The 112,916-nt window shown below is 40.9% G+C and overlaps 5 protein-coding genes across 17 annotated transcripts; 2 read left to right on the forward strand and 3 right to left on the reverse strand.

The window, feature by feature from the left end:
* The first annotated feature begins 938 nt into the window (after nucleotides 1-938).
* On the forward strand, nucleotides 939-7,466 carry ttll3 (tubulin tyrosine ligase-like family, member 3). Of its 6 annotated transcripts, XM_022203929.2 has the most exons (13): nucleotides 946-1,015; nucleotides 1,948-1,994; nucleotides 2,070-2,188; nucleotides 2,291-2,459; nucleotides 3,446-3,501; nucleotides 3,611-3,739; nucleotides 3,855-3,969; nucleotides 4,163-4,285; nucleotides 4,394-4,571; nucleotides 4,981-5,129; nucleotides 5,604-5,847; nucleotides 6,035-6,470; nucleotides 6,581-7,466. In XM_022203929.2, coding segments are annotated over exons 2-13 (2,490 nt in total). In that variant the 5' UTR covers nucleotides 946-1,015; nucleotides 1,948-1,993; the 3' UTR covers nucleotides 7,352-7,466. The 6 variants fall into 6 exon arrangements, with proteins under 6 accessions (XP_051804782.1, XP_051804779.1, XP_051804780.1 ...); XM_051948819.1 differs by having other exon boundaries at nucleotides 941-1,994; nucleotides 4,163-4,279; XM_051948820.1 differs by having other exon boundaries at nucleotides 941-1,994; nucleotides 2,291-2,444.
* Nucleotides 7,467-10,322: 2,856 nt separating this feature from the next.
* Nucleotides 10,323-14,147, reverse strand: LOC110957742 (class E basic helix-loop-helix protein 40-like). Its single transcript, XM_022203932.2, has 5 exons — nucleotides 13,716-14,147; nucleotides 13,526-13,589; nucleotides 13,163-13,270; nucleotides 12,614-12,737; nucleotides 10,323-12,394 (listed from the first exon to the last, which is right to left on the reverse strand). The coding sequence occupies exons 1-5, from the start codon at nucleotides 13,784-13,786 to the stop codon at nucleotides 11,472-11,474; spliced, it is 1,290 nt and encodes a 429-aa protein (XP_022059624.1). The 5' UTR covers nucleotides 13,787-14,147; the 3' UTR covers nucleotides 10,323-11,471.
* A 2,470-nt stretch (nucleotides 14,148-16,617) lies between these two features.
* LOC110960961 (inositol 1,4,5-trisphosphate receptor type 1) lies at nucleotides 16,618-96,151 on the reverse strand. 8 transcript variants are annotated; one of them, XM_051948812.1, is made up of 61 exons: nucleotides 95,943-96,151; nucleotides 95,043-95,157; nucleotides 92,027-92,097; nucleotides 76,636-76,745; nucleotides 75,910-75,996; nucleotides 75,313-75,471; nucleotides 73,947-74,045; nucleotides 73,227-73,310; nucleotides 71,819-71,965; nucleotides 71,614-71,709; nucleotides 71,196-71,240; nucleotides 69,855-70,009; nucleotides 68,711-68,810; nucleotides 68,190-68,350; nucleotides 67,928-68,069; nucleotides 67,625-67,783; nucleotides 66,915-67,087; nucleotides 66,555-66,674; nucleotides 65,802-65,996; nucleotides 65,387-65,638; nucleotides 65,105-65,246; nucleotides 64,862-65,015; nucleotides 64,580-64,770; nucleotides 64,352-64,484; nucleotides 64,209-64,263; nucleotides 63,959-64,124; nucleotides 63,454-63,627; nucleotides 63,263-63,337; nucleotides 62,988-63,125; nucleotides 62,782-62,907; nucleotides 62,456-62,656; nucleotides 62,102-62,353; nucleotides 59,773-59,898; nucleotides 59,556-59,684; nucleotides 58,611-58,637; nucleotides 58,026-58,146; nucleotides 57,734-57,918; nucleotides 57,511-57,659; nucleotides 57,312-57,423; nucleotides 55,559-55,594; nucleotides 47,920-47,964; nucleotides 46,389-46,521; nucleotides 43,995-44,182; nucleotides 39,100-39,283; nucleotides 38,669-38,922; nucleotides 37,273-37,473; nucleotides 37,077-37,187; nucleotides 36,650-36,745; nucleotides 36,366-36,509; nucleotides 36,091-36,198; nucleotides 35,781-35,973; nucleotides 34,044-34,166; nucleotides 31,130-31,305; nucleotides 28,732-28,896; nucleotides 27,956-28,145; nucleotides 27,742-27,837; nucleotides 23,814-23,953; nucleotides 22,766-22,931; nucleotides 20,102-20,262; nucleotides 19,119-19,280; nucleotides 16,618-18,074 (listed from the first exon to the last, which is right to left on the reverse strand). In XM_051948812.1, exons 2-61 carry the CDS (start codon nucleotides 95,132-95,134, stop codon nucleotides 17,988-17,990), a joined length of 8,262 nt encoding a protein of 2,753 aa, XP_051804772.1. In that variant the 5' UTR covers nucleotides 95,135-95,157; nucleotides 95,943-96,151; the 3' UTR covers nucleotides 16,618-17,987. The 8 variants fall into 8 exon arrangements, with proteins under 8 accessions (XP_051804772.1, XP_051804771.1, XP_051804774.1 ...); XM_051948811.1 differs by having other exon boundaries at nucleotides 47,920-47,967; XM_051948814.1 differs by lacking the exon at nucleotides 58,611-58,637.
* Nucleotides 96,152-96,402: 251 nt separating this feature from the next.
* sumf1 (sulfatase modifying factor 1) lies at nucleotides 96,403-101,710 on the forward strand. Its single transcript, XM_022217842.2, has 9 exons — nucleotides 96,403-96,813; nucleotides 98,630-98,803; nucleotides 98,909-98,983; nucleotides 99,966-100,048; nucleotides 100,197-100,319; nucleotides 100,421-100,535; nucleotides 100,761-100,874; nucleotides 100,973-101,032; nucleotides 101,297-101,710. The coding sequence occupies exons 1-9, from the start codon at nucleotides 96,550-96,552 to the stop codon at nucleotides 101,396-101,398; spliced, it is 1,110 nt and encodes a 369-aa protein (XP_022073534.1). The 5' UTR covers nucleotides 96,403-96,549; the 3' UTR covers nucleotides 101,399-101,710.
* Nucleotides 101,711-102,269: 559 nt separating this feature from the next.
* Nucleotides 102,270-112,383, reverse strand: LOC110968041 (leucine-rich repeat neuronal protein 1-like). The gene is made up of 2 exons (XM_022217841.2): nucleotides 111,828-112,383; nucleotides 102,270-105,437 (listed from the first exon to the last, which is right to left on the reverse strand). Exon 2 carries the CDS (start codon nucleotides 105,215-105,217, stop codon nucleotides 103,070-103,072), a length of 2,148 nt encoding a protein of 715 aa, XP_022073533.2. The 5' UTR covers nucleotides 105,218-105,437; nucleotides 111,828-112,383; the 3' UTR covers nucleotides 102,270-103,069.
* Nucleotides 112,384-112,916: the final 533 nt, after the last annotated feature.

Raw genomic sequence — 112,916 nt, forward strand, 5'->3', positions numbered from 1 at the left:
TTGTTTAGTTGGCTGATGTGGTCAACTTGAAGCTGTTGAGTGTGCATTAAAATCCTCCAAGACAAACGTTACAAAGTGGTTGCTGGAGTTATTTCAATTATGCATATATTTATGGAAAATACTGAAATGTGTTGTGCATACCCAGCCACAGAACTTTCATTCATATTTTACATGAAGAACCATTTTCAATACTGGCTGCCTTTGCTCTGTTTTTTTTTTTTTTCTTCTGTTTTTTTAAGCTCAATGTTTTTAAATTATCCCTTAATGTTATCTCTATAATAAGATTTTAACAGGCAAAATGCTTTTAAATTACACCAGAATGCAGGAAATAGGATCAATAATTTTGAAAATTTTCTGGGGAAGGGCCCCCAGACCCCCATCAGCATCTGGCACAAACCAAATCTCACTCTAAAGTCTGGTCACAAGTTGGCAGCCTTGTACTGTATGTTAGAGATAATCTATGTGCAGCACATATAGATCATGTGCACAGAGTGAAGACAATGCAGGTTGTGTTGTTTCACATGGAGCACCGGTTTAACCAGTCTACTGCAGCTGATTTATTGTGAAGGTGGCAAAAGATGTTCAGCTAGAAATGAAGTGCTGTCCTCCTCACTGGTCCCAGAATGACCTCTTTCGGTGAAAACACACGTGAGACCTGCCACGTTGTCGAACACATGATCGGATTTGGTTGACCCCATTCCCTCTTATTGTTTACTCAGCAGAGAGCCCAGATCACATTAATGCAGCCTGTCGTTGTGTTTGCTCTGATTCCTGCTGTGCATGTCGCCTACACGTGGAGGAGACACTGATAGCCCGATAAGTGGTCCACTTTCTTCAACACATGGCTGAAGGCGCTACTTTTATTTATTTATTTTTTCTACTCGACTCGCATTCTGTTTCTCCTGGGTGCGGTTGCTATGGCAACTGTAAACATTGTGCGAAAGCATGCCCTGTTGTCATGGGAACTGTCTGCGGGAGCATGAAGGCAGAGTCTGCGGGTCACTGGCAACATTAGGTTTGTATATTAATATTCGCTTTAATATCTCGCCTTTTTTATTGGATATGCGCTTTTTGGACAGTTTGTGTAATCGCTGCCACAGATGGCACACAGGGTTGACTCAGAAGTGCTTGGTAGTTATTTTTGTGCATGCGTATGTGCTAAATATGTCGATGCTTTTTGCGCATGGGTATGTCAGTCCAGTTTAAGATGCCTGCTTGACCCAGTTTACATCCTCCGACAGTAGCTGCACACACAGGAGTAGGTGCAGCATGTCAGACTATTTATAGCAAAGCTGCTATAAATAGCAGACATTTAAAAAATAAAATTAAACAAGAAAAATATCAAACATTTAAAAACAATACAAAACATTTAATTAGATTATTAAACCTTTAAAAAGACAAAACATTCATTAAAAAATCAAGTTGCTAAATGCTACTTGGGTCTACAGGTGAAAAAGTGGAAATGTACATAGACTTTTTTTTTTTTAAGAAAAACTACTTTTAATGGAATAATGCTCAAACTAAATTGAGTTAAGGGAATTAATATTTCCTCTACAATCAACTCAACTTTCTGAAATGTTCAAATGAGTCTATCTATCTATCTATCTATCTATCTATCTATCTATCTATCTATCTATCTATCTATCTATCTATCTATCTATCTATCTTAAATTTAACTAATGCAGATTTACGTTGAGATTGTACATAATATCACACTAATAGAAATACCAATATTATGTCAGCCCAAGTTAGTGAAAAAATGTTTATCTCAATTAGATTTTTAAAAATCTTGTAACCATGCATTCAATTAATTGTTGTGTATATATATTTGAATTGCTTTTAGAGTGCAGTAAATCTGTGTAATTGTACACTTCATAATGTGTTGTAAAATCAGTGTAGTTTAACATATTTCTATCTGCTTTCTCCTCAACAATGTGCGCTGATCAGCTGAAGAGAGAATTGTCAAAAAAAAAAACATTAGCAACACATCAGCAGTAAGTCAACAGACATTTACAAATACAAAGCACACACAGCTTTATATTCAAATCTGACCAAGCAGTTTGTGCTAGTGTTGCAATCCACACTTGCTCCAGTGGAGGGGAGGTTACGTCGCCGTGTGCCAAGCCTGCCAGCTATCAAGCCAGACAGGCTGAAAACCGCTAAAGCACTGGTGGAAAAAGCAGTGAAGGTGATTATAGCTTGAAACTGATTTCACTTTGATACCTGTGCATGTTCAGCCGCTATCCATTTGTGTGATATGTTTCCCCATTTCTTTTCCACTTATTCTCAGTTGAGGAAAGTGTTTTCAGTGCAGGGACCCTATCCTGTGATCCGCGCTGCCTTATGGGCCAGAGGGTGGGTGGAACGTCGGTTTCCTCATCCGGTCCAGAGAGCCTCTCATTGCCATGGTGATGACGAAGAAGATGGTGATGATGGGGATGGAGGTGCTGATCTTAGTGGTGAGGCGAATGGTTTAAGAAGAGAAAAGTCACGATGACCTAAAGTCCCTGCCAATAAGATCTCTCAAGTGAAGTCTCGCATCTCGCTCTAGACTGTGTGTATCACAGATCTCCACATTTTACAGCCATCATTCTCCTGTACACATCACTGTGTACTTTATAATCTGGTTTCTTGGTTTTCTTTGTTAAGCCCCAGGAGATAGCAGCACTGGTATATTTGTATTAGTACTAAGTAAACTCCCTTCTAATTATGTATTTTTCTATTTCCTACCAACAGCTGTTTTTATTCCCACTCATCTAAATGGCTCCTCTGCAGGGTGTCCAGGATTTACTCTGAACTTAATCAAACAGGCTTCTCCTGTTTTGCACCCTTGTCCTGGAGTAGCCTTCAGAACCCATTGCAGCTTAATGATTTTGTCTCCCTGGGAGAGTTTAAGGCTCTGATCAAAAGATGTGTAACCGAAGAGTGAGATTTCTCCTCCTAAGCCGGATTTTGTCTTCTGTATTTTAATCCTTTGGTTGCATTAATGTGCTTTACTTTTGTCCCATGTCATTTGTTGTCATGCTTGATTCTATAATCTTTTCTCACTTAATAACGGTGTGCCTCCCTGAGCAGGTCTTAATCTCAAAGAACTTCCTGGTAAAAATATAGGCTGCATGAAGCCTAAAGGCGCTGCACACAGAACAAGTAGCAAAATATAAGGCTTGTTATTTTTGTTGTGTTGCTGCTATTGTGTCTAAATTTTATCGGACAGATCAGTGACGTCCTGCTGTAACTGTAAAAGCTGAAAGTGCAGGAGGAGTTAATCTGTATGTAACTGGAGCACTAGTTACATGGATACATCTGCACCTGATACATGACACAGCGTGTGCCATGTTACAGACACCGGCCTCTAACACAGACCCCTACCCTTAATACACACCCCTTTAAGCCTGCATGCACACACACATGCACACACGTGCACATACCTCTTATCTCTTTACAGACAGAGTGGGTGAAGGCGGGAAAGAGGAGAACCTTAATGACATGTATGACCTCATGGTAAGATAACGTTTAAGTGAACCACCTAACCTCACACTGATATCTTGCACTGTGTGAAAGCAAATGCATCATTTCCTTGTGTCTTCTTGTTCTTCTTGCTTTATTCCAGTCTCGCATGGTTCGAAACGAAACAGCGTATTTCTACTGGACAACTCGGCGGGACTACATAGACTGCCGCTCGTTACGAAATGACCAAATGACCAACCACTATGCAAATGCTGCTACATTCACCACTAAGGTCTCTGAAGAGTTTCTAATGATTCACCAGCAGATATGCAAGTTGCTCAGCTGAAGCCAATATAGGTCAACTTGTTCTCCCTGTCTCCTCTTACATATAATTGGGTTTCTTTCAGGTAGGGCTTTGTGTAAATCTGCGTAACCTCCAGTGGTTTGATACAGCAGATCCTGACACCTTCTTCCCAAGATGCTACAGGCTTGGGGCAGAGGATGAAAAGCATGCATTCATAGGTCTGCTGTACACAAAGAAAAAAATAACCTTTCTATAAAACATGAAACAAGGCGTTAAGATGTGAATGGAACTTATAAATATCATGTTTGAATAAGAAATGTATGTAAGGACAGGTGTAAATGGAGGATTTTAAGTTGATGTATGCCCTTTCTTTCTCTGCATCTTGTCTTTCCCTTTTCTCTACAAATACAGAGGATTTCAGAAGGACAGCATGTACCAGCCTGCTGCAGTATGTGGTAGAGACAAGTACATGGAGAAGAGACAAACCAAAGAGCGAAGAACAAAATGTCAAGAACAGTGTCTCTAAAAGTAAAAGTAATTTATCAAAAAAAAAAGGAGAAAAAAAAGCCTGATGTATTATGTGAAGTGCAGGAACAGGGAAAAAAAAACCCTCTACAATGTTGATCTTGCTTCTATCTGCAGAGCCGAATGTGGAACATCGTTTTGTTGGTCCAGATATTATTGACACAGCTCTGCATGTGTGTCAAGAGTTTCTCAGTGCTTTAAAGCACAGCGACATTGACGTGACTGCAGAAACACCCCCCTTGGGAGAGGAACAGCAGTGGGTGCAGTTTCTGCAAGACTACTACATGGTTGTGCAGTGAGTATGTTTTCTGGAAACTTCTAGGATTTGATAAAGTGATCCTTCCAAGGTCACCGTATTTTTATCTGCAGCGCCTACAGTAAAGGTCAGCTTATTGAATTAATACAAGTTATTAAAGAATGTATTTAAAGAAAAAAAATAAAGCATCGATAAGAAGGAGAACAGTGTATAAATAATTTTACATGCAGTACAAATGCACATCTCTTTAAGTATATGTAGCTGTAAAGCTTTTTAACTGTCTGAGGTTGTAGTTAGCTTTAGTTTGGAGTTGAACATAATGTGGGATTTAGAGTTGTTTTTCTTTCCATAAAGTGATGTGTCCCTTTTTCATACCACTACATACAGATATCTTAAAATGTACATGATGCCACATTTGCAGTTTGAATAATAAAATGTTTGTTTGCAGTAAAGGTGCACTGATCAGAGGCAGCAGTGTGTTTGTGGAGCGCTGTCAGGACATGTTAGCCAGACTGCAAGAGGCTTGCCCTCAGCTGGACACAGATGGACTAAATAACATCTGGATCATTAAACCAGGTGCCAAGTCAAGAGGAAGAGGTGAGACTTTCTTTTAGAATAATATTAAAGTGACAGTTATTTGGTAATCTTATACGTTTGTCTTTAATTTTCTCAGAATTTTTTCCCCTTGAGGGACTAATAAAGGATATTCGATTCTATTGTGAATTATGGCTACATAGTAGTAAAGATATTGTCAAACAGCTTCGCCTTTTGCTGCGCTTTATGATAACTGTGACATGTATATGTTGCCATTGGTTTCATTTTCTACATTTAATAGTAACAGATCAAATGGTAATGTCTGAGTCCTCCAGCTTCAGTATCATAGAGGTATGCTGGTGTTTGTTGCCAGTGCAGCAAAACCAAAACACGGGTACTTTGCAATAAGGTCCTTTAAAAATACCAGGTCCTCTTATTTTAGACACTGAAATTTTAGCTGTCTGCAGTTCTGATGTGTTTAAGTCCATTCTGGTGTCATCTCTTTTTTCCCTGTGACTCGAACAACTCCTCTATTAGGCATCATGTGTATGAATCGTCTGGAGGACATTCTGGCACTTGCGGACACTGACAGAGCACTGATGAACGAGAGTAAGTGGGTGGTTCAGAAATACTTGGAACGTCCAATGCTGGTCCATGGAACCAAGTTTGACCTCCGTCAGTGGTTCCTTGTTACTGACTGGAACCCTCTGACTGTGTGGTTCTACAAAGAGTGCTACCTGCGGTTTTCCACTCAGCCCTACTCAACCAAAACTCTCGACAGGTCAGACACAGGGTCAGACAAAAGAGGAAAATAAATGATGTACTTGTGCTTAAACTTTACAGTATCTTGTATCTAGAGTACTTTGTGGAGGAATTGATTTGATAAAGCATGTAGGACTAAATATGTATATATTTTATTCAAAGTGCATTCTAAACATCATAACTTACTTTGATCTTATTTTCATCAGCTCAGTCCACCTATGCAACAACTCCATCCAGAAGCACTTTCAGCCATCTCATGACCGCCATCCAGGAGTGCCTGAGGACAACATGTGGTCCTGCTCTCAGTTTTGCTCTTACCTGCAGCAACAGGACCGTGGAGCAGAGTGGGAGTCAGTGGTGGTCCCAGGCATGCAGCAAGCAGTAGTCCATGCTCTACAGACAGCTCAGGACCTGGTCGAGCCCCGCAAGACAAGCTTTGAGCTGTATGGAGCTGACTTTATGTTGGGCAGAGATCTGAGGCCTTGGCTTCTGGAGATCAATGCCAGTCCGACTATGGCCTGCTCCTCCTCTGTGACCGCTCGGCTCTGCCCTGCTGTACAGCTGGACACACTGAGGGTTGTGTTGGACCGACGGGCTGATCCAAGTGCTTACACTGGAGGCTTCCAGCTAATCTACAAACAGGTTTGACTATCTCTACACTCACTGGGTGTTTTTTTTTCAGGGCAATTCAACTGAATAATAGATTCTAAAAAAAATCACTGATTTGTGTTTTAACTTTGTCACATTTCCAGGCTGCAGTTGAGGTTCCACAGTATGTGGGAGTGAACCTGCTGGTGGAAGGAGCCTCCATGAGGCGATCCAGACCTTCACTTCATAGACAGACTGTTACTTCTGACACACCTCTCACTGACCTGTTCCCCTCAAACCAGTCATCTCCAGAGGAGGTTGAAGCAAAACATAAACCTTTGGATCAGAAGCCACACATGGTCACTGCTTTTTGCCATTCTGGCAAAGAGAACCAAGAGAAAAAGAGGCAGTTGGCATCTACATCTCCAAAGAAGGAGTGTGAGATGAGAGTCAAAGCTCAGAACAACTCTCATCTGCGCAGATCTTGTCGCAGTCTGGCCTGTGAACAGTCTTTGGTAGTTCACACTGAACCTCAGAGGAAAGCGAGACAGTTGGATTTGAGTCTCTGTGTCAATGCAACAACCCTGGTGCCAAGGAGTCTTTCCTTTTCCCTCAGCCCTCCTCACAGCAAGTCTGAGGGCAAACCTCATTTCAGTGCAGGTCATGGATCACACATCTCCAGATCTTTCCTTCCTCAGACAACTTTTGTGCCCCAACGCAGGACTTCTGCACGAGCCTTTCCTTCATTCCAGGGTCCTCTTCCTAGCCTGGAAGTCCATCATTTACGACCAAACATTGTGACCGGAACTAGTGTTTGCCATGATTCAGCCTTTTCAGCTCATCCCAGCATCCGCAAGCATCAGTTATTTCTCCACTCTCAAAGACAAAGCAAGGCCAGACATAAAGGAGAGCACATGGGGGGATATAAATACTAGAGGCATAAGGTGTTAAGAAGATGGAAAGCAGCCAGAAAGGTTAAAGAAGCTTTGTCAACGCAATTTACATTTTAATGAGTTGGAGCCTAATAAAGAACTTATCTTCTCCTAATAATCCTTGTTACAGAAAATTGATGTCACTGTAGCATTATCATCGTTCAGATTATTCAGATTCATATCGTACATGCAGATCCTGAACATATGCAACATTAAGTTTACAGAAGTTATGTTGGGACTGAAGTGCTACATTTTTATAGACAAATCTATCCAAACAGGATGTAGGTATTTTAGCTCCCCAGCAGGTGGCAATAAAGGGTCAGTGATCAAACCGTATGTTCAGGCCAAAGCATGGCAACTACGGGGATCAAAGTACAGAAAACGATTGTCAGTTCTTAACCAGTTTGGTAAATCTTTAGCAAAAACTGCTTAATCAGATCTTCTGGCCTCTTCATAAAGTCAAGATGTAAAAGAAACTTATTAACTTTCAAAATTTTGTGAGTGCTGGTTCGGAACTGAAGACGTGTCAATGTTCATGAAAAGGACCTTGACAAAGACTGTTGCTTAACTAAAATAACTGTTTTGTGTGATTTAGACGCCAACACACAATTTATCTACGCAATTAGGTGTAACTTATTCTAACTATTCCCTATTTTTAGAAGGCTGGATGCTTCAACTGCCTAGAAGTGCAACTCCAAGAATAAGTTTGTAAACCCTTTGGAATTATTTGGATTTCTGCATTGATTAATCACAAAATGTGGTCAGATCAGCATTTAATTCACAATCACAGACAAACACAATGTGACTAACCAGTAATACAAAAACAGTTTTACTTTCCATGCCTTTGTTGAACAGGTTGAGGTATCGTTCACAATCCAGTATCAAAAATAAAAAAGAACTCCTGTATTTCATAGAACCTCCTTTTGCAGCAACAACCGCCATCAGATGCCTTGTGTAGCTGCTTGTGAGACTTACACAACAACAACGAGTGTTGTTTGGACCATTTCTCCTTACGCAACAGTTTCATTTCATCAATATTTCTATGACATCATGATTGAAGTCCTCTTCAGGTCCTGCCACAATATCTAATTGGGTTAAGGTCAGGACTCAAAACATGGATTTCCTTGTTCAATTTCTATGTTGTTTATTGATTGGTGAGCTTTGGGTCATTGTCTTGTTGCATCATCCGACTTCTCATAATCTTTAGGTCACTGATTGCTGATATTTTCCTGGGAGATTTCTTGGATGAATTTTGAATTTATTGTTCCTTCAGTGATAGCAAGGCATCCAGGCCCTGCGGCAGCAAAATAGTCCCAAAACATGATGCTCTATCTTCTATGGTTCTCAGTAGGAAAGAGGTTTTGATTTTGTTATGTAGTGCCTTTTTTCCCTCCAAACATAGAACTGACCATGTTGGAGATGCAGATATTGGCTGTTAGCTTTGGCTCCTTTATCACTTCATTCAGGATTGCATGTTCTGCTCTTGGTGTAGTCTTTGCAGGAAAGCCAAATCAAAGGAGACAAACATCGGTCCCGAATTTCACTCATTTGCAGAGAGTTTTTGTTCTTCTGGATTGCTGAACGCCTGAGAAATGCGGTTGTAGCCCTTTACAGCTTTGCATATTTCTATAATTCTAAAATTCAGTGAATGCAGCTGTGATGAAGGCACTGTTCACAACAACCAGTCATCTCGAGATGAGCAGATTTTATCCAAAGCCCCAGTGTTTATGCATAGGGAGGAATATGTGTACAACCAACACTGACAATCTCAGCAAAGTAGCTTTTTGAATCAGTACCACAGAGGTACACTTACTTTTTCCAGGCTTTTTTCTGTTCGCTAAAGACATGAAGAGTATAGCTACATCAGTTAATCTGATTATGCTTATCGATAAATTGTGACTGAAAAAAGATCAGACCGCTTTTCATAAGTAACATTTCCAATAGCACGTACAAACCTTTTCTTGAAATTGCACATTGCTAAGATGACATCTTAACAATTTCTAAGCCAATTGTTGGTGGCATTTTGTCCTGAGTTGGATAGTTTGACAAAAGTAGTGACAGACAGGAAACATTGAAGGGACTTACGAGCATGATGTGCAATAAAGATAAAACAAAATTAAGATTTTGTGTTTATATTGCATTCACCTTCACCAGGTTTCCAGTAACTACCTATTAAAACAAGTTTATAGAATCCCTTATACAACTGCAGATAAAAAATAAAATAAAATGCTGAAGTAATGTGCAAGTGGCATGACTAAAATCAGCTTGCAAGTAGCATCTCAGGCCCACAATAAAACATACAACTCTGCAAACAAATAAATGAACTTCAGGAGTAGTAGTTTAAATAGAACCAATGACATTTAGGTTACAAGCCATGACTTCTACAAACAAACCAGAAATGGAATGCATCAACACCACAGCTCAGAAAAGACAATGATAGATGAAAGCAAATGAGTGAAACAGCAGAAACAGTGCATTATGTAACTATAGACCTTGATTTTCAGTTTACTCGCATAGCTGAAAAATGTGACGGCACAACACAGGAGAAGAAGATAAGTATGCCTTTTTAAAATTTACATTGCTACCTGTCTCAGTGTAATTCTCCAGGATGCATAACATTGCGCTGGGGAAGAAAAAAAGAGAGAGATTTGTCATGAATGTGGAAAAATTGGATTTGCTACTGACTCATAAGACACGTCTCCCTGTCTGGATGTTGACAAGTTGCAGATGGATCCTGATTGCTGCCTCAGGAGACGAGCTGTAACCATTTACACTCGTGTGTGTTTACTTGTTTTGTATTCGTGGGCACAGAAGGTTAATCAGCAGGAGAGCGTGGCTACAGATCTGCCATTACATAAGTGTTCCCAATGACACGCATGTTGTGGTGCCGTATCATAGCTACATCTGAAGCTATCTCCTCGTTATCACACACATTCACGCTTTCTTTCACACATGCACATATGGTTGAAGCAAATTTCCACGGGAAAAAAATACTTTATTAATACACTTATATAATGTATATCAACATTTATAGACAAAATATGTACATCAAACATCTTCCATGTAGGTCCCAAAATATAAAATCTCAAGTACCTCTTTCTATAGAAAACTAGTCTTCTGGTAAAACGTTTACATTCAGTTCTCCTCTCCGGACTCCTTTGACTCCAGTATTCATACGCAGTACAGAGAATAAACATCTGAGATTTATCAGCTTTTCACAAGTAAAAGGCAACAGCAAGAACAAACACCGGGTTTGACTTGAGCAGAAACAGATGTTGAGTATGCAGACCAGGTCCAGCACAGTGCTACAATATGTACACAGTTTCTGAGTACACAACGTACATTGTCCACACTCTGTCCTCCTTCTATCTGCCGGGGCGGACAGAGTGCAAGAACGGGTATCAAAAATAGAAATGTACAAGAAGTCTATGAACAATAATTACAGAAAATCCATCTCAACTGTCTGTCACTGAAAGCAAGACTTCTCATTCATTGGGCCATGTGGCGGCCTATTCCTTCATCCACCATGGATGTACCCTTACTATTGTCTGTACATACTTGAGGGAAACCTTTTAGGTCATGGTGCCAATCATCATAGCGTCGGGTTGAAAGGGCGTTTTCAGAATGGTGAGCAAAGGACATAGGCAACAAACTTTGGGTGATATATTAGCGCTAACATTTGGTGCAGTTTCTAGATTACAACATGGCATGTCTGTATCGCGACAGCTACAAGTGAGATGCATCAGTGTCATCGGCGTTTACACTTGAACAGCAGCATCTAAAACTTTTCTTTCTTTACATTCAACCAAGTGTGTATGTGTATATGTGTGTGTGTGTGTGTGTGTGCGTGCGTGTGCGTGTGCAGGGCGGGTCCAGTTTGTATGATACATTTGTACTGAGGAATATCACTGAGATTTGAACATTCAACCACTACTTTGCATTCTCCCGCCTCTCTCTCTCCTTCGTCATTTCTGCATCGTTTGCTGTTTGACCTCCAGGCTGAGGAAATGGGGAGATGAATGATTATGGATTAAGGAACAGCTTATTAATGTTCTCCATCCTGCTAATGACTCTGCCTCAGGCCGCCAGAACAGGGTTATCTCTTCACCTGCTCTTTCATTACTCAGTCTTTGGTTTCCAGGTTGAGGGGTGGTACCTGCTTTAGTGCCTGGAGGAGGGCGGGGGAATCCATGGGGGTCTGAGATATGGCTGGAGCTGGAGATCCTCCCCTGGGAGACAACACTAGCTGAGGTGGAGGTGGTCTCTCGCTGGGCATGGTGGGTGAGGAGCCTCCCATGCCTGGGTAGAGCATGGGCACAGCGCCGGGGTACCAGCATTTCTCCAGCATTGGCAGGTAAGCTGCCGCTGATGGTGGAATGAGGTAGAACGGCATGCAGAGGGGGTGTGGAGGAGGAGGTGGATGGCTCGGGGATGCACTCATGTAGCTGCCGTAGCCGCTGGAGGATGACGACGATGATGATTCTGCGCCTGAGAGCAGCTCATCCTCGGACGACTCCACGCGGGGCCGCTTGTGGCGCGGCTCGTCATCCTCCTGCTTGATGGCGGAGCTCTGCCTGTCACCCAGCGGCCGCTTCGGCTGGCTCTCCTGCCCGTAATAATCTGGACGTCCCTGCGACACCCCAGATTCTGTTTTCTCCAGCTCTCCCCCATAGCCACTGTCTGTGTCTGTATCACTGCCGCTCTGCTCGCTGCTCGGCGGAGCGTACACCCTCTGGATGACAGGCACACAGTTCCTCCCGTAGCCCTCGCTGGGTTTAGGCGGTAGGCTGGTGGGCATCTCCTTGTGAGGTTGGTGCTGGTGGTAGGTGGGGAGCTCCTCGGGTCGGGGGCTGAGAGGGGTTCTGGGTCGGACTGGATTTTGGAGCACCTCTCCAGCTACTTTATGGAGGTGATTTATTACATGGGATGGTGTGAAGTCTCCATCGGCCTCACGATTGGCTAGATACTGAAGAATCTCCTTGGCACACATGTGGAAACCAGAACGAAACATCTCCTCCGACTTCTCCTGGCTGATGGGAGGCTGCTCTGTAAACACGACGATGAAGCACAAAGTTAGAAACTCTGCATTTTGACACAGATGCGACATTTGGCTGATTTTTCCAACTGCTCTATTTGAAGTCGCTCGTTTGTCTGCAGCTCTGCATAATCCTACCATTATGCATTCATTTGAGTAATTTGCTTTCTGTCCAACAAAACCAACCTGTTCTGTGCATATGTGCATTGCATAAATGATCTGCAGCTCACCAATTTGCATGCCATTCTGCAGAGCGAGGATCTTCTGCTGCTGCTGCTCCAGAAGAGAGGTGAGGGCTTTCACATGCTTCAGCGTAAGCTCTAAAACCACCGCCTTCTCCAGATGGCCCAGAGTCTGAGGGAGATACTCAGAGTCAGCACAACCTCACCGCTTATATAACACATGGAAACTGAGCTCTCCAGCCTGTGTCGCACATTATTACGATCAGGATCCCAGCAGCAGCAACAATGAGGCGTAAATAATCAAAAATAGTCAAATAAATATGAAATTATTCAAATTTCATAGAAACCATAAAGTTGGGTGTGGTGATTAAATACACTGACGTGTTAACTGCAATGAAATGAGTCGTTCAGAATCCCCCAATTTAAACTGTGAAACATGACAGGAGACACTTTCTCATTAGTGTGAGCTGTCACTCATTGCGAGCTGCTGACGCACGCAGCTCACTTGTAATTCCACCGAGCAGCCACTCGATGGTGCATGCCGCTCAAAGCACTGGATCCCATTTTCCCTCCCAGCTACAGCGACAGTGAACTCACCGTGAGTTTCAGGTGTTCGGGTAATAAATCTTTTAACTGGGCGATGCATTCGTTTATCCGGTCACGTCTCTTCTTCTCGATGAGTCTGTGAGGCAGTTTGTAGGTTTCCTGCGAGAGTGAAAAAAAATCAGAAAAGGTTGGAGCTGATCCGAGCGCGCACAGACTCCTTTATGATCAGAGGCAGTTACACCGATAGGGAGGAATCCATGAGTTATGTCATAGCAGAAATTAGGTCAACCATTTATGGGACTACAGAGCTACTGACAGTCTAATTCTTCCCCTTACACGCTTTTCCGCTCTGTGGCTGGAACTTAACAAGTTGGCAACAAAGAAAAACACATAAAAAACATAAAACAAACCAACCTTGCTCTCTTCTCCTCTCTTCATTCCTCGCCTTGGTTTATAAACATACATCTGGAAATCCACCCTGAAGAGACACAAGGAGCGCACACCAATGAGGAATGAGTGGTGCAAAGATTTGATCATTATAAGAAGTGCGTTTGCGGGAGGAAAAACAGTCTAAGAATGGCACATTTTTCAAAGTGTAACTTACCCCTGCACGTCTGACAGATCCGCCTGGTGTTTGGATAGAGGAGGTGGTTGCGCGCTTGGAATTCGCTCCATTCTTTGTACTCCAATTATGCTGTCAAAGTCGAGGCGCTCCTCCAAAGTCACTAAATGCGCATTTATTTTACGCACGACGGAAAGTTTTGGAAATTGCACCAAAAACTAAAAAAAGGGTCAAGAAAGAATGACAAAAACCTTCACTGATTTGTCATATTTAACAGTTTCGTTAATGTTATTGTTAGGTGCGCAAACGGTTTCAGTTTAGTCCCCGTGTTTTGTCCACGTCGTGCTCCTGCCGCAGAAGGAAGTCGAACCCTCTTGGTGGCGCGTTGGGAAAGTGGGGGAGGACAGAGCGACGAGTTAAATAAACCCTCTGACTCTCCGCTCAGCCTGACCTACCTCTGTCACATGAGGCTCACGTGTTAAACGGCGCTGTATCCTCGGAGGAGGGACGGCCCACTTTGCGCGGAGAAGGCGCCTCAGTGGGCGGACGGCGGCGCACGTCAGCGCGGAGGGCGGCGCATGTCCGATCCCGTGTACCACCATGCTGAAGTGTATGGAAACAAGGCTGTGTGCGGAGAACGTGCTGGCAGAGAACCAGTGCAGGAGTTCAGCAGGAGTGGGTATGGCACCTACTGCCACTGCAGCAACAAGTACAGCTCTGTAGCAGCCACAGGAAAGCACATTTTAAGCAATCCTGCGTGCAAAGAGGTGCAAAGAAATCCCTATTAGAATTTTTGCAGGTTTTTGAAGCATCATGACATAGTAGGCGAGAATCAGCTTTTTAAAAATCTTATTAATAATAACATTGCATGCATTAATGTATATTCAGCGTTCATTTTGCAGCATTTTTTCCCCTCCTCTAATCGGAGCCTGTGGGCACTCTGATGTACAGGGTACCAGTGTAAACAGTGCGGTCACGGTGTGAGCAACACGTGCACCTGTGCACGTACTGCTCTGTGTTTGCTGTCACGTTGATCTCCTCATGGCCCCGGGAGCCTGCTGAGCGCACAGAGCCCAACCAGCACGTCCAGCTCATCCAGCACACGGCGGCTGCACCTGTCTGCTGCGGGCTACCAGGACAGATTACTGCAGCCTATTTTTCCCAATGTGCACTGTCATTAATGAAACCCGTTACAGAAAATGAACATGTGCAGGCAAGGAAATTAGCAGGGCAATTATGATTCATCTCATATCTTCCCTGTCTGTAACTGGAAAATATCTCTGTGAACTCCCAAATTGTGTTAAAGTTTTGTCTCTACAAAAACAGCACGTGTTGATTTATAACATCCTGTATATTGATGATGTCCCTGCAAACTGAACACACAAGGGCATTTCCAGACTTAATAACACTTCTTCTACTCCAGCTGACTAAAAGAGGATAATTGCAGTTTGTGGATGTAAACAGGGAATGTGGCTTCATTTTTGGGTCACAATAAGAAACACACAAGACTTTGAATCCACAAATAGCCCCTCCGCTGGCTAAATTTGTAGGAGGTTTTGTAAAGCTGAAAACAATTATATGTGCCAACTTTCCTTTTCATTCTTATTTGATCCTCCGATTCCTTTTAAAATTGCAATAATGTATGTATTGATTCCAGTGACTTCTTTTCATGGTAGAAAACACAAAATATCTTCTTGCAAGCAAGTGGTTGCATGAAGTATGCACCAACACTTTCTACGGGTGTTTCAGAGGTGTTTTGTCTAAAATTTTAAGACTTTAACCGCAGAGAAATACTGCGATAAATATTGCTAATAGAGCCTCATTGAGACTATCTCTCTTATCTCACAAAAATAAGTAAAGGAAGTAGCAGCTGTCTAAGTTGTTTTCATAACCTCAGCAGACATCAGCATCAACATTTTGACCTTCATTGTAAGACAAACCTGATTAAACTGGTGTTTTATTTTATTTTTGAGAGAAAAGTGGTATCTTTCCCATGAACACGAGGTTGTCATCCCCACCGAATTCTTCCAAAAGCTCACTTCCTATGACCACGTTAATGAATTTAACTAATGGTCTGTTCCTAGAAAATATGAGAGTGCAGTGAATAAAGTAGAAACTAGACGGTCTGTGGGACTCAGTAATTACAAAATGACTGCAACACAGGTCATAGCTATAATCACATAACCACAACAATGATGGAAAGCCCCATGAAAACAGTCTAAGCACATGGAACACAAACACTAAATTGGATATTTTTTAATCCTCACAATGGCACCTTTATTTCAGTTCACTTCTTAATTCCGTAACATTCTTGTGAATTATTTGGGGAAAGTACCCACTGGTCTTTATTACTTTAAGGAAAAACCAAAAAGTGTGTATTACAATTTTAATGCTTTAGTTTTGCACAATGTTTGATTTTAAAATTTACGAAGGAGCTTGAGGTGTTAAAAATATTGTATTTAGTTAACTGGCAAATAAGTCCAATGACAAACGGCGGGATATGTCAATGGTAATGTTGTTATTAACTACTGTAAACCCGTAAATGAACCTTTTGTGCCGTGACACCAGTCAAAAAGGTCAAACCAAAACTAAACATGCGCAACCTCTGTATGTACACAACATATTTCCTCATGCAGCGTGATTAAAAGACAAGTGTACTTCTTCATTTGTAGATGGCTACAGACAAGAATTCACATGCTGGCAATTCCTAAATTATATTTTTTTCTGTGAGGCTCTTTATTCATCTCCATCTGCAGCCTGCTAGAAGAATAGTACCACTCAAGCAGTCAATAAATAAGCAGCTATTTTATCACAAGCACTGTGGCATCAAAATGTAGTACATAGCAGTGCTGTGGGGGAAACACCAGATCTTCAGTCCCTTTAGCGTCACATGCGTTCTGAGCTTCCTCTGTCTGCTGATACAGGAACGTTGTTCACTCACAGATTGTTTTACACACTTGTTTATTTAAATAGACTCCAAAGAATGGAATGTACAACCCAGACACAAACCATCAATTAGTATAAAAGTTAAGTTTGGTCAAGCAGCACTCCAAATAACATCTATGAGTTCTTCTATGTTTTTTTTTTCCCCCTCATATACACTCAAACACTCAGTCATTCTTTAGTGGATGTTTTACAAAGTGACCAACCAAAAAGTAACAATCATTTGTGTGCTACAGAAAATATCAGTGCTTGGGACTAAATGGATTAAAGAAAGATTAAATAATTCAGTGCAGACATATCGAAGAATAATAATAAAGCTAATATGAAGTTTCTCTCAAAATCATTGTTTGAAAAGTTTGGACACATGTTTCTGACGGGACTCCTGTTATTGTCACAACATGGACCTGGCTTCAGAGTGAAGTAATCACATGATTAGCTTCTACTCTGGTGGGTGCACATGTTTCAAATAGTAGCTATAGCAAAGGGGTTAACAGGTCAGATTTATTTATTTATTTTGATTAAAAAAAGGCTTTGTGCTTTAATGGCTGAAGCATTTATAATTAAGTTTTTCTTTTACTCTAAACTCTCCTGGAACAAGCAGAAACTCAATGTACAAAGAATTATGAAGTGACAATAAATGCTTGTTCTGAAGATGAAAAAAAAACTGTGTAGTTTTTTACATAATCATGAGATTTTGGAAAAGTACGGCGGCTTCTTCGGGATAGTTTACAGGCGCAGTTTGTCTTTATATTTTAAATATATAAGATATATCATTTCAAATATAAAAGCAAATATAGTTTCCCAAAAATACTTTATATCTATATAATAATAATTCTTATTTAGACATTGCATATTGTTCAGCATTTCTATTGCTGTCAGTTGAAAGGAATATATTAAATGTATTGTAGGGTTCAAACAAACCTTCAAATCTACATGTGACCTGAGTTTGCTGGTGCAACACTGAGGATTAAAACCTCAATACAAGGCCACTTTAGAGGAAAACTCCCACAGGAACAATGGCTGAACTTTGGCATGCTGTCAGAGCTGTCAAATGCAGAAGGCATTGAGTGTAGTAAAGCTGAAGTCAGTGGGTTCATCTCCTTAACTTATAGGACTGGCTTCTCAGGTCCTGAGGCACTTTGTTCACACTTCACCCACACAGACATATCCACAGAACAGATAACTTTCACTTCAAGACACTTAGAAGCGTGCCTGCTGAAGAACCATATTCTGGGAGTGTCTGGTGACAATTACAGTCAGACTTTGACCTAAATACTTACTAGAGTTGGACACATTTTGACATTCTCATGTCCAACAGGTGGTTCACTGTTAAAGCAGCTCAGGCACTAGTGAAACTGGCCCCTGCCACCCTCAGGCAGGCTGCTGGGGGTTGATGTTCATATGAGGGGGATGACCAAGAAGTCCAATTCGTTGTTTTTGCTTCCTCTGTTCTGTCATCTGCACAGGGACACAAACAAAGATGACATTTAACCCAGCATTTCCTCTGTAATTGTAATTGTTATGACCTTACTGTAGCTTACAGGCCCTCCGTGGAGTGTCTAACCACTAGCAGTGCTCTGGAACAATGCTTTTATTGCAGCCTTGTTTTGTTTTGATTGTACAAGTGTGCTAGGATTCAGACAGTATGTATGCATACATGCTGGTTTGTCAATAATGTGCCAACAGAGGCAAGGATGCAGAAATCCAAGTGTAAAAATAGCATGTCGTGGTTTAACAGGGGTTATGTGACAGACTAAGTCTGGACTCCAGGAGGTTGCAGTTCTGGTCATTAAGTCCTCCAGCCCAGTGTCCCCCATAAAACCCTAAATGGACATTTTAGCACTTACATTTTTGCGGTTATTTAAAAACACATATAACGTATATGAATAAGTGAATGCCAAGGGTGCTGATAGTGCCATACTGGTTGTTCCTTCTATTTCCAGATTTTATCCTAAGCTGTAGGGAATAGTTTGATATTTAGGATACAGACATGAGATTGTCATAAGTCCTCTCATCTGATTGTGTGCAAAAAGCTATTAAACACGCTTCCCAAAATATTGAACTAGTTCTTTAAGACTCCAAAGGCCAATACTGTGCTATACTGTATCTAAAGGCAAAAGTGTGCTCTGTTTTTAAAAGCTGACATTCAATGAAGTATTTGACACAGTCCTTAACACTTTTAATTATGTATGAGTGAACTCATCCAACTTAAAGCATGAATGGCAAAAACTGAAATCACCCTGGTTATTGACCAGCAATGGACAAAAGCGAACGATCTCCGACAGCTCTTCCTATGTTACAGTTCATTGAAATGTGGTCTTGAGTAGTGACTTTGTCAATAAATAAGAATAACAAAGTGATCTGTCAATAACGTCCCAGTGGCTACACATAAAAAAAGAGATCCTGCTTTCCTGCAAAGTGTAGTGAAGGCAAAAGAAGAATAAATCAAGGGTGGTGCAATGCAAAATGAAGGGGTGCGTGTTTTACTATCACATGATGTACCTGCTCCTTCAGCTCAGTCAGCTGTCCAGACAGATTGGCCACCAGCCTCATGGTCGACTCCAGCTTCTCCTGCAGGTTCCTAATTTCATTCTGCTCCCCCTCGGCATCGCTGCTCACCAGTGACATGGCACGCATCCGAGGGAACCAGTCCAGGTTGTGCTCCTGTGATCAATCAAGCATTTAGACTGATTAGCTGGAGCTAATAACTGGAACTTTAAAAGAAACATGCTACAGTTAAGCTGACAAGCTTTCTTGATTTCCAATACGTAAACAGGTTTGCATGTTTTTGCTGCAACAGAAGTAACAATAGAGAACAAATGAGTTCAGATTGAGCCCATACTGCACGGTAATGAAAATCAGAGGGAACCAATCAATGGTACAATATGATGCTTTGATCAGTTCTAGGGTTAGATTGTCCTTTTTTGTCTCCCCAAGTTCCTGTTTGTCTGCACTAGTCAGTCTGTGCCATTAAATGTGCATGACCAGCCTGTCTGTCAGTTAAAATTAAAAAAGGAGGAACAGATTTACATCCTGAGGTGTGTGTGACGAGCCAGTGCATGTTTGCAAGTGTGACTCAGGAGCAAAAACAGATGACCTCTGCTTAATCACAGCGACCAAAAACGTGGCACAAATAAAAAGTGCCCATAATGCTGCAATTTCCTTCAGGACCGAATATACGTCAGCAGCCAGAAAGACGGCAGTTCCACAGAATGGCTTTGAAATGAAGAACACAGCGGTGTGGCAACTCCTATGGTTAACCAAGCGCACTTCTTTCTGCAGAAAAACGTGCATCCTTACGCAGTATATTCCCCATAGACATCAACAACCATGCTGCAGCTCTGTGATCTCAGGCTACATGCAGGTCACCATTATTTCCAAAACAGTGTGGTCTGACAGGCACTTTGGTCTATTTACAACAACTACCACTATTACACAAGGAGGTGGATGCATGTTTTAAGGGTGTGTCCTTGCTTTCTATTTACCTTGATCATCTCTGCTACGTAGCTCTCAGGGCCAGTGTACTCGGTGGAGTCTTTAACTTTTACCAGCACTATAAAAAACAGGTAGTGCCACATATTGTGCTCTTCTTTGATGTGTTCCTCAAAAGTCACCGTCTTATTGTCAAACTTGTCGCGCTCCAGACCTGTAATAGGACGACAACACACATGGTTTGGGTTACAGCATGTAGTCACAGAAACACAAACAGATGACAGCTTCTGATCTGCCAGTTTCAATCCCTTTTAGCAATCAAATTGTAAATTCTTCATGGCATTACCGCACATGTGAAACTGGAGTAAATAACTCCACTCACATTAAAGATGGTGCCTAGGCATGAAACAGGTAAAAAAAAAAAAAAATGTCACACATAGTTTTAATTATCAGTCAACCTCATGCAAAGTAATATAAACTGATAAACTGAAAACATCCTAAATATATTGAATATTTGATTTCCTAAATTGGCTCCAAACAGATTCAAATCATTACAAATCTTTAAAGAAAAAAATCTGGCTGCATCTCCAAAAAAACAAAACATTTATTTCACCATCAAATTTCATTTTGGTGTCATTTGCACATCTCTAACAGCATCTTTCGTGGTAAATACTGATTTTTCTTTTAAACGGCGCCAGTTCTCCTCAGTACTGTTGCAGTTTTTTTCAAGGTGTTTGGCAGGTCGGTTGTTCCAAACATCTTGGAGAGCTCGCCACAATTGTGTGTTTATTGTCTCATGCAGTCGCCGACTGACTCCATGATGTTACGATCGGGGCTCTGTAGGGGTAGGACCATCTGTTGCAGGACTCCTTGATCTTCTTGTGGACAAAATTAGCTCTTTATTACTCTGGCCGTACGTCATGGGTCACTGTCATGCCATTTTTTATTTGGGATAGATTATCTTTGGTGGGACTGCACAATGGGTAAGAATGTAAATATGTGTCTAAGTATAAAGCTTTCCCCCGTACTGTCATCAACCAAACAGACGGAGTAAAAAAAATGACAAAGAAAATTTCATATTATTAGTGGAAAAAAATAACACGTAACAGAAGTTTCAAATGTTGAACAAGCTTGCATAGAAAAAAAGCACATTCGCCCAAAATGATGCATTAAATCTTTGGCAAATTTAGCATCACACATGACTGGAGGTCAGATGAGCAAAGTTAATGTTCTTGAAGGGGATGGAGCAGCACATTTTTTATTTTGCAGTTTAATATACAGGTTATTGAAACGAGAACACCAGGGATATATTTGCCCTGAGGTGAATATGACAAGGAAAATATACCCTAAATGCATTTTGCTAGCTTCAGTTGCAAAATGAAAGCACAGCTGGTGAACCTAAAAGTGAAAAAAAAATCTAATATTTAAAGATTTTTGTTTTGCATTCGCTTTAATTCCTGTTATTTATCTTTTTCTGTGGAGGATGAAATTAAGCTTGATTTTGTCGTACAAAAATGAATTCCGCTACAGGTGGAAATCAGCTCTGCACATGAAGTTTGTGACGCAAATCAATCATTGGCTACGGACCCAAAAGATCTAAAAATGAATACGGGGCTTATAAAACAAAGCTAGAGGATGTAGAGCCACTTAATTCCTGTGGAGATCGGCTCTTAATCTCTGCATCTCCTGTTCTCTTGTGGTCCTTCTGGAAACCATAGAGACAGCAGCTCCCCCTGTGGCCTGGCCTTATTTAACATGAGTGAGTCAGAGCTGATGGTAGGCTGGGTGACATAATACTGTTCTCATTCCATATGCTTACCACTTGTCCTGACTGCTTGACCAAACATAAGCGCGTACATGCACACATGTTCACATAGAACATGCACTGCTTCGCTCGCACACACAATAAAGCACAGACACACACATGCTGTACAGCATGTACTTCTTTAGACACTAACACGTATAATGTACATATAAGGACATGCAGATGCTGCCACACAGTGGGACAGAGTTCAGCTAATCTGTGAAGTTGCACAAAACATATGGTAAGGAAATCAAGTGTGTGAGTGAGTGGGAGAAAATGTCTGTGCGTGTGAGACAGACATGAATTATGGAGGCGAGCAGAGCAGTGGCAGGAAGCCCTCATGACTCAGGCTTCTTTGGAACGGCAGAGAAGTGAAAAAAAGGAGGGGGGAGAGACGAGGGGGAATGCAACAAACTGCATGCACCTTTACAGACGTACTTACCAGAAGCCACAAATACACCAACAAATCAAATATTGCGAGAGAGGAATTTTCGAATGAATTACGTGACGTCAGATAGATTGTGGAAGAGTTTAAATGACACACAGTCTTTGAAACAGAGAGACCTTCCAAGAAGAGAGCACAGCCTTGCCAGGCTGGCTGGTTGCCCTGATGATTAGACAAGTCATTCTGTCCCTGGAAAGTTCGAGGTTTGTTTCCCAATGACTTTATTCTTTGGATGATATTCCAGCAAAAGCTACTGAGAAAGTTGTATCACAGACTTGAACTATAAGTTAAGCATTTGGTGTAATTCGAAAGGTTTCAGGAAAATGAAGCCAGTTTTAGAGGTCTCACAGTTTTTTGCCATTAACAGTTATTATTGTGAATTTCTTGGCCTATGTAGCCTAATGCTTTAACCACTCATCAAATTTGTAAAGTGCACCATGTGGAAACAGATGAGCTGAGCAGCCTCACCGCAGATGAAGCAGGTGGTCTTCAGGACTTCTTCTTTCTTCTGTTTTTCGCTTCTCAGGTCAGCAAAGGTGTCGATGATCACACCAAAGATCAGGTTGAGGACAATGATGATGACCATGAAGAAGAAGAGCAGGTCGTAAATCACTCTGGCTGCAAACAGTGGCTCCTGGGTGAGATACAGGAAACAGGCTTGTATGTGCATTAGGCTCATACTGAATATTTACAGATCAGTAGGTAATAATTGTGTTTTGATAACTGTGCATGAGTAAGAGTCAATTTAAAAACAAGGGAACAAAGACTGTCCCATTTAAATGCATGACCCAAAAGGCCAGCCTTAATGTAAGCATGTGCTGGGGATGATGATGTGGGTTTAAAATGAGGTGAAACGTCGCCCTCATGGATGGTAATGGAAACACAAGGCCACAGGTGTACCCTGCCAGATGCTACAGTAACCGAGACAACAGAAAGCCGGTCAGCAGCCTTTCATGGATACGTTGGTCAGACTCATTGACTCATTTCTCATTTTTACTTAATCCTCTCGAAGGTAATGAGATGAGCTTGTCCCAGGATGCATTGAAGTTCCCTGCAGTGGTACCCAGCCTAATGCAGTCGCACAATCACATTTTTTTTAGAACAGCCTTTCTTTAAAGAGACAATATACTGAGTCACTGTGCCACCCATATCGTTATGGAATTGACTTCTTTTGTTTTTAAGTTACTTACCTTACCAGCCATCAACACTTGACCTTAGTAGCTTTGTGTTTGGAATGATGACAGACATTCACATCCTCTTTGACATCATTACTGGTTGAGCCCAAATTCAGTGGAAGTCTATTTTGAGGTTTGATTCTCACACAAGGCGGAGGCAGTGCAGCTGTAAGGAAAGATTGCGAAACCTCCGCGCTTTTGAAATAAAAGCAAGTTCAGCGCATGACGGGCTCATAGCCAGCTCACATGACCCGCATTGCAGCTGCGGGCGTTACACCCTCTCAGGCCAGACGCACACACAGACTTGCACGCATCAAAAGCCTAATCACAGTCACTTGTACCTCTTTGGAAGGCTTTCGGAGAACATCTCCTACACCCCCTCCGCTCCGCAGGCCATGACTCAGCACAGTGACAATACACATGAGCAGAGAGTCGCACGTCCGCTCCATGTCGCTGTCCTCCTCACTGTCCATCCCTAAATCTGAGGAGGCACAGATGATCACAAATTTAATTAGTAAAATATTTTTTTTAAAAATGTAGTAAGAGAGTCACAAGTACTATAACTGCAGTGTATTTACATCACTGCAGCACCACCCAATGCCATTTACAGTAAAATATTTTACTCAATTCCTATAACTGGGGAGTCAAGACCTCCAGGTAACATTAGAAGCAACAATTGGTGCTTAATAAGCGATAAATTAACTCACAGAACTGAAAATTTTTTCAACAACTTACAATAGTGCAGATACATTTACAAGTTAAAAAAACATAACAGCATGACTTACACTTCAGAAAATCCTCCAAGTAAAATAAAACCAAAAGTGAGATATGGGTACAATATGCAGCAATATATACCTATTTTAATTATTTTAAGTTGTAGATTAATAATTAACCACGCCTGACGTACACGTCAGCGGGGTTACTGCATTCGCTTCGGTATCTGGCTGGCTGGCTGGGTAAGTATGTGTGTGTGTATGTCCGTTCAGATATCTCTGCAAGTGCTGAAGTCAGGATAATCAAACTTGGCACTGAAGATCGGTCTAAGGTCCCCTGCTCAGTTGTGGAGTTAGAGGTCTGCAGATCAAGGTCAAGGTCAGATATGTGGGCGTGGTTCTGCCATCTACTGAGGGCTGGTCTAGTTTATATATAATATACTGTCCCAAATTAGGTGCATTTTGCAGTAATGTGACCACTTTAAACACTAAATCAACACAAAGGCATTAAAGTAGAGAAAAAGTTATCTGTACTGCCATTCAGCAGTTTATGATCTCTGAATGTGTTCGCTGCTTCAATAAAGAAACTTTTCTCGGGAAAAGACTGTGATGGTGTGGGCACAGCACTAATACCATTCTTATTCAGATATTATGAAGAGTTAATGGACTGCAAATTAAACAGTGTGGCACACTACACTACCTTTTCTGTTCCATTAAACTTTCATAATCATGTCATGCCACACTCACAATGCATTAATGCCATTATAATATTCTATATGCATCTGAGATGTAATGATGGTGCTTATGATGTTCATATTCAGGATTTATGAAATGTTTTTTTGGTAAACACCACAAGTAGACCATTATTTTCTTTTTGAATAATTTACTTTGGTAATAAATAACTATTACATATCAGTTAAGAGTAGGGTTTAGCCATGTAATCAGTCTGTAAATATAAGATATCATCTGCTCTTTTATCACACAGATCCTTGACTTAGCTGCAGAACTTAATATCAGTTGAAACCATGTTTATATGTTTTGGTTCACAGTGGGAAGGCTGTTAGTCAAAGCAAACATGTTTTAGTTTAGCTGCAATGTGAGGGGTGAGACAGAAAAAACTATTCATATCTCTCACTGTTTTATTGAAATTATTAGGGCAATCAGTAAGACACAGATTGGGATATATGATCCCTTTGCAAACTGAGTGTACTATTGACCAAAGTATCAACACTTGCATATTTATGTCCCGTCAGAGAATGAAACTAAATACTGAATTGCTGGGGCCTTTATACAGCACCAATTAAAACTATCCACTCTCTTCACATGTTACAGCCTTTCATTGCTTTTCAGTACTGAATCATTGTCAGTATAGTTTGGCTTTTTTGAGAAGAATTTATATTAAAAAAAAGACTCTTTCATGTCAAAGTGAAAACAGATTTCTGCACACTAATGTCAAATAATTAACACTATAAAATATAAAATGAGTAACTGCAGTTTTCACATTCTGTAAGTCAGTATTTAGTTGATGCACCTTTGGCCACAATTGCAGGATAGAGTCTGTGTGGATAGGTCTAGATCAGTCTTGCACAACAGGGTGCTGCTATTTTACCCTATTTGTCTTTGCAAAATTATTCAAGTTCTGTCTGGTTGCATGGACAGGCTTTTATGAGTCCAGCAAGCCACAAATTCTCAACTAGATTAAGGTTTGGACTGTGACTCAGGCACTTCAGAACATTCACCCTGTTGTCTTTGCTGTGTGCTTAAAGTCACTGTCTTCCTGGAAAACAAATATTGTCCAAAGTCACACTTCTCTTGCAGACTCCATCACATTATCTTCCAGGATTTCCTTATACTTTGTTGCAATTATTTTACAGTACCCTTTCAGGGCCTGCTGCTGAGAAGTATCACTGCATCATGATGCCGCCACCACCGTGCTTCACATTGGAGATGGTGTGTTTGTGATTATGTGCATTGTTGGGTTATTTCTAAACATAGCGCCTAGTCTGATAGCCAAAAAGCTCAGTTTTGGTGTCATCTGGCCAAAGAACCTTCTTTTAGTTAACTTCAGAATCTCCCACATCTTTTGGCAAACTCTAGCCAAGATTTAATATTAGCTTTAATAACTGCGGCTTTTTCTATTCCACTTTCCCATAAAACCTGACAAGAATGGGAATCCCAGGCAACAGTCTTGCCTCAGTCGCTGACACTTTAAACCCTTTCAGAGGAATCATAGGTGTCTTGGTAGCCACCCTGAGTACTCTCTTTTGTGGAAAATCACTCATATTTTTAGGTTGGCCTGCTCTAGGCAGATTTAGACATGTGCCATATTCTTTCCATTTCCTAATGATGAACTGAACAGTTCTCCAAGGGATATTCAGTGACTTGGAAACTTGTATCCATCCCCTGACTCATGCTGTTCAATAACCTTTTCACAGGGTTGCTTGGAGGGTTCATTAGTTTTCAGGGTGTAATAATGGCCAGGAGGAGTGATTCACCAGTGACTGATCACCTTCCAGATACAGGTGTCTTAATATTACAATTACTTGAGACGCATTCACTGCCCTCAGATAATCTTCACTTCACAAACTGTGTGAATTTTTTTTAGCATTCAGTTGCTGCACCTCTGTTCAATTCACTGAGTCACTTTAAAAGGAGTGAATACTTATGCAATTACTTATTTTAAATATTTAATTAAATTACTTTACTTTGAAAAAAATCCATTTTAACCTTGACACGGAACAAGATTTGTTTTTCCCCTAAAAACATCCCAAACTGATGTTGAAAGGCAAAAAAAAAACAAAAAAAAAAACAAACTAACAACAAATGTTTGGGTGAATACTGGCTAAAAATGTAACAATAATGCAGAAGTGGGGCAGTTTTTGGGTCATGTCTGACAATATTCTGGGCCATGATTCTAAATATGAGATCAAATAAAAGAAAGCATTTTGGCAATTGAAACTGTGTTTATCATTTTAAACTTGACAGCACTAAACAGTCTGGCTGGAGGGGGCTCCCAGGAATTTAACCTTTTATGTGTGGTTCACAAATCACTGTCACGTGAGGGTCGTTGTGGTCACCAGTGACTCTCACAGGTCAGATGGTGGTCATGTGACAGTTTACAGAGTCACATGAATTACAGTGTGATTTAGTGTAAAACTTGAGAACATAATGAAACTGCACACTAATTTGCCAAACATATATCACAGTTTTCCTTTCACTTTGTCTTAATATGTTTTCATTTTACCCATCATTATCCTTCTGCATAATATTCTGAAGACCACCAGCCTTAAACTTACATACCTGTTTGCTTACATATAAGTACGTTGATTTCATTAAAGTAATCCCAGGCTGTCAGACCCACCAATTTCTACAAACTAAAATCCTTACAGTCTATGTCTAACCTTTCAGCCAAAACTAATCACAATACACAGTGTTCCTGTTGGTAAAAGAACTTAAAAGGTTTAATTCAGGATAAGAAATACCCTCAAGAGCATTCATCACTTAAACACTTTGCATAGACTAACGGAAGACCCTTAGCATTGCAGTATACAGTTACCTTCCTGCTGAGCATCTGTGGTGCAGTTCTCATCATCAATACTTCCACGACACATCCCTGCAGCCAAAAACTCGTCAGCCAGACTGGCGCCGCTTTCTACGAAGCAAGAATTGACAGTGCTTACATTTTCTAGCCGTTTCTAAATGTAGCACTTATGATCAGGAATGTTCAAGGCTACTTGGAAAACTGATAAATGACCGCAGTCTGTCCTCACTCAGGGTTGTGTTGGGGATACGGTCCACCTCCAGGATGAAGTCGTCTTTGAAGAATATGTAACCAACGATGGAGAACAAGTAGACCAAAATGAGGGCGAGTACAGCGGTCAGGACGATGGAGCGTCCGTTACGAGTCACGCTCTTGATCACATTCAGTAAGGTCTCCTCTCTGTATACCAAGTCAAACAGCTACAGGAACGAAGCATACGTTAGAAAGGTGCAAAATAAGGGAACAGCAAACAGATAAACATATGGCAATAGATAAATGGAAATGAACCAAGATGTTTCTTGGTTTAGATTCAGCATGCACAACAAGGCTTTTGTACTACTTTTTGGTCTGACAATGATTATTTGTTATTGAAGCTACGTTGTGCAGAATCTGCATATAAGCTGCTTGGACGCATGTGAACGGAAAACATCTGTAAATACTGGCACATTTAGTCTGACACATTATAAAGCAGGTCTGAGGCACCTGCACACAGCACTCAACACCCCAACAACAACAAACAGCAAAATGATTGCAGCACCAAATAAGGCAACTTCTGGCTTGCTAGGAAGATATGGCCTTGAATGCACCATGACAGAAAGCTGCAACTATATTCAAAAAAAAGGGGAAGGAGTATTTCACACATGGTTTTGCTCAATATCTACTGCCTTTCTTCAGTAATTTGAACTGCCTGACCTCAGCCCTACATAGGAGATGTTACTGCCTGATTGTAGAGATGAATTTATAGCATGTGTGTATGTATGTATCGTATCTGTGCGTTTCTCTCACCAACAGACTGTAGAAAAAGACGTGTCCAAACACCCCTAGACAGCAGATGATGAGGTAGATGAGGTGGTAGAGGAACTCAAAGTCCATCACCATGGCTTGGTAGCCTCGTGTGAAGGTTCCTCGGTTCCCAACAAAACTTATCAAGAAGATGATTTTATTACAAACCTGGAAGATAAAGACATACTATCTTTAATGATGAGAATAAATGATAATGAATCATTAATCACTTGAATATTGGAAAAAACAAGGGCCTTTGTTGAGGGCTGAGTCAGACACAGAGTGTAGACAGCAGTTATAAGCTAAATGAGGACACACTGAATGCGTTCGCACTCATTCAGGTAACATGTAACTTAATTTCTTAAACGTCATCCAAACAAGAAACTCAGTTTCCTGAACCAGGGTAAGGGATTAACAGAAACCCGGTTAATACAGCTGGAGCTGATACCTGCTGGAGAGGCCTGACTTCTCGGTCATTATGCTAAACTGAGTTTCTAACAGGGTATTAAAAATAGCCAAATGGTAGGAAAACACTTCAGACTGGAAAAGCATCACTGTGTTAGAAGTGAGGATGAATAAAGTAAGGGAGGCCAACGGCAGTGCATCTTTTTTTCAGTGGTAGTGAAAATCTATAGTGTGATTGAGAATGAAACTGACACTGAAATACAGTTAAATTAGTTGTACAACTGAAATGTGGCCTATTTAAGAAATTTACATATCTGTAAGAAAAAAATATTTGGTTCAAAATTGTCAGCCACACAGTCAGGGCGACATGTGATCTGCCCCAGCTAAGCTAGATTTTGGAATAACCAGGTTACTGCAGCCCATGGTAACGGGTTCTCTGATTTCTGGCCTTAACCTGATTTCCCTCAATAACCTGCTTTCCCAGGTACATATAAACACAGAGAATGACGGAAGAGATGGTTTTGTTTTGAAGTCTTTATTTCGTGTGTGTGTGTGTGTGTGTATTTGTTTCAGAGCAAATCTAGAAAATCTCTGGTGGGTGAAGGGGCGGTGTCGCTCTCTCTGGGGTCCGGTGACGCACTTCACACCACACAGTACAGCCAGACGCTGCCAGGGAGAGCTGCAGGACTCTGGGGCAACACCGCAGGCAGATGGGGCACCGGCATGCCAAGTGGGCATAAGTGTGAGTGAGTGCTGAAAGGAGAAGTGGAACTGGCGCAGTGGAGGTTTTCTCGGTACATGAAAGCGCATACAGTAGTGTGTGTGAATGGTAAAATAGAAATGACTTGTTTTGAGCATTTCTCAGGGGAAAAGGATGAACAAACCACACCAACATACTATCACACAGGAAGAACAACAAAGATATACATGGTTTATCCAAATAACTAAAACACTTTTCACTTCCCTTCAGTGGGTTCTAGCCAGATAGGTAGTTTTCACTGACTTTGCACTGGTTCTGTTACTTGTCTCTCAGATCACTCAGTTTGCAACAGCTATTTTCACTGTCATTTGTCTGAAAATTACTTCAGTTGACTGGTTAGTCTATGAAATATATAACAGGTCAGTCTGTGTTACTTCAGACAAAGTTCTATGGAACATTTTTGCAGAATTTCAACTGGGAAACCTCTATTTTGATTGAAAAAAACACCTTAGCCTTAAAGCCAGTATCTCCAGATATCTAAGTCCCAGAGGCATGGCAGTTGTTTCCAGCAGATTCTTATAGTTGAACAGCTATTGCAGAGCACAAATATTTGATCATTGGTTTTTGAAAGTGGAAAAAAGTGCAAAAATCTTCAAACAAGAATAGTATTGGGGCCCCCAGAAAGCTTCTGTAATTTTGTATACTGTACATATAAGTACATAAATAGTTTCCAGGTCTGAAAACAAATAAAGTTCTCAAAATTCTGCCAAAATATCTTTCAGAACTTAGCCTGGAGTTGCAGTGTCAATAAAGAGATGATTGGGAAACCTTGCTATCTGAAATGACACAGACTTCTTATTACAACTTCTCAGAGGTCAAGGTAATATTAAACTTTAAATGCTTGTTGGGTCCAACCATCAGTTCCAAAGTCTCCCAATAATTGGGTACTGGTTATATTTTTAGTATAAACTATAACTGTGCAGTTATGAAATATACAAAAAGTATAACTTTACCAATCAGAGGATCTGGAACCAGAGAATATTTAGTATTACAGCATAAAAAACACTGAAACTATGAGTTGATTATCGTTAGAGTTGCTGCACACTTTTCTTTAACTCATTTGATCAGCTCAACAACAAATTGTTTCAGCTACTTCCTTTTTCTTTATGGCGGTGGCAACAGTTTTCAGAAACAACATATCTCAAAAGCTGCGCAATTTAACTCAAAACCAAGTGCATGACTAAATACCACCACTGGTAATTCCAGTGAACTGACCCTTTAAATGAGACCACTCACATTGAAAGCACCAAGAAGGAAGAGTGTGGGCTCCAGCCCCACAGAGAAGATGAGACGGAGGATTGTGACAATGACCAGGGCACGTATGCCCAGTGGTTGGGGCATGATGATAACGATGACCAGCGTCGCCAAGACTCCCATCCACAGCAGTGCGGACAGATGGGAATCCAGCATACCTGCAGAAAACAAATAAAACACGCAGAAAGTGACTAAACATGTATCGCACCAGCAAGCAATAAGGAATACTATAGAATATAAATAGAATACTTGCCAAATTTGTGATCCTGACCTTGCATTTGAAGAATTTCACAGCCAATTTATATAATAAAACGGACATATATGGAATATAAAACCATATTTTGAGGGAGTGTCAGTGCAGTTTGCAGCTTAAACAAGGCCTTGTTTGGATCACTAGATTTTTAACAGGCTTTCACTAGCTTCTTCCTTGTCAGTGAGTTTTTGAACTCAAAAGGAGCCGGTTACATAACACCCAAAAGTCTATGACATAGTTTTGAGTGAGGGTGTGTGCATGTGCGTGCGTGTGTGTGTGTGTGTGTGTGTGTGTGTGTGTGTGTGTGTGTGTGTGTGTGTGTGTGTGTGTGTGTGTGTGCATGCCTGTCTGTGCACTAGGCTTTACTGAGAGCCTACCTGATGCTAGCCTCGATCCTGGGGTAAATCCAGGATTACGGTAATGTCCCAGTCAAAGGTTTCATGTTGCAACGTGTCCTTCTGACTAAAAATCTTCAACTAGCTTTAACCAGCTTAAAGCAAGGCCACACCTAAACTGCTGCCTCTATTAGTGATCGCTTTCTTAAACCATGTGCATGTTTTGTAAGTACTCAATTAGCACTGCTCACAGATGAACTTTAGAGAACAGGTAAGATGAGAAAGAAAATAGGGCATAAACATAAGGATAAGAAAAAAAACAGAGACCGACACAATGGATGACAAAAAGTCAGAGTACTGCAGTTCAGGGAGTCCTCCTTCCTTCCCCTACTTCCTTTCCTCCCACCTTGCCTATCTCCGTCTCCTTCCCTGTCTCTAGTTTTCTCTCCCTTCCAGTCCCTGTGGAGATCACATGACAGGTGCCACTTACATAACAGCCATCTCTAAAAATACCTCAGCTGAAAGATTCATGAGGAATGAGCGGCGGGTAAAACGCAGCTCCAGTGATGCTGTAGACTGAAAGAGGGGCACGTACGTGCACTCACAAACTGTGTACCTGCCTTACACTGCAGTTTGATGCGCAGGTGGATGATTGTGCGCAAACACCTAGAAAATCAACAGGTGAGAGGGCTGCAAGCGTGCGCCGAGTCTGAGTGAGAGCATGTGTTATGAGTGTGTGATGCTAACCGAAGCTATTCATCAAAAAGCAGTTAGTCATGCATGCAGGCAGAACACACTGACCTAGATCTCCTGCTCTTATAACCCAAAGCCCCAAGCAAAGCAGGGCGGCGAGCAGAGGGAGAGCTAGTGTGTGTGTGTGTGTGTGTGTGTGTGTGTGTGTGTGTGTGTGTAAACGTAAAAGAGAGCAAAGGCCAGAAGCCATAAAAGTGTTTAAGCAGGCCAAAGGTATGCTGGAGTCTCACGTGATGACGTCTTACGCACAGACCAAGTTCCAGAGAAGAAGGGAGACTCACTCAGACCTTATTCACGTTGTACAAAACTTTTGGTTTCAGACTTTAGCATCATTTATGATTCCACTAGATGAGCTGTTGAGGTGTAAATCAACTTAAAAGAGACGAATGCAACATGTATTCACCGGCTTATTACTTTGATTATGTAATTTCAAAACTTTTGTGAACATTTAAACACATCAATATAAAAGTTGGACAAGAGACAGCTGCTCCAGTGATATTTTGAGGATATTATGTTATATAATTGTCTTTGCAAATAGCATATTGCAAAATTAGTCATTTCTTTAAAATCACCATTTCCTCCTTCCATGAGTCTAATGGAGGAGATTCAAATAGGAAATGCCACAGAAAAAGGGCAAAGTTGATATACATCACTGAGGAGGGTTTAATAGGTTGTGTAGTGTAAAACAAGGCGACTGACATTTTGGATCACCTTATATGCCTTGTGCTGCCTACACCAACACAGGCTCTGTTGAAAGCAAATGAAATTGCACCGCTGCGGTGTTTACTGTGATCTCCATAGTGCTGGAGGGCAAATATGAGCTGAACCTTTGTCTGTGGGTGTGTCTTACACAAAGACAGAGAGCTTTTCAAGTCCTGCTCCTAATCCTGATCAGCTGATTAGAAGTCAGCAGATCAGGACACAGAGGCAAAAGGAGATCAGTGGGTCAATGCTGATGCCTGGTAGAAGGGCTGGGAGTCAGTTTATCTCTGTGGGTGGCAGTGCTGTGTGACAAGCCTTTATGGATAGTTTCTTATACCGGAGTGCTGCTTAAACTTGCCTTTCCCTAATTAGTTTTTCCATACTGGGCCTTTATTCGTCCGTCATTTTAGAAAATACCCACATGTCTATTATTTTCATGTTATTCAACCGACGGCATGTTAGTACAGGCTTTTAAAATCTAGTGGAAGTGTTTTGTAGCAGAAAAACTTGTCAGCAATCCCCTATCCTTCCTGTTTTGCATTGTTGAGCGGATAACCTTTGTCTGACCCGCGTTTCTAAAGAAGTCCGAATGCAAGATCTGTGCAGAGTATACAAATATACTCTGCACATATATACTAAATACACACAGCAATGTTTCATATGCACGAACAAATAATAGGCAGCTTCATCAAAACATGATTGATATCTAATTCACAATAACTCTCTATTTCATATTTCTGAGCAACTGGAAATGCAACAGGAAATTTCACACTAATATCAGCCACAGGATGTGAGCACATTAACAGAGCAGTTTAAATGCTTTCATACTGCAGCGTCTACTCGCGTGACTGACCTCCGTGTACCCCCTCCAGGGGGTAGAAGAAGCAGACCAACAGGTTCATGAGCACGGCCAGGTTGAAGGAAACGTTACTCCACACCGACATGTTTCTGGAGCACCAGTACAGCACCTGCTGGGCTGAAGAGGAAAGGGCAGACACACTTTTTCAAAAAACAGGAATATGTGACATGATTTAGGTCTCCAACCAACAATTATTTAAATCTTTTAAGTTTCTTAGAGTTCTAAGAGCCTGAAGTTAAGCTGGCTAACTGAAAACTTGACGTCAAATTATTCAATTAAAATGATATAAACCAGAGAAAAACAGTAAATCATCACACTTGAGAGGCTCTGACTAGTGACATTTCTTAAGAATAGCATTTGAAATATAAAATATCAAAATTTGCTCGCATTTGAGTGGTTTTTCAAACGTTAAAGCACTAATTTGATTATCAAATCCAATCCCAACTTATTAATAAGCTGCAGGGTAACACTTAGAAATCAGGACTGTTGAAAATTGAACTCCAATGGCTGTGTTGTCAAGAAGAAAATACTTTACTATAAGGTAATAAGAGGACAGTGTGGCACTTAAAAACAGCAGAAACAACTTTAATCCATCGATATTGTTCATTAAAATGATGATAAAGCTTTAAAAGATCAACTCAAAGAACAAAACTCTAAAACATGGCCCTCTGACCTTTGTTCTAAAACTACAATCTGACTTTTAATAGACTATATTGCGCACTCAGGTTTTATTGGAAAAAGAGAAACAGAAGCAGGGACTTTTCTCTGTCCATCCCCTCTTGTAAGCGAGAGACAAAATAAGCCTTAATGTGGGTATGAAGTCTTGTACGTGGATTAGAAGTGTGACTGAGTGTGGGTGCGGGTCTGCATGTGTATGTTTGTGTGCATGAGCAAGCAGGCTCTCACTCGTGATTCATAAGGTTACTGTGCAAATGTTTCATGGCTCAAAGAATGTGGAAAGCCCCTGTCTACTTTTAGACAGCGGAAACACACGTACAGAACGGGAGCACACGCAGAGTGACAATGTTAGCCCTGCCGTCAAGGTCCTGATGCACATCTGTCCATCCATTTTCTGTGACCGCTCATCCTGATCTATCCCAGCATGCATTAGGTAAGAGGTTAGGTGCAACATGGACATGTGACTAGCTTTCCACCGAGACATACAACCAGAAAACCATGCTCACTCCTACGCTTATAATCCAACACAAGGACACATGTAGAACATACAAATTCTTCTCAGAAAGGTTCAGCCATCCTACCGGCATGGCATTTGTGGGAAAAAAAGGCACTGAAGTTGCGCAAACCATTAACTCTTCAGGATCAATTAACTCTTTAGGAATGAAAGCTGTCTTAATAATTTGAGCTCCTACTTGCTACAAGCTGATGGCAGAGTTCTCTCACCACCATTACTCACCACCACTGCAGTTTTTTAAGAAACCTGTCAAGAGGATCCTGAAACCATGTTTAACCCACATAACTGAACAGTCTCCCATTTTGATTCTAGCCAGGAACCTTTGTTGTATGTCATACCTTCCTTTCTCTCGCTTGTCTGCTCTCTGTCTCTGTCTTGCTCTCCCTATTGGATTAACTGTGAAGCCCCTACAGAGCTCAGTTCATTCCCTGCAATTAAAGATGATTACCGTTTATATCTGCTTAAGTGGTTCTGCCTTATCTGACATAATTAATAGAGACATTGTTGCATTATTGTTTTAACCTAAGTCTAGCCCCTACCTCTGAGTTTCTTCTGCCAGTTCATCTCATTAAAGAGGTCCTCTGCTCGCAGGAAGAAGTCATTGATCTTGCTGCCCTGCTCGTCCCTCTCGGTTGTGTAGTAAACCCGCAGCTTCGACTCTGAGGTCAGGAATTCACAGATGTTGGGTACAGGGAACACTATCTCCTCCATGGTACGGTCCTGGCGCACAATCTGCACACAGAGGCACACAGTCACGTCCAAGGCTCTTCACATCGTCACTTTTGTGACAACTTTTGTACAAATACACCATAAACTTGCAGTTTTTCACATTAATATGTGTATTGTGACCTCTATCTGAGCGGTGTGTTTGGCATAAAACTCCAAGGCCTCATCTCCCTCTCCACTCGCCCCTCCTGGCTTCAACATCATGGACAGCTCTTTATTATGGCGCGCCAGCTATATGAAGGACACACAGCCAACAAGAGAGAGCTTGTCACAAAAAACAACACATTCCAGCATGAATGGGGAGATTTTTTCTTTTATAATTGTATAATACTTTGTGTAATGCAACTCAGAAATAAACATGGGATCCAGCAAACACGCTGCAGAGACAAATAGCAAACCTGGTGAGCTAAAATATAGATGTTGTGTCCAACATTTCGAGGTGATGCGGCATCATGTTCCTCCTCTTCTCCACTATCTTCCTCCTCCTTTGTGTCCTCAAACTCTACCTCTCCCTGCAGGTAGGCCTTCTTTATCACCTCCACCTGCACCAACACACACATATACCACCATGTCATATTTCTAATATGTGATATTATCTCACTGTAATATGCACAAGAGCCAAGCAGAGCTGAGTAGATGTAGCTGAGCTGAAAAGACAAGCTACACAACATCAGTTCCTCACCAGCTCTTTAGGCCTCATGTTGTACAAAATCCTCTCAGCATTCTCGCTGTCATGGCGGCTCTCCATGATGGCAAGCAGCAGCTTCGATGCATTGTTCTGAGAGTGAAAAAGATTAGAAAGGAGGCAAAAGAAAAGAAAAGAAAAGCTCCAAGATAAGAACCTAAGTTCTGTAAGGTTCTTTATCCAAGTAAAACAGAAAGAACCCCTGTTGCTCTAGGAAAATGCACTCTGCTGCTATTTGTCTTGGCAGATGTGCACAAAAGCTACTTCAGACGAATGAATGTCCGGCTCTTACACTTGAAGCCTGTTTGTGATATTCCATCCTGCAGTGAAAGGAAACTACTGCAGCTTTTTTCTCACTTTTGACGCAAGAAGCAAACACAAAGACCCAGTCTTTAGAAAACCTTAGATCTATCCGGCAGTCTACCTTGAGCTCGAGCACCAGGTCCATCCGCTTCTTCCCGAGTGGGTTGATGTCATTAAGAATCAGGGCAATAATGATATCAATACCGTTGGACTCATGAGTGGCAATGCAATTCTAGAGAAAACAGGGAAGAAAAAATTTATGACAATGACAGACAGTAGTGCTTTAGTAGAATCTAATTGCGTTTTCTCCTCTCTACCTGGTTTTCATGACAAGGGCCTTGACAGTACTCTGTTAGACTCTCCAGAGTTTGGTTGATGAGGGCAACATTCTTCTCATTGATGTACAGTCCCAGCAGACCGAGACCTCCTGTGGTGCTGCCACAGATACAGTCTAAGAACTGCAGCGTCTCACACACAAGGTTGTAGTTGTTCTTGTTGTTTTGACTACGAAGGAAGTTCTGAAGAACATGAAACAGGTTGTGGTCGGCAGGTTAAGAGGCAGCAGAAGCAGTGATACTGGTTAGACTGATGAATGACTGTGATATGTCTGAATTACCTGCAGTGTATAAAAGTGGCTTAGAAATCAAAACCGAATATAAAGACAAAACATTACAAGAATAGTTCAGCTAAAGTTCTTTGCATCTTGAGGAGTTGTAAAAAAATAACTTTAGGTGCATCACACAACTACCTCTGCAAAAGATGACAGAATATAATCCACTCTGTCTTCATGCAAACTTCCATAAACATAAAGGATTGAACAATTAAAAGACCTATTTTTTTATTTTTCTGTAAATTGCTTCTTTAACAGTAACCTAAACAATAACCTAAAGCCCAGAGATGTAGCAAGAAGTGACCTTCAGTTCAATTACAACATTGGTTCATCAGCAGACACTGCATATTGCAAAATAAATACATGTTAAAGAAATACAGGGGAAATTATGTAACTATTTCAACTTCAAGGTAAACAACAGCTGGCATCATTCTGAGGGTTTTGTAAAGTTCTAAATGCAATAAGGTTATCAGCTGCTTTCTTTCTGGAACTGATCCTAATACTTCCCAGTTAAGTAACAGAAATTTGCAGCTTAAAGGCCAGGTGGAAAAGCAGGACACAGAAAAAAGGCTCAGTGAGTGCAAGTTGTAAGAAATGAAGCAAGGACTTTGCAGCTTTAATATCGAGCTAAATAAAGATGACATGCAAAGACTCAGTTTCCATATTCTAAAGAAGTCACTGCAGTAACTCTGTTTAACACCTCACCGCTGGCTGGCACAGAGCTCTCAGCACTCTTTGCTTTGTAGCATCTGTTTTGTTTTCGCAGTTATCTGTTTTTCTGCTCCCAGTGCACTCATTGTACTAGTTGCACTACTGTTCACAGAACTTCAATTTCTTCATTCACTGTATATTTGTATATTTAGCATTTGAAACTACACTGCATTTTTCACTTCAGTACATTTTCATTTATAGTATATTTTACACTTTTTTTGTGCATGCTGTACTTTAGTATTTTTTTCTTATTTATTTGTATTGTGGTGGTGGCCACTTTACACTTTCTGCTTGATACTCTAACAGCAGAATTTCCCCTTTGTTGATCAATAAAGTATTTCTATTCTAGAGAACGTCTGTAAAACTAACGTCTGATGCTCAGTCAGTCCCACCTGTAGGTCACGATTGTGATTCTCACAAAGCAGTTGGAGAAAGCGAAGGATTGGTTGCATGATAACAATCACAAAGCTCATCTCTCCTTCATCCTGGTTCTTGTCCCCAGAGCTGGGCTGCCCATCTGCTGAGGTGAAGTGGTCCTCAGGGTCAGCTTCACGCCGATAAGAGTTGAAGGCCTTCTTGGTGGCAGATGAAGCTTCTATCAGTTGCTCTTTCACGTCCTCGGTCATAACCACTGCCGAGTCTCTTGCTACACAGACAGAGACACAAAACAGTTACTAAGGATGCAGTCAGAACTCACAGAACCACCACTTCATAAATCCTCTCTCTACTCTGGATTCAGAAACAAATCTGGAATCTGTAGGTCACAAAATCGTTGGTTACCCAACGTCAGCTCATACATTAATCGTAACAGATGATTTCAGACCTTTTTTGCGAACAGGGACATCTTTGTCCTGCGTTTCATCATCTCTCTTCTTGTTTCCCAAGTCGCTCGTGTTTACTGTCACAGTGGCTTTGATCTCTAGCTGGGCCGACTTCATGCGATCGTAAAAGACCCGGAAGAACTTTTCTGATTTCTTGTCTTCTGTCAGACGGCAAAAGAATGAACGCTGGACACACAGGACAAGAACAGCAAAACCAAATTACTGATTGTATTGTCTGGGAAAAGCATGAAGAATGCATTGTCTGTCATTGTCAGTATAAAATGGTAGTTATCTTTTAGCCAATATTACATTTGTACAACTTCAAAATGGAATATCTTTGCATTTTGGCTGGTTTCTTGGCTAAAACAAACAATTTAAAGATGGTACTTTGCAATGTTTGGCAAGTTTAAATAGGGACAGACAAATCAAGAAAAAACAGATTAATCAATAATAAAAGATATCATTAGTTTCTTTCGTAACGTAAATAATCACATGCACGCTTTAGTCAGCACAAACTGTCTTTGCGAACAGTGGAAAACAAATCGTCACCTGATCTGAGAAAACCGGTCTCGACAGGACCTTCACAAAACATTATATAACTGCAGCGAAGCAAGTCTGGATTTACTGCGTTCTGAGGGTTTAAACGCTGCAGTTATCGCTGTGGAATGGGGTCATGCAGAATTAGAACACTTTCAAGCCTATGAGCGCAATGTATACACCATGTCCCAACCAACAGGGCTGTTGTTTTGATTATGTAAGGGCTGTTCACGCTGCAGCCTATGGAGAGACTTGAACCAGCTGGAGCAGCCTTGCCACACTAACAGGGTGAAAAATGACACGAGAGGGAGAAGCCTGGCCTACTTACACAGATAGAGAAATGGAGATGGTGGCAAGCGGAGCGGGGGGAAGAAAAGCTAGAGGCAAAAGACGGATACCAAAGAGGGAATAGGGGAGAAAAAGGGAGAAAAAAACAGATGACCGAGAGAGGGGAAACAAGAGCCAGAGATAGGGAGGGAGAGAATGTTATCAGACAGTATCTAGGCCAGTTTGTTATGTAACCATCTGTCTTTCCAGGTTAGATGTAAAACTGGGCTACTGGAGGAATCAAATAAATGATCGTCACAAGGAAAATATTAAACAACAACGGAAAAAGCAAGTCTTATTCCTCCTACTCTCCGGACATTTTCTGAATATGTGTGTAGTAGGAGGTTTACATGTATTGGAATTTAATGTTAAACACACCCGGAAACCTTTTCATTCAGAATTAAAACCAGTGGCAAAACAGGGAAGTAGCCAAACAAGGGAGTCTATGCTGGTTATTAATGTGACACAAAGCGGAGCAAATGCAGTTTCGCATCCAAGTTTCCTTCCAAAGAAACAATGACATAATTGTGTGCTGTGCCCTGAAGCAGATTCCAGAGCCTTGTGCCCCACCCAGGCCTTCCACCACTGAGCAGCAGCCCTCCTGCACGTACGCACTCTGCCAACACTCAGGGACAAGGAGATAGCAGCATGGGGATGGTAGAGGAGGGGAGGAGGTGGGAGGGGAGAGGAAGGGGAGGAGAAGGGGGCTGCCAAGCAAGGCCATCACGCAATAAACAACTTGATGAAAGAGTGGAGAGTGCAGAGAGAGAGGGGGGATTAGCCGCACTGCTGGTAGCCCACTCACTGCTCACAGCATGGCTGAGGAGGTGAGGATGGGGCACAGACAGTAACGGTCATGCCTCTGTCTTTGCTCATATAACTCCGTCCTCCATCAGCCAGTTAAAGCGTAGGCCTGCAGGGAAGGAGGAAGGGAGGAAGGGTGAGGAAGGCAGGGCGCAGAGGGTGAGGCATGAGGCACCGGGCCAGGATAGCACACATCGATTAGAGCAGAGCAAACACAGAGGAGAGCACTCCCTCACCCTTTACCATTACATAACTCGCACAGACACACACACACAGACACTTGTACAGTACAAGCACACACAGGCTGGAGAGCGCATACGCTAATACGCCCACTGACTTTTACACTCACAAAACTAGGTCAGCTGTCTCCGGTATAAGCACATGCCAATTCTGAGAGGACACACCCACATATCACACATGCTCCGCAATACAATATCTCACTCCAAAGCTCTGCCACTGCCAACCTTATTCTTATGCAATCAGATTCATTTTCCTCGGCCTATCATTTTATTTCTGCCGCAGTGCTCATCTCGAGGATATCCCAGGTTAGAGACACTGTCCTCAGACTCAGACTCAGTGCAGACTGGTAGTAATATTTCATGTTATGGATCAGGGAACACTGAAGCATCTGAAGTATTATATTTCACTGTGGCAAAGGCAAGTTTGTTTGAGCGGCAGCAGCTGGAGGTGATGTATTAAACATTCAGGATTATTAATTATTTCACCCTGCAGTGAAAGTTTTCACCTGCAGCAAAAGCAGACTGAAAGAGTGATTTTTTAAAATCCAGTTTCTTAGAATTGAACGGAGTTTCGGTGGATTGAGTGAGTCACTGAAACTAAGACAATGCCTGTGCAGACAGACAGGACACCGCAGTGAAGAAAAGCGCCCTCACAAAACTTTCATTTTACGGTTTCTTCAGAAATGTATGTGACAGTGAATCAAAAGCAAACACCTACACTTTCATGTCTAACCACGTAGCTGCCCCTGTAGTGTTTCGATGCCCGCCCTTATACACAAAAATCTGTGCTGCCGTGTCAAGACACCATCTGTGTTTTGATAGCGCTTGAGGAGCAAGGAGGAGAGTGGCGTGATGGAGAGATGACATTGCGAATGAAGTAACACATGGTGGTCAAGGCAAGGAGAGAATGAAGTGGTAGTAACGGAGGAGGATGGAAGGAAAGAGCGAAGAGAGGGGTGAGCATCTCAGGGGCCCCCTGCAGTGTCGGGTAAACACAGAGCCTGTCTGTATCTATGGAGACAAACCCTGAGTGGAATGAGACGGAGAGGAGCAGGACGAGGTGGGGGCGGACAATACTGAAAAACAAGGTCATAGCGCTTTCCCTTCTCTCCTTCCGTTCCGCCACTTGGCATCAACAAAGGGATGTTATGTAACAGCTATTTATACTCGTGCTCCCTTTTCCTCTCACCCTCCCTCTCATGTCAGGCAGCACCACATGCAAACCAAATGGAATCGCAGCTCTGCTCTCCTCTCCTCTATTCCAAGACCTTTTCCTCTTCATTCGTCTCTCCTTTCTATCTGCAGATGAGCCACTTCTGTCATAGTCGTTCCAACTTGAAGAAGTTTAATCAATATCTTAACAACAACAAAAAAAACCCCACAACAACAGTTAAACACAACTGTACATCAAATTCTTTGGCGAGAAACCAAACAGCATGTGGTTAGACTGCAGACTGCTGACGAGTGAAATGTCACAAGCAGACTTGTCACAGCACAATTTACAGCTGTCTGAGGTACCTCGAAGCTGTCGCAGAAAAGCTTTCAGAAATGCACAAGAGCAGATAGCAGTCAACAAGTGGAAAAAACGTACAAATATAATACATCATAACTCCCAGGGAATTTGTGCATTAGCTTGACATGACAGCAAAGCCAGAATATGTGCGTGTGGAAGGGAGTGAATGGGCGTGCAGTGGAAGTGTTCTGTGTGGTTTATTTTAGTGCAATATGTAGGCCATGAGTAAATAGTTAACTGTGTTACGTGAGAACAAGATATCCAAAACCCAACAGGTGCACAGCTCGGCGTTTCAAATGAAGGCACCGACAAAAACAACCCGAGTTATTCTTAGTGTGCTTTCCTCAAGAGAGTCGAGAGCAAACACAGCGAGTCTTGCCCAATTTGTTTGTGTAAAAGGTATATTTAATATAAAAATTCAAGATTTAAGCTGTCAGTTAAAAGATCCTCTCTTGTAAACTGCAGCCAGCACTGTAAATGCTGGATTTTAGCACAAGCTTCAGTCAAAGATCACAAATATTTGCACTATATGTTACAATTCAAACTCAGCAGAATATTTTTTCCTGCTTAGAAAATCTTCAGAACAAACTCAAGAATGCGAGGGTAAGAAGGGCTCCAGTTTTTCTTCAATCCCCTCTGTGTTTCCTCGTCCCTCCGCCCTCTCTCCCCACTGCCCCAGTTCCGGAGGCCCAGCATGACCCAGTTTGGGCCGGCAAGAGAACGCGAGGGAGCGAGGCTGGAATGTTTTGAAGGCTGAGACATTCCTCATTGTTCATTCACACAGGCCTTATGTAACACAGGCTGATCACGTGACGTAGCTCTGCAGCAGCCGTGGGAAGCCAGAGCATTATCTCCGCCACAGTGGCTTCCTCGCTCTAATCTGATTATGCAAGCCCCTCGCTTACACAACAACACACAGACGGACAGACAAGTGGAAAGACGGGGAGATCGACGGACAGAGCAACAGACATGAAGACGACATGCAACGAGAGAAAAGGAGTGCCGAGCAGCACAGATCAAACCAAATATGGGAAAAACATTCATTCTCACTGACTGAGACTGCACCTAAGAGTGTCTAAAGTAATGAAACATAAGAATATTGTAAAATATTCTGATCCGCAAACTACTGACATCATTCACAGCTGGTCTGGTCTCTATGTTAATTGATCTAGTGCAGAATATAATGGGGAGAAAAGCCGCGCTGGTAATGTATATGTGCGGCTATGGTGGCCCACTGACCCAGATAATGTAGGTTGTCTGGTAATAGAAACTTCCATCTATACCACAGTGTGTTCATTTCAATGGCTGTATCGCAGCACAGCCTCTAGACTGATAGGAAAGCGGATGATTTTCATCATGCAATGGTTTAACAAAAAGTTTGGGACATGATGCACTGGTTAGTAAATGCAGGAGATGAAAATGTTCCTTCTGTTTCTACGATTCATATTTGCGAGTCACACGTTTGTGGTGAACTGACCTGGATGGTTGTGTTTCCACCTTCCAGCAGTGCAATAGCCAAGAGGATGCTTTCTTGGAAGACTCGGTCACTAGTGGTGTTCATGATGAGGTCGATCACCAGGTCAGACGCTCCCTCTTTGTCCAGATGACACTGTACCTCTGTCAGGCTCATTTCCCCACGACTCAGGCCTCCAGGACCCCCTAAAGCTGCACCACAGTGAAAAGGCAACAGTCCAAATCAGGCAAATGGGATGTGAATTCAATACTTTACATTTACATACATTTTAATCAGGTTGAATTGGCAAATTAATATAAAACAAAATTCTAACTATGTGACAGTTTAATGGGTAATTTGTAGTTAATTGACAGGTAAATGATCCAAAAACTACATGATTGTCTGAAAATCTTGGATTCATGAGTTAACAAGATGGAAACACACAATCTTTGTTCAGTAATATTGCAGTTGCTTGGACTTTATCTTATAGTATACATGCATGCAAAAGTTGTTCAATTTAGAATTAGTCGGCATTGTTTAAAAAATTTATATTTACCAATTTTACATATTTTGTATCCTATGAAAGATTACTCTAATAATTAGGAATGATCAGCATCATGATTGATATAAAGTCTTCAAATAAAATGTCAGCCCAAAAGAAGCACTGACAGAGAGGCGGTGCTTGTTAGGCTATAAGTTTGCAGTTTTTGGTCAAAATGTTGCATAAAAATTAATATGAAATGTTTCATATATAAGTTGACCTTGTTTTTGTTTATTTTTTTGACTTGTGAATGTGCACATTTGAAAATCATTGGATTCTACATCTGCACCGCCCAGTCAATCATGATAGGAATATCAGTTGTAACCACTTCAAGTTTTTTGCTCAACCTGCTCAAACAGCAGCTCAACTGTACCCGAGTCAAAATACAGTTTATTTACAGCTGCAAACTAACCTAAAAAATACCTGCAGTTTGTTCATAAATAAAAAAATAAAACAAAAAAACATGACGCCAGTTCGCTTGTGATTGGTGAGCATCTGTACAATCTACATGAGGGCTGTAATAAAGAGTAAAAGTTGTTTAATGATTGGATTGTCTGCCACAGGACAGGTTTTATATTCTCTGCAATTAGGTACAAAAATAAGTGCATATATTTGCATCAGCAAATATGAGTTGGGAAATATCAACACAAATCCAGTATCTTGCATCCTTAATAATGACTGTGACTTTCTTTTCAACCATCTCCGATTACCATTTAGGTATACAGCTCAAATCCTTTAAAACAGAATTTCTTTCATCACACATCATGCATTCATTATTAGTATAAAACACAATCCACGCTGATTTACTTCAACAAAACTTAAACCCAAACTGCCGCGCTGCTAATCCTGTATTAACCAACTGTTCTCTGCAACTGTACAGTTGTGCAACTCATTGCACGTGCCTTCGCCTGCACATTTCCCCCTGAGGCCCCAGCTTCAGGCTACATATGGAATTCTCAGCCTGGCTCTTGTTTCTGCAACAGGTGCAAAGGCTGTTTTCACAGGAAGTAGCCAGAAGTCACCTAGCAACAGTAAAAAGTGGATCATGGAGGGGAGGGGTCTGGTGGTCTGGAAGTTTGCCAGCATCTTGGTGCACACGGGAAAGATGGTGAACTGGGAACTATTGTGATTTTCTCTGTCAAAATGTGATTTATCCATACATCTGAGCTGTTTGTCAGAGCTGTAATACAAATTATATGAATAATATATACTGTATGTGATGGGTGAAAATGTCACAACCAAGCATCACCACTGCTGGCCACAGCAGGCACCAGCCATTCTGGTTATTAGGTCAAAGTGGTAATAGAAAAAACAGATTCGCAGCACCAACTATTGGCATCAACTCTTCATGTCCTCATAAAAGTATATGCTGATAACATGTCTTACATCACATGTGTTACATATCAAGCAATGGCTCAAATAAAAGGAGGCAAACGGCAGAAATGCATTGTTTTAGTATTTTGACTGCAGATAGTAAGACAATGACAGTGGTATCAGGGAGTGATAAAAAAAAAATGTTGTGCTCTGCGTGCTGAAAGGGCAACTGGCAGCACAGCTCAGGAGCTGATAACCAGCTCAGGGACAGATACAGTCCTTATATAACACTGCTGAGAGAACTTTGCTTTGCTATGACTTCAGGGGCAGAAACATTTTGGCTAAACAAAAGGGAAAAGATTATCAAGACTTTACCCCCCTGAAGCAGATGTAGTCATAACTGGCAGCTTAATCCCCTTCCCCACTGGCAAAGGCCTTTGGTTAATGCTCAAATCAGTGTTCTCATGGCCTTGTGCGCCAAACTAAACAAGATTTCCTACTGTGGAGAATTAACAGCAAACTTCTGTGTTTGATGTCGGAGATGAGCAACAACAGTGTCCCACCTGATGGGCTTTTTCCTGGTCCTACAGGACTGAGGGGGCCATTGCTAAATGACGTCAGGCTTTCCCTCCGCCCACCACTCCGATGGAAGTTGCCATAGTAACGGTTCACCAGAATCTGTCTCAGTGCCTCGCCCTATGAGAGGAAAAGAAAGGGAAGGATGTAATGATGTGATGTCAGTGAAGAGGTTGTGTAACAAGGACAACATGCATCATCAGTGATATATATTGTGCATTTCAGCTACATAAGACAACAAAACAGGCCAACCGCAGAAAATTACAGCCTGCCTGCCAGTGCAACCACGCTCTGTGATCGATAGCTCTGGAGCAACGACATGCCCACTTTTAATATTAAATGTTTAATTTAAAAATTGCATTGAAAAAAACTTTCAGGTGTAACAAAGTTTACGCCATTCGGCACCCACACGGCCGACACGGCAACATTGAACCTGCACAGTGACAATGTGAGGTCCTGGTTTTCACTTAGCCAGACCTGGGGCCAGCCCTCCCACACTGTGACTCATCCACCGTTGAGCAGTGAGAAGCACGACTCTGCTGTTGTTATGGTAACCACCGTCAGTAGCTACCTGAGAGACCTCCCATGGGATGAAGTGAAGGAAATGAAAGAGAAGGGATTTTTTTTCTGTGTTTGTGTGATTATGTGCAAATCATTGTTAGCTGTGGGCGGTCCTTGATAGACGACGGCAGCATTATGTAAGCTCCGCTGCCATAGCTATTTTCTAGAGGTCAGGATTAGTTGATGTAGGAGGTGTGAAGAACACTCTTCACTGTTCTCTTGTATTGACAGGAGGTTAATCAGCTGTATGGATTGTGCGTAACAGCAAAGCACAATCAGCTGTAGTCAGAACATCATTCTCTGCTCTCATTGGAGGATCCCTTTTTGTGACTTCCTGAGTCATTAGCCAAACTCCTCAGGACGTCATCTACGCTGTCAACACAAACTTGGCCTTCACCGAGGAGCTGCAGAAACTATGACAGGAGGAAGGACGCTCGTACTTCACACTTGATAGTTCTGGATGACGATACAAGCAGAAGTTTCTTTATAGTGTTAGAAATTTGAATGAATCTTCCCTATGAAACGGCTGGGGAGTCAGCCGGAAGGAAGCCAGTGATGATGACGTCTTGTTTGGTACATTTATTTAACACCTTAACATCTGATGAAGATACCAGATTTTCAATAGATGTTCTGCTCTTGGAGATGACGATTATCTATTGACAGAACAATATTGCTACTCTGAAATGTCAGCTGTAGTCAGCCACCTTAGTGCACACACCAAAGTCTCTGCAAAGTCACTGCTTTGACATAAACACAATTAGAGAAATTTGATGCTTTTATTGTTAATTAGTTGGTTGTTTCTTGAAGCACTAGAAGCAAAAGAGTGGCTGGATCACAAAGGGGTAATTTTTCATTCAAGATGTATGATTGTTTTATATTGAAAACTTGAAATCCCACCATGAATCTAGGTAGTGTTGGAGTTTTCAGTTAAGTTGCCATGCTGATGTTAGTACATACCCTCTTCTGGTCCTCCAACAGCTTCTCAGGTTGATTCTGATCCAGCTGCTGGGTGCAGTGAGCAGTGAAAGTAGTGGTCCAATAGATACAAACAGAGGGTTAGTATTCATGCAGCAGAGAGGAGGCAATTGTCAGGTTAATAACCACATCATGTTCCTATTCAGCTGGTTCAAGTGGCCATGCAAAGGTCTGCTCAGTGCGAGCTGCCATGCTTTTATAGCTAGATCAGAAGCCAGGGAAACATTATGTCTGTGGGGCGTTTAGAGAACTGAGACAGGAGATGTGTACAATGTTGACCATTAAATAAAATGTAACAGGACATGTGCAGTGTTATTAGAGCTTCAGTTCATTTTCTCAATTCCATTAACATCCTGTTTTTTGTTTTTCTTACAGTACAGCCTATAAGTATGGACAGTTACACATACTGTATTCAGAAGACTCAGTTTGAAATAAAACAATGAAAATGAATTTACTACATTGAAGAGCAAAATCTCAGCCTTAATTTGAGTCACTGTATTGACATAGAAAAGAAACTGTCGAGGACATGCAACACTTTTAACATGAGGCCCAAACTTATCATATCATCATATTTAATATGTGCACATTAAGAGTGTGTGATGTGTAGAAGTGAATGTTACCTTGTATGTGATGAGTGAGGTTATTAAGTTTATGAGATTATAAAGGCATTTGCTTGGGATGATGAATGGCTGACATGTTACGGATGTTTTTGAAGAATAATGAGTTTTAATTCTGCAACTCTATGAATGGGACTATTTGAAAATAGTCAAATGTATTTTATGTGTATTTGCACCTTGGCCCCCGTCCCTTTCCCTAAGGACTACAGATGGAAATTAGCTTGAAAAGCTACAGTCTGGTACAAACATCTTTGCTCTTGAGCTTAATGTCATTGTACACTGTCCTGATAAATAAATAAATGAAAAAATGAAAATAATATTTTGTTGGAAATCCTTTGCAGCTAATAACTGCTGGAAATCAAGTTCTCACTGCAGCCACCTTCAACTCTTGCTTTTTTGTGGTCTCTCTACCTTTAGTCTGGTCTTCAGAGAATAAAACACATGCTCAGTACAACTGAGATCAGGTGACTGACTCAGCCATTAGAGAGCATTTCAACTCTTCAAAAGGAATAATCTCTTTGGTTGCATAATAGGCCTGCTGTCCTCCTGAACAACAAAATGTTGTCCAACAAGTTCTGATGCATTTTGTTGAATCTGCATTCACCCTGCTGCTTCAACCAGCTATAAAATCATTTCTAAATGTCAGTTTCGCATGCTCAAGTCATCGGTTTTTTAACTATTGCCTGACCGTTCTGTTTTTCAGGTTTACCAGGCGCCTGTTGCAGTGAACCGTGTCATTAACTCTTCTCTCGATTGTTCACCAGGAAGCACAAACGCCTACATTCTACATTTTTGGCATGCTGTGCAGCCATGAAGGGTATTTTCTTCACTATACAAATCATCCACAAGGCTTGTGCTCATGCATGCCAGGGTTTTATTTCCGCTTTTTTCTTTTTTTAGAATAAACCTAATTGCCGATTTTATCAAACCAACGAGCTTTAACATATCTTAAAAAAAATGTTCCATTTCTTTTGAGTCGTACTATTGTGTTCTCTTACATGGTCACCTTTTCGCCCTTCATACAAACAGCCAGCTTCACCGCAGTCTAAATGCCAGCTCTCATTCAGGACATGTGTGAGCTCTTTTGTGCATGAAGTTGACACTGAAACAACACACAGCTGCACAAGAAACATTTACCTGTTCGATTACTGTTGAACCTTTGCAGTTTGGGCACAGTGTGTTAAAGTGCCCATTTCCCCTCACACAGTTCTTTCAGTGTGGATGGAAACCACTCAAATAAAGGCTGAGAACTGACACTTCATGTGGTAAACATTGTTTGATTTCAAATTCTGTGTGCTGAAGCATTGATTCCCAAGAACAAAACTGTCGAAATACTTCAATTTTCCAATTTTTAAGGTTCAACATTTTGGGAATGTTGTTTATTTGCTTTTCCTGCTGAGAGTTCAGCTGCACTGCATGGTAAATTTGAGCTTACAGCAGCAGAGGAGCTTGACTCTTTCTAAACAAAAAAAAAAATCCACAAACCAGCTTTTGTAAGCCTCACTACTTTAAGAACAAATTCATAATTTCTGTTATGCAATAGTCAGGTGCACATATGAATACTGAAACACATTTTTATTTTGTGAACATCACATTTCTGATCTTAAGAGTAAGTCAAGTCAAAAGATTGTTGATTTTTTTGTTCAAATTTCCATTGTGCATCCACAGATTGTGTTTCTTTTCTGAGCTGTAATGAAAGGGAGCATTTTCAAAATAAAAGTCTGTAATTCATAAAGTTGTTGTTGGTCTGATTATCTCAGACAGCTGGAACTTCAAATTAATGTCAGGTGAAGTTATGAAAACCACTTAAAAAAAATTACATTTGTTGGGTTTACTGCCAGTCTCTTACACTAAAAGCGCCAACTGAAAAGATTTTTTAATTTCCAGTATCAACAGAACAAATGAGTAGGGCAAGCAACAAGTGGCTCAATGTTCATAAGAGCACCCACCATTAACTTTAAGATTAAAAAAAACCCAACTATCAACATATCATAGATTTTCTTTTCCACAGATATTTCTTTGTCGGCCGCAGCAGGATTGTGTGCTGCCTGATGGGTGCCTCACAGTGACACTCTGGGAGAACAAGAACAGGCCTGTTCTTCAAAATGTCAAGCTCTTCTTGTAATATTTCAGAAAATACAAACACTGAAATCACACTGCAACTGTCAGTCAAAGCCAGAAATGAGTAAACACAAGGTGCAATGTTCTCAGTTTGAGCCATGCTGCGAGCAAGATGAAACTCAAGCACAAATAATCAGATTCGGCGTCTTATATATAGATCTACTGCTTTCCTATTTTTGCTTTCTAATTTCCTTATTGTTTCACTAAAACAGTCGGAATTCACATGAGACACCATTTTGTAGAATCAAAATCCAGCACCTGTATGTACACTGTGTGCTCACCAAGAGAAAATGAAACTAGTCAAAGCCGCTGATCCACAAAGATTGTTATGTAAAAGGACACATTAGGAGGGGCAGGAGAGGGGAACAGAGAGAGGCAAGGGGCGATGGGGTTAGAGTTACATAATCACTCCAAAAGGAACCAGGCCACTAAACCAGTGACACAGAGCTGCTTACAGCGGCCATCTGTCACCAAAAACACAGAGGGCAACAACAACAGAGCTAATGAAAGACAGAAAGAGAATAACAAGCAAATTATGACTATATTTATACACTTTGACAGCCGAGAAAGCCTCTCTGTCCAGGGTATAATGCGTAGTATGTACACAGTTTTAATAAAGGCTTACAAGTTTGTTTTTTAAAGACCAATGACTAAGAATTATCTTGATACCCTTCCTAAACTAAAACATTCAGAGGGGCTGTTGAACACATTGAAAACCTGAGAAGAAACACACAAAGAACTGACAACTATGCTTCATGACTTACTCCATGACTTACAAACTGTTGACAAATTACAGGAAAAATCATGATAACAACAAAAACCAAATTGGAATTCTACTGAAAGGAAAACCTGACAAAGGAGTAAAAGGGCACAAATGCTTTCAAGCAGTAAGTCCTTAGTTCGATTCCAGACCGGTTTGCACCTTTTCCTGCATGCCACACTCGTGTTTTCTTTTCCCACATTTCCTGTCTTTCCCGCTCTCACTATGTAATAAAGGGGGGGAGAGATCTATAAAGTGTTCAGTTGGGTTATCTGATATACAACCATTATATCACTTATTAACTTCTTTTGCTTTATAGGGAAACATTAGAGTTCATGATGTTTTGTTATTCCATAATTAGTCTTTCTTAATTGGCCTGTCAAATGCTGCATTCAAAGCACTACTCAAATAAGGCATCTGCCAACTAACAGGTGGGTCAGAAAAGTCATGAAAGAAGATCTAAATTTACTGAAATAAGCATTAATCAGAGACATACTAAAACAGCATGCACCCATGCTTTTACCACTATAGCACAACTACATAAGAGGTAATAACAGAGTTAATAACAGCACAGTAACACAGTGCACATTGGTTGAAGTTCAAGCACTTTACTGTACTTTAAAGCACTTTGTAAAGGTACACTGTCAATATCAGGTACCCGACATAAAACAGCCATGTTGAATCCATTCTTGCAGAGAAAAAATAACTCACTCCAACAAATAACACGCTCTGTAAATTCAAAATCTGCCTGCCTCTTCAAAATCTTGTATCTGCAGACATCCCAAGAGGTAATAAAATAGGGCTGCTTTCACCTCTATGATGACATAATTAATCAGTTTTAAGTGTTTTTTTCTTCAAGCATTACAAGCATATTATAAGAAATTCTGACTTGTAATGGCCAGCGAGACATAATCTCTCAAAGCAGGTAACAGGTAACAGAGGGACGGATTTTGTTCATTGTTCTGTGAGTGGGTGGAGGTGCAAAAGCAGAAAAGCAGAGACAAAGAAAGTGACAGACAGAGACAGTGTGAAAGACAAAAGGGAAACAGAGCATACTCAGAAAAATGCTTCGGAATACACAAAATGCAAATGCTGACATTTCAGCGCTCAATATTTAAAAGCTGAATTATTACGTTGTTGAAAAATCCAAAAATTATTCCTCAAGATTAATAGCTTTACTTCCGTGTTCTAAAATTCCCATTTCGTGTGCTGATGACAAAGTTGATGTCTTGATTTTAGCACCTGTGAATCTTGACGTGGGTCTGACTTGGACTTTCTCTGTCAACACTTAAAACTCACTTTTGACAAGCACGACAGCTGATTTGATTGCAGCAGCCAACACCATAGTGGGGCAGAGTTCAGATTTGGGGGTTTCACGCTCAGCACTCACACACCAGAGGATCAGCATCTTTCACAGGTCTGTGGACGCTGCCTCACTGTCACCACATTAAACCACAAAGCAATATGCTGATCAGAGTAGATACGCAGCAGCTAATCACCCCCAGTCTTACCACAGACACCACAGACTAACCCTTCATAGTTGCCACATCCGCCCCAACTACAGTGTATTTCACCAAGCTGGAATCTCCCCAGGGCAAACCCCTGATCAGGTTTGCACCTTTCAGTTCACCAGTAAAGGAAATAAATGTACTTGCACACATATACAATAGGTTCATTCTACTCTCTGTCTTTTCTGAAAGTGCGTAAATAAACAGGTCTTTGCAGGCTGAGGCTGAGTCATATTTAAACTGGTGGTGAATGACATGAAAACTGGGGTTTACCACTCGCCTTCATGTTATGCGCAGACAGAGATGCAGACTAAATTAAAAGACTGTGCTCTGTCATTTTCATTGTAGCTGACCTACTTCTACACCAGAGCTGTAAAATGGATTTCTGTCTTGGCCAGAGAGGGCAAAGTACTGGTGTGAGAGTGGGCGAAAATGTGTTTAGAGAAAGAAAAAGCAATGCTATTCCAAAACCTATAGGTCAATAAGACTTCAGTCCGCTGACAGGTTTGTCAAAGAAAGAAAGAGGGAGCAGAAAGGAATGAAACATGTCTTACTTTCAACACGGAGGACTTGCATAACTGCTTTGACTAGACCCCCCACCCTCACACACACCCCCCACACCTCCCCCCACACACACACACACCCCCACACACACCCGGCCAGGTGAAGAAGTCAGCCTGAGAGTAAAAAGCCCAACAACACTGTGTATCCTGAACTCCTCTGGCTCTTATATAACTCTGACAGTTAAAGAGCAAGAACTTAGCTGATAATCACCTCCCTGACATTTAGCAATGGGGCGGCAAGCACACGCCATGGAGGTCAAAAATACATCTCACGCTATCTCCATTTCGATTTCTCCATTTCAACAAGCACCTTGATAACACTGTGCAGAGCTCTGACTTCATGTGACCCATTTAAGCCATGTTTCCTGTGAAAAACAGCGCACATATTCATCCTTTTTCCTCTTCGATTATATACCATGACTTTCTGCTATGCTCAAAGATCAACAGAAAAGACAAGAGGCAACTACGTACTTTCATATAACACCTACGCAAACATTCGCAGCCAGCATCATTAAGTTTACACAGAGTGGGTGTGTGTTTGCATCCATGTGAGAAACTGTGAGTGGAAGTGGGGAGTCTTTGGAGTAGTTGAGGAATTGTGTCACAGTGATTTAACGGGGCCAAATAGGGATGAGAGGTGAGAAGAAATAGGAAGATTGGCAGATGGTAGGAGAAGTACAGGTTTCCCTTTAACCGTCGCGCTTACATCAGAACTCCTTTTCGTGTGCAGACAGACCAAGATACAACAGTTTATGAGAGAGACTCATGCAACCCTCCACCCCTCGTTCGAAACTTGCATTTATACACACAGGTGTGCACACACACACACACACACACACACACAGACAACAGCAGTGTGGGTAAACAGCTCCTCCACACTTTTATTGGCAATTACTGCTGAAGGTCACACATCAGCGGCGGGGCTGAGTTCCAGGAAAAAAAAAAAGCCCGGTTCTTATGTAACCTCAGCCCAGAGTTGGCAGCGACCCAGGAATCGTGCAGCTCGCAGGCAAGGAAAACTAGGACACAGCCTCAACGACTGCCACAGCCCCTCTCAGCCCCACACATTCACTAATATGCACACATGCACACAGTCACAGTGCCCCCTATTGGAGCAGACAGGAGAGGCAGGGGAAACACCCTACAAAGAGCCAGAAAGAGAATAAAACACCAGCATGAAGAGAAAAAGAGAGGGAAATAAGTGATATGACTTTTAGAACTTTACTACCTGCCCCCTCCTTTTTCAAAAAACAAACAGGAAGATTATATAGTAGTGAAATGCCAACATTTATGCTATTAGCAGCATATTATTATTTTGTGTGTGTCTAAGTGTGAGCATGTGTTATGTGCATTATTTATCCTCTTGCATCCAAACGTTTATGTTCATCTATATGCCCAATAGCAGATTCCTGCAATATTGCTTTGTGAATTTTATGCCTTTTACCTTCTTTTGTTCTGACTGTAATTTTAATTCTGAAATTAATTTCTTTCATACAGCCTTTCTTTATATTTGATTCATATCCACCTCTCTTTTCACATCTGTTAACTGTCTTCATGCTATTCATTGTGTAAAAAACACTTGACTAGTTCTACACAGGCCACCATGTTAAAAAAAAAAATAGAGTAAATGTGTCCCAAAATGACCCTTATCTGACTAGACTGAGCATTTTGACATAATGTTGGGCGGTTGCAGTAAGTGTGAGGACAGTGAGCAGATACAAACACAGCACTGGCAGCTGGCCCAACCAGCAAGTGACTCACCTTGGAACTCAGGATAACAATTCTGTTGAGCAACGTGCCGTCAGCCACAGCACACATCTCCCAACCCCTCTCTTTCTCACCGTTTTCAGATAGTCTACACATGGTTATATGGCAGACAATGCAGCAGCTGTTTATGACAGAATTAGTCTGTTGCTGTTTGGTTACCAGCTGTACCCAAAGCTTACGCTAACTAGAACAGGGCTGATACAGAACTACTAACATTGTTACACAGATGTAACATACAGGAACTCAGGGAAACGAGAGCATGAGTAGAAGAAAAAGAAAAACAACCTTAGGCATATCCATCTCATCATCAAAGGCCCTGAGCTGAAAGAGAACAGAGGTTTGAGGGGTTAGATAACAACGCAGGAAGGAGGAAGTTAAAACAGAGGTCAATGATACAGCATGACATGTTAGTTAGGTAAGGTAAGACTGGTGAAATATATCAACTCAGCAGCGCACAAGACCAGTATTTGTGAATGGATATTAGCTAAAGTCAGCAGAAGTAGTGCAGCCTCACACAGTGATGAATGTAGCTGAAGAGTATTGGGAAGTGGCTAGTCCTGTCTCACTGAATGCACAGGTGAATATGACAGTGAGAATCAGCTAACAATAGCACTTGGCAGTTAGTGTGTGTGTATGATGCAGCATGTGTGTGTCTAGTGATGTAACATCAAACTAACTGTAACTGGAGATATAATTTAACTAAATCAAACTGTTGTCATTTATAAACCATATCATACATTGTCTCATGTTGCTGTTTCTGTGTGAGGATTGGGACTTGGCTACTTTGTATTAGTGTCGACAATTCAAGTAAAGTAAATAAAAAAAGATCTTTTAGGTGATAATCTATAAAACCTTGAGCTAAAAAAACAAACATTAAAAATATACAGAATTGCAATAAAATGCAAAGCTAGACAAATTTTATTTAATCTACAGTTCCTCGAAAGTTAACATTTTTACCCAAAACAAATCACAACAATGAAAAAATACAATGAGAAACTATCCACATATTATTGTATAAAATTGTATTTATACAATACATATGATGTAAAGTACCTACATTTGTGAACAAAGACTTATAAAAACTCTGATTATCATGGCAGTCCTGACTTTCCAATGAGTCCTTTAACTCAGAAATTTCTATGCTACAATGAATGAAATGCAATGATCTTGATTATTTCATAAATGTATTACAACTTCTGGAAATATGACAAAGTCTGCTGTGTCAACAATATACATACTAGACAATGAAACAAAAATGAGCTATTTGGCTACTATGATCAGAAATATGTTCGGAACCCTTAACCCCAACAATACAAAGCCGAGTGTCAAGCATGGTGGTGGTAGTATTATGCTCTGGGTCTGTTTTGCTGCCAGTGGAATTGATGCTTTATATAAAGTAAATGGAATAATAAAGATGGAGAATTACGTCTGCATTTTTCAGGAAAACCTAAAGTGACACCTAAAGCCAGGAGGTTGGTTGTTAGGCACAGTTTGGGGTTCCAACAAGACCGTGACCCCTACACACACCAAAAGTAGTTTAAAAAAAGGCTTAATCAGTCTAAAATTAAGGTTTTAGACTGGTGTATCCCATCAAGAATCTGTGGACTGTGATGAAGAACAAGCCTGTGTCAGAAAGTGAACAAATTTAGGTTAATTGCACCAATTCTATCAAAAAGAGTGGTCAAAGACACAACCAGAAGTTTGTAGACAGCTACCAAAAGCACCTAGCTGAAGGGAAAATGACCAAGGGACATTTAACCAAATATTAACTGCTGTGTGTATATTTTTGACCCAGCAGATTTAATCATTTCCATTAAATTTATGAAAGAATCAAAAGCATGCACTTTTTGTGACAAATAAAGATGTGTTTTCAAATGTGAGTTATAGGCATCATAGGAAACTCAACACAGCCATGATATGCGTGGTCTTTACAAGTAAACTTTGATTACAACTATACCGGCACAGTCACACACGCAGTCAAAGTACCTCTTTTCACAAATGGAAACACATGATGTCTGTGCTTGGCAGCATTTCCTACCTTCTCTCCATACCCTCTGTCCTTAGTCATCATCTCCCGAAGGGTTTGCAGCACTTTAATGCACAGTCTCTCCTCATTTTCCTCCAGCAGCTGCTTGGTGTGCTTGATCAGCCTGTACATGCATATTTGCACTCAAGTCTCATTTCTTAATGCCCTTAAAAGTTAAACTGTGAGGTGCATAGATATCTGCATTGCTTACTTGCATATAAAGCCTCCGCTTTCACACTTTTTCCGAGAGTCTGTGTTTTCAGGGAAGAGCAGTTCAGGCCGATGCAGCACATCAACAAGAACTGACAGCTCAGCTTGGACCAGCGGACGCAGACGGTCCTCCAGGGCTGAAACTATGTCCTATATTACAAAGGAATACTGTAAATGCTTGTATGGATGAACTGACATGAATGAGCACAAACACACAACTGTACCTGCAGCCTCTCGATGATGTTCCTATAGTCACGTGATGCGGTCACTACAGAGTCTCTGCGGGCAGCATTGCGAGCAGAAAGTCTCCAGCTCATGGCCGTCTTCTGCACTATGTTATTCGATTTCACAAACAGGTTGTTCACCTGATTGTCCAGGTCCACAGGTATGGCTATTGCTCGGCCTTTGGCTGGTGGGTGCACAAAGACACATAAAAGCAGTGTAAGGACAAATATGAATGAACACGATGGACTGATTTTGATCTTAAAATTAGAAAGTCATAAGTGAGAGTCTTACCAACATCAGAGAGCACTTTGATACAACTCTCAACTGAGCCCTTCTGGACTGGGATCAACCAGTTGCAGTGGTAAACCCTAAAAACTGCCTGCAACAGCTGCACAAAGACGGGCTGCCTGGTCTGAGAGGAAAACATGAGATAAGAGAAAAGAACGAGAAGTTGTAGATTATTATTTTATCTACTTAGACATAACTTCTCTAGTCTTGAAAGAAAAAAAAAAAAGTCCCTTGACAACATGAAAAACACCCATCTGTCATCTACAGCACTAACGAACTGGACCAAAGCTGTTGTGATTTAATATCACACACACAATTTGTCACATAGTGCTGTAGCTGTGACAGAACCTGCAGTGAGACCAGCATGCTGACTCAGTGGTAGATTGTTACCTTTTTTGAACACCCATCAATCCCTGAGCAGACATTTGTCCAACTTTCACCCAGTGAAAATCTGTTATTCTGCACTTATTTGACAGAATGTTCACACATACATACAGTAAATAAGGTAGAGAATTTTGTTTTTCATCCAACAAAAAAATTACAACACCCAACTACGTGTTCCTTTCTGAATTAAATTGCAACAAATACCTGAAATATTTTCCCCAACAGAGAAGCCTGCAGCAGAGAATACAAGCAGTGGATAAATAAAACATGTTTGGAAAATAGTCAAGATGGATAATACACATAGTTCCCAACACAACACTACATATTTCAGAGGCAACGATCATTTCTAGCGAGTTATCAGTGCCACCTCAGTATTCTAAATTAACTGAATAATACATGTTTGTAAATAAAAAAATACGAGAAGATAGTTCAGAAATGTTCTTCTTGACTGCATCGTAGCTGAAAGTATTGTATAAACAAAAACAAAGGCAACAAAATGACTAGCAGAGCATTTGTAAACATGTTTTGAGAATTTCTATTTCTGTGAAGTCTTCAAAGCTTGTTTTTAAAATGAAAAGGAAATCGTTTAGCAATAACAAAGGACACAATAAATTAGGAAAACAGGATGTCAATAACAGCTAAGACTAACTGGTCCTAAAACTGTAAAGTCTGATTAACCCCACAGGACCGTGACTAACAGTTTTCTGATGAACGCATACCGATGGGAGGAGAAGGGAAACATTCCTTCTTGGTAGCCACTCGCAGTGAAGTTAATCAGCCGAGACACTTCCCAGAAACTCTGAGGAAGCCCTGATGTTCCCACTTATTAGGGAAGAACTGTGAAAAGCACTGCACTGGTGGTTCTAATCTAAAAGTCAGGGTTTTGGAAGGGGAATTTTTCTGCTATTTGTTTGAAATTACAAAGGGCAGCTATTATACATTCAACCTGTACTTACATTCCCTCTGACGGCAATCTATAGGATGACACAAACTGTACATTAATAGGAGGGAGGTTAGCTGATATTTACAAGTGGACATTAGGGGAGAGAAACCACTGGATCTCAACCAGCTGAAATGAGGATGATATATACAAACATTTAGCACTTTTAAAGGAGCTTCATGCTGCAGTTTTGAATATAACAGGGTTACCTGCAGGCTTGTGCTCTGGTCAGAGAAAGGTGAGCTGAAGAAGGTGGTTACAATGCTCATGACCGTCTCCGTCACATAGCGCTCCAGAATGGTATCTGCATGCTTACGGTCACTTGTGTTGTTGCACACCTGAATGCAAGAGGAAAGACAAAATTACTCTCTGTTGTTTGATATAGTTCGCATTTAAACAATAAAAATAAAAGAAGTTGTTCCTTACTCTGCAAATGTCAACTAGGAAGTTCTCAAAGAGTTTCCACATGTGGTTGGAAGTGTAGATCTCCTTCATTTCGACCTCGGTGTCCACATAGCAGTGGTTGAGAAAGTTGATGTAGGCGATCTTCACCTGCAAGATCATGGTTATAGCTTATGTAAAAACAGGATTCCAGGCAAATGCTAGTGCTAGGATCAATTATGAATCACTGAATCGATTAAAAATTCATGCAATGGACTCCTTAATATGGATTTCATAATATAAGATAGTGAATAAAACTTTGATTACATCTACACCCAGCACTAAAGAATACCTCAAATATCTAATCTCAAATTTCTGTGGAGTTAATGGACAATTAAAGAACAATAAATTAATCTAAACTGGCCATGATATATATTGATGATAAATACTATGAATTGATCATGCAGCAAAAAATGGGAGTAGCATTTTGTAATCTATTTGTAACCCCTGGATCAACATCAAATCAAATGTATTTCACATAATCTATTGCTATAATGCATCTAGTGCATACAGTCAAACCCATAGACTAAAATCATGGAGTTCTGAATATATACACACGTGGACAAAATTGTTGGTACCCCTCAGTTAAAGAAGGAAAAACCCACAATTCTCACTGAAATCACTTGAAACTCACAAAAGTAACAATAAATAAAAATTTATTGAAAATTAAATAATCAAAAACAGCCATTACTTTTGAATTGTTGATTAACATAATTATTTAAAAAAACAAACTAATGAAACAGGCCTGGACAAAAATGATGGTACCTCTATAAAAGATTGAAAACTATTTGACCAGAGTGACATGATTAACTCAGGTGTGTCATTTAATTGACATCACAGGTGTTTCCAAACTCATAATCAGTCAGTCTGCCTATTTAAAGGGAGACAAGTAGTCACCCTGCTGTTTGGTGAAAAGGTGTGTACCACACTGAACATGGACAACAGAAAGCGAAGGAGAGAATTGTCCCAGGACATCCGAAAAAAAAATTATAGACAAACATCTTAAAGGTAAAGGCTATAAGACCATCTCTAAACAGCTTGAAGTTCCTGTGACAACAGTGGCTCATATTATTCAGAAGTTCAAGACCCACGGGACAGTAGCCAACCTCCCTGGACGTGGCCGCAAGAGGAAAATTGATGACAAATTGAAGAGACGGATCGTTCGAATTGTATCCAAAGAGCCCAGAGCAACCTCCAAAGAAATTAAAGGTGAACTCCAAGGCCAAGGTACATCAGTGTCAGATCGCACCATTCGTCGTTGTTTGAGCCAAAGTGGACTTCATGGGAGACGACCAAGGAGGACACCACTGCTGAAAAAAACTCATAAAAAAGCCAGACTGGAATTTGCAAAAATGCATGTTGACAAGCCACAAAGCTTCTGGGAGAATGTCCTTTGGACAGATGAGACCAAACTGGAGCTTTTTGGTAAGGCACATCAACTCTATGTTCATAGACTCACAAACCAAGCATACGAAGAAAAGAACACTGTCCCTACGGTGAAACATGGAGGAGGCTCAGTAATGTTTTGGGGCTGCTTTGCTGCATCTGGCACAGGGTGTCTTGAAAGTGTGCAAGGTACGATGAAATCTGAAGACTATCAAGGCATTCTGGAGAGAAATGTGCTGCCTCGTGTCAGAAAGCTTGGTCTCAGTCGCAGGTCATGGGTCTTCCAACAGGACAACCATCCAAAACACACAGCCAAAAACACCCAAGAATGGCTGAGAGAAAAGCGTTGGACTATTCTAAAGTGGCCTTCTATGAGCCCAGATCTGAATCCCATTGAACATATGTGGAAGGAGCTGAAACATGCCATTTGGAGAAGACACCCATCAAACCTGAGACAACTGGAGCTGTTTGCTCATGAGGAGTGGGCCAAAATACCTGTTGACAGCTGCAGAACGCTCATTGACAAATACAGAAATCGTTTAATTGCAGTGATTGCCTCAAAAGGTTGTGCAACAAAATATTAAGTTATGGGTACCATCATTTTTGTCCAGCCCTATTTCATTAGTTTGTTTTTTTAAATAATTATGCTAATCAACAATTCAAAAGTGATGGCTGATTTTGATTATTTAATTTTCAATAAATTTTTATTTATTGTTACTTTTGTGAGTTTCAAGTGATTTCAGTGAGAATTGTGGGTTTTTCCTTCTTTAACTGAGGGGTACCAACAATTTTGTCCACGTGTGTATCTCCACTATTTCTGATACATTAAAGTCACTATCTTTGTACAGACAAAACACAAACCACATTTGCTTCATTTAAGGCTTAGTGTGTCTCACAGTCAGAAGTCCTTGTTTGAGACTCATCTCACCTCAGGGATGCAGTCTTCATGGGTCACCACCCGCACTATGTCATCCAGTGGTAGCAGGGAGTTACACTTTATCTCTGTGTACACATTCTTGCCCTCAGTGCAAACTGCCAGGAGCTCCACCAGGTGGATGTGGTACATGAGAGGACTGTTCTCATCCATGCGATCCCGCTCTGATCGCATCATCTGGACCAGCGTCTGGAAGGAGGCGCGGTCATTGTAGAAGACCAGAACATCTTCGCCAGCATTCACCAGCTGTAGGGCGAAACGAAAACAAGCAATCACATTAGATCATATGTAGACTGTGACACAACTGAAACACAGCTGGAAATGAACAGCATAGAAACAAGGCGCGACCTCTGCCATCACAATGTCTTGACACTTTTTGATGAACTTGTTTTCTGCTTTGACGATAGTCTGTAAGAACTTGAGGTACTGGACGTTGCGGCCGTGTGTTTCGATGCAGTGGACAAAATGCTGAACCACACGCTCATTGATCTCACTGCACAGCTGGAAGTTGTTCATGAAGATATGCTGCATGGTGATGGCTTCTAAGATCTAAAGAAAAGAAAAAAGACAGGAGAGGCAGAGCAGAATGTTGTTGTTAGAAGCAAAAATCAGTGATTTTTTTTAGAATTATACTGTGGGTATCAAGCAGTGCATGTTCAGCCTGGACAATTCACCCCTGGGTTGAGGAACAGATTGATGTGCTTGTGGAGCAGTGCTTGGTTCTGCTGGTTTCCTGCACAGAAATTCTGTAGAAACTGATGGGCAAGCTTCATGATATCCTGCATACGCAAATCTTCTCCCTAGAGAGGAAGATGACGGATGTGAAGGTTTGTCCACTTCTACATACATAAAAAGAACATTTCATTGATGCTGCTGGTACCTTCTCATAGGGGATCTGTAGGAGCTCAAGAACCACAGCATGAGCCCCCATGTTCCTCAGAAGCCTCTGCTGCTGTTTCTTGCTCTTCCTACCTGACAGACCCTCTTGAACACACAACCTGCTGAGACGCAGCAGGATCTGCGAGGGAACATTGAGAAGAAAAACAAATGAGGATGAGATATGTGGAAAACATATACTTCTAGGGCAGCAACATCTGCAAACTATGCAGATTAGAGATTAAAACCACACTTTAGCATAGTTAGAGAGATTGTTACCTCCTTTACCACCCTGTAGTTGTAACTGCTTGTGCTTTCTGGTTTCTTTGGTTTGTCTGTGTCCCCAGAGTCCCCCTGCAGAAGACAGCAAAACAAAGTGTTAGAGAACAAGACTTTATTGTGGTCAAGATCTTTGGCCGTGGCTTTTCAGTGTTATGAGTTTGGTTCTTTTGATGTATAACATACGGCACCTTTTTATGTTCTGGCTCTGTGGAGAGCCCCTCTCCTGCATCCATGCCCTCATCTGGCCCCTGCCTTTTGTACACCCAGAGCTCAGACTTCTCTACAATAGAACGCAGCTGGTCCAAGTCTGACTTTATTTGCTTGTAATTTTCCACATCTTGGCTGGTGACTAACAACTGGACCTGGAAATGCAAAAAGTTGTTGTAATATGAGGGGGAACAGCAGACTAATTCAGAGCAAAAAAACTGCAGATCCACAAAATGCTACTGGAAATGCATTTATTTAAGTTTGCATGTACAGTATTTGACACAAGCACTCATAGCGGCAGCCCTTTTGTTTCTCATTATTTACATAATAATAATATCTCAATGCTTCCATGTATTTGAGAGAGGCGTGAATAAGAGTGGAGCTTATCTTAAGTGACGCAGGTGCAAAGAAACAAAAAACGCACCAACAGTCATTGTTGCTTCCATTGCTTTAGTTTTTGGGTGTGTACAGTAATTGTTCAGATACCTGTTTAAATGCCTGCAGAACCTCCTGTCTTTGGCTAAAGTGCCTGAACAGCAGGTGCAGGGCTCTGGACACCAAAGGAGGATAATCATGCATGGTTAAATGAAGTAGGACCCTCAAGAAGGTTCGGCCACCATGATCATCCAGGTCCAGTGGGGTGTTCTCTTCACTAGACATACACAGAACACACACTCACATAAACCCACATCCTCCTTTATGTCTGTGAATCTTTCCGTGGTTAAAGCACAGTTACCTTCCACCAAATATCCCCTCCGCCTGCTCTTCTATGTGCTCAAAATCCAAAGCCCCTTGAATCGCAGAGAGATATTTGTAAATAACACAATCCATTAAATTGGCTCCACATTTGTGTATAGTGCAGACATATTTCAATCCGACCTGGCATGTTGTTTGGCCCTTCCACTACTCCAGTTATAGATAATTCACTCTGGGAGTTACTCTCATCAAACTCCCTCTTAAAAATAGACAGCAGACAGGAGATCCTGTAGTCCAGGCGGACGTTCAGGATGAACTGTGGGGAAGAACGGAAAACAACATATATACACATGTGTTATATTTACTCTATGTTTGTGTAAGCATTTAAGTGTGTCACTGTATGTCCTTCACCTGCAGGATCTCAATGATCTTGAGCTTGGTGTCCATGACCAGTATGTCTTGTTTCTCAGGTTCAGTCTGGGTCTTGACTGTGCCTCCATTTGAGCTGTTGTTTGAAGTTGTTGGAAGGAAACCTCCTCCTCTCAGGACTACCTGAGACATCAGCTCTCCTACACCATGTATCGATCTCATCACATTACTGCCTGGAAGCAAATACACAGATGAACAAACAGATGGATCAACTTCACGCCCGTCAATTTCACGTCCTCCACTGACCACCCACAGCATTCATACCTTTGCTCTCGTCTCCTTTGTCGAGCTTGTTGAAAGGGAAAATGGTGCTCACATGGACACAGTCTAGAATAGCCAGCAGGATCTTAGTCAGTCTCAGCAGGTCACTGAAGTTGTAGAAGCCAAAATAAATCAGGTTCCTTGCCAGATTCACCACCTAAACATGGAAAATTGATGCACAGACTTTCAAAACTTTACAAAACACGATGTGAGTGTGATTGTGTATCAAGAAGGTGCCAGACTGACCTCAAACGTGAGCTTGTTCTTCTCTTTGTCTGCAAAAGGGAAACTCTGACACACTACGTCTCTCAGGTAGTTCTCAACAAACTCCATAGTCTGCGAGAATCGCTCCTTAATTTCATCTTTAGATGTTCCATCATTATCATAGCTGCAATTGGAGGATACCAAAAGGACAAAAATAATACACAACCTGCAAGGACAGCAATCATGCATACTGCTTTTTCACAAAATAACTAAACACACAAGAAATCCTTTACAATAATATGATTTATTAGTCCATTCTCTCACTCGTCAATGGCAATCTCTGAAGGGATCTCAGACCACAGCCGTGCGTATTTGACTGGTGTAACCTGCTCCTGAGGGTCACGATCCACGTGCATGTGCAGCATCATTCGACAAAACGAGGCTCGCAGGTCATAGGGCAGATCTTCGTCAGACATGCATCGCAAGATCAGGTCGACATCCAGCTGGCCAGAGATCTTGTTGATGGCCAGATACTGTCGGTCCAAACACATTCTGGCAAACAGGTTTAGCTGGTACCTGTAGTGTAAACACACAAGTAAAGTCAGACTTTGTAACAGCAAAACGTGCCTAAACACCCTAAACCCAATTTGTTCGATTTCACGGGTGACTGATATCACATAAACAAACTAGTCCAGACATCAGTTCGCTACAATCATAGAAAAAAATGAGCAGTAACTACCTGTAGTAACTGATCACCTCCTGGTCCTCCTTTTGGCCCTCTTTGGCGTCCTGAGCCAGCTCTCTGATGCTTTTACTCCGGATTTCTTTATTGCTGTCTTTCCAGAACAACCACACCTCCTCCTCGTCCTCCTCTGACTCCACTGAATTCTCTCCAAGCGGCGCTCCTTCAATCTCAAATCTTGACAGCACCAGTCTGCAGAAGGAGGAGGTCATCGAGAAGAAAAATAACATTTTTTTTAAGATGCTAGTGGAAACTTTTGGGTAAAATTAAGCATCTAAGATAAAGCATCATCTGACTAATTACCATTACATTCACCCTGAGATTATCCGGTTGTGTAAAAGTTTGGAATGAGACTAATACACAAATCTCAGTTGATGTACTGATGCATCAAAATCTTTGAATTTATCCCACATAACCTGTGTGTTATGTTTATATCATTAAGGTATACAATGTTATTCCTAGAACCTGATTGATGAGAAATTATCTGACTCAAAAAGATCTGTGTTGGCGGTAAACTTTTAGTCCTGTGATAAATAATCAACTATCTAATCATGAATGCATCCCTTAAAATCTTTAGTTCTAACACTTCTTAACAGTCCCGCATTGACTTGCAGCATTGAAATACAGATCAACTCATCCCCTGGTGATGTATGATATCAGATGACATTTTTCTTTTACTAAAGTGAAATCAATGAAAATGGTAAATAGTGTTTATTGGTAAGCTGAGGGAGAGAAATGGGAATGACTCACTTAGTTTCTATGAGGATGTCTGCATTAGCCGGATCCAACACTGCATTACAAATGAGCTCCTGAGTCACAGGGATGGACTTATTCATTGACACGCACAAGTCTGACAGATAGTCTAGAAACCTGCACACACACACACACACACAGTGGAAAATTCAATTACACAATTACAAAAAAACCCCTTAAGATCAACTGGAGCATCAGGGATCATCAGTCTACTAAAATATAGGATCCTTCCAACGGACCAATATATTTAATATGATCACCAGATTGGCCAAAAGTTCACTAATGACATACTAGAACAGTTCAGTCAAATATTACTTAAGTAACACTTAAAACTGAATCTTACACACACGGACAAACCTGGGCTCACGGTTCTTGCGGACCAGACTAACAAACGTGTCGATCTCTGCAGCAGTAATATGTTTCTCCAGCAGCTTGCGGTTGTTGTGGAGCAGAGCCGTGATTGTATCCTCTGCCAGGACGTCGTAGCCAATTTGTTTCTGCATGAAGCGAAACTGTTTGGCTATATACTCCTGCAAGACAGACAGACAGTCTGAACAAAGCAAAGGCAACACAAAATGTCATGAGCACAAGGTGAAAAATCTATGTATTATTCTGACACGTGTCTCTTCATATCTTTCTCGAAGGCTGAACCTTCCAAAGTTGAGATCTAGTGCTTCTATTGACAGATATTGATAATCTTGTCAATCTTGTTTATCTCTGTGCAGACAAATAGGGCATTCTGAAGCAGGACAAAATTCCTCTTTACTGAGCCCAATGAAATGACTCCCCTACCATTAAACTGTAATGTGCTTAAGAGCAATTGATTGTTCTCAGAAAAGTGGAATGTTAATTTCACATTCTCAAGCATTTTTTCTAGCATGGGTTAATGTAATACTGCCATTACATCTTTGTATCCACAGTATTTCTTACATCTCTGTTGCTGCAGAATAATGGTTTCTTTCACTTAGTATGCAATCAAAGAAATTTGTAATGCGCCTTTAGAGAACCTGCAGCCGTACGTCACATTTCCGGCGCTCATAAATACTTTACGGCCTGACAAACTGTACCTGATTCTTGCGGTAGTCCTGCTGGGAGTGACGCAAAACTCTGTAACACAGACGGCAGATGTGTCTGAAGGGCGCGTGACGCTGGTCAGCCAGCTCCTCCAGTCGCAACATGGGTCCGTCCCCGCTGTCCGTGAAGGGAGCCTGCAGCAACTTGAAGATCTAAACACAAGGATATTGTTGTGGCAATTGTAACTACATTGAGAGGAGCATGCTGATACAGACAGTAGACCTGAAAAATAGGTACTTTGACAAAGAGTTGCCAGAGAAGAGGTTAAGGGAATTCAAAATACATGGAGATGTTACCTGTTTGAGAATATTCTGTTCTCTCATGAGTTTCTGTCGTTCCCTGTTGGGTTTGTTCACCATGATCTCTAAAACATCCTGTCCATTGTTGGGAATGTCCACCACAAAGAAGACCAAATCCTCCAGAAGCTTGGTAACCGCTCTGATGGTCAATGAAAAAAGAAAAAAAAGAAGTCACATAAAGTAATAACATGACCATCTCTACATCTTTCTTCATGTTTGTCTCCTGTCTTGACTTTTTCCCACTAGGTTTTTTCTTTACCTTCTCTCATTCTGTGTGATGGTGCCTTTTTCCAGCTTTCCAGCAATAGAGGCCAGCACTTTACTGGCATCATTAGCAAAGTCAAGGTCTCTCACTTCAGCCGGCGATACTGGCACAATAGCAAACGCCTCTTTGTCCTCTTTGAGTGCAGAGGTGCCAATCTAGAACCAGAAAAGAGATGCACTACATTGTCAATTAGAGCAAAATTAAACATCATTACTGAATGTACTTGGAATTGGTCTCCCAGCCACTTATTTCAGTTCTTCACCTAAAGCCTCTAGCAGCCCATAATGAAAACTGCAACTGTACATTCACTGTGAAAAATCTGTACATATAACGCCTACACATACTTAATTTTGACTCCATAATATTACCCACACTGCAGCTAAGGAAAGGATTGCACAAATGCTATTTCAGCTGACAACTCTTGTCTTGAAATCTTTATTACCCATGACCCCTTAGTGACTCAATAAATACCATAAACTCAAACAGAACTTCAGTGTAAATGAACTGTCACTCACACGCAGCATTACAGGCTTCTCCTCCTCCTTGTCAATTGGCTGATTGGTGCTGTGAACCCACGTGTTGGTGCACAAGTGTCTGAGGCGGACATACGAATTCCTGGAAAGACATTTTTATACATGTTTGCATATTGAATCACAAATTCTATAGGGTGCGTACTGTCACTACTAATGACTGCTAACACAGAGCAATATTCTTTTTTCTGTACTTAGCTATCCCTTAAAGGTACTAGCCCCTCGCTTTCAAACTGATGGACATTACAGAATCAAATATAAATAAACATACAATGGTTTAAAAAAAGTTTTTGGACACCCCATATATTTGCATGTATATTGCATTAAGAAGCACTCTTAGGTGAACTCTTAAAGTGCAGTTTCTTATAGTACAATCACAGCCACAATACTAAACAAAACCTTTAAAAAAGCCATTAAAAATTTAAAATTGATTGACCCAAAACTTTGAGTAAGGGGTCAATTTGGAAGATTTTAGTTCTGTTAGTTTTTCTTGTAAACAATAAACAAAAAAAATATCATTTGTGTTTGTTTGCATCTGTCTAATGCAGCCACACCTTCTGAAACACAAAAAAGATTATTCCACACATATTTCATGATAACATTTGAGATTGTGTAAAACTTAAAGGGTGTGTGAAAACTTTTTTCCACCACTGTATGAACGCAAGTCCACTTGCAACCATGTTGCATACAAGGTAGTGGTGGTGTATGAGTTCAAATCAGTATCTATAAGAAATCTGTCCTCACCAAACTTGCTCAGACACATCAAGTGGGAAATACCAGCACTAGTATCTGTTCCCTGCAATTTGTTGCTTTGATGTCCTTATCTGCGTCACCACGATGAACAACAACTGTAACTTCATCAGTCAGTCACACACTCTCCTGCACTGCCACGTATTATCACTTTATATTTTCCATGCCTGTTTGCAACTCATTATGATGACTTAGGATCCTGTGGAAGTCCCCTCATTGTTCTGTGTCTGCTGTTTGGTTTTCAGTGGAATGAGCGACAAACCAGGGACCATGCCATTTCTCTATAGTCAAGCATCACCAAAAACAGCAAAAAAAAAAACAAAAAAAAAACAACTAGGTGGGTTTGAAAACCATTACTACTCCATAACAGCTTTCCTACCTGGGCACTAGTGAGTCTCCCCCTCTCAAGGTGGTGGGGTCGAGCTCAAATATGGAAGAGATGTCATTTCCATCAGGAACCGACACTAGTGTGTACATGACTTTGTCCTGGACATTCCTCAATCGGGCTCGCAAGGCTTCTTGCTCCGAGTCAAGCTAAAGAGATGAAAATGAAACTAGATTAGAGATGGACAGCACAATCAAAACATCTTAAAACCACACACAAATGTTCTCTTTCAGTAACAGGGATGTCAGCAAAAGGGTTAAAAGTCGCTGTGGAAATATTTCTAGGAACTGAGTCAAGATACTGATAATGAAATACAATGGATTGAGCAACCACAGCTCAAAGACCCCATTTCTCAAAGAGCACAACCAGCTCTTTCTTCTGTAAGTTGAACTTTCCCAGAAAACTGGAGCAGTCTTGATTCAATAACTCAATAATGTTCGCCAGAAAAGGCTTACGGCGAAAGGCTTCGTCTAATGAGTCTGAGCTTCAGATGGACGTCAAGACTGGACACTAGTTGTTTCCTACTTCAATCAGGAGCTGTATTTTGAGACTTATATCAAAAGATTCAAATACAATAAATTTTTTCTTTTGCAATACTTCGGCTCCTGTGAGAATATTCTTATTTTCTTTCTGTTTTTTTTTTTTTAATGTAGTAGCGAGACAGTGAACTCAGCAGCAGACTGGCTGTGAATTGATTCACTTGTCACTGTCTGGTCAGCAGATGTGAACGGCTTCGTGCTGACAGTCAGTGAGCGGTGACACTCTGCTGAAGCTCCACTGAAGAGACACATTCACAGCAGAAGTCTGCCATCTGCTGTTCACTCAAATGTACCTTCTACACATTGTGCAAAAATACACTGAGTTCTTTTCAGCTGGAAAACTTTCAGATTTCTTTCTATACAATATTTTTATTTCATTTTAATGTTCTTATGCACTTTTTAAAAAATGTATTTACTATATAACGCAGAACCGTCTCTACCTATTAAATTTGCTACACTAATGAACTTGTCTAGATACTATAATTGTAAATTAGATAACTGATTTTTCTAAACCAACTACACCACCATGACAGAATTGAAAAATTAAAGCAATCACGTGTTCGTTTTCAAACATACAAGTCAGTTTAAGGCGTAGCTAAAGGACATATCTGATGTAAAATGACATGTTATCAGTGCAGTTGCTTTCAGTTCACTAAGCCTCTGTTTTAAAATTGTAGTTATTCATTGGACAGCAATGAACAAATTCTAACCTGAAAGACTTATTCAGTTTAGTTCAGATTGTTACTGTTATTTTCTACCCATCAAACAGACCAGTGTTTTTGCATTGTTTGCTTACTGAAGAGCGGGACTCCAGGCACTCCTCCTCATACTCTGGATTTACCTGCAAACATACAAAAGTTATTCAACACATAGTTTGAAAAACACATTTATTATAAAATAATTATATAACTATTGCATAAAATATCTTACTTCACTATAAAAATCTAAGTTGTATTGGCCTAAAAACAGCTTTCTAAATCCAAAAAAACAATGATTTCTAAAGCAACAGTGAATATTTCTGTCATTTTGCTCAGCAGTATTTTCTTTTGTAAATCTCTTCAACATTAACAGTATTTTCTAAAGTAGAATCTGCGTATATTAATATACAGTACACAGAAAAAAGGGTGTTTGGTTAGATTTCTGGTGACATTTGCTGTCAGCGTCACTTTGCTCCAATTCCATTTACTACAAACACAGGTTGCTGGTGGACGGACCTCTGCAGCCAGGTAGTGCCCAGTGGCCAAGTGTTTGAATCTAAACAGGCTGTTCCAGTATCCTGCGCCCCCTCGACATGGGTCATGCTGCACCACCTGACATCAAAGAAAACAACAGGCGATGAAATGAAACGAACACCAGGAAGCTCACAGTGCATCCAACAGCATAATCAGCAAAACCAGCTCTAAAAATACTCCTGCTCACCTCTATCTCCCACAGGGCTTTGCTGCTGGTTGCCGAGGTAGCTGACTGCCGTCCAGTAGTGCGAAGAAAAACATACTGCTTTTTTCTGTGATCATCACATGTGAGGAATTTCTCCTGCTCTGCATGAAACAACCGTACCACGTCGCCCTAGAAGGAGGAGGAAGATCTGTTTTTGTTGGAAATATTTAGCTTAAAACTAAATAATTAATGCACAAAAATCTTGCGAGTCCATAAAATGTCTGAAAACCTTCAAGACCTCTAGAGAAGCTGCTTGTTTGTGTTTCACTACTTCCTCATTTTTGGAGAGCGACCAACTATTAATTAAAATGTCTTCATAGTCATGCCAGCATTTCATACTTGAGGGATACCACTTGGCAGAGGTACATTTCTGTTTTTTTTTTTTTTTGGTGTTAAAGCACCAAACATGGAGCTTTTGACTAACAGATAAAACACAACCTCATTTGTAAGCTTGCACTGTGACAGAAAATACTGATCTGAGAACAAACGAAGTAACCAGCCCACTCAACTCTGATGAAGGACCTTACGCAACACCTACAGTCCAGTTGGAAAAGCATGCTTTGTTATAAAAAGAAAAATTCTATATATTTTGGAAGTTATCAAATGTATAGTTTTTACATAGTTATCATTGTTTATTGTCTATTTATGCTAATGACGGTTGTTATAATAATAGTAATTATTATAATAATATAGTTATTTGAGTAACATTATTAATAGTATTAATAATAACAATAATAATCCTATTAATCATAATGACAGTAATCGTAATAATCATAGTAAACTGTCATTCATTCATCCATCCATCCATTCTCTATACACCGCTTTATCCTCACTAGGGTCGCGTGGTGCTGGAGCCTATTCCAGCTGACTCGGGCGAAGGCAGGGGACACCCTGGACAGGTCGCCAGTCTGTCACAGGGCTACATATACAGACAAACAATCACACTTACATTCACACCTACGGATAATTTAGAGTGATCAATTAACCTCAGCATATTTTTGGACTGTGAGAGGAGGCCGGAGTACCCGGAGAAAACCCATGCATGCACAGGGAGAACATGCAAACTCCATGCAGAAAGATCCCAAGCCCAGTCATTCATTCATTCATTCATTTATTAATTTATTGTCATTATTTACTATTATTTGACAATTATTTTACTTGAGTTGTGTTGGACTTACAACTTAGATACCGCTTGGTAGAAAGTTTCCGATTTGTGCTCATGTTGAATATCTTCCTATTTTTCTATTATTTCATTGGACTGCCCATTAGTTTTATGTATGCTTGTGCATCTATTTCTTATGTATCTACTGCATAGGATATAGAATGGCTTCTGTACCAAACTACCATAAGAGTTTGCACAAAAATCACAGCAAGATCTGCCGAGACAAACCCCTTTCAGGATGATCTCCTGATTGTCGCTCCATTTCATAAACAAGACAATCTTCCAGCTGGTGTTACAGTTGACCGAGTTCACCTGCAAAACAAACAAGACGTTGGCGTGACTGTGAGTAACCTATAATTTCCTGACAGCAATCCTGCACAGTGGGAGCACCCCAACATCACCATCAGGGTGAAAGAGGCAACGTAATGCTTGAGGAGTTTTAGGGCAAGACAGAACACCTTTAAACCTTTCTACAGATAAACATCTTGCACCAGTGAACAAAGTTGAGTGCATATTTGTAAAGCTGCAAACACAAAATGTCGAATTGAAAATTAAAGAAATGCCCAACTTCCTTCCTTTTTTGCTACTTGAGGCCATGAATATTCATGACTTGTGATTTCATTCTTGATGATTACAGATCTTTCAACTGTTTGCACACTCATATATAAGAAACCAAATTAAATACACAATTGCCCCAAAACTGTCCTATCCTTTAAAATCTCAGTTTGTTTCTGTAATGTCCTTTGATAAAATACCCAGAGTAATGTTGCTAAGTAACACAGAGCTGAGTAGTGTTATGAGAGAGAAACAGGACGACTCTCCATATGTAATGTTAGATTCAGCTTTCCACTTGATTGTGCTGAATCTAGAGGACAGTAGAACCACACTGCAGCAGCAATGTACCGAGCAGTGTTTTTTTTTGGGGGGAAAGGCTATAATCAGTCAAACCTCATTGCATCCTGGATTATCCACGAGCTGGTGTGTGCTGGCATGAAGCGGCTGACCGGCATTCACTGGGTTCAGGACCACTTTGTCTCCGATCACCACCTGCAATTACACACAGAACACATATGATGAAAAACATACAGAAAAGAAAGGTTGTGCATTGTGTTTCCGGCATGATTAGAGCTGCCAAAGACAGATCAACAATAGAGTTACTTAAGAAGGTGGAGAGCTAATGGGATCGTGATGTCTAATCAATTCACCAAGTCTGTCAATAATGCACATACTGTTATCACTTTGATTTTTTTTCTGAAGTTTTCCTCAAATGCAGTCACTAATTAAGGTAAAAAGGATTCACTAAATTTAACTAGTGGGTAATCATTAGGAAAACGGCACATGTGCCTCCCTGTATATCTCTAACATCGACAGGTCAGAGAACATCAGTGTCCACTTGCATTGTCACCGGCTATTCTGAGCAGTCTTGGAGTAAATCCAAATATCTTTCTGTCCAAGGCCTGCTGCTTAGGCCTCATGCTATACCTACTTTGAGAGGAGCTTAACAGTGAATCCCGGTCTCTGCTGTGGTTCATTTGTCCTTGGGCAAACATCCCAATAGTTCCTGCTGCAGGGAAGAGGAGCTGCTGCCAACAAGAGCTTTGTGACCAGGTAAACTGGCTCGAGTCCCTCGAGGGAGAGATGTGGTCAAGCACAGGCTTCAGACTGAGTCTCATGAAGATAAAAAGACCTGCATCCTAAAGGTCTTCACTAGGACTGCAACCAGCTCTTGGTAAATTTGCTATCAAGTTTTAAATTAATAGATCAGTTTGAAGTGCCAACTGTATTTCCCCACAACCATAGGTGGTTGTGTCTTATGTATGTGAAATCTAGAGGTATTCAGGCTAGTTATGCAAAGAAAAACATCAGAATTATCAGTTTTGAGAAGCTAGAACCAACAGCTATTTGACTTTTCTGCTAGACAAAATAACTGTTTGACTATTATGTACATATCCATATGCAAATTCATCAAGAGTTGTACATTGTCTTTATGATACCTTTATTATATTCTTATTTTTCAGCCTTACTGTACTTTTTGTAATTCTGCTGTAATGTGTAAATTCTCCCAATGCGAGATCATTAAAGTTGATCTTATCTTGTCAAAAGATTTATATTCTGTGGCTTCATTCTACAGTCAGAATCTGTGCAAAGTAGTAATTTCATTCTAAAGCCAGGATTGAAAAATTCCAAAAGAAAAATACACGGCGTCCCAGAAACAGTTCAAACCTTTGCTTTGCTTCACACTGACTGACAAACAGCAGCCTATAGTGATCCCTCAGTGTACCATAACCACAGACTTATACATGCGATGACTCACACTGTCCCCAATGGAGCGGAGCTTGTAAAAAGGCTGAATGTAGAACCAGGAGCCCTCATTCCCAGCAGTGTCCAACATCACCCTCATGGCGTTCTTCTCTAAGAGAGCTGGCAGACGTTTGTTCACTGTCAGGTATTTGTTGCTCTTCAGGTGGAGGAGCTGAGCAGAATCAATAAACAGTGAAAGTAAGTTTCATTGAGACAAATTGATTAGACATGCTGAAATCTGATGTGGGGAGAAAGTGCACTGCCATCATTGTCAGAACTCCATGTGTATGTGTGTTGTGAAATATAAAATTGTTATGGATTCATCGATTACTTTGCTTTCAATATTTTCTGTATGTGTATCCTATCAATTTGTAGCTTGATTCTATTGTTATTGAGACTGTGACACAATATTAGTTTTCATTTAAGAACATTTGGTTTTAATTAATATTTGGAAACTTGAATTCCAACACATGACATGATGGAAATTTCTTGAGATGAAATCGTCTAAAATGATAGCTGTCAGTGCAATCACAGTTTAATCGGAATATGGTGGCAGTCTCAACAAAGTCTATCTGATTAAATACCAAGCGGCTATTTCTGAGGAACAAACCTGAATGACATTCCCATATTGAATTACAGTTCCAAGGAGTTTTTTGTTTTCAGAGTCATTTTGCTTCTTCTCCAAGTCGGCTGCATGCTGGGATGCAAAAGAGATAAAAGAAAAATTCAAACAATTAGGATGGTGAGTGTCACAGCTACAAACTGCAGCAGAGTTCACTACAACCCACATAGTAATGACTTAAGAAGCAAAACACGTCAATACAGAAGTAACAAAGTTCTTATCCAAAACATGTACGCTTCAGCAGAGGGGCTTTAGCTGAAGCTCAGGCTCATATCTCCATGGAAACACAGCGGAGATTGCAATCTTCCATTTTATGACTGTGTAGTCAGACAGCAGATTGCTTTAAATGGTATTGTATCGCAGCAGAACGAGAGAAAGGAGAGTAGAGGGCAGAAAGGTAAGACAGTAGTAGAAGTGAAATGCTTCAGAAGAGGCTATAAAAGGACTAAAAGGATTTGACTTGAGTAACTTCCACAATGTTTTGAAGAACTGGTCTTAAACTGTGGTGTGGGGAATGAACTTTTTAGGCACTCGCTGCATAGATTTGCATTTGTGTCAAAATCCTCATCAACATCTAAACTTATCTTTCTGCAAAAGTTATGTTTTTGTAGCTCTATGCTGTCTCTCATCTTTGGGGCACCGAAGACAGGCCTGTGTGTAGAGTGTTGGTCTGTAGTGACTGCTGGGAGCTGAACATGTTGTCACTTCACTCACATGGAGCTTGTTGAGCAGCACTGTGTCCGTGTTCCCTCCAGGCTTCGCTGCTTTCCAGAACTGCTTCTGTGCTGAGTAGCGATTCATGGGACACAGCCTGAACAGACAGTCTGCACAGAAACAGAGATCAGTGGAGACACAGATTAATCTACAGATAAAACTTTAGAAACAGAGCCAGGAGGAGAAAAATAAAGACAGACATTTGTAAAGATCAGTGACAGACAAACACATAAATGGACATAAACACAGATGTTTACAATCGACTGGAAAAAACAATGTGGAGGCGGACCACTGTGTTTATAGCTAACAATGATAAATGGGGTTTAAAGCAAACAAAAAGACAACAGAAATAGAAAATATGCTAATGCACTGTGAGTGAAGCCTGGAAAGGTCGGTGCTGCAGTGTGGGAGACAGGTCACCGCTACAGCTCGGCACAAAGCAACAAATGTCCGAGTTGCTAAAACAACACAACACAGAACGACACTAGTTTGACAAATTGGACCTTTTTGACAAATAAAGTGATGTATTCAATGACTAAATAAACGAAAAACATAAACACACACACTGCTTGTTTTCATTCACTTGTCCATGAACTGATCCATGCATGCGTGTGCTTGCACTTCAAACACATATTAATAATTCTGCTGAATGGAGATCAAAGGACTCAGTTTGCTGCAGGGAGGAGCAGCCAGGGACAGGACAGCATGTTTTTTTTCTGTATGATGTACAAGCATAGTAACATGTGGCTACATCCTGCGGTTGGACTGGGACATCTATGCGTCTGTGTGTGTTATGATGTGACAGGAATCAGCTGCGGTCAGTCTAAGTTTGTAACTGCAGCAACGATGAGACACTGCTGTCATCAATAGCCTCTGATTGCGCTGGTTATTTTCATAGACACTGTTAAAAAAAAAAAAAAAAAAACTCCCCAGGAGGGAAACCAGCCTTTTATTTGCATGTGGACACAGTTTTAACACGGTTCCTCTTCTGTCCCAGGAGAGTTCCTCTTTTGCTGCAAGCTACAACTGCAGCTCACAGGGACTTTTGCATTGGATGAAAGCAAGAGTTTAATTAGCCAATGCAGATTAACTTCTATCCCTGCAGAGTTTAACTTGTGCTTCCCGGTGACTCCTCCCGCCGAGCCCTGGCTTTACTCTGATTTCACCTCTCATCAGAGCACAGCTTTCTTCTCTGAGAGGGTGAAAAGAGAAGAAACAAGAACAATCTGTCCATCCTTCCCTCATTCTCTTTCTCTCCTCCTGCCCTCACTGCAGCAACATGACCAAATAAGGCCAGCAATGAGAAGGGGAGTGGGACGACAGAAAGAGAGAGAAGAGGGTGGGGACTCCCTATCTTCCCCCTCCTTCGATATGCTGTCATCCCTCCTTCTCCTTTCTGAATATCTCTAACCACTTCACACACCATTTGTTCGCTCAGAGTTAATAGTCTCTATCTCCTAAATCTTCCTGTGGTTCCCTCTTAAGCTCTTTCATCAGATCTGGTTTACTTTAGTTTGACCCAAAATGCGGTTAGAAAAACACAGAAACGGAAGTGAAAGAGAAATGAGGAAGACAGGAAGAGAGTAGAAGAATGTGAAACAGACAGAGAAAGAGCACTGAGAGGATAAGAAAAGGGGAGAATTGGAGCTATCCGGTGCTGTAGATGCAGTCAGAGTGTCTGTTTATGTGCTCCACATACATTCGCACGGCTCATACTGGCTGTGCATCTAACTGACAAGTGTCAATGAACAAATGCAAACTGGAAGCTCCTATTTGACAAGTGAGCCGCCCTGTGATAGAACAAATTCATTTCTATCATACTCTAAACACACAATCACAACATGTTAAGTAAGTGTTGCATGTGACAGATGAACACTTGGCTCTGCCTTTAATCTACCCTGAGAGGACACAGGTCAGTTATAAAGAAATCTGGGAAGTTTTTGTTTGTTTGTTTTTTACAACACAGAAGATAAGGTGGGACTGGTCTAGAGGGCAGAAACCTAAAACACCTTTCACTACCAGAAACCTGTACAACTTGTTCTATTCAGCACCTGCATCTATTTGAGGTCATAAACAAAGCTGTTTTAGATATCAGGTGTATCATGTAGCCATGAGGTACAATATCTTCGATTAAACGGTCAAACACACTGAAAAGACAGCAACAATTGTCAGCATTTTTAATCTCCACGTTAGTGTTTGGCTATTATTTTTGCATCAAAACATCAAGTCAAATTCCTCAAGTGTAAAGTTACTTGGCAATAAATCATTCTGATTCTGATGTTACTAGGGCTGTTTGTAAGTCTTATAGAACAAGTCTAAGTCATGTCTTAAGTCATAACACATTCCTTCTTCAGGTTAAAACTTTGAAATGTCAAGTGACAGCACTTTGGCCAATTTATCAGACTTCACAGGCATGCGACCAGTTGAGATCCCTTTCTTTGGAACAAGAAGCTTATGTAACTAAAACACTAGGCTGTCTTTTAATCTTTAGATTTTGTGAACATTCAGATTTGAGCGTTTTTGCATGTCTCAAGTCAGTTCAACCATATGGGAAGTCAAATGCTTCATAGCAGCCAGATCATGACTCTAAGTCTCCAACTACAGCTGCAATTATGACTAAGTCTTAGGTACTATATGCTTGAGAGGACACAGTCAAAGTACATTTAGACGATGCATGACTAAGCAGGACATTGAACCGTTACTGGTCAGTAGGCTGAAAAGAGATATTTTACAAATCAGTACATGTCCACACATGAATGCACTCTTATGCAGAGTTTCATAATGACTGCATGTTAAATGACGCATAATAATTAAAGTATCATTCCCAAACATAAATAACTCCTTTTCATCAAAATGAGCAACATCACTCCCTCACACACAAACCCACTGTTGAGTGATGAACGGACCGCAGAGGAGGATCGTGTTAGATTCTGACACGATTTCAACAGGAAATGAGTTTTAAAAACTTAGCTGGGTGCTAAATACATGCATGACAAGTGTCAGCGTCTTGGCAAGAAACATGACATGATTACTTTTTATGACTGTTGTGGATAAACACAGCTTTGAAAGTGACTCCACCATTTAATGTGGCAAAGTGTTGGGTGTGGATACCTAAACGAAGTGTGAAAGTGACACACCAAACAATTAAATAATTAATGGCTTTAACATTCAGACATGCAACAATTCTCACTTTTCATGTGAGAAGATCTGATGAAATAAACCCCCTTCAAATAATCTAAGCACGCTACTATAAAGGATAGCATGCCTTATTTTTGTTAGAAGTTTGTCTTTTCCATTTAAATTTATTAGGCACTTGCCAATAAAAAAAAGTGTTTTGTGAGCTGAGGAATATCATGAAAATCCATCGAATTCAGTACATCTTGTTCATGGTTTCCTTTTATGCATGATTGTATTGTTGTTCACTAGTTTATTTGCAATATTTTATCTGCTGATGAACTGAATGAGTGAAATTATGGCTGGTCTGTGTGTTATTCATGCTACAAATACCAGCTCTTTTGACATTAAGAGCCCAACACAAAGCTATTAAAAAGTTTTACAGTCACTGACAAACTGGCAGATTTAAGAGGGTCAAGAGGAAGATGTGTGTAGCCCTGGCAATCATAAAAACTATAAAGGATTGTAAAACAGGCAGAGATGATTTATCTCTGGGGGAAGTTTTATTAGAGAGCAAAACTGCCACGATGCTTTCTGCGTGGCAACACAGGGCGGTCTAATCCTCCTTGGTGAGTATTTTAATAGTCGATTTGTTAAGTTCAGAACAAGTGAAGAACCTGAGATTCAAGTTTCCAAGTTTTATCTCCTCTTAATTGTCTGTTATGTTTTCATAAAAGCAACTACAGCAAATCACAGAAGACCAAAATCCTGGTATGCTGTGCCATGCAAAACAAAGAAGTCTACAGCGCAGGGAATCCTGATCTACCCTGCAGCAATTAGACGCTAACACTGCAAAATATTCCTTCTATTCTGCGCTAAGTCAAGAATATCTTCCGATGATCTGACTTGGATAAACTGACATTTACTCAGAGTTTCTTATCCTGTTGGAGATATTATAGATTAAGCAACTAATAACTTGTAGTGCGTATAAGACAATAAATGGGTCAACTGTCAACTGCTCCCCTTGACTATTTCCTGCAAGACTTCTCCTCGCTCAATAGAAACGAGAGCGCTATGTCTGATTACTAGCAGAGAAAGGGACTAAAGACAGAACAGTTTCTGGTGTTTATCCCAGATGAACCACCCAGCTTCTCTGCAGTGTGTCTCTGACAGCAGCAGTGATTTGGACTGTCAACAGATATGCAGGGATAAAGAGTTCATACCCCAAAGCGTGTTGAGTTGTGTAAGGGTTAAATATCCTAGTGCATATGCTAGAGACATCTGTGGAAATTAAGTAAAAAGTTGATATGTGCGAGTGTGGCAGACATCAGGAAACACAACAAGGAGGCACTGTCCACCATAATGGCATTCACATGCTACTAGTTCACCAGTGAAGTAACGACAAGACTCGCAACAAACAGAGAAACCAGCTCTTACTGTTCAGCTTTCTTTAAAAGCAAGGGATACTTTAATGCCCTCCTCATTCATGCATTGTTTCAGGTTTCTCAGCCACTACAAATCACTGTTCTATTCCTATATACAATTAGTCCATCTACTATACTGAAAAAAACACATCCATTATGTTATAGGCAGGTCAAATTGCGCCACAGCGTTCAAATCCACCCACAAACAAGCAAATTATATGAATGAATCAGATTTCGTTGCGACTTTCAAAAAAATAAGCGAGATAGTTCGATTCAGAGATTGTATTTAATAAGTCAAGGTAAGAGACTGTTTTCTGCACATGCTAGAAGTATACTTTTGCAGAGGAACAAATAAATGTTTATGCAAAGCTACAGCAAGACAACTGTTATGGGCAATCACAGTCCAAATTAAAATTTTAGGTTGCAGAATACCATACACATACTGTATAAATGGGCTCACAGTGGAGATAATGCACACAGTAAATCATCAAGCAATGACTGATCCAACTTCATTCATGAGACAGCTGAGAAGAAAACGAAGCTAATGACACAGTGACAATGTCAGCATGCTGATGCTAAGCTAGTAAAAAGTTCACTATGTTAAGTATTTTAGCTACCTTGCTAGTATGCCATCATGTTTATTGGTAATTAGCACCTAAATAAAGTGTACCTGAGGTTAATGAGAATGTCATGAGTTTTACATGTGTTTGGGCATACATGAAACTATTGCAAAGATTATTATTTTTGGTCCAATGAAGTTGCAACAGGAAAGCCATCCTGAGTCATCCAAGATTGTCTGAACCACACTAGTCTCTAAGTCATTAGGATTAATTGTCTGAAAACACTATATGCTCTACATCTACCTGACATCAGGTTGATGCTGGTGCACAAACAAAAATGAGCTGCTAGCAGAGAAACATCGCCAAAGTCATCGGGATTCTTCCTTCAGCAGGATGGTTTACTGTTTCAAGCTCCACAACAACATATACAGTCCCCAGACATTTGACAAAAAGCTAAAAACTCAGCCTCAGAGTGGAGCAAAAAATAGTTGATTGCTAAAGTATTTCGGATTTACCCTGAGTGTAGCCCAACTAGCTAAATCTAAATTCATCTTAGTCTATCTAAGAGTTGAAGAGCTTTTTCAGTCTATCAGTTCACACTGGTAGACTGACAAGCATAACACCAACACTGTCATCCACTGTTGACATTATCTAAAAATATAAAATCGATACAAGCTGTACATCATACAAGTATAAAAGCACCAGCTGCCTTTGAATGTGCCACCTGAAATTCTACAACACATGAGCCAGTCAGAAACTCAACTTTAAAGTGGAAATGGGTCAAAAAACGATAACGGAATAGGTCAACGTGGTATCAACAAGTGATCAAACATACTTATACGAGTACAGGTTGCTCAAGTCAACTAGACACGTGACAGGTTAGTGTTCCCTCCAAAGCCCTGATTATTGACATTAGACACAAATACAGAAATATTTTATTAATTGAAATATGGTTTCTATATAGGCAGCACAGTGGGTCAGTGATTAGCACTGTTGCCTCACAGCTTGAAGACCCTGGGCCTAATTCTAAATTGTCTGTAGATGTGAGTGTGCTTATTTGTCTCCATGTGTAGCCCTGTGATAGACTGGTGACCTGTCCAGGGTGCCTTCACTCTAAGTCAGCTGGGATAGGCTCCAGCCCCCCTCGGGACCCAAATGAGGATTAAGCGGTATATAGATAATGAACAGATGGATGGTTTCTACATAGATGCACAAGGACTAAGAGCATCTAATTCTACCAATTACAAACATGCATTTACATTCGAGTATGTCAATACTATATAGCTGTATAGCTATTTCGATATGCTTAAATAGGCTTAAATGTGCATTTCCATTATTCAGTCTTTAGAAAAAAGTGACTGCTATGACCATTTTGCAACAATACACCACCCAAAGTATTTGTGTCAATATGTGAGGACGATGATTGATGGTTTAATAAAGAGGATGACATCTGAACAATGCAGCATTGAAATTACACATCAGCTTCTACATACAAGCAAAAACAGCTGCCACCACAGCAACTTCAACTTAGACAATTGGTCTGACATCCAAATAGCTGAATGACAGAGAATAAATCTCAGCAATGAAGAAGGATATCGCAAAGCATTGTTACAGCGCTGTCTCTGCTGCTCAGTGCACTCTGCTGAACTCCGAGCAGCATTTCAGATACTGTACAGGTGAAACGCAAAGCAAGGCCGATGTCTCTGTGTTTGCAGACAGTAACATGAGTGAGAGTGGATTGTGTGGGGGGGTGCTTGTGTTTACATTAGAAGGAAATGTTGAGCATACCTCAGCAGTGACAGTATGACCCAGTGGACATGGCTCATCTGGCTTTACAGCGTCCACGTAGTAGGGTTATCACCGCACAACTGTTTCTCCCTTAAACAGCTGAGTAACCTCTCAAATGAGGAGGAACAGAAAAGCGTTTGGTCTGCAGAAGACACTGGGAGGACTCGAATTGAGCAATACCCCACGACGTTTGGAGAAAAAATAATCCAGATCTGTTAGCAGACTTATCCAGACTGTGTTTGTGGATGCTTAACCCTAAAAACCCCGTTTCTTGTTCGCTTTAATAATGTTTCACACTTCTCACGGGTTTTGTATGGCGACTTCCCCAACTTCCTCAGTGGGCTGTAAGAGTGGCCCAGAGCTAGCCTAGCCATGCTAAACCCATGTTTCTGACGGCACAAGGGTCTAGGGAAGCTCGACAGGGAGGGAGGCGGGCTAAAAGGTTGTCTATCAAATCCCTCTGCAGCAATTGGGTAGGTATACAACCAATCAACGCAACGAATAGGCTGACGTAGTTCCGAGAGCACCGGCGGATTGTGGCTAAGTCCCATTAGCTTCCCAACCAGCCGAGCCAACTGGTATATTAAGGATTTGCCATATCCCGTCGGCATAAGTCCAAATACGTCTTTCTTCTCAATGAAACACTTAAGTGCCGTCCTTTGTTTATCTTTCAAGTTGAATTTTAGCTTCAAATCTTTCAGGGCTGTGGCCAAAGCGGTCCGTGTACGTCGCCGTCATTCTATTTTCGATTTGGGGTCAAAACACCAAAAACGGATAACGGCCGTTTCCCGTTTTTCGTTTTCAAAACAAAAATCGGAAAACGGAAAACCAATCCGTTTTCCGATTTTCTTTTTTCAATAAAAACGGATATCAAAAAACAAATTAGAAGTTAAATTTCATTTTTTGATATCCGTTTTCTAACTACACTTTTGCAAGACAAACATCAGAAATGACGACGTACACGGACCCACTCTCCTAGAACCAAATCAAAACATAAATGTTGTTAACCCTTTAAGCTGCAGTCAATTCCAGCCATTTTCAGTACAAAAAAATCGCTAATATTCTATTTTTAAATAAAAAATATGACGAGACATACAGGGAATATTGGACGGGCATCGCCAGGTGCATTTCCTTGAAAACGACCTATTCTTGGTAAATATACCGACTTCAAGACATGTTTTGGACAAAATATTTTACTGACTTGTTTTGTCTGGATGTCCAAGGTTGGATTATGGCCGTTTTTTGTGGAATATTTTCATCTGTGTGTAATAATGAACCCGGAAATGTGAGTCACGCTGTGTACGTTGAAGCCGTGTATAGAGAACGGATGGATGGATATTCGTTGTTTGTCGGACAAATGTGTTTATATTACCCGCTGTGGTAATCACATCTGAAAGTGGTTTATACCGGCGGATTCATGAGAATCTAAGCTTTCCATCAGCGTATAGTGTTTATATACTCACGTTTGCAGCCCTCGGACATTCTTTAAATTCCTTTGCAAATTAGTAGGTGTACCGCCGGCGGTACACTGAAGTTTTTAAACTGCACAAACACATAGTGCTTCTCTTACATGTTAACGTGCTTGGTGGTAGGGTCCATGCAGGGATCTTACCCTTAACCCTGCCCTCACAAGCCTTGACATTTCTTGATGACAGGTAGCCGGTCATCATTTTGCGGCCAAATAATGATCCAGTCTGGAAGAACATTTAATGTTGAAAATTGTGTATTCTGAGCTCGAGCACCCAGAAGGTGGCGATGTTCACATTATTACTATGACAGTCAGATATAGTGGATGAGATTGTTCACAAAGTATATAAAAACTAGGCATGCAATTATGATAGACCGCTTCGGCAGTGCTGTTCTGACTATTACATTTATTTCTTAAGTCACCCTGCTAGTCCTGTGAATAAATAAGACAGCAGTGAAATCCATTGTACCCGATTTGCTTGCTCTTTGGGGTAACTCTTGTAATATTGGGCTATAAAAATAATAAAAAATAAAAAACGGATATCAAAAAATGAAATTTAACTTCTAATTTGTTTTTTGATATCCGTTTTTATTGAAAAAAGAAAATCGGAAAACGGATTGGTTTTCCGTTTTCCGATTTTTGTTTTGAAAACGAAAAACGGGAAACGGCCGTTATCCGTTTTTGGTGTTTTGACCCCAAATCGAAAATAGAATGACGGCGACGTACACGGACCCAAAGCCGAGTCGAAAGATAACTGTTTATTGTGCGCTGGTTGTTTGTCAGAATCGTCACGCCTCTGTCGTCACTTCGTTACGCCCGCCTTCTGACTCTACACTTCATGGTGATTGGTCCGGCCAGTTTTAGGAGAATCCAGCTTCCTTATGGAGGGTAACTAGCATAGACATATATACGTAGACGCCTCATTGACTGCGGCTGCCCACTCGAGCGATGTGCCTGCAGCGCCGCCATCTTGGACCGGGGCCAGCCGAGGCAGCGGTGCATAGACATCTATGGAGGAGAGAGGTACTGCTGAATCTAAAAGTGGAATTATTCGCCGAATTTTGAACCGATTGCCAAACTGTTTGATTTTTAGAAACGTCACACGTGTAGCTACTATACAAGGTGCTCGGATATTTCTTTACAATGCAGGTTTTGCCATACTGCTATTATTACTACTGTTAATAATAATAATTATTATTATTACTACTCTTAATATTATATCAATTATTACTATTATTACTGCGATTATTACTATTATTTTTATCATTATTATTACTGTTATTATTACTATTATGTCACGTGTATAAATCACGTTCTTTGGGAAAGCTTAAACATGTGAGAAAAGTAGCCAGAGATAAAGAATTGTCTACAACAAAAATAGTTCCATCATAAATCAGGGCTATTAGATCAATCAGATGCTGTATTCTAACCCACCAATTACTGCAGTAAGTTGCTAGGAACGCTAGATTCATAACATCGAATTTTAAACAAAAAATGTCTCAGATTAGTTATTTAACCGGTAAGCAGCTGTGTAATACACAGGATGATGTAGAGAGCTGGTTAGATCATGGGTAGAAGCCAGACACGGAGCTGAGGGGTTCTATCCGTCTTCTCGGCGTTTATTTCACTCTAGCTATGACAACCTGCTAACAATATATTATTCCTTACATACATCTTACATGTGAAAAGTAATCCCACGAGCTCTTGTTTCCTTACAGCGCTCATTAGAGCATCCATAGGCTGAACAGAAGTCCGGCATCTAAGTGTTGAGTGGCAAAACCAGCATTGTAAAAAAATATCCGAGCACCTTGTATAGTAGCTACACGTGTGACGTTTCTAAAAATCAAACAGTTTGGCAATCGGTTCAAAATTCGGCGAATAATTCCACTTTTAGATTCAGCAGTACCTCTCTCCTCCATAGACTTCTATGCACCGCTGCCTCGGCTGGTCCCGGTCCAAGATGGCGGCGCTGCAAGCACGTCTCTCGACAGCCTATGAGGCGTCTACCTATATATGTCTATGGTAACTAGACCCACCCTGGCAGAGAATTAAATTCTTTGCTGTGGGTTGTGTAGCGCGGCTAGGCTAGCCCAGAGCCCTATTAAGCCACAAATAAATCATTTTAAATCATTAGCTGTAGAATAATTTGAGGGATGAAAAATTGAGAGGACATCTCAGAGATAAAGCTCCTAATATGGCCTCATCACAGCTTTGCATTAGCATGTGTTTTAATGCACATATAGAACGTAAACATAAAAAAATGCCTTGTCAGCTCAGTTCAGAGTCAGCATGCAATGATTAATGGTAATCGTGGTTCATAATTAAGTCTACTCAGAGAAGTTAAAATGCACATTAAAAAGTCTTAACATGGTCTTGTTACACACTAATGTTTCACAGTACAATAAATAAAGGAATGAAAGGTGCTGCTAGCTACTTTTAATAATGGCCATAAATGCAAAAAACATCATTTTCATAGTTTTCTTCTCATAAAGCATGCCTCTGACTGGAACCATGCTCTGAATTTTCAAAGCTCCTATCAGTGTCCATTGCAGGAAAAAATCTGCCTCTTTGGGTGACAAACACAGGTTTTATGGTTATGGTTTATGGTAGAATATCAGAGCAGACAGAAACATTGACATTTTTTAACACCATCATATAACTAGTTTGTATTATTCTATCAAAGCAGGGCTATACAGTTCAAGACCATATGTAGATATCAATGAGCCTACCAAAAATCAGGACTCTAAATACATTATTTCTCAAGTTATGATATTGCAAATACTGATTCAGAAATTGGTGCGAAGAAAAAAAAACGCAAACTTTTTTTTACACGTTTCACTGACTAACATACGTATTCACAGTAAAAAAATATAAGACGGTCAGGCGTGAACTGAATTTAAAATTTGGTGAAATGAGTAGGAATTACCCAAAAGTATTTTTTTTACAGACATCCATCTTACTGTATGTGTACTCTAGGTGTTATTTTCTTGTATATTAATTTGAAAAAACTAGATCAAACAAAAGATATTTTGACATGTCACGATAAAGCATGGGTGTCAAGAACAAAAACAAAAATGGTCAAATTTCATCTATCTGCTTCAGTTTCAGGAATCTGGTGCAGTTCACTTAAATACAACTGAGTCACTGTTAACTGTCAGTAACAGAGGTGCCTTTCCTTGTGACTTATAAAAATCTCTGCTGTGAAAAGGTCTATTTCTGTTAAGTATATATTCTATACAAGTCGTATAGTCTTGGGATGCACATTTGATTGAATTAATAATAACACTGGCTTTGTCTCATTTAAGTGTCTTAGCAAGCGAGCACAAGACCGGGGTTCTGCAACTGACACAGCTTAATGGAATGTAGCCACTGTTGATGCCATCAATTACACCTGTGTTTGACAAGTTATTAGGCCTGCTGTGCAAAAAACATTCACAAATTTGTGTGAAGTCATCTGCAGGTGCCCTAAAATGCATTCAGTGAACGCAAATATTAACTGTGGTATTCACTTCCAGGAGTTCTCTTTACAAAAGGACCAAACATATCTTTGCAAAAGCGTACAAGTCGGTTTAAAAGCAAGAGGAGCAATGATAAAATAAGCACTGTTCATTTTAAGAAGGGTACTCCAGAAACTGCACTTTTGTAAAGTTGCCAGACTTCATACAGATTATAAACAGAAGATCAAAACTGAAGCAGCAGAGCCAAAGATATCCAGAGTTTTAGTCCACAGTATGGGACAGACCAGAGGCATTTTTTCAGCTGATCCTCCCTGTCTGTAGAATGACTTGCTGATTTCTATCAGTCTGCACACCTCAGCTTTGTGCCACTGTTACAAAATGTACAGTCCCCCAAGTCCAACATAACCCTCATATTATAATAAGTTGTAATATTGTCAGACTTGACAAAACCTTTCCAGAACAGCCACTATACAACTGTTTTCACAGGCAAAATAGCAACCTACACTATAAGTAAACTGACCTTTAAGGGTAAAATTTCCCTTTAATTTAAAGCTCTAGTTTGACAGCATGGGTACGTTCCCTCAAAATTATATTATTGTTACATCACAGATCATGCATGGCTTCACTGTAACCTTCTACAGTTGCATAAACATCCAGATTTACCCATTTCCACCTTCTTCTGCTGTCCAGTGGACATCCAGAGCTCTCACAGTGGCATTAAGGCCTCTTCTGGTCAACACCAGCTGACATGGTGAAGGAGTTACCAGCACCAGTTTCACAGCAGTCATAGAACATGTACAACATGCTGTAGAGATAAGAATTATTTTCTAATTTTACACAGCATTGAAAATAAATCATTTTAGAAAAGCAGAAAGACAGTTGTACCATGTATTTTCAGCATGCTCCAATTTAATTTGAAATTTGGGAAAAACACTTGGTGTCCTGCAGTGGGTCAGATTCAAAACAAGACGTTTCGTTTGAGTGTACTTTACTTTGTGATGAGTTTTATGAGTGGGTCGAGGGAAAACCAAGTGTGGGAGGATGGAAGATTAAATGAGATAAGTGAGCCAGCAGCAGCTCCCTCACTAAAACCATGCGCACTGCTGAAAATAGTCAAACTAACTATTCTAATTCATTTCACAAGTGGTTTAGACTGACCATGGCCTACAGATGCACATATGTTGCCCATGTCCAGCTCAATCATCACATTTCATTATCAGTCAGTCAGGACATTCACAGCAGGGGCAGATACACAACGTAAAATGATTTATTTGTTTTGACAATTTACTATTTTTATTATTATTATTTCCTATTATTTTACAGATTTTCTTTGTTTTGTTTAATTAAAGACAGTAACTACTAAAATAACAGAAAAAATATTTGTTTACATTCATTTACATTGTAAACCTAAAAGAATTGACCAAAACTGTGAATAATGTCCACATCAAAAGTCTCAGTTTGAACAAATGGTAATTCATTTCTTAGTATTTTACCATGACATTAATTTTTTAACAGTATTTAAGTTAACAAAAATACTATGATATTACAGACATTTGCTTTTTTGAAAGAGAATACATGTATATTAAGGACTGACAAATGAGAAATAATTCTCAGATTTGGTAAATTACAGACAATAACTTGTAAAATCACAGAAGAAAGTATCAATTTTCAAATTGACTCTAAAATCAGATAGGCCCAAACATTACAGAACCTCCACATCAAAAATCTGTATTTTTACAACTAATAGTTAATTCTTTTGCAATGTTTGAGCACAAAATTACACTGTAATCAACTTCTTATTTTTTTCCTCTGGTTTTAGTTTTCTATAATTTGAAATAATTTTTGACATTTTTCTAGCACCTTGCTCTCAGATTTTAACATCTTTTTAACTAACTGAACTACTGAATAAAAGATGACGCTCAGCTAAGTGGTGAGGATGGTGTGAATGGGACACTCAGTCCAAGTTTAGTCCAGAGAATAAACCTGACAGTTGCACTCAGCAAAAGAGACAAAGAGAAAGAGGCAGACACTGGTCTTTGGTAGAGGTATCGGTCTGTATTCTGTGTTTATCTTGCTGACAGTGATTGTCTCCGGGGGGAGATAACATGTCCGGAGACACTAGAGACCCACTGAAAGCTTAACTGTGCCGCTCATTGCTGAGATCAAAGCTCTCTACTTTCTAAATGCTGTGCAATCTTCTTTACACTCTTGAGACGGCAGATATCATCCCAAATGCAAAATGTGAGTGTGCGCACATGGAATGCATGCGATCCAACACACTTTAAAGCCAAACTGAAAGACTTCAATCAAGCCGACTAATAAATCAAAGGCCAATATACAACATCTAAGAAGTGTGTGGCCAGTAGGGCTGCAACTAACGATTCACTTCATTGTTGATGATTTTCCCGATTAACAGATCAGGTGTTTGGTCTTTACAATGTCTGAAAATGGTGAAAAAAATGTCAGTACGTTATTGCAGCTCTAGCAGCAATTTACAAACTCCAAAGCAACAGTGCAAAAATCTTCAAACAATCCATGACATGGTGTTGGAAGTGATGATTAATTTTTTTAAATTATTAAGACATCTGACAATCATTTCCTAAATTAAAGCCATGGTATGAAAATTAGAGCAAATATAAAGAGCAAAAGCCTTTAACAAGTTCCAACAGCGTCACATGATGCCCAACTGTCCAAAACTCAAAAATATTTAGTATAAACAGAGAAAAGCAGCAATTTTTTACTAATAAGAATCTGGAAACACAGACTGAATGAAATATTTGCACAACAATGACTTGACCTGATCAGTTGTCCTCTTAAAAATTGCTGCTGACTGTGATTACAATAATGAAGACAGAATTAGCTTATATAGTTCTTAAGCTGTTTAACATGTAGTGGAGAGTTTTGACTTTAAAACTTTATTAAAAGCAAGCATTTAACACCGGCATTTTTCTAAAATATACGCCTTCCAAATCTACTCAACATAATGAAGCTACAAAAGGCTGCATTTTTCAGTCAAATTCTTACTCAGCAGCAGAGATTAAAAATGCACCTTCATTCTATTTCTTACATTATCAGTGAAAGCTGAACCACACAGGCCTTCAATACACTCATAGTCTGTGTACAATATAGAGCCAGGCCTCTCCCCAGGGATATAAACCTCCAGTCTGAGAACCGAGGGTCATGAGTTCCACATCCTGTAAGGGAGCTAAGAATAGAGTTCACCCAAAGAAACAGCTCAAGGCTTTAATTTAAAAAGCATCTTCTCAAATGTGTTGTTTTACAACAAATCAGCATCAGAGCTGATTCTGTCCATCTGCCTCTATCTCCACAGATGTGTGCCTGCAAGCAGCTAAGAAAAACATGCAGGGATGCATGAACACACACACACACACACACACTATTAACACTGACAAAGGCAGGCCTGTTTGAAGTCCAGAGGGTTGAGATATTGTGGCTGTCACCAAAGAAACACAGCATAACACATTCAGCAGCGTCTCTCACACAATCCACAGTATAAACAGACAGAAGTTAATGCTATTTTGTCAGGAGGAAGAGGAGAGTTCACTCTGTTCCTCTTACCTCGGAACTTCTTCGGAGGGTTGTTGAGGTCTCCAGCATCAGGTTGGACCACGCAGCGGTCATCCACCAAGCTGCAAACACGGACACATTATTACATACATGGTACAACACACACATAAACTTTCTAACTAGGTAGACTGAGTTTTATGTATGAGATATCAGTGTTTTGTGTGACATTTTCCAGTCATGACATGATGGCAAAAAAGTTGTTCAGATAAAAAATGGACAGCACTAATTATATATATATATATTATATTTTGATATTTATAGATAGTTAATGAATATAGAAAATATAAATTATTTAATAACTTTTCATTAGACACATCTCAATTTGATCATCTCCACACTGTGTTTGCTCATTTATTTAATGTAGTGAAAATCAAAAACGTCCTAATTCAAAATGTATTTATTTTATAAATAATAAAAAATAAATAAATATGAATTCTCTGAATCCTAAGCAGTCAAGCAAATGGTCCTAAAGAAGGAAAAAAATTGAAAGTGGAATGTCTTTTATTGTTAGCTTTACAAACTTTGATAAAAATTAGAATCTACATGCACAACAGTTTCCCAAGGATGTTAGCAATACTGGAAAAAACAGGGGTTCAACATGCTATAGATCAGCAATTTGACTAGACTAACTTACATCTTTACAACTTGTACAAAGAACTAGACGTTTTTCACACTGCTCTGCACATTAACACTAGAATAATTTATCACCTTGCTGATTGTATCTTTCGTCAACTTATTGACAACTTGCTCCTCTGTATGATATCTTCAAGCCATGTTGCATTTATTTTGTTGATGTTGTTTGTTTCATTTTCCTTTAAGTCCCTATTGTCATCGCCTCTCTTTTCTGTGTAAACACAGTTTGTAGTTCATCTGAAAACTCTGAACATCTGTATACAAGGAGTGCAGTATTTTGGGGGGTTTCCGGGATCTGGTGAGAATTTACAATGACATTTAAGTGAAAAATCTAAATTCAAAGCTTATTTTTGGAATGTTTTTTCATGATGGAACTGTACATCACATATGGTACATTCACAAACTGCCAAAAAGTGAAGAATCCAAGGATTCTTTCCGTTTGTACAGATTCTATGTCTGATAAACGATGCCATCATGGTGAGAAAACATGGCTTTCAAACCTGCCAGAGGTTTTCGGGGTTGTATGATAAATGACTTCATTAATGAACAGCACTTTTGTTTTTGAATATTTTGATAGTCAAATTAAACAGCAGTCGGACTGCATTTTCAGCACAAAACTAAGCATAGCTGTACAACTGGATCTCTGTCATATGTGCATGTAAACGAGTTTGTGTTAAACAAAGAACTGGGCAAAGCAAAGCATTCCCAGCAGAAGCTTCTGAGTGTAAAAAACTTGATAGACATTTCCCACTTTTAGTGACACAATTGCAGCATGCGCCCCCCCCCACAATAAAACAAAGACATATTCTGGATTAGATGACCAGTGGGCAGACTGGAATTTCTGGTGACAAATTTAGCTTTTACTGGCTTAGAATAACACTTGTCTGGAAACAAGCCAAATCCCACATCCATTTCAGGCCTTTTCCAGAAGAATGTCTGCAGTTGTCCAAACAGACCGGCCTGCTCCTGCTGCCTGTACACCTCAAGGAACAAAGCTCTAGACTTGGGTAAAAAGTCAGCGTATATAAGAAGGTACCGTATAGGATGAGCATGTGGTCATATGCAGGTGTGGATGATGCATGTTATGTCAACATCCCTCTCAGTGTGGTCAGTCATTAACAGGAGGTTATTAGTTACACCTCTGCACAAACAGCACAGGTCCTGCTGCAGGCTCACTGTACAACGCAGCATTTTCGGCATTTTTAACCTTTGATTTGCTCATGCTACCAAACAGGAGCCAGGAATGCTGCTCGTGTGGAGAACTTCTGATGTTCACAGAGTTTTTTTCTCCTCTTAACGTGGTGTCTTCTTCCTCAAAGGGCTGATGATCTGGAGAATGCTGCTGAGTTGGTGTTTGTGCGTGGACAAGATGGATCCTGGCCAAAAATTGCCCTGACAATTTTGTAAATAAGTGTGCTTCTAGCATGTGTGTGTGTGTGTGAATGTGGGAAGAGCTTGAACTCGAGAAAAGGCCACAATGTCTCTATAGTGACTCAGTCTTTGCTGTGGGTCATTCCATTTTTCATGAGCCGGAGGGGGGGAGGTCCGGGACACTGAGCTGATAGCCCTGATACCGATACCAGCGCTAGGCACAAAGAATTCACCTTCTTCTGAACGTTGTGTGGTTTACACCAGCAACACATTAATGCAAACCGCAACTTATTGCATTATTTACATGTAGAACAAAGGAGGAAAGGTTAAATGTGAATTATTATTGTTTTGTGATTTATTTAAGGCCAGTGTATCAAGCATTAGGCCATTCTGCCATCCCTACAGGCGGAGTGCTGATGAATATGCATCCTACATGTAGAAAATCAGCACCGGCTCTATTGTGTTTCCTATGTGAAGTAGAACTGATGGATGAAAACAATGCAACATTCCTGTGACTGTGTAGGTGGATGAGTGGCTTGTAAATAAGGTTTTTACCATTAGCAGCATCTCACTGTGTTTTTCTTGTCGCTCCACCCTCCACATCCACTCCTGTCACTCTCACAAACTTTATCCTTAACTGTGCATGAGCCGCCTCTACATTTCCTTTTCTCTGAGCACTATCAGTGGCGGGGTCAGTCGTGGATAAAGTGCCCCCTCAAAGGCTTCCCACTGTTCTCACGGACTTGTTTGTGGGATAAACTCCAAAATGATGGTTAGCTATCGCTTCTTAACTGCTCGATCCCATTTTGGGACTGATGGAACTGAGCAAACATCCACCAGGCACACAAACAAGCAAAGGATTAAACTCTAAAGATTATATATTCTAAGAAATGGTTACCACTGTGTGTGTGATTTCCTTCCTTCCCAATATGGCTCAACTGCACAGAGAAGAGTGTGAAGTGGGCTCACATACATAATGTGCAGGCCAGTGAGCAGTACATACCCCAGGGTGCTGATGAAACCATTGGTGGATCCCTCTGCATACAGGGAGCAGATGTCCCCAATGTGCAAGAAGCTGGACATCTTATCCGACATGTTTGACAAAAACTAGGGAGCACCTAGAGAGGAGGAAAATATGGGGGGAAAAATCAGATGAAAAGCCTAAAGTAAACTCATAGTGTTGTGCAGAAGTTTAATACCACAGAAGTGATCTATCTGGGTGACACTTGTGATATTGATCTGTAAATCCCAGCCTCAGTAACACTGTGCATGGATCCCTTTGCAGATTTGACATCCACTCACATACATTCACCGCTACAGAGTTTAAGAGGACAGAGTTCCCTGAGAGTTGGACAGAATCCACTGTGTGGCTGCACAGATTTGCATAGAAGCGGCTGGACAGGCAAATTCTCTGCTTCTGCTGTTGCTGCATGTGACTGGAACCTGTTTGGTGTTAATGATTAGGAGCTGCAGGTTTGTGCACCTGCAACAGGTCACCACCACTGAGGCTGATATGCGAGCACTGCCAGCTCTGCTCGTTTGTGAAGCACTAACGTCCCAACAAATAAACAGTTTGTCAGGTCTGAGCCTAAAACTGCCAACATGAATGACAAATTGGGCTGCAGCAGTACAGCACAAGCGCGGGTCATCTCCACCGGATTGTTTATTTAACTGCAGATACACAACTTGAGAAAACACGTCCAGTGTTTAAACGCCAGCAGTGATTCTCAGAGCTTCACAGCAAACGACTACAGGAGTCCTGCTTGTGCGTTGTTTTGTCTTAAAGCCAGCAAGCCACTGTGGTTCAGATTTAACCATTTAAGGACACTAAATCTCTTTTCTCCGCTGCGAGAAGATACAGATCGGGAGAGAGGATGGCTACAAGTTGTGCGCTCAACTTTACCTCGGTTGCGGTGATTGCTGAGGTGTTCAGCTCCTCTCTGGGTCCAGCTAAGACAACATGACTGCGGCTCTCCTCTCCGCCGGGCTAGGGGTGAGATCCAGCCGACAGACACCGTGATAATCCAGTTTTTTTGACGGCTCTCTGACACCTCTCCGCGCCCGTCGCTTCTCCGCTCTCTGAGGCAGGCACTGGTTAGCTGGGCTGCCTGGCTCCCTGCCACTTCTTCTTCTTCTTCTTCTTCTCAAGCGGCCGTAGTGTTGATAGCTGGGAAATGATGTCCATGTGGTCCCATCCTACCACTAAAGAACTCTACTATCACTCCCACTGCGGTGTCTACATTTAGGCTGGTGTGATGTGGGAAAAAATAAAGCAGTTTCTGGTGCAAGAAATATTTAAAAAGTAAGATTTTGAATTAAGTCATTTATTCACATGAAAAAACTATCAGCTGCATATTTACAACCACAGCGTGCAGTTACTTCCTGTACATGAACAGAAATACAACAAACATTCAAATTGTGCAGGAAATAGTTAAACTTTCGCCATATGCAGCCAGCTGACTGACCACGTGACTTTGCGGAAGTGAGCGTGTCAACAACATGAGCGAGGAATGGCGCGTTATTTAGCCCTAGTTTTCACCTTTTTATGCGTGAATGGAGTGGTTTGTGGGCACGGTTCATGCGGGGCCGAGCAGGGGCAGCTCACAGCCCCGGAGGGAGCAGCAGGCTGCGGCTGTGACAAGCTGAAGAGAGCCGGTGGCAGTGCTAGTGCAGAGGACAAGACGCCGACCGTAGATCCAGCTGTGAAATACTCCACAGAGGCGAATGAGAAGACGCCTGAGGTCCAGGAAGATGAGAAGGAGATACACAGTCAGGTATGCTGCGACTCCTGCCATGTTATTATTTTGTCTTGATTGGATAGAGGAGAAATAAGGGTGTGGAAAGAAGTTAATAAGTGCAAGATTTCATGTAAAAATATCCATGTCTAGTCTGAAAGCAGGATGTTGCCTTGTTGAAGTGTCTTTAAACAACCAGAGTAATGTAAATATTACGTGGACCCTACACTATTATGTAGTGTAGGAGCTTCAGTAAGCTCTTTGGTTCTTGGAGATATTTCAACTCTGATCCAAGTGGCTTCAGGTTTCAACAGGCAGAAAATAAGAACAGGCAGAACAACATTGTTATTGTAAATGTAGCCCATGTGTCTGAGAAACTGAGAGAGATTTTCTCCTTTTACAATATACGAGTGCATTTCAAGGCTAGCAACACTCCTAGACAAATACTATTTCACCCTGAGGATAAAACACCCAAACACATGCTAATGTTATATGTAGTCAAATACAGCAAGGAGTGCTCAGATCTGTATTTAAGGGAGACTAAACAAGACTCTGCAGTCCACCTGCAGCTGAAGGACAAGGGCCTGAACCCAACAAACCCAAATTTTCCCTATGAGCAAGCACCCTGGTGGCAGTGGAGAGGAAGAAACCTCCAGCAGAACCAGGTTCGGGGAGGGCAGCCATCTGTCTCGAGCAGTTGGGGTGGTGGGGAGGGAGAAAGGGAAAAGAAAGAGACAAATGAAGAGCAAGCAAAAGAGAACACTGGACTGATTGGTGGGACCAGGTCAAACCGGTGCAGAGCCAGAAATGCCTACAGAGAAGACAAAACACAACTACGGAGGAGACGAGACACAAAATGAATCACATGCTATATATTGATATTTTCATCATGCCCCAATGTATGATGACAATAAAGCTATTCTAGTGTATAGAAACGCATGGAGGAAGTGACACTGCAGCCAATCAGCAGCAACATGGGTCTGTGGATCAGCACCGTGGGTCTTTTAAAACTAAAAGTAGCAACATTTCTTTCCAGATATGCACTATAGTTGCTCATTTTAATATTAGCCCTCTGTAGTGTGTGGCAGTGCTTGAATGTGATTAAAGATGCTGTAAATATGAGAACTCTGACACTGAAGAAAGGCATTTAATTGACTGGTGAGCCTCTGTTTCCTGTGAATGAATCTCCAGCAGCTCTTTACACTGCTTCAAAAGAAAATGAATACATGTTTGTGGCATTATGGTTGCTGTGAGTAGACTAGGATCCAATTTTAATTTCCTTATTTGTAAATATTGGTATTGTTGTTATTTATACGTTACACTGCTGATTCTGGGAATGTGCTTGATATTCCAGTGTAAACCACAAGAGGCTAACTGCATGATTGTTTCTAGCCTTGTTTAAAGACAGTTGAGGCTATTTTGAGGGTTTTCAAGCAAAGCTGTCTACCTCAGAGGCAGCTCAGGGTGTAGCAGGTCCCTGTGTCTTGGAAAACCTCAGGCAATATTAGATAAGAAGCTCTGCACAATGCTCAATGACGTCAGCTGCCATGATGTAAGACAGAAATAACATTGTCAAAAACTACCAAGAGTGCGATCAGTACCATAGATAATAGTATGAATTATCTAACATTGCAGTGCTGTTGATTACACGTTGTGTTTATATGTTTTATTGCTGATGATATGATTTCAGGACTATTTTGTGTCAGTGTGTTGTCGTCAGATGAAATATCCATTATTTTTTAAAGAATCCTTTAATTTTGTGACTCTTCTTTCCAAAAAAAATAATATATCGATAGGATAGTATCTCAGCTTTTAAAAACTATAGATGACATGTAAGGTTATTTACTACTTACAGATGGTGTGGATTTCTGGAGGAGAGTTTCTGATGGGAACAGATGACCCAGGCATCCCTGCAGATGGTGAGGGTCCCCAGAGACGGGTGCACGTGGACCCCTTCTACATGGACATCCAGGAAGTTACTAACCAACATTTCCAGAGCTTCACCAGTTCCACAGGCTATGTTACTGAGGTATCACATAGTTACTGTTTTAAAGATTAACCCATGCATATTTTCTGACAGTTGTTGTAATCTTACGCCATTTTGCTCATAGTATTTTTATCTTTATGGTTTCAGGCAGAGAAATTTGGAGACTCATTTGTATTTGAGGGGATTTTGAGTGAGCCAGTTAAAAGTCAGATTACTCAAGCAGTAAGTATGTTTGTTCAACAGTTGACTCAAAGTGCCTATAAAAAGTTTTCACCCCCCCTTGGAGGTTCTGCCAGTTTATTGCTTTTCAGAGAACTCATAACAATTCTTGACTCGAGTCACGTTGAAGTTTTCAGTCTGATGATACTTAAATTAAGAGTTTTGGCCATCACTCGACACTATGTTTGGTGGACACCAAACTCTACATCCTCACAAACGCATCATCCCCACCGTGAAGCATGGTGGTGGCAGTATCATGATGTCGAGATGATTCTCTGCAGCGGGCCTTTGAAGGCATGTAAAGATAGAGGGTACCATGAATGCAACAAAGATGACAGATTTTGGTATTTATTTTAATAATGAATTATTAGATATTGCATATACTGTATATTAAATCATTATTTTTCATAATGATCTATTTATCTAAGAAATAAAATAATCCCATTTCCAATTTTTCATCAGAATGGATATAAAATGGTCCACAGGCCATGTAAGGCAGCGTTTTTGATCTGTAAATTTTATTGTGCCTATTTTTGTTCGTGATGTAATTCGGATCTTCCCACAACCATGATGTAGCTGAACCTTTTTAGAGTAATACATGCACTCTCTGCATTTATCTGGAAACCCTCAAAGTACCACCTTCAAGTCACAAGCGCTGTAGCTTTAGATGGACGTGAAGAGTTATATTTATGCTATATAAGAGTCTTGAGAATGTTAATAGATTGGTTGTAAGGGGCCTGAGCATAACGGGCCTCTCACAGACGAAAGCCAGGCAGCAGGGAATTTGCTGTTTCATCTCAGCTGTCATGTGCAGCTTGATCATGTGGCTGAGAAGATGTTGTATACCCATTAGTGCAGCAGCAGTGGCGATCATTAATACCACTGCAATTCTGTCGAGATGATTTTAGGTGAACCGTAAAAGGAGTTTGTAAGGGAAAACCGGAAGCATAACATCAGTGTGTGACCACTTTTACTTTGTTATTAGGTAGCTGCTGCCCCCTGGTGGCTTCCAGTCAAAGGAGCCAGCTGGAGGCACCCTGAGGGTCCCGACTCCAACATCACAGACAGGTAGAAAAATGCTCTGCCACTGTAGAAAGCCTCTAAATGTATTGAAGAAAACGCTGCATTAAGGGCAAATGGTCATCCTGAAGCAAACCTTTACTCATCTTTCATTTATATTGGAACCTTGCAAGTGACCTGAAACCTGTTCTTTTAGGCTGGACCATCCTGTTCTACATGTTTCCTGGGCTGATGCTGTTGCCTATTGCTCCTGGGCCAACAAGAGGCTCCCTACAGAGGCAGAATGGGAGTTTGCCTGCAAGGGTGGCCTGAAAGACAGGCAAGATTTTGTACTAGTGAGACAAAATATGCCGTCTAGCTTGTGCATGTGTGGTGGTCTACATCGTGTGTTTGAAATTGACTTCTTTATACCTCCTGTAGACTTTACCCCTGGGGAAACAAGTTAAACCCAAAAGGACAACACTATGCCAACCTCTGGCAGGGGGATTTTCCCTCACACAACTCTGGAGAGGATGGCTACGTGAAAACTTCACCGGTAAGACAGACCAGGAAGGATAAAGAGATGCCATAGCTGTATGTGTGTCTGTGTTTGGGGGTGTCATATTTCAGGTTAAGGTGGAGAACAACTGAGACGGAGACTAACTCTAAGTTCAGGTCACACACTAACTGATTTGTATTTATGAGTCAGTTCTTGGACATTACCTCAGAGTCACATGCAGAATCTACATTAATGTGACCATGTTGCCTCCGTATCCTGCAGGTGATGTCCTTCCCTGCTAACGGTTTCGGTCTGTACGACATGGTGGGAAATGCATGGGAATGGACCTCAGACTGGTGGACTGTGCATCACACCACAGACCAGCAAAATAATCCAGTAATACCACATTACATCTGAGCTCTTCTCCATGACTGTCATGAGTTTATTTACTTATTTATTTATTTGAATATTCTCTCCTCATTTGTTTCTTTCAGGTGGGTCCTCAGTCAGGCACGGACAAAGTAAAGAAGGGGGGCTCATATATGTGCCATAAGGTAAAAAAAAAAACACCAGCTTTAGAGGCATTTTATATATACATATATATATATATATATATATATACATACACATATATTTTTTTTCTTTTTTTTTTTTTTAACATGCCATTCCAGTTTGGTTGCCATGGGAATATAGCTAATTGGATGCAAAAAAGGCTTTAGCCATGGCACACAACATTGCCCTTGACTACAAATCAGTAACAAACCAGTTTACCAATAAAAATGACTCGATTTCCTCTCTTCTTGTCTGTCCTCCTGCAGTCTTACTGCTACAGATACCGATGTGCGGCTCGAAGCCAGAACACTCCGGACAGCTCGGCCTCTAATCTTGGTTTTCGCTGTGTTTCTCAGGAGCAACGATGACCTGAACTGCTTGTCTTGAGCACAGACTTCCTTAATCAAGCTGCTGCTTAAGCTCAGTGTTCAATGCAGAGTGAAACCCATGAGTATTTGAATCTGATGGTGAATCATTTTGCTGCCATCTCATTACCCTGCATCTAAAGACAAAGAATGTGCTCCATTACTGTAGATTTTTCCAGATGTCTTGCGTTTTTTAACTTATATTTTTTCAAACTTTTTCATATGAAGTGAGCATAAAAGTTTTGTAGTTTGTTGTTGTGCTACCTTTGATCAGAGGTGTAGAGATATTAATAAAGGTAATGCAATTTTAAGTAACTGCTGGGGTCCAAGAGCTTTTCAGGAACAAAGACCAATGTGTTCTTGTCAGTTTTAGAGGTTGTCCTCATCAGTCATATGACTCGTTGAGATAAGAAAAGTAAATTCTTAATTTATAATGACACTGTAATGTTTCTGCAAAATTACTGTAAAATAGTATAATTTTTGGGGACACATTGGGTCCCATGAAATCCCATTTGCCTTTTATTTTTTTATTTTTTATATATATGTATGTTAATGGCCCAAATTTTTTTTAGAAAAGGCCCTTCAAATAAAATATACTTCCTTATATATGTAAGAATTAGCTTTGATTAGTTAGAGTCATATTAAACAGGCTTAATATTTTGTTATAATGTGTAGTATCCATCAGGGGGCAGCACATGTTCATTATCTATCTGTCTGTCTATTTGTTTGGTCTATGAGGATTTGTCATGGTGGTGCACACTGTGTAAATCAGATTTAGTCAGTTTTGAATCAAGGGGCTTAAGTTCCAATTGAGAATCCACCTAAAAGTGACATTGAGAGAGAACTGAAAGAATTAAAAAAAAAAAAAAATGTCTGCAAAAGAACCAAAATTTTATTTATTTTGACTTTATCAGTATACATATTGCATGAGAAAATGATAAACTAAACAATTAGCAAAAAAAAACTCTAAAACTCTAGCCAAATAAATGAGTAAATGAGGAAAGAGTCAAAAAGTTTCTAGTGCACCTTAATAATAATAATAATGATCATAATAATACAAAAAATTTAGAGGTTTTAACAAACATTTGTATTTCTAGCATTTAACATCACATTTATCAGCAAACTAAAAGGCTATTCTCTTGCAGTGTATATCAGAGTTTTCAAAGGTATAGTTGATACAACATTACTGCACAATTGCTAACATTCAGTAGACAGTTTGAGTCTAAATCCTGCTGTCAGCTTTTAACTGAAGTTCATACAAACTTCTTTATCTATCAGTGCACAACAGATTAACTGTTTTACAAAACAGAGAAAGAAACATTGATTTGTACTAATGCTGCAAGAAGACCGTCTGTCCCTGCTGCTGTATAATTAACCCAAAAGAACGTGAGTCAAAAATGCACCACAGAAACAGAGCAGAGCAACTAAGACAACCTGGAGGCTAAATACAGCTGCCATCTTGGAGAGTCCAGAACAATTAAGAGATAGAAAGAGTCAAACAAAGGCGATACGCTATACTAATAAAAATCCTGCACTTGATCACTCTGCCTCTTATGAGCAAAGCTGAGAATACAAAAAAAAACATTTGCAACTTTATACGACTTTTGCACCAAAATGGCAAAAGTGTGTCTTTTTGTGCTGCTGAAGAGGCAGTCAGGCCTCCTTTGTAAATCCTCACCACATGTAATAACTGCGTGTGGTGTCGACAGGAGAGGGTTTCCCCTCTGTGCTGCCATCTTTGTCCTTTTCGCCATCAGCCTCCCAAAGGTTAATGAGTGGAGGGTAGAGCTCATTCAGTGGGATGGAAGAGGTCTTCAGCATGTATTTCTTCAAAGAGTGGTGGTAGTTTTTTCGCTTCCATCTGCGAGCCATGTAGACGCCCACAGTGGCTAGACTGAGGAAGGCCAGCATGGTTGACATGACAACCAGCACAGCCACACTCGGGTGCTGGTCTGACAGGTCCAGGGCAAAGGTAGCACTACGTGTTGTCACGTTAACGCAAGACTTGTGCATCTGCAGGTGGATGTTGGAGACTGTGAGGCACACCTCGTACTCAGTTGCAGGTTGAAGGTGTGTGAGGTTGTACTCATGAACATCTACAGGGACACGAGCCGTGTAGGTGATGTGAGGGTTGTCAATCTTCATGGTGGCTGAGGCCCACTTGAGGTTAGAGGTCATGACGTTAGAGTTGACTTTCCAGGAGACCAAGATTGAGTGGGACTCGGTCTGCTTGACATAGATTTTCATCACCTGAGCACTGTCGAGCAGGGTCCCATTTATACGAATGGTGGCAACTCGTGTGTCGGCTCCTTCTGTGTTCTGGGCTACACAGGTGTAATGACCAGAATCTTCCACCTGCACATGAGACAGTCGCAGAGTCCCCTCACTGCTCAAATGGTAGCGCTCTGACACTGTATCTAAAGTGATTTTGGTCCCCAGAGGAGTTACCCAGTAGATTTCAGGCTCTGGTTCAGATACTGCCCGACAGTCCAGGCTGACACTCATGCCTAGCTCTAGGTTCAGGTGACTGGGGAAGGTATCGTGGGATATAAGGGGAAGACACTGTTCTGGGGACTCAAGCAGCTTTAGTTCTCGAACCCGTTGGCCTCTGAGTTCTGGTGGGGAGGTGCACAGCATGGACAAGGGCTCCATGAAGCGCACTGTGGTTTTGTTGGAACTCATCCACTGAATAACGCAATCACAGCGGAGTGGGTTGCTGTGAAGACTGATCTCCCGCAGGTTCGGCAACACCTGCACAGTGTGCTGGTAAAGAGCAGTGAGAGCATTACTGTTGAGCATCAGGCTTTCTAGGGAGGGCATGTCCCTAAATGCCAACCTGTGGACATAAGACAGTTTAGGATTATTGGTGGCTTCCAGTTTTGTCAATTCTGGTAGGTTGTCCAGAGCATAGTGATCAATAGACACCAACTCCATCATGTTATTGATGCCCAACTCCTTCAGACGAAGCATGTTTCTGAAATCTCCTTCCTGGATTTTGTGAACTGGATTTTTGTTTAAATCCAAGAATTTTAGATTGGGGACTTTTTGAAGGGCCAGTTGAGGGATTCTGACCAGTTTGTTGTCATAGAAAGAAATGCTTTCCAGATTATCTAAACCTACAAATGCATTTCCTGGAACATCAGTGAGATCCATTCCAGCCAGAACCAGACTCCGCAGGCTTCCTAGAGGCTTAAAGTTCATGTCTAGGAGACCAATAACTGGGTTCTCCCCGATCATGAGGATCTCGAGGTTTGGTGTTTCCTCAAACCAGCGGCTGTCTATGACATGAAGCCTGTTGGAGTTCAGGTGCAGGCGCAGCAGACTGCGCAGGCCAGAAAATGCTCGAGGGGAGATGGAGCTTATCTGGTTGTGGTTGATGTAGAGCTCCTGCAGGTTGGAGAGGTTTCCCAGGCAGTGGTCTGGCAGGTGACTGATCTGGTTCTCTTCTAGGTGCAGGGTGGTCAGATGGTTCATGTTTGTGAGGCCAACAGCTTCCACAGTGCTGAAGTTGTTCTGGGATAGATCTAGCTCTGTCAAGTTGAACAGAGCCTCCAGCTCTCCACTGGTGCGAGAGATGGTGTTGCTTTGGAGCAGTAACACCTGGGTGTCTGCTGACAGGTTGGTAGGGACGTGCGTCAGCCTCAAGTCATTGCAGTCCACTGTAGTTGCCTCCTTGTAGGTCGACTGTGGGGTGAACCATGGGCGGATCTCACAAACACACAAACGAGGACATTCTTTGCCATAAACTGGCGACAGAAAGAAAAGAAGCAATCCCATGCAGAGCCAGATTAGAGGAGGCCACGGCTGAGAGCTGAGCGCCATGTTGTCTGCTCTCCCTGCTCACAAAAGGCTTAGATGAGATGCAGTTTTCAGGAAAGGGATACAAAGGGATGGTTCATGAACATTAGTCTCCTTTGCTGATAGCTAGCTGCTGGAGGTCCAGAATGATGATTTCTAACCCAGAGGACAGTATTTGCAAAAAGCAGGCCCAAGAGACATCTGGTCCAAGCTTCACCTGTGCACCACACCTTCAGGTTTAAACCTGAAAAAAAAGAAAGAGAGCAATTTAATTGTTAAAGCGCATACAATTTTTGATTATCTGCTTGTCAAAAAATAATTGATAATAGTAAAACTGAAAGAACAGCTCAATAGAGTGAAGTGAGGGAGTAACGGAGTTATACTTGTTTCTTTGCTGAAGATTAAAAAAATGAGGCAAGTGGCAGACTCCCACGGTGCCACCCCCACAGATATTTAGGGGACTAAACTGACGTGTCTAACAGGGCAGAATGAATCCGTCAAATTCATCTGGTTGCTCTTCTATCGCATACACACTCATGCCTACTTTTTAATGAGCTCTTACACAGTCAGGCACAGTTTGATAATAAGCATAAGTTTGAGAAAAAGTTACTTCTAGATCTTGAAAGAGAAGAAACTATTCATGCCAAAAAATAACTAAATTCTGTGTCTTGAGTTAAAAGTATTGGCAATGTCTGCTTCCATGTAAAGATTTACTGTTACAGTGACGAAATCTCAAGATATTCCCTCATCAAAACGGTCCATTTACCTAGGCATATGAAGTAGCAGAGAGAAGGAGGCAAAATGTGTAGAGTGTGCAGTATATTTGTCAGTGTCTGAGATGATAAGAGTTAATTTTAGATCTGCTTCCTTAATGTGTCTGTCTCCTTGGAGATTACCAACATGTTCTTTCTCTCTGGGTTGGTTAGATTATCTGCATACCAGCTTAGTATCAGCTATCCTCTTGAGCGAGTGTGTGGAGTGGGCACAGCCGGCAGCTCTGGCACTGAGCCCATTACACAACAGGCTTAATATACAGGGAGTGATTGCTCTTCACTGTTAATCACTCACTACTTACGAGTCAGGCTCATGGTAGGCAGTCACACACATGTACAGTGTATTTGTCATTACTTTTAAATGAGCTGCAGCTGTACTGTGATAGTTTACACATCCAGGTTTGGTCAACCTGAGTGAAGCATGGAAAGATTGGAGCTCACCGACAGACTCATTTGCAAGACTTAAGGCTTTTGCTTTCATTTGTCAATTTGACATCTCCAACTCCTACAAATGTATGTGAGGATAACAGGCACAGACTTTTTTTTTACACAAAATATGACTCTAAGCCACAAACACACCGTCTTCTTTTTTGTATACAAGTAAGGCTGTATTTATGAGTATCAGAAGTTGTAATCAAGACGACCAGATGAAACTATTGTATGTTTATGATGGTTGATGTAGTAATAGAGAAAAGAAGAGAGACTTTTGGCTTTCTTTCACTAAAGCCAAGCACCACAGTGTCAGCTCCTGCTATGACTAACACTCATAGAAATTCACATTTATCTTCATCCTCACAGACTGAGGCTGAGCACCCAGACGTTATACGTGTGTGAGTGTTAGTATTTGTTTGTGTGAGTGCTACACGGAGAGGAAGCTGGGTGAATTTTGTTTCACATCAAAACTGACAAGTTCCTCTGATATTAACATAAAATAGATACAGATTGTTTTCTCTTTCCTTTATGTGCCGACTGTTCACACCCCGTGATGTGTTGACACCTTCCCACAGTTTTTCCCTCATATTTGCATGAGGAATAATACAGAAGCAGCCTCAACAAAGACAGAATGGAGCACTATAGTATGAAGAAAAACACATTATGACGTTGCGTCTAGAAATTTAGACATGCCAGAAAGCTGTCACTTCACAGCAAATCCAGCTTTCAGCACAAATAGATGAAAGATGCTGCAGAAATTTAAGTGTTGAAGCACTAAAGCTCATTCATGTTCCCTTTATCTGTGAGTGAGAATGCATTTAATGCCTGGTATCAGGTGGCTGGTCTCTTTAATGACCCAGTCACACATGAACTGATCTAACTGATTCCCTCAGTGTGACTAAAGCGTGACAGCAGTGACCTCCACCTTCTCTTGGCTCTATTCATAGATCCTGGCTGGGAATAAATGGTGAACATGCAAAATCTCTCAGATAATCCATTCATATGTTGTTCAATTTAATTACTTTACTATAAATATATGTCCCTTGGTATGTAAAGATTTACCTGGTCATGATTCATTTGTCGATCTTTCTCTTCCGTGTGTCATGCTGCTTGGGTATTAAATTGGAGGAGACAGGCAGAGAAATCGTTGCTTTCATGCTGAGACCATAAAACTCAGACACCTGGCACCAGGTTTCTGGCAGCCTGGTAGCACTATGGGGGTCTGTATCCGTTCCCACCTATCTCTCACTGTGTGTACGTGTTGACCTTATTGACCTAAGGAAGATTTGTCGAGCGCATATGCTCTTTTTCACTGATGGCCTGCTTCATAATCACTGCAGTACACAAATTCATACTCGCACCCTCCCCAGTTTATCCACAGATACCTGCTGTTGGCCACAGACCAGCTCCACTGAAGTGGTTCGAGTGGCTTCCCACCTGTTCATAACATCAACCTTGCGTGGCCAGAGCTAGATCAGCCATACAGCCTGCTGCTCTGACCTCTTGCCCACTACTGTTTCTTTATAGTTCACACCTAAACAACCACATTACACGCAATTTGCTTTGTGCACTGTATTTTCTGCATATATGTGTGTGTCATTATTTCTGTTGTTGTATACAATCTTAATGTTTTTGATCTATTAATCAACTCCACAAACAAATTCCTCATAGCTATTACTAAAGTTGGCATCTCTATTGAAGGACAAATCGTCAGTAAGGTTTATTGGGACAACAGTTTTATGAAGTTTTGTTCTCAGAGATTTGATAGAGATTTTGTCTGATATTAGAACTGTGACTGCACATTCAGAGCCATACCAGTTGTTGGCCAGCACCTGTATCCTGAAAATCTATTCTAATGTCTTGGCTGAGGCAGCAAAAACATGTACGGAGCATAATTTAAAATGCATGCTTACATGGGATCTACGCTGCGCACATCTCTTCCCTGCTCACAAAATACACATTTTGTCCCATCCCACTAGCCTCGAACCCCTCCTTATTCCACTCTGTGATTCCGACATGCATGCATACACAGACTGGTGGAAGAAGACAGAAAAATCCTTCAACAGCTTGGCATTATCCAGCTGACTGTCTGAACTGAAGGCGCCAGCAGGGCGGATTTACTCTCTTTGCTTGCCCAATCTTCATGAGGGTTTAATCAAAGTACACAATATACGTATAAAACACACTTACATCCACAACTACTGTTGGTATAACTACTGTATACATTCAAAGCAGTTGATATTTCTATTTGTGTCATAATAGCCTTCAGAGGTTTATAACAAGACAGCAAGAAGTAATTGTGGGACATAATGAGGTTTGTCTGCTTCCTGCTAAAGCTTAAGGAATGTGTTTATGAGACAGGTTCTCTGGACAACACTCAGGGCATAACAGTCAGTGCTTGCAGTCAGATGCAGGATCATTTCTCTTTATTTCAGTGTAGTGCAGGTCTTGTGCAGGCGGCAGTCAGTGTTTTCTGTGAAAAAAATCAAAAATATTCCTTACTTCAAGAGACTTAATCAAAAATGATTTCTATTAGGTCGTTGTGGAGTAATTTCAGTTCATTTGATTTTATACCTTCTAAGAGTCTAGACACAACACTATAGATACAACACTTCATCACACACCAGTGGCACAGCCAGGAGGAACCTGACTTGATAGCACACTGCATCATTTTTCACAGGAGGCAACGTTTTTACCCGTCTGTTTCTGGGGCCCTTTTTACTGGGTGCAAATGTAAGCAGTGCTTCTGAATCAGCAGCCATACAACAGGCTCACAGACATGCCATCACCATGGCAACGGCTATGCCACTGGCATTTCTGTTTCATAACCAAATGAGAAGACATGAGACGATAGCTATTAGTGCCATCAGGCACCTGAAGGAATATGCCAATGAGAACCTCCACTGGTGCAACAAGGCGACTGTAGCATGAACCCGTGTGATAAAACAACATATGCATGAACATACTGAACTGACACCATGACCAGTAAAGACAACCATATCTCACACATATGCTCCTGTGTGGCTTTATCATAAACACACACAACACTTAAATGATACAGTAAGCATCTAGATTTGTACACTGAAGCTATAGTTTCTTAGAAAAATGGTTTCAATCCAGATCTATAATGTGGTGCGGAAAAGCTAAGTGGTGCTGCCTGATGTTTCCTCTATGTCCTCACTGTGCTGGCCTGCCTGAGAGACATCCTGTTTCTGCTCCATTAGTATGCAAGCGTCTCACTTCACATCACACAGGGCTTCGGTGCAGCTGCTGATAGCAGAGGTGTAGCCGAGGAAGAGAAGGATGCATGTCCACTCAGTTAGAAAGAAGACAGAAAGTAAAGAGGGAGAAGATGGAGAGCTCTGCCTCAGCGGGAAGGCCACAGGAGGAAACTGCTGAACTGTAAACGCAACAAGACTGAAGGTACAATGACAAAACCCAGTGCTAAATTCAGTGTATGGAATCAAAGAAAAAATACGCTGCATACTGTAACAATGCTTCTGCAAACTCCACAGAGGTTTAAAAGTCACGGTGTAGCATATTGTGTCTGTATTTCTTTTTACTGCAAATCCATGAGGTCGCTTTATTTCCCTGTGGAGCAGAGATGAGTCTTGACACAATTTTTTCCTCCCTGGCTTTAATTTTTTTTTCTCTTTCTGCACTTTTTGCCCTCATCCTCCCCCTCCATCCCTCCTTACAGTAGCAGTGTCTGTGAAAAGCCATTACATTGTCATTGGAGCATCGATCAATCACACCGACATGAGAAAAGTCTCTCATCTCCGGGGGAATCCCATTTGAAACAATGCAGAGGTCAGAGAAAATTAAGTCACGCTGTTGAAACTGACCTACAGGTACAGAACCACAGAGATCATGCTGTTAATAATGCTTTTCAAATGAATTTTTCTTTTTTTCCCCACATATTTAAGTGTGCAATGAACTGTTTTAAAAGCGCTACACAGGCAACACCTAGAACAAAAGAAGAGAGCAACAGAAGTGTTATCACAAATTTCTATTCATCATTGGTATAAACACACAAAGACCAAACTGCTGACTCAGTCACAGCATCTTGACAAAACCTTTCAGTGGCCCATGGTGTTTCCATGTCTCCCCTTCAGACCACACTCTCAAAGGGAGAGGGTCAAGCTGTCGCACCCCCGGTCTCCCCTCCACTGCTGTGGGAACCCCAACACCAGCACATGCTGCAGAGTTGGTCATATAGTGCACAAAGGCTCCTACCCAAACACACACAGACACACACACCAAGACGCGTCTTTGTTTCGGAATTTTCTCACACTCCTCATTGCCAGCTGAGGCGATACGTCACTGTTCATTGTGATCGCCAGGACTGGGGGAAGGTGCCACAACCTCTTAAACTCTCATATGATTGGCTCACTGGGTGACATCTGGATCAACTGTTTAATTTTATTCACTAGATGACTACACAAAGTTGTGTGCTGTGCAACTGCTAGAAAACAAGTTATGTAGCACATAATATTTCTTTTTTCTCAATGCAAATCAACACCACTGATCTCTAACTCTTTGTGTTGCATTAGTGATCTTAGTTACGGGGGCTGTGTAATGCAGCAGCTGAAACAACAGAACCTACAAAGGTGATCCTAACAATGCAGACTGCTTTCTCCAATTCAGAAATAGAAACACTGGACTGTCTGTATGTCTTCTCCTCTTTGTCTTAATTTCACACATCAGCCAATTTCCTGACCCTTGGGCATGCAGTTAGATTTGATGCTACTACTCAGCTGTTCCAGCTGCACTGGTGAGGGATGCTGCAGTTTGTGTAAATGTTACACTACATTGTTAGTTAAACCTAATGTCCCGGTACAGTGAGATGTCAGAGCTGTTGGCAAGACAGCAGGTTCAGTAATGGAGATGCATTCACACAGCCATAATATTTCATAGACAAAAAAACAGCATGTATGAAACAAAAACAGTGCAACTTAACCCAGGTTTCATATTTTCTTTGTTTTCCTCCCTCCAGTCAGTTCATATTGACCAACAGTCGACTTGACAAAGCTTCATAATGATCATATAGCTCGTGTAGATTGACTGCAGGGCACAGTGTCCTTGCAAATCACTGCTAAAATGCATTTTGTTGATAAAACTAGGAGCACACATTGCAGATAAACATGATAAACATGTATTTATTTTAGGATCTCTGTTCAATTTCGCGCAATCAAAACAGTCTCTTCCTGCGGTTGTAACACGAGGATCCTCAGCACTTATTGTTTCATTTCATCTTTGTTGTTCCAAAAAACATTTTTTTTTTAAAGATGACTTCATCTTCATCACTTTGAACCTTACTGAAACCACTGAAACCGTCCTGCCTGAGAAATTGAGTAAATAATCTGAGGTATCGTACAGACATATATCAAAACCTCAGCACATGCATAAAATAAACATCATGCTCTCACCTATGAAGCGCTGAATCCTCCGGACGCAAGAATTCTGCAGGCTACTGTATCTGACCCATGCAGTATCCGCAGCTCTGGAGGATGATGCGCGACGGGTGCAGACTGTGTTTCTGGAATAGAAGTAATCAGCCTTATTAACGGGAGCACATAGACGTGTGGAAAAATACCCCGCTGGTATCCGTTTCTGCTCCAACGCGGTGATAGTTCACAAGTGGGAAAATCAGCAGCGGCAGCAGCAGCAGCTTCCAGAGACGAGCAGCTGCCCTGTGCAGGTCAGCTGGACTGAAACGCGTCTGACACCGATTGTGGTGCCCAAACAGGCAACCTCGCCATCTGTTCTGTCATCACTACCATGGGAACAAAAGTCCCACCCTACCGACCACGAGCTGCGATGTGTGAATAATATTGTGATGGATCCGCAGAAAGGACCGCTGACATCTGAGTGCGCGGACAAGAGAGGATTGTTTTAAACGTTTCTGTCGTGGTTCTCCGTAAAACTGCGTCTATTGTCACTCATCAAGTCACTAAAAGTGTAAGTCATCATCAGGAAGGGAAAAGGCTTGAATTGGTGCAGGAAATCAAAAGACTTTTGGGTGCCATGGTCCCAGTGTTGATATAAATTTAATGACTTGCTAATTAATAATTCATAATAATTATGAAATGAAATGGACTTTAAAGTGGATCTGATGAGTCTCTCTCTCCCCTCTCTCTCTCTCTCTCCTCTCTCTAGCACATACACACATACACACAGTTTCCATCACTTCAGAGGACAAAGCACTGACTTACATCCATTACCTCAAGACCTACCCTTACAATAACCCCAACTTTTTTCAACCCTGACCTTTAACCTAACCTTAAGCTATTGTTACCCTAACCTTCAACCTGGACTTCACCCTTTTGTTTAATCTTCTGCATCATTGAAACTCACTTTGGTCCCTGTAAGTACACAGAATCCCTGCAGTGTGACTGTGCAAACAGATTGAGGTCCCCACAACATGAGTAATACATCTACAGACACAAGCAAACACTTGCACACAGGAGTCCATGTTGAAAAAGAGATGCATCTTTTCTCTCAGACCTGTCACTTGT

The sequence above is a fragment of the Acanthochromis polyacanthus genome, chromosome 5 (assembly GCF_021347895.1).
Source record: "Acanthochromis polyacanthus isolate Apoly-LR-REF ecotype Palm Island chromosome 5, KAUST_Apoly_ChrSc, whole genome shotgun sequence".
Taxonomy (NCBI): domain Eukaryota; kingdom Metazoa; phylum Chordata; class Actinopteri; family Pomacentridae; genus Acanthochromis; species Acanthochromis polyacanthus.

Bases quoted from the DNA above. Each gene is read 5' to 3' on its own strand.
- sumf1 (XM_022217842.2), top strand. From the start codon at position 96,550: ATGGCGCGTTATTTAGCCCTAGTTTTCACCTTTTTATGCGTGAATGGA. The intron at 98,804-98,908 runs GTATCACATAGT...TTATGGTTTCAG, and splicing joins CCACAGGCTATGTTACTGAG to GCAGAGAAATTTGGAGACTC. The intron at 100,536-100,760 runs GTAAGACAGACC...CGTATCCTGCAG, and splicing joins GCTACGTGAAAACTTCACCG to GTGATGTCCTTCCCTGCTAA.
- LOC110968041 (XM_022217841.2), bottom strand. From the start codon at position 105,217: ATGGCGCTCAGCTCTCAGCCGTGGCCTCCTCTAATCTGGCTCTGCATG.
- LOC110960961 (XM_051948811.1), bottom strand. From the start codon at position 95,134: ATGTCGGATAAGATGTCCAGCTTCTTGCACATTGGGGACATCTGCTCC. The intron at 92,098-95,042 runs GTATGTACTGCT...CCGTGTTTGCAG, and splicing joins GGTTTCATCAGCACCCTGGG to CTTGGTGGATGACCGCTGCG. The intron at 58,147-58,610 runs GTATTTGTTGCA...TTTTCCTCTCAG, and splicing joins TGTTGGGGAAAATATTTCAG to ACCAGGCAGCCCGTCTTTGT.
- LOC110957742 (XM_022203932.2), bottom strand. From the start codon at position 13,786: ATGGAGCGAATTCCAAGCGCGCAACCACCTCCTCTATCCAAACACCAG. The intron at 13,590-13,715 runs GTAAGTTACACT...GTGTCTCTTCAG, and splicing joins GATCTGTCAGACGTGCAGGG to GGTGGATTTCCAGATGTATG. The intron at 12,395-12,613 runs GTGAGCTGCAGA...TCGTGTTTACAG, and splicing joins GCAGAATGGCATGCAAATTG to AGCAGCCTCCCATCAGCCAG.
- ttll3 (XM_022203929.2), top strand. The intron at 2,460-3,445 runs GTGAGGCGAATG...ATCTCTTTACAG, and splicing joins TGGAGGTGCTGATCTTAGTG to ACAGAGTGGGTGAAGGCGGG. The intron at 4,572-4,980 runs GTGAGTATGTTT...GTTTGTTTGCAG, and splicing joins GACTACTACATGGTTGTGCA to TAAAGGTGCACTGATCAGAG.